Raw genomic sequence first — 118,084 nt, 5'->3', positions numbered from 1 at the left:
TGAAAAAGTACAACTTGATATGATATACGGGTTGCTTCATAATAGAATACGCACAAGATTGCGCCGTGAACAAATCACATCTTTCAATTCATTATTAAACCATGCTCGGAATATAGAAGATTCGATAGAGGAGACTCAATCGAGACCAGTGTCGTCCACTAGTGGTGTGCGTTCGATCCGTGCCCAGCCGGCCCAGGCTGCGAGTCGGCCTGAACCGTGCGCCGCTCGTGCGAGTGCCCCGGCGCCGCGCGCGCGCTTTCCAAACTCCGCCGCGGCCGTCGTGCCCGCCACCGCTGTGCCTGTCGCTGTCGCCCAGCCTGCCGCTGCCACGCCTGCCGCTGCTGTGCCAGGTTCTGCAGAGCAATTCGTGACCACGAAGAAACAGCGTCCAGTGTGCTCCTACTGCAAACGGTTTGGACATGCACGGGAACAGTGCCGTAAGTTAAACAACCGAGGTGAGCAAAGTCAATCTAACTTTTCCGAGGGTGTGCAAAATGACAATAATGCGTTTTATAGTGTTCAGTGTAATGTTAATAATACTAACACAATTAGTTCTAATTTACCTGTTCAGAATGCAATGTATGATGTTAAGCAGCATGACAAAAATAATTTTCTGAGTAATTTTGAATGTCAAAATTTTTGTAACCGGGATGCAAATATTAATTATGCTACCATTAACAGAGGCCCTACTTCCAGAAAATCTTATTTTCATGCCTGTAATGATTCTGTGTCAAAGAATATTAACTGTAATTGCACTAGTAATAATGAGATGCCAACCTTTTGTGATTCTCATGTTTTATATAATCAGGATGTTCGGACAAAGTGTAAAAATTTAAATATTTGTTATAACCAGGGAACTAGACCTAAATGTAAGAACTCAATTTTACCTTATAATCAAATAATTGAACCAAATTGTAATAATTTAAAATTTTCAACTAACCATGACTGTGACACAAAAGGCAGTAAGTGTAATTTTGGAAAAATTAACGAATGTGTGGAAATTGATAATTGTTTGAATTTTAATTATTGTACATGTGAGGGAAGTGTTGTAGCGTCCGTGTACGACCGTGAGAGTGATGATAGGTATTTGCATTTACGGCCTATTTTCAAAATTCAAGTTCTCGGTAAACAGGGTACTGCACTTATAGATACAGCAGCTAAGCATTGTATTGCTGGTCACACGCTGTATGCTCTCCTTCTGCAAAAGGGTCACCCTCTTACTCCCTCCACTAGGCGAGTCAAACTTGCTGATGGGCATGTTCGGAATATGAATGTATTGACAACCATATTACCAGTGAGGTTAGAACACATAGTGATTGATATTCCATTTATAATCTTCCCTGATTCTAATGATAATGAAACTTTACTGGGTATTGATTTTATTAATGCTGCCAAAGTTATTATTGATTTTCATCGTCATGAATGGTATTTTAGTACTGATGCTAAGGTGCATTATAAATTACTTTTTGAACCTATGTCTCGTGGTGTGTGCATAGCTTCTACTAACATGCTTCGGGATGATGAAGGTATGCACTTGCAATCAGCTGAGCGCCAAGCATTATCCGAGTTCCTTATTCGGCATGAAAGTATTTTTACAGCAGGGGGAGGTCCGACACCATTCATAGAACATTGCATAGACACCGGAGATCACCCCCCGATAGCTGTGCCGCCCTATCGCCTTAACCCTTCCAAGAAGGAGACGATGAAGAATAAAATAGAGAAGATGCTGGCAGATGACATCATTGAAGAGTGCGAATCCGCCTGGTGCTCTCCTGCATTGATGATACCGAAGTCCAATGGTAATGTAAGATTCTGCGTGGATTACAGGCGCTTAAATGAAGTAACCAAATCGGATACTTACCCACTCCCACGCATTGATGATCTTCTCCAGAGTACGAAGAAGAATTGTTACATGACCACAATAGACCTTCGTTCTTCATATTGGCAAGTTATGGTCCGAGAAGCAGACAGAGACAAAACAGCTTTTGTCTGCCCCCTAGGCACTTACCGTTTTAAAAGAATGCCGTTCGGCTTGAAGAATGCGCCGGCGACTTTCCAAAGGCTTATTGATCGTCTACGCTCCTGTGCTGCTTTGAAGGATGTTACAGTACTTGCTTATCTAGACGATTTGTAATTATTTCAGAAGGATTCCAGCAACACCTACAAGATCTGGAAGCTGTTTTTGGACGTTTGTCTGAATTTAAACTTCACGTAAACAGAGAGAAGTGCACTTTTGCCAAAGAAAGGGTCCGTTATCTGGGCCACGTCATCACTCCAGACGGTGTGTCTCCTGACCCTGAGAAGGTCAGTGCTGTCCTTAATATGCTGGAACCATCTAACCTAAAACATTTAAAAACTTTTCTCCAAACATGCTCTTGGTTCAGGAAGTTTATTCCAAACTTTTCAAAGATAGCAGAACCGCTTACTCGACTGACCAAGAAGAATTACACATGGAGCTGGGGACCTGAACAAACACAGGCATTCAAAGAATTGAAGCGTCTGCTGACCACGGCGCCCGTACTTGTTCAAGCGAATTTTAAACAACCCTTGGACGGTTCGGGTGACGTCGAGTGTGAACACAAGTGTCTTCGAAGTTTCCCGGTGTTTTAATTAATATTATTTGTTTAAATTGCTGTTGACTTGCGCTACTGATTCGTGTTGGTGTTGGTATATATCTGTTGTGCCGTGAGTGTAAATATATTGTGTTTGTTATATTATTAAAAGGTAAGAATCATGGATGACCCGCACGATCCCGGGGGAGGTTATAAAGGACCACGTGCGCCCCACTCACAAAACTTTTCTTCTCAGATGGATATAGATCCACCCAATTCCAGAAAACGACCACCACAGTCTGAGGAAAACATTCCCCCTAAAAAAACGATTACTAATCTTTCACAAACTTCGCCGTCGATTCAGTCCACGTACACACATCCCGATTTTGTTGAACGTAAGACCCGATACTGTGAAGATGACATTGCCCCTTTTTTAGTCCACGTTAATAAGACGGTAACAGATGTGTCTGCTGGTCCCACCTTGAAACCCATCAAATTCGGACACTTTCTATTCAGAAACAGCATAAAAAATGTAATACAGGATGGTGTGAAACGCATTGGCCGCAACAGGGTTTCAGTGGAATTTAAATCTGCTGCTGCGGCTAACGCTTTTCTAGAACACCCAGCACTTCAGCCGGCTAAATTTGAAGCGAACATCCCATCTTATAATGTTTTTTTTTTTTTTTTTTTTTTTATTGCCTTTGTAGGCAGACGGGCATGCGGCCCACCTGATGGTGAGTGGTTACCGTCGCCCATGGACTTCAGCAATGCCAGGGGCAGAGCCAAGCCGCTGCCTACCGCTTAATACTCTCCATAAGCCTCGTTTGAAGAAGGACATGTCATAGCGCTCGGGAAACACCGTGGAGGGGAGCTCATTCCATAGCCGGATGGTACGTGGCAAAAAAGATCTCTGGAAACGCACTGTGGATGACCGCAGTGGCTCCAGGTAGTATGGATGAACTCTACTCCGGTGGCGGGCGGTGCGATGGTAAAAACGAGATGCTGGTATCATCTCGAACAATTCCTCAGAGCACTCCCCATGGAACATACGGTACAAAATACAGAGGGAACCGAAGTCCCTCCGCAGACCCAGAGGCTCCAAACGAACCGAGAGAATGGGATTATCGACAATCCGAACGGCCCTCCTCTGTATGGAGTCAAATGGAAGAAGCTGGTATTTGGGAGCCCCGGCCCAGAGATGGGAGCAGTACTCCACGCGAGGCCGGACTTGTGCTTTATAAAGCAAAAGTCTTTGTCCAGGCGTGAGGTACCGCTTCGCTCTGTTGAGGACTCCCAGCATTTTGGACGCCAACTTGGCTTTGCCTTCCAAATGACTCCGAAACTGGACATCGCTCGAAATGTCGACCCCAAGTATCCCGATACTCTCGGAAGGTTGCAGGGATACTCCTTGGAATTGCGGCGCCATGACAAAGGGGTCCTTCTTCGCAGTGAACGCGCAAACCTGTGTCTTCAACGGGTTGAATTGAACTAAGTTCGATTCACCCCATTTGGAGACTCGCCCCAGAGAGTTCTCCACTTCAGACACAAGTTTTGATCGTCTCTCTTGCACCACGCTCCGAGAGAGACTCTGATGGCCGATATATCGCGCATCCCCCGTGCTATCATCTGCATAGCAATGCATGCCATCAATAGACAGCATGTCATTGATATACAGGATGAAAAGCGTGGGGGAGAGCACCGAACCTTGTGGAACGCCAGCGTTAATGGTCATGGTATCAGAACAGTCACCGTCTACAACGACCGTGATGCTCCGCCCATCCAAAAAGCTAGCGATCCACTTGCAGAGACCCTCGGGGATTCCGTAAGATGGTAACTTCGATAGAAGTGCCCTATGCCAGACCCTGTCGAAGGCCTTCGCGATATCAAGGCTCACAGCAAGAGCCTCGCCCTTGCTCTCCAAGGCTTCAGCCCACCTGTGAGTAAGGTATACAAGAAGATCGCCAGCTGAGCGACCGTGACGGAAACCGTACTGTCGGTCACTGATCAGCTGGCGATCTTCAAGATACTTCAGGAGTTGTGTATTTATAATTCGCTCCATCACCTTGGAAAGCAAGGAAGTTATCGCGATAGGCCTGTAGCTCGATGGGTCCGACCGGTCACCCTTCTTGGGGATAGGGTGGACGTGGGCGGTCTTCCATGAAGACGGAACCCTGTTAGTGCAATAAGAGAGGCGATACAAACGCGTTAGCGCAGGTGTCAGCTCAGGGGCGCACGTTTTCAAAACCACTGCGGGGATGCCGTCTGGCCCACTCGATTTATGGACGTCCAGGAGTCTGAGCTCCCGCCTGACTGCACACTGTGTGAAGCAGATTTCCGGCAGGGAGCTATCACACCGGGGGATGTTCGGTGGTGTGGCACCCCCGTCGTCCACAGTCGAGTTCGAGGCGAAGAGTTTGACCAGAAGGTCAGCCTTCTCTTTCGCGCTGTGGGCCAGATTGTCATCGGACTTGCGCAGTGGTGGGAAACTAGACCTGCAGAAGTTTCCTTCTGCAGCTTTGGCGAGCGACCAAAAAGCACGGCTCCCGGAGGGATAGCTCTTCAATCGCTCGCCAACTCTAGCGACGTGCTCCGACTTCGCCTTGGCAATTACCTTCTTGTAGGACCTGGAAGCGGCGTTATATTTCCGCCTTTCCCCTGAGATGTTAGGATCCCGACGTCTCCTGGCATTATCCCATGCCACGTATGCGGATCGCTTGAGGTGTGCAGCATCCCTGCTGGCATTGTTATACCAGGGTCTGCTGCGACCCCCAACGGGCACTTCAGAGGAGGGAATAAACAATTCCATCCCCTGGAGCACCACGTCTTTAAGACGGTCCGCACAGACGTCAGGATCAGCAGAGGAAAAGCAGAACCGCCCCCATGGGTAGGATGCGTAAAATTCACGCAATCCATCCCAGTCTGCTGACATATACCGCCAAACTCTTCGATACCTGGTCGTCGTTCGACGATCAGGACGAGAGAGTGGTACGGCAGCACGAATAAGGCAGTGATCAGACGATCCAAGCGGAGCGTCGACCACCACACTGTATCCGGCCGGATCTGTGGTCAGCAGAAGGTCCAACAAAGAAGGCTCGTGCCCCTCGATATCTGGGACACGGGTGGGCTGTGTCACCAGCTGGGAGAAGCCGTAGGCCAAGGCGAAATCGTAGGCAGTCCGACCCGGGAGGTCAGTGGTTCTGGATCCCAACCACTCTTGGTGGTGAGCATTAAAGTCTCCAAGAACCACTACCTCCGCAGATGGGTACTGCTCAAGCACGCGGTTAGTCCCCTCTTGCACATGCTCAAACAGAGCTGAACCTGCATCACTGCTGTGGGACCTGTACAGGCACGCGTAGATTCGGCTACGGCCCCCGTGATCTACGCGCAGCCACAAGAGGGACAGGTCCCGTTGTTCGAGGCCCCGAAGACGGCGACAACAGACATCAGCCCGGACGAATACGCACACCCCGGCTTTACGCAGGAAGTTGTGCTCCAATACGTAGCCGGGGTATTCAAGGTATGAGGTATCATCCGGAGCAGATATCTGCGTCTCCGTTAAAAAAAGCAGGGCAGGCTGCGCCGTCTCAAGGTGGTGGTGTACGGCGTCAAGGTTGCTATGTAGGCCCCTGACATTGCTGAAATCCACATTAAATGTGGAATGGGGGACCGCCTGTGAAACCCTTTTCTTTTTTTTTGTCGTCTTCATGATGTTTATGTTTTCGGAGAGTAGGATTAGGAGAGGTAGGATGTTGGAGGTGAGATCGAGGCAACACCTGAATGAAGCGCGGAACATAGTACGTGCTCGACCACGGATTGCGTGAGAGACTGACGCAGGGCATGGAAGGGCCCCCAGTCCACTCTGCGTGCGATCGCCGGGATCCACTCCGGTCTCCGACTCCGGCACGACGACCGCACGGCAGGATTTTACACCGGTTGGCGGGACAGCTTCCCGGGGCGGAGTTTAGTAGAGACACCCGGGTTCAGGTCCCCTACTGACCGGCGGGCGGCAGCGGGTACCGTTTCACTGGGTCTCCCTATACCCCCGTCAAACAATCACGCCCCGTGAGTTCGCACGCACGTCTGCTCCGCAAGTTCCAGGCGTCACCAAGACTCAACCCCAACAAGGAAGGGGAAAGGGAAGGGATAGAACTGGCTCTCCAACCCACACGCCGGAACACAGCTAGGCTATTTGGCGGCGGACTCTAGTTGGAGGGTGGTCGCCAGCCAGTCGGACTAGGTCCTACCACCGGTTATGTTTTCGGCTCCCGTTTAGCACCACCCAGGGGTCACTTGTAGGGAATCGCGGGTTAAACCTACGGAAGCGGGAAGCACCAACCCCCAACGAATGGGAATTGTGCGTGATGTTCCAGTAGAATGGACTTTAGAGGAGCTGGTCCAATCGGTAGAAGTTCCTGCTGGCTGCGGTGCAGTAATTAAAGCACGCCGCTTGAATAGGAAGAAAATAGAAAATAATGTCCCTACCTGGATACCTACCCAATCTGTAGTTTTAACTTTCTCTGGTCAAAAACTTCCAAATCGGATTTTCTGCTTTTTTACTTCTCTCCCAGTTGAAGTTTATGTCCTTCCCATTATCCAGTGCAACAAGTGCTGCCGATTCGGCCATATTTCAACGCAGTGCCGATCAGCCCCTCGTTGCTTTATTTGCTCCCAACCCCACGAAGGAATTACCTGCTCGAAGTCATCCCCTCTATGCCTGTTCTGTTCCGGTCCCCACTCTGCCACTGACACATCCTGCCCAGAGCACAGTCGACAAAAATCGATCAAATTAGTTATGTCACAGGAAAGCATCTCATATTTAGAAGCATCGGCTAGGTTCCCACAGGTGAGAAGATCATTTGCAGATACTGCCCGAATGACTCAATCATTTCCGTCCACGTATCCTCCGACAATCCACACTGATCTCTCTCAGCCACTCCATCCCAATTCTCAGTCCTCTTCTTATAAGAAGACTGTTAATATAGCCCGACGCCCATATTCTGCTGCTCTAAGCCCAGGCTACGATAGAGAAGCCCACTGTCGTATTGTAGATACTCCAGCCTCCACCACCCCCAATGGATGCGCTCTGTTATCTCCCAACCCCCCTCAACAAGAAAATCTACTAGAACTTCTCTTGTCCACCCTCATCAACATCATTTCGAAAATGAATGATGTAGCCCTACCGAACAACGTCTATCAAAAACTGACTCAGCTGATTTCGATTTTCAACAATGTTCCCAACAATCCTACAGTGGAATTGTCGCAGCATTAGATTAAAAAAAGCTGAACTGATTTTTCTCATAAATAAGCATAACCCCTTGATTTTTGCTGTCCAGGAGTCACGCCTACTCCCGGGCTCCCGCTTCAGGGTTCCCGGTTTTGCGTGCCTCCGGGATGATAAGAACAACGGAAAATGCGGTAGCTGCATTTTAGTTTCGAGATCCATCCCATATTCCCAGATCACCCTCCCTCCACATGACAGTAACTGCTTCAATGTAGTGGCTGTTAGAGCCTTAGATATATCTTTTTTATCCGTTTATATACCTGATCCTAACATGTCCATCCTAACAAATCTATTCTCAATCATTGGTGCCCTCCCCCCTCCTGTTGCTGTATTGGGTGACTTTAACATCCACCACAGTTCATGGGGTTGTTATCAGAATGATTCCCTATCCTCCGCCTTCCTTGACCTAGTTGATGACCACAACCTCTGCATCCTCAATGACGGCTCCCCCACACGTAGAGTTCTTCCTGGCCAGAACCCAAAATCCGCTGTAGACCTTTCTCTATGCACTCCAGCCACCTCTTCGCGCCTCACATGGCTTACGCTGTGCAATACGCATGGTAGTGATCATTTCCCCATCCTTATGTCCTTTCCTGACTCCTCTAATTATATACTCCCTCCTCGCAACCCTCGACTTAAATTTAATTTGTCTAAGGCGGACTGGACCCTGTTCTCTCAGTCTGTTGACGCTCTTTTGGTTCATCTTTCCCCAGTCCCCCATGAGAACACCCATGCTGCTTACTCCATCTTTAGGAATGCTTTACTTTCAGCAGCAGAGACAGCGATTCCTACTAAAAACGCTTCTAGGGGTAAAATCCCATCACTTCCCTGGTGGGACTCTGACTGCTCTGATCTATGTAAACAACGTAAAGAAGCCGAGATGGAGTACGCGTTACACATGTCTCCAGCTAATTACATAAGTTATAAAGAAGTAGCTGCAAGGACAGTCAGAACACTATCTGAACGAAAGAGACTGGGCTGGAACATGTTTTGTGAGTCTCTTTCTCCCAGTTCCCGCCCTTCTTTGGTCTGGAATAATGTCAGGAGATTTCGCGGATCCGTATCTGTAGACCACAATTCTTCTTCGAACGACCCATCGGTTTGGATCGACTCATTCTCATGTCGACTTGCTCCCCCTTACGTTCCCACCTTAGCTGAGTCCTCTTCCCTTCCCCCTCCGCTTTCACCTACTCCTGATACTCTTGTGGCCCCTTTTTCTCTGGACGAACTAACTGCAGTTTTGGAGTCTCTTAAGGACTCGTCCCCGGGAATCGATGGAATACCTTATTCATTCATTGTCAAATGTAGCTTTACGTCCAAATTAATATTTCTAAACATATTAAATAATATTTATTCTTTAGGAATCCCTCCAGATGAATGGAAAACCCAAATAATCGTCCCTATCCTCAAGCCAGCAAAACCTAATAACGAGTCAAGTAGCTACCGTCCCATCGCCCTATCATGTACCATGAGCAAAATTTTAGAACATCTTGTTAAAAATAGATTGGAGTGGTTTGTGGAGAGTAGAGGCATCCTCCCTGCAAGTCAATTTGGCTTTAGGAAGGGATTGAGCACTATGGATAGCGTAGGTTGCCTTGCAACGGATATACGCATTGCTCTCTCTAAAAGAGAGTCCTTGGTCGGGGTTTTTCTTGACATTGCATCCGCATACGATAATGTCCTTCTTCCTGTACTCAGGCAAAAAATGCTCCAGCTGAGTATCCCAGAGAAGATGGTTAACTTCATATCTAATCTATTTTCATCTAGAGCCATTTTAATTTCTTGCCAAAATTCTTTACTTCCTCCTAGACTTCTATGGAAGGGCCTCCCTCAGGGATCAGTTTTAAGCCCTCTATTATACAACTTGTATACCTACGACCTAGAACTTTCGGTAAATTCATTCTGCAACGTACTACAATATGCGGATGATTTGGCTCTATACGTCTCAGTCAGGGACTTAGGGGATGCCTCTGCTCGCCTCAACTCCGCTATTAACTATCTCCATGACTGGTTAGGTAATCATGGTCTATCCCTTTCAGTTGAGAAGAGCAGTGTAGTGACATTTTCTCGCATGCGATCTATTCCCGACGTCATTGTCTCGTTTGATGGCAAAATATTCCCAGTGCGAAACTCAGTAAAATTTCTCGGAGTCGTTCTTGACTCGCGTATGACTGGTGTCCAACACATTAACCACATCATCAAAAAGTGCGAAAAGAACATCCATATTCTTCGCTCCCTGTCAGGCGTATGGTGGGGATCACACCCCTACACTCAAAAACTGTTATATAACGCCTTGATTCGCAGCCATTTTGATTATGGCACTCACATTCTAGAACCTTGCAATAAGTCTGCCTTAACCTCCTTGGACAGGATCCAATCAAAGTGCCTACGTATCATAATCGGAGCAATGAAGTCTTCCCCCATTAACGCCCTTCAGGTTGAATGTGCAGAACCCCCCTTGCACTTGAGGAGACAATACTTATCGGACAGATTCATTTACAAAAATTTTCAGCTTTCTAACCACCCTCTTATTTCAAAGTTACATACTCTTTCGGAACACATCTATTTCAACAGTTACTGGAATCATAAGTCCCACCCATGCCTCTTCACCAGTTTTGTTAAGTTTATCAGCCTCCCCTGTCCCGTCTATCAATGTAGGTTAAATCCATTATTCCTCACACCTTATAATGCAATTCTATACCGTCCGGACATTGTTCTAAATATCGGAATAAATAAAGATGACCCCGGTGCAAACGCCAAATTTAACTCTGTCGTCAATAGTAAATGGAACGGTTGGCATACTATGTTCACTGACGCATCAAAAATAAAAGCTGACGGCTGTGTAGGCTTCGCTGTCTGGATACCGGAGTACAAAATCATTTTAAACTTTAAGTGTCCCCCTCAAGCCTCGGTTTTTACAGGAGAGGCGCTAGCTATCCTTGAAGCCCTGATGTATATAGAATCACATAAGCTACACAACACGGTGATATTCACCGACTCTAGAAGCTGTCTACAGGCAATCCTTGCAAACCAACTCAGATCCAAGTCAAAACTCCCTTTTGTTCTGAAAATTAAAGAAATTCTTTTTCGGTGTCACGTGTCTGGCATAAAAATCACCCTAGCTTGGATCCCGGGACATAGCGGTATAGTGGGTAATGAGGGTGCTGATCAGTGTGCTAAGGATGCCACGACAATAGGTAGTGATATTCATTACACAACCTATGCACAAGATCTAACGTCTCTAGCCAAGGCCGATCTCATATCGCGCTGGAATGAAGCGTGGAACCTTTCGAAGCGCATTAAAGGCAAACATTACGCGGATGTTCAAGACTCGTTGCTCGTTCGGCCTTGGTTTTTTAAATACAGGAAAGCCAACAAGAGAGTCACGTCCACAATATGTAGGTTAAGATTAGGTCATGCTTGTACCCCGGTTCACCTAGCTAAAATAAGGGTCAAGGATAGCTCCCTATGTGAGTGTGGGCTCGACGAGGGATCAGCAGAACACATTTTCTTTAACTGCCCTAGAAGACCTTCCCTTTACGAAGTTCTACCGGACATTATCCCCAGACCGACGAATCTCAAATCTTTGTTGAGCCTTGTACATACAACTTTTGTAAATATTTTATGTGAATATGTTCACCAGAATAACATTAGACTATAAGTTGTTTGTCCTTACTAATCTTCTGACAATCTTTTCTGTAACATATATATATATATGTATGTATATGTATATATACATATATTGTTTGTCCTGTTTTAGGTTAGTAATTCAACAGTTGATTACTTTGTAAAATAATAATAATTAAAATTGATGTGACCTTGTGCAATCACGAAGCCCACCCAACAAAAAAGAATCCAAACTTCACCAAAAGACATCAGCTGAGCATAATCAAAACCACAGACTATAAAACTTGACTTTGGCGAAATCAAAAAGGACCGCCATTACAAAAGAAAATGAAATAAACAACCCTTAGTACTGCGTACCGACGCGAGCAACTATGCACTTGGCGCAGTTTTAGCTCAAGGGGAAGGCAAGGACGAAAGGCCTATCGAGTATGCTAGCCGCCTACTCACCGCAGCGGAGCGCAACTACTCTACTACAGAACGGGAAGCGCTTGCTGTAGTCTGGGCCGTGGAGCGTTTCAGGCCATACCTCGACGGCCAACCAATTATTATAGGCAGTGACCACCAACCCTTGCGTTGGTTGCTTTCTTTAAAGTCTCCTGCTGGTAGGTTGGTCCGTTGGGCGCTTAAACTCCAAGAATTTGACATTAGATTCGAGTACACCCCAGGAAAAGCTAACGTTGTCGCTGACACGTTAAGTAGACCGATCTGTTCCAACGAAACACAAAATAACTGCGGCATCTGTTCTGTCATTTGCGACCTGCCCACCAAGTCACCTACCCAGTTACGTCAAGACCAGTTGACTGATCCGGAAATACAGAAGATCGTCACAGAACTGGAAGGAGTGGATGAACTTGCTGCTAAAAGATGGTCAGAAAGAGGATTTCTAATGGAACAGGGTGTTTTATATCGACTTAATCCGGATTCTGATGCCGAGGCCCCACAATTAGTCATTCCTGCCCATCAAGTGACCGACGTTCTCAAAGAGCTTCACGATGCCCCTACCGCTGGACATGCAGGAATTGACCGGACTTACCAACAAGTCTCACGTCTGTTCTACTTCACAGGAATGAGAAGAATCATAACCGACTATGTAAAGGCATGTATCCATTGTCAACGCTATAAGGCTGCTAATACCAAGCCTCCAGGTCTATTGCAGACGCCGGTGATGAACCAGCGCAACGAGGTCTTGGCAGTTGATCTTTTCGGCCCGTTACCACCTGGAAAACAGGGGGAGCGTTGGATCTTGCTAATAGAAGATACTGCTACGAGGTGGACAGAACTTTTCCCATTGAAGGAAGCTACTGCTGAGGCGTGTGCACATGTCCTCATTGAGGAGTATTTTATGAGATTTGGTCTTCCACGCCGACTAGTTTCTGATAATGGCGTACAATTTATTTCGGCAGTCATGCGTCAATGCATGTCCATCCTGGGGATAAAGCAAAACCTTATCCCTCTCTATCACCCAGAAGCAAACCCCGCCGAACGTAAAAACAGAGATCTTAAGACTTTATTAGCACAACTCGTGGAATATGACCACACTTCCTGGCCAAACATGTTACCAGTGATTCGGTTCGCTCTTAATAACGCTAAATGTCGCACCACAGGTATGTCACCTGCTTACTTATCATTTGGCAGAGAGATGAGGTCCCCCACAGAAGTCACCCATGACCTTCGTGCTGTTCTAGACAAAGATAACTTTGTTCCCCAAATAACTCCCTATCTCAGGAAATTTGTTAACTCCTTTTCAGCGGTGCGCGAACGTGTAGAGACGCTTCAAGATAAAGCTAAAGGGTATGCTGATCGTTCGAGACGGCCCATTGAAACATTCAACGAAGGTGACATGGTTCTCATCAAATCACACGTCCTCAGTAAGAGCGCTAAGAGCCTTACTTCTAAGTTTGTTCCAAAACGCGATGGTCCGTATCGCATCGTTAAAAAGGTCAGCCCTACTACTTACCACGTCGAGCATGTTGACAAACCTGATGAAGTTTTAGGGAAATATCATGTGAACGATCTCACTCTATACCGTGAGAATCAGAGTGATGCTCTTCCGCGGCCGGTGATGCCTAAAAAGAAACGTGGTCGTCCCCCAAATAATGTTAAAACAGATTCTCGAGTTCCAGGGCATATGACGACACGGCATGCTGAACCATGTGCTGAAGCTCCACGTCTTTCTCCCGCAGCTGGTGGTATGGTTGGTCTTGCGCCTGTCCCTCAGCCCAGTAGTAATGAGATGCTAGTCCAGGAGCGAGGGCGTCCTCCAGGACTAGAGGGGGAGTATGTAGCAAACCGACCGGTACGTCACTCTCGCGGCCGTATGCCCGCTCGCTATACATAGTTAGCATCTATGTCAATCTTTTCAACAGTGTATAATCTATGTTCCGGGCGCTTCCGTTTTGAGTGTGAATAGCGTGCGCCCGCGTCTAAATGTAATTATTGTGTAAAATTGAAATTGTTTGTGATAAAGGAAGATTAAAATTCGAAAGTCGATATTGGTGACTAACCCATAGTTTTAAATACCCCTGAGATCTACCCCTCACTATAAAAATTAATAAAAGATTTTTCAAATCGAGAATTAATTTTGAAGTTTTACTGCGACATGAAAGTAAATTGAATGGCAATAAATACAGAGGAATATAGTCAGAAACCCAATACTTATCGTTGGAAATAAAGCTGAGTCTTACTCATTGTTTCTATTCTATTATAAACATAAGTTACTCGGAGATGTCTCAGGTAGGTACCAAAAGAATCCGATCACCTGTTTGTTTCTAAGTCTTTGTGCCAGTTATGTGACAGAATTTGCCGTTTTTTGAATTAACGAAAAGATAAAAAGTGATATTTAATTTTTTCAGTTTCGAAAAAGCTTAAGAGGTAGCCAAGAAGAGCCAAGAGCAAATGGTAAATCCGAAAATGTCCGATTTTTAATAAACAGCCACATTTTACACTGCGGTCTTCGCTTTAACGAAACCAACTGTCACACCCACTACATAGCGAAAGTCGCTATATTCTGTTTCATTGTAACCTACATGTTACAAGTAATGGAGCTGTATTGGTCCAAAGGCGACCAGGAGAAGTTATTTGAATGTTTCAGCATCTTATCATTTTGTGGAATGGGTGTCATGAAGTTAGTCATTCTTCGTGTATACCACCAACGTTGGCGATTCCTTTTAAACCAAGTATCCATCTTGGAAAACCGTCATTTAGATCCTGGACCATTAAGCTACGATTCCGACAATGACAATGACGATAATGAAATAGTTACATTTATTACGAAATACACGGATAAGTTTAAGAGAACGTCTTCGATTTTAATAAAGATGTACGCTTCGACTTTGGTAATTTACGTTCTATCGCCATTCGTTGAATACATTTTTCGTCAATTTCGTGGAGACTTGAATATTGCGTACCCACACATCTTACCTGCCTGGACACCGTTGGATGAGTTTAGTGTCACTGGATACCTGATCATGGTTTCGTTTGAAACAGTTGCATGTATTTACTGTGTATTCGTACACGTGGCTTTTGATTTGACTTGCGTGGGATTAATGATATTCGCTTGTGGTCAATTTTATTTACTCCGCTATCGCAGCGAACGTATCGGTGGAAAAGGGAGAATATGCAGACTTCTTAAATCGACAGAGGTTCGAGCTCACTACAGAATTGTGTTTTGTCATGGCATCCACGTTTTACTAGTGCAGTGAGTATATAATAGGGAATCTTTTTTAATTTTGTATCGCATAAAATCGCATGATCGTCGTCTTTGTCTAAAATACGCCCGGAGCACTCGTAACAATCGTTCCTGCTATACCAGTATTCAAAGTGAGTGTGTGCTCAACGGCTTACGTACCTACTACAAAGAAAAACTAATATGGTGTACAAAATAAATAAAAAATCTTATAAATTTGCGAAAGTGCTGTTGCTAGAACACGTTGTATGTCCGTCGGTTGGGTATTATCTAACCATATTTGAAACGAAGCAGCGACACGATCCAGTTTGAAGCGTGAGGCAAACGTTAAGCAGTACAGTACAGATTTCGACCTCATATCTCAAGGCAGGTTGTACTGGTGGTAGGGCGTCTTGTGAGTCCAAGGTAGGTACCACCTCCCTGCCTATTACTGCCGTGAAACAGTAAAGCGTTTCGGATTGAAAAGTGGGGCAGCCGTTATACTGTAAAAACTGAGACTTAGAATTCATGTCTAAGATCGATGGCGGCATTAACGTGGTTGATATCTATGGGCTCCGGTGACCACTTAACATCATGTGGGCCATGAACTCGTCAACCCAACGTAGCAATACAAAAAGGCTCTCACGTTGTGATGAACATATATGGGCCCAGGTAACCACATAACACCAGATGAGCTATAAGCACTTTCAATAAAAACCTTTATCGATTAACTAATCTGAATTTATTTATAGGCTAATAGAAGAACTTGACAGGTTGATAAAACATATCCTGGGTGTATACTTTTTTTTGGCTACTCTGACTTTATGTTCGGTGGCGGTTCGATTGAAAACGGTGAGTGAATTGTCGTAATCTTTCCCATACAGTAGGTACGGATTGAATAAAATTTTCTTCGGTGTTTTCAGGAGGATATGAGTATTACACAGCTTGTAAACTTACTGCAATATATGTGCGGTACCCTGACGCAATTGTTTTTGTATTGCAAATACGGCGACTCAGTTTACAATGAGGTGAATAATTAGTAAAATTGTTGTTTAAGCTTCATTAATTTTTTCAATTTAATTTGTTCAAAGTCGATATTGTTTTTTCTCTTTATTGATGCACAAAGCAAATTGCAACCATAGAAATTATAAGTTTAAATATTTAATATAACAATCTGGATTGCAATTCAAAACAGAAAAATTATAACAACTGAACAGATGCCTAAATACCTTGTGTATAATATACCTACATGTATATACATACACACAAACGCTCACACAGACACGCACGCACACACACACACACACCCCCGCACACACACACACACACACACACACGCGCGCACGCACACACGCACACACACACACACACACACACACACACACACACACACACACTATGCTATGTTAATAATAGTACACCTCAATATCCCGTATGCTGTATGTTTTTCAGAATTTTTGTAGGTAGATAAAACGGTTCCTTCTTTGGCAGAGATAGCTTTTAGCGATAAGACCGCCTATTATACAACTCTACTTACCTGCCTATTGACTGTTTTTAAATGTTAATTGTGTTTTGGTGTGCAATAAAATATGTATATTCTCTTTAATTTTTGCTAGGCTAATACTTTTTAGATAAATCAAGTTTTTAGTCTAGGACCCTAGTAATAGATCTAGATGTAGATAATAGTATCCCTAAATAGGTATTTTTATTGCATAGAAAGATGAACGAGCTCACGGCCACCTGATGTTAAGTACCCATTGATATCACAAAGCGAATGCATATAAATTATGCAGTATTTATGTAAATTCAACGTCAAACATTTTTTACGGGTTTACTTTTCATTGCAAAATCTATATATACGTTATTCATAAATATAATGCGATAATATGTTACATATAGAGTTCAGTGAACATGGGCGAAGGTCCGTTTGCCGCTGCCATTTGGGTTCTCAGTCCCAAGATTCGTCGAGAGCTTGTGATATTAGGAGCGGGAATGATGCGACCCCACCGCTTACATGCTGGCCCCTTCAACTCTCTGGACTTGCCTTCTTTTATACAGGTATGTGTACTATGGTCATGGATCTCCTCCTCCTCGAGTCGTGTTCCTCATGTCTGAGGGTCGTGACCACCATCACCCATGAGCTTCAATCTTAAGATGTTTTTCCACTTTCCCCTTTAATTAACTTTAATTCATCATCATCATCATCTTAGCCTGTCTACTATCCACTGCTGCTCTGAGGAATTGTTTGAGATGATCTCCTCATCTCATTTTTATCATTGCACCTCTCGCCATCGGAGCAGAGTTCGTCCATATTATCTGGAACCGCTGCGTTCATCGACAGTGCGTTTCCAGAGGTTTTTCTTGCCACGCACCATCCGGCTATGGAATGAGCTCCCCTCCACGGTTTCCCGAGCGCTAGGACATGTCCTTCTTCAAACGAGGTTTGTGGAGAGTATTAAGCGGTAGGCCGCAGCTTGGCTCTGCCCCTGGCATTGCTGAAGTCCATGGGCGACGGTAACCACTCACCATCAGGCGGGCCGTATGCTCGTCTGCCTACAAGGGCAATAAAAAAATATATAAAAAGAACATAGGCTTCTCCAACTGATGTCCAGTGCGGCCGGTCTGTTGTCACCTGCATCCAACGTGACCCAGCGATTTTCAGGTCGTCGGTCCATCTGGTAGGTGGCCGTCCCATACTGCGCTTGCGAGTACGTGGTCTCCACTCAAAAATCTTTCTGCCCCAACTTTAATTACCTAACTTTAATTACCAAATATAAAAACATCGCTTTATCCACTGATGATGTACACGCTGTTGAAGAAAGATGAGTTAAAAACATTTAAAAAACAATTAAAATGGAGATATTGAAAATCTTTGAAATTTATCATTTATTGTTGCATACGATAAAACCACTGATAAAGCAGTGTAGCTACTTCTTTAGGGAGAGTACTCCGCAGCCTCTTCAAACTCTGCCACCTCTTTTTCAGTGACCTGAAATTGGAATCTAAACACTAAGCTAATCTTTGGTTTTCGGTAATAAATAAGACATCGCAAGACGCAAGGTCAGGGCTATATGGCAGATGAGTTCACAGTATTAATTCAGGAGATTTCAAAAAATCGATTGTACTTCTGGTCAAGTTTTCTCACGCGTTGTCTTGGTGAAGGAGGATCCTACTGCAAGACGCTGCTCGCGAACTCTTTCCAAAACAGTTGCCAACCAAATATTGTTATAGTATATTGCTTAGAAGCGACCCTTTATTCACGACAATCGTGACAAGGTAGCCAATCCGTCCACGTAATGACACAGTAATCTTTTTCCCCACGTTCTGTCCTATTTTCACTTTTGTTGACAATTATTCAGAAGGAAAGGCCCTCTTCTTCTTTTTCATCGTTCCCTCACTGCTGAGGATCGCGACCACATTTGATTTTCCTCCATAGCGTTCGATCATGGGTGGCATGGACCGCATGGTATAGACTACCACCAACCGCTTCCTTAACCAGATCTGACCGTCTGGCTGGCGGTCTGCCCACAGCGCGCTTGCACTCTATGCGACCCGAAATCATGAACTTCTCTAATTCATGTCAGGGAGACCGCATGATATATCCCAAGAAGCTCATAGCACGTTTCCGGCAGATGGCAGACAGCCTTTTTTAATACGCTTTTATTAGCTTCAGACTTATGTATGTTAGTATGTAACGGAATCTTTGAACATGATTTTGACCCCCTTCAAAACGTAGGATTAACTCGAAATTTGGTATACTTCTTAAGGACCGATGACAATTCAAATTTAAAAAAAATTGGAAAAAAAATTAAAAAAAATTAAATTCAACTAAAAAATGAAAAATAAATTATAGTTTAAAAAAACTAACAAAATACGCTTTTATAGCAAATCCAACTAAAAATAGAAAATAAATTTTAATAAATTTGTCATCCAGGTACTTTAAAAAACGAATAATAAGCAGACGCTATTATCTCTTTGAATTATGATGGTTCTATTTATTTGCTCTAAAAAAATAGTGTTACTCTCGTATTGAACATTTGTTCATTTTATTTTTAATTTAATCTTCTCAATAGCGTTGTTATGACAAATTAAATAGGTTGAAATTTTTCTCCCTATTTGGGCTATGAATAGACTCAGAAGTAAACAATTATTAAGAGAAAGTAATCAAGCCTATTTATGTTTTTCTCGAAATTCTAATTTATTGCATGCCGCTATGTCGTACTTCGTCATGAAATTGGCTTGTAAACAGGAGTTAAGTATTTTCTTAGAACCACTTCTTTTTTCCTACTTATTGCTAGTAATCTTGGGATGTTATGCTTCACCGGACGTGTAGGCGTGCTTACGGGGCTCAGCCTAGGACTTTGGTAACATCTACCCTAGCAAGAGCAGTGCTTTGCTGAATCTACTACCAAATCTGAATCGCGACCCACTGAGATAGTCCGGCGAGAAACTCAGTGGGCTGTTAGAACTCCGGAAATCGAAACTCGAAACCGAGTTATTTTTGCCGAGTTAGGTTTAGCTGTCTTACATAGTTTTAGATCGGACACTTAAATTGCTAATGCTATAATAGAATAATAGAAAATCAATGATGCTATTTTGTATAATTCTAAATGTTCATCTTTATTTTGCAGATAGTACGAGCTGCTTACAGCGTATATGCTGTTTTCGGACAGAAATAATTAGCGTCAAAAAAATTATACGTGAAATTTGAAGTAAAATGTAGTTCATCTTTAGTTGTTTAGAATATTTTTGTAGATTCTGGACTAATAAAACACTATTAAAAAATATATACACAATATATTTGTTTTTCGTACATAATAAATCTACGACTCAACTTTCTTGTTTCTTGTTGTTGTTGTTGTTGTTGTCAAGTTATGTGAAAAAAATCAAAATTGATTAAAGTTATGGTGAATAGTATAATTCAATTCATGCACGAGCGTTTCTATTTTTGTCGTAATTTATATAGAGTTTAAGATTATTTTTCAGACCAGGTATGTAAAGAAAGCGTTTTTTTATAATGAATAAAAGTGTACAAGAAAAAAACTTAATCAAAATTTTTTGTTTGTCTATTTTTCGGATAGCACGCAATGTGATGCAACTAAAACTAAGGTTATTGCCCCGGGGTAGCTTCTGCCTTCGCTATAGATTGCTGCTTCACAAAACATATCATCACGATACGCCGTAATGAAATAAATTTAAAATATATTATGTTATGTCAATACATTCGTTATTTGTTTTTCGACATTCAAAAATATTGTATAGGTATACTGTCATGAAATATAGCCATTTAGTGAAATGACTATGAGTTATGAGTTTTAGTGCATCAGATCACCGTTACGATCGACCGACCAAATAAAGGCAACTCTAAACGACTGAGAAGAAGAATGAGTTTTGAAGTAGATCGCTTACAATAGAGATGCATTAAGATGAAAACATTTCAAGAACGACGTTTCTCCAGCCAGGCTGCGACAGACGCTCGGTGCTTCTGAGACCACTTGATGTTGTTGTGAACTGTTTCTAGAGCACGTTTTCTTGAGGCCTCGCCAGCACCAGCTTCTGGATATTGAGCGAAGAATGCTTCCATCTGTCAAAAGTGACAAACGAGACTTTTGTTACCGGTGGTAGGACCACTTGTGAGTCCGAGCGGGTATGTACCCCGCCTATTTCCGCCGTGAAGCAGTAACGCGTTTCGGTTTGAAGGGTGGGGCAGCCGTTGTAGCTACACTTGAGACTTTAGAACTTATATCTCAAGGTGGGTGGCGCATTTACGTTGTAGATGGTCCAGTAACCACTTAACACCAGTTGGGCTGTGAGCTCATCCACCCATCTAAGCCATAAAAAAAAGTACGAACATTCTTATCGCACGTCTTGTTTACGACGACGTAGACCGAAAAAAAAATCGGTTGTCTGTAAAGTCGGTTTACTGACGATAGTTGAACGTGACAACGTCATAAGAAAATACTGATGGAATGGTTTCATTTTTCAAAAGAAAATTTTAATTTTACTTGTTTGATAGATATTTTGTATGGACAATTGACACCACATTCACTTTTAACTGAACTTCATACTTGACGAAAACATGTAAATGTATTATTGTATAGCAGCTGTCCACGCGGATGCATCGCTCACTCAAGTAGGAGAGAGACAGATGTCGAACGCTGCCGAACGCGGAGGCCGATTGTGCCTCTTTGTCGCTCGTTGCGCGTTCTCGCTTGCACTTCAAGCCTTAAATGGAACTCCTCAATGAGTCATGTTTTTTATTGCGTGCAGCCGGCTCTATCGAATTATAAGACGTTGTCACGTCAAAAAAAACTTTTTAAATCTAATCGTTAACTCACCTCGTTTAGTTTTTGCTGTGTGCTAAATGATTTCGTGATGCTGGTAATGAGGCCGCCCAAGTAACGGCTGTTCAACGTGAATCGGTCGACTAGCTGGGGCCATCGCGTCCTCACGTCGTCCCAAACCAGACCGGTGCCGGTAGGGTTGTCGCTGACGTCCGCTAAAACGTTTAAGTAATCCTGGCTCCGAATGTTCGCTTCGTCCCAAGACAGCTCCAAGTATCTGTAATTACGATAACATAATAATAAAACGTTAAAGGTTCACAGAACGACACTACACTACACATCTTTCGGACATTCATGCAAGGTCACCTCTAGCTGTTGCTACAATATTGACTCAATTAATGAATTCAAATCATCTAACTTGTGCCCTTATTCGTAGTAGTAGTATTCGGTCTGTCTGGTAACTTCTCCCTCCCAAGTACTTCCTATACCCTTTCGCGAATCGCGACCCACTGAGAAGATAGTGGGTCGCGATTCCGATCCGATGCTAGATTCGAAGCACTGCTAGGGTTAGTGTTAGCATTTCTCCCAGGTTGAGCCCGTGAGCTCACCTACTCGTCCGGGCGTGGCTGAAATAGCCTCTTAGGCTACCAGGGAACAAGTAAAAAAAATTACAAAAAAAACCTACTATTTTCAATTTGGTTTTATTCTAAATTGTAAATAACCTGAATTTTCTGGTAATACCATTAATGTTTTTGAAGTTAGTACACTATCTCTCGTCTACCTTATTTATTGGCATAAGATCATCGGTACACTAATATATTATTTCCAATTTTTTTTTCTTTTTTTTTATTGCCCTTGTAGACAGACGAGCATTCGGCCCACCTGATGGTGAGTGGTTACCGTCGCCAATGGACTTCAGCAATGCCAGGGACAGAGCCAAGCCGTTACCTACTGCTTTTAAAGACGCTTTTTGAGAATTTTGAGTTACTACTGACAATACAGATTATATCCTATATTTGCATACACGATTTGTGTTTACTAATTCGTAAATAAATACTACGGACCTTTTTAAGATGTTCGCGTCACGAGACGCCGATAGGGCGCTTCGAATTTTCGTGGCTTCGAGAACGTCCGTCTCTTTTAAATAGATCTCCCACAACTTATCCCATTCTTGCTGAGTGGCCGATCTCATTCCTGTAATATCATAAATTATTGATTTTTCTTGCATTCAACGAGACAATTGATAGCTTCGTTTTGAACAAAATTCTTCCGTTACTATTCTAATAGTACATAGATACTACAGAAAAAAAACTGTTGTGAATACATGTCTCTAAAGCTCAAGGATTTCGAGAATATAATAAACTACACACTAAGACTAAACTGTTTAAAGCAACATTTTCAAACAATAGATCTGACCTTACCGATGTCAAATATTATTTATGCACGAAATGTAACATAAATAAGAATCTGCTAATACGCCAGGTCGACGACCTCTTACAACGCGGAAGATGACCTCATTTTACATTGCGGGTTCACGAAATACGAACATTCTAAAACTTACGCTCCGTATAGTGCAATCTAGTATACAACGTAACAAAAATAAACTATTTCTCTTTATCGAAATTCATATCGTTGCATAATAAAAATGACACTATATTATAAGTGTGATTCAAGTGGAAGATCTCTTTAGTTTAAAGTACAATGCTTCGTTTAGTTAGAACTAGTACTATCATAATATGTTAATGGCAAATATTTACCATAATAATAAACAAAGTCCCGCAAATCTGGTTCGATCACAACGGCATCGGGAGTACCGTGACCGTTCAGCCAACTCAAGAACAAATTTCTTACTTTATCTTCGGCGTCTGGCAATTGGTAACGAGTTGCTAGAGTTAGTATCCTTGCTCGAAGTAGCCTATAAAACATGCTTCCATTAAAATACCGTTTTTTAGCGACAAAGGGAACATCTTCCACTAAGCGAGTGACATTACACGGTAGACTGACAGTCCGAATATAATTGTTCGTAATTAGTTTTTATGTAAGCTTATCTTGAATATGTGGAATGACGCAAAATCGAAAGAAGTTTTTAAAATAATATACGCGTTACAAATTCAAAATAAAAAAGTTGAAAAAAAAAGTTTTTTATGTAACAGTATTTACAGCCAGACGAGTTATATTATATATCACAAAATTATTTCCACTTGAAGCAGTCCTACTTCATATTTCAGGCTCATATTTCAAGGTGCGCATCTTGAAATATGAGCTTGTTTAACGATGGGTCCCACCTATCAAACAGGAAAGCAGGACTGCTTCGTGACAGATGTAGCAGTATGGCACCTAGCCGCGCGGATTCGCAATACGCCTTCAGTACTGGGTTGTACCCAACGAGGGTTTCATTAAAGAACATCTTACCTTTCAATAACTCCAATATTAACCTTTTCCCAACTTTGTTTCTCGTATACAGGTTTCACTAGACCATGGATATAGCTCTGCGAAAGAATCGTGTTTGGTTTCTTTAACATTTAATTTATCAACTTAGTGAGACCAAAGTCGTCTTTTGAAGTCGTCGTGGCCTAAAGGATAAGACGTCCGGTGCATTCGTGCTGAGCGATGCATCGGTGTTCGAATCCCAAGCGGGTACCAATTTTTGTAATAAATTACGTACTCAATAAACGTTCACGATTGACTTCCACGGTCAAGGAATAACATCGTGTACTAAAAATCAAACCCGCATAATTATAATTTGCGTAAGTACTGGTGGTAGGACCTCTTGTGAGTCCGCGCGGGTAGGTACCACCACCCTACCTATTTCTGCCGTGAAGCAGTGATGCGTTTCGGTTTGAAGGGTAGGACGGCCGTTGTAGCTGTGCTTGAGACTTTAGAACTTATATCGCAAGGTGGGTAGCGATGGTAGCCGCTTAACACCAGGTGGGCTATGAGTTCGTCCACCCATCGAAGCAATAAAAAGAAAGACCTGTGTGCTTAGTGCGTGTTTTTAACGTTCTCGATAGCGTAAAAGTTAACTCAAATTTGTATGGAGTTGGAACAGCGTGCAGCAAACGTAGGCAAACAAACACATGAGCTCGAAGTCTCTCAACGGTACAGCGATTACGCAAATTACAATCTGTTGCGGATTTAATTTTTATTTTACACGTCGTTGTTCCTGCATGGTGAAAGTCATTCATCCAAATACATGGATGGTATTTAGTGAGAACGATCGGTACTTGAAGGCGGGATTGGAACATCGGCCCGGTCGCATCGTTCGATACGAGTACACTGAGCCTCTTATCTTTTAGGCCACGACTTCAGGCCTAAAAGATAGGTCATAACTATTAAATCGGGTACCCACCATACAGATATAAAATTAAAACAAAAGTATTTTCGTGTACAACACATTTTTTTAAATATAACTTACCTTAAGGTCATCGTACGCTGGTGTGTTCAGCAATCTTCTGGCTAAGCCTCCGAATATTGATACGGCGGTCGTCCAAGGTATTTCATCATCCTCCACAGTGAGATACGTTGTGAGATCCAACGCTATATTGTAAGGCAACGAGCCGGCTTCGGCGAGAGCAAACGCGTCATCCAATAAATGCGCTCGATCTGATATTGTTAACTGTACATATGAGAATAAAAAATTGTATCGTATATGTATATGGGTACAAACCACCATTATTAACGGTAGGCATTATATAAACATAATTAACATAATTTGTAGTTTAGTTTATTCTATGTTATTATTTATTTGTTATTAGTAACATGAAATTTATTCTACCATATTTAATATTTAATAAACACTGTTTTGATAATGAAAATGTACAGAAGATTTTAATGTTTAATTTATAACAAATACAAAATACTCAAATATTAATAATAAATTGTGTTTATAATCAACATAAACACTTTGAATAAGTATTGTAATTTTTTATACAAATCATGTTGTTGGCGCCATCTATTATCAGACTGGGTAATGATAAATTTCGTATAGATTAATTCAAAGTAGGTAATTTAAGTAAAATAAATTCATGTCAGAGTCATGTAAAATTTACTAAAATAATTATTGTGAATATTAAACTACATTTGATGAATTCACGCCATTTATGCCGTCTCTATGGGCTGCGATAACCACTAAACACCAGTCGTGAACTAGTCGGCCTATCTAAGGACAAAATAATGTTTGTAAGTTACTTGTAAGTTGATAGACCACATCATTTTAGATGTTTCTTGGCAGCATTGTATGTATACCTTCATTTCAAATTAAGGTTAAAGAAATGGAAGTCAGTTAATGTAGCTTGCACGTGCAAAGCTTCCGGCTTCTGTAGTGTCTAAATAGTTGCATGACATAATGTCGAATAAAGTCTCTATATTAGATAATTACGGTTAAGAACACCAAATATGCAAAATCATTTGTACATTACTCTTAATTGTACAATTTTTTTAAAATACTCTACCGACACAACAAACGGACGCGTTATAAAAACATTGATTTTTTTATATAATGAACCACCATCATGACAACTCAGTGAAACATATATATTGTCTAGGGTACAAAGGCTACTTATAAATAGAAAATCTGTGTTAGCTCACCGCATTATAATAAATGTTTAAATATTAAAATGTTTTTTTAATTAAAATGTTAAAATATAAATTCTCATATTAAAATGTTTTTTCAACACGCTGTATAACAAAACTGCATTAGTGTCCGTATTGCGAAACATCTTGCATTATTTGAACAAACAGTAATGATAAGTGAAACGTCTTCACGTGCATGCATAGAAAAACGTTTTCAATTTACCTCTTTCGATTTAGCGTTTAACTCTAGTATAAGATTTTGCCACATCTCATCGGCATAATGAACTCTATAATAACCAATTTGATTGTTATTAATTTTCAGCCATCTGATATTGTCATCGAGATTCAGTGTTACTGAAAAATAGACACGATAATTATTTTTAATTATTTAGAGATTCTTTATCTTTTTTTTTTATGATTAAGGATTTATGAGCCCGGAGACCTTTCCAGTTTCACAAGGACAGGTGGACGAGCAAGGGCACAGCCAGGAGGGACGGGATTTTCTAACAGCTACCCGAGCGCCTCCAAGGAAGACCTATAAACACAAGAGTAGCTGCTTCGCGAATGAACCTACTACCGTGTCGGAATCGCGACCCGCTGAGAAGATTCAGCGAGAAACTAAGCTGGCAGATGTTTAGGTTAGGTTGCAACGCCACTGCACCGTGAATGTTTTTTTCTAATTACACGACTGGACGAGCTTACGGCCCACCTCATATTAAGTGTTTAACGGAACCCAAAGACATAAACAACGTAAATGACACTTACTTTTATAGTAATAAGGGCTACCCTTTCAAACTGAAACTCATCATTGTTTCGCGGTAAAAATTGGCGGGGCGGTAATAGCTACCCGGGCGGGCTCACAAGTCACAAGACGCAATACCACTCATAATGTTGCATACACCTCGAGACATGAGATGAAGATTTACAATACGTTTTATAACGAGGCTAGGCTAAGTAACTCGTCTATCATTGATACGAGGGCGGCACTGAAAATTTTGGGAATTAACGAAGTGACACAACATTACTATTTAAAAATGTATTTATTGCTTTTTGAAGTATTCTCCGCGAAATTTGACACATTTTTCCATACGATGGAACCAATCATTGAAGCAACCATTCCATTCGGAAGTTGGGGTCTCCAAAATGGCCGTTTTGTAGGCGTCTACAGCTTCTTCAGGTGATGAAAATCTCTGTCCACGCAATTTATTCTTTATTTTAGGGAAAGTATAGAAATCATTAGGGCTTAGGTCGAGGCTGTACGGCGGATGGTCTAATAATTCTATGTTTTCTTGCTCTAAAAACTCTTTTGTTCTGTGCGCGGTGTGAGAACTCGCATTGTCGTGATGGAGGATGATGCGGCGGTTGCAGTTCTCTTTACGGAGTTCAGAAACGACCTGTAGCAAACAAATGCTAGCATACCATTCTGCATTAACCGTTCTTTGTCCCTCAAGAGGAATAGTCGTAGCATGGCCGGTTTTGGAGACAAACGTGGCCACCATTTTTTTTGCAACACTCCGTGAACGAACAATTTTTGTTGGCTTTAACTCATTTTCGAACACCCAAACTCGTGACTGGTTTTTTGTTTCGGGTTCGTACGCGTATATCCAGGATTCGTCACCTGATACAGCATTTGAGGATCTTGCGTGGAATCTTTCGAGAGTTCTGACGCACCAAGTAACGCGAGCCGCTTTTTGCTCTTCACAGAGCGAATGCGGTATCCATCGGGAAAACAACTTTTTTACACCTAATTGTTCATGCAAGATTATTTGTATTTGACTCATGCCAATGTCTAAAGTTGCCTGAATTTCGCGGTATGTCACATGTCGATCTTCCTCAATCATCTTATGCACAGCATCAACGTTTTCTTGGGTGACTGCAGTTTTTGGACGACCTTGACGGGGATCATCACTGAGCTTGACACGTCCACGTTGAAACTCAGCAAACCAGCGATAAATTGTGGTCTTGGATGGGGCTTCATCACCCAATGCAGAAATCATCCGGTCAACACACTGTTTTTGTGTTAAACCACTTCGAAAGTCATAATAAATCATCGCTCTTGAATTTTCTCGAGTCAATTCCATTTTCTCAACGACTAAACAAGTTTGACAAAACCTCGTGACAAGACCGAGAATCTTTTTTTAAATAAATAAATGGTATTCGATTTTTAAAACCAAGGAGTTTTCAATTAAAAAGATTTTAATATGACAGGAACAGTGGAAATATTCCATTCCCGATATTTTTAGTGCAGCCTAGTAAAACTAATTTGATAATAAATAAATAATAACTCACCGCTCTCTACCGTATCGGGGAACCAAATAACTCTGCCGCAATTTCCTTTATTTGTCTTGTAAGTTATCGGCACGTACCAACGGTAACTATGATCACACAAACACAATTAACGATTTTATTCACGCCTTAAAGTTTATTAGTCGAGTAAATCGATCGATATCTCTGTTGTTTCGACACTGTCAACAGTCAAAACGAAAGAGGCTTTAATACTTAGTGTTTACCGGTTACGCCGATGCAGCCTCTCAAGGCTGACAGATTAAGTAGGAAAAAAAAAATTCACCACAACAATGGTACCAAGTGGTCCTCGAAGTAAATATCGTGAATATAGTAGACGTCCATCTTAAAACGTGACCTTTAACCCTCTGACTGCCGTATAGGTCACCGGTGCCCTACGTGGCGCACTGAAGTAAATATGTCCATTTCTGTGACTAAGGCACCTGGATTGCCTTCTTTTGTAGGTTAATGTATGTTTTAGTTTTTTAGGTCTCTAAGAAATAGATAATTCTCAGTATCTTCGGATTCATCTTTGCCAAAGTCTACTGGATATTCCGGCGTCTTAACAAGATCAAAGAGAGAAATCAACATAATTAGTTCAGTGCGCCACATAGTGCACCGGTGAACTGCACGGCAGTCGAAGGTTTAATTCTCAATTGTTTTTATAATCATGCCTGTCATGAATCCCAAGCCGGAACATTTGATCATGTGGCACCAGTAATTACGCACTTTTTTTTTATTACCCTTGTAGGCAGACAAGCATACGTCTCACCCGATGGTGAGTGGTTACCGTCGCCCATGGACTTCAGCAATGCCAGGGGCAGAGCCAGGCCGCTGCCTACCGACCTACTCCCTACCTACATTTACAACGTGTCAGATTTATTTAAGCAACTAAAACCTCATGAGCAATATAAGTTCAAATACACCCTGTATATGATTGCAACAGGTTAGATATATGTATTGACAATATATGTATTTTAAAAACTTTGAAGATTATTACGTATAGTTTGAGTTCATACACAAGAACAAAAAACACGCCTATTAACGTATTTTACTAAGCATTTTTCATTTCTATTCCAATAGCAATACGGTTTTACTTAATCGATTAACTTTTATGGAAATACTCAACTTAAATCGGTGATTTAGTTAAAAAAAGAAAAATTAAAACACCCAATTCTATTTCATAATGATTCTGTTAAGTAAAACTTACTTGAACTTCGAATCGTTCGTGTATTCTGCGTCAGGATCGAGCAAAAACCGTTTTTGAGTAACAACGTATGTGTTTGTTCCATTCCCCGGTTCAACGTAGAGTAGTGGATAACCCATTTGTTGTGTCCACGTATCCATGATGTGACTAAAATGTTATTTGGGTCGTTATTTATCAAGATCGATTATTCTTAAGTCTTTGAGTCCATTGACGGCACAATGTCAAGACCACCTTGGGAAATTAGATAGATGTCCCTTATACATTAGATTAATAGCCATAAATACGAGTATACATGCCATTTCTGATCCTGCCCATTCACTTTCGGTACTTTGAGGCATTCAAAGCACCGGACAGATTTCAACGTGCAACTTAATCCGCGGAGGAATCCACAATCCACTGAGTTTCTTGCCGGATCTTTTCAGCGGGTCGCAATTCCGACAGAGAAGCAATGCTCTTGCTAGGGCAGATGTTAGGAATTCTCTCAGATTGAACCCCATATGCTCGTCAAACCAAGGAGAACAAGAGCAATCATAGAAGTTAGGCAAGCATAAAACACTCTCAGCTCAATTATTTCTTATTTCTCTATTCCTTAATCTAACCATGACTGAAAACTGAAATCTTAAGGTATTCAGTTTAATTTTATGACATCAGAAATGATTGGTTTTAAATCACTTCTTGGCCGCTCACATTACCCTATACAGTGTCAATAATTATGATTCTACGAATGCCGATGTTCATGAGAGACACTATCCACCAAATGGACCATACATTCGTAGGCAATAGCAAAATGCTAAGCAGAAACCAAACAAACATTTATTATTTATTTATGATGGTTCATATTGTCATATCTAAACTTACGTCAGGCTTAAATCAGGATTTTCCTGTTTAAAGTAAACTTCAAGACAGGATAGTAAATCTTGAGTCACTGTATTACCGTACTGAAACTTCTTGAGGTAATCTGAAACGCCACGACGGAAGTTTTCTTCGCCAATGAAACCCTCGAGCATTCTTAATATGGATGCGCCCTGTGAATTAATGGTTTCATAGTTTTGGTTTAGAGAAAACAAAAACGGTAGTCTGCAGTTAAACAATCAGTGGTTATTGTAGAAATTACGATATTTTTTACTAATTTATTGATTAAATGGATGATTACCGGAACCTATAGACATCTCCAACGTAAATGCTGCCACCTACATTGAGATATGAGTCTACGTCCCCATATATACAGTACAACGGTTGCCCAGCCCTTCAAACCGAAACGCATTACTGCAGAAAGGGCGCTGATAATTACGCAAATTATACTTTTTGCAGGTTTTATTTTTAATATAAGATGTTATTCCTCGATAATGGAAGGCAATCGTGAACAGTTGTGAACTACGTATTTCATTACAAAATTTGGTACCCGCCTGCGGGATTCGAACATCGGTGCATCGTTAGATCCGAATGCACCGGACGTCTTATCCTTTAGGCCACGACGACTTCAATTACGACTTTAATTTAATTTACCCTGTAAACTTTACCCTAGATTTCTATCTTGCCAATAACTTGACCATGCCATCAGGCGGGCCGTGTGCTCATATGCAAAGGCTATAAAGTATCCAAAGAAGTAACCGAATCACGTGGGGGGTCATCCATATGGTGGACTGACCAGATCGAGTTAGCTGTGCGCCAATCCTTAGTGGCTTGCAGAGCAAATCCTCAAGATTGGTCTTTTATCGTGACAAATAGCGGTATTACATACGGTAATTAACGGCATCTGACTGCACTAGCAGTTGACCCTGACTTTGCATTGAGCTCAATGACCGAGAATAACAAATAATTCTTCTTCCAACAATCTGCAAAGGTACATGTTTAGTAGTGAAAATTGAGAGACCTACATATTTCCACTAGTAGACAAGTCCACACTGAAGTTGATGATATGTCTACATTACCATTGCACTAAATAAGAATTGAAATCAATGGCTAGTCTTTAAAATATCTCCAGTGACAGTATAAAAGTTATCCACACTTCTGGGCGCAATTAATATTTTTTAAACCAATCGTACTTCAATCCATGGTCCTAGTAACAATATACTTACTTTATTGTAAGAAATTGTGTCAAATATTGATGTTATCTGATCGGGTGTAGACACAGTTTGTACTATAGGATGACTTGAAAGTTTGGCATCAGTCACTAGTACAGGATGAACAGTTTTTGTTAAGAATTGATCCAACTGCAAATAAAACGGTATCAGTTTTTTCACTAATGTATACGAAAAAACGGAATATTGATATACTTGTGACAGTTAAAAATATGCGAAAATGGGTTGTGTAATTAGATAGACTTCCAATCCAAACGCGTGACTGCTTCGCACCAGAAATAGGCAGAGTATTAGTACCTGTGCTAGCTTACAATACGTCAAACTATTATTGGAGACATCAACATTCCCGATCCTGCGGAAAAAATGAAAAGCAGTCGACGTCGCCCAAAACTATCGATCCACTAAAGGTGCTTCTAGGTACTTCAAGCACCGGTCACCGTTCTCGTCGAATCCGTCGCTTGCGACAAAGGGCTCGACGAGTAAATTAACTCTCAGACACAGCCCACTGAGTTTCTCGCCGGATATTCTCAGTGGGTCGTGTTTCCGATCCGGTGGTAGATTCTGCGAAGCACGACTCTTGCTAGGGTTCGTGTTAGCAACGTCGTCAGGTTTGAGCCCCGTGAGCTCACCTACTAGTTAAGGTTACGCTGGAATAGCCTCTCAAGGCTACCAGCTTAGGTAGGAAAAGAAAAAAGAGACATCAATGAATTTAAAAAAAATTGGCTATCATTTACAAATCAGGCTATCACATAAAACCAATTTCTTGATATTATCAATTTGTGTTTGAAACTATATAATTGCATTATAATAAAATTATTAATTATTAAAATACTATTTACCATGGCCCACGATGGTTCAATTGCATTCAATGATTTAACTTGCATGTAGGAAGCAAAACCTTCATTTAGCCATACTTCATCCCACCATTTCATTGTCACTGCAAGATTAGTTGAAAAATATTTATTTTATTCAGAAAACTGGGGCAATTATCACAGGACAATGACCGATGAACATGATATTTGATATCATAATAATAACATTGTTCCTTTATTTTTATTGGTAAAATTATTATACCGTAGGCCCATATATTCTACATCAATAGCATCTTTTGTAAAATAATCTAATCCGTAGTTTTACCTAAATTTCCAAACCACATGTGAGCCAGTTCATGAGCTATAGTATTAGCAATACTGATCTTATTTTTAACAGAAGCAGTAGCCTCATCAACCAGAAATGATGTTTCTCTGTATGTTATAAGACCCCAGTGCTCAGTGGCTCCAGAAATGTAGTCAGGTATTGCAATCATATCTGAAAAAAATAGTAAACAGTGTGATAAATAAATTTCTAAGTGAACAATAATCCTCATGTGTAAATAAAAAAAATGTTTATCATGCATAACATCTCATACTTTGCAAAAGTCAGAAACTGACCTATTGATTATAATCAATGGCAATATTTTGAATAATAGTGCACCCTAAATATAATTTTTAATCATAAAACATATTTTACCTAATTTTGGCAAGGGAAATTCTACTTCATAATATCTTATGTAAAATTCAGTAGCTCTCTTCCCAATGTCTTGAGCAAAATCAATCTTATGAAGTTCATTTTTTTGAGCAAAAGATCTAAGTTTGAAAGTATTTCCGATACCAGAAGTATTAATTTCAACATCCTTATATCCAAAATCACATACAACAAAACAAGCCAGATATGTCGACATTGGGACACTGGTCGCAAATTTGACAGTTTCTAAATCAGATGATGGGTCCCGTGTCACTGATATTTCCTGAAAAATCACAAAGCTTGAATGGATAGAACACTTCTTTTAATAATAAAAATTAAAACACATAAAACGCCCACAGTTTTTATTTACTCTGCTCTATTTAGGTATAAATAACTAAAAATGGATTTACACACTTACATTCATGTTTGACAATGCCACATACCCTTCGGGTTTAACAAGTGCAATATCATATGTGGCTTTGAAATCTGGCTCATCAAAACAAGGGAATGCTTGGCGAGCATATGTTGGCTGAAATTTACTGGCTACCATTGTTCTGAAATTAGAAAAAAATTATTGTGAATTATTTGTTACTCTTAATACTCAAAATTAGTCAAATTGAAAAATTTATAGAATTGAATTTATAATTACATATAATGTAAAAGAATATACATTTAATATAAAAAATTCTAAGATGATATTGCAGAGAATGGCCCCATCTCTACAATTTACATTGAATATCTTTGTTATATTATAATTGATTTGTATAATGTATTCTTGAGAATAAGTAGTTTGTTAACATATACCTATTATCCTTTAAATGTGAAAGATAGAAACCAACAATTTTTCTAGTCAAATCACCACTGAACTCAATATTCATTTGATAGTTTCCTGAATTCAATACATTCTCAAAATGTACCACTAGTTGCTGTGATTGTTTTTCTCTAGAATACTTTAATATGGATATAGCTTCATCGCCTCTATTTAACGTTAAGCCCTTAATTTTTAAAAACTTAGAGTGTAAAGCAATTTTTTTCTGGTCCGCCTTTACAGTTATATTAATTTTTACTGTTCCCTCGAAAACGCCTGTCTTGAGATCGGGTTTTAATACGAGGTCGTAGTTCGTTGGATAAACCAAAGGTGTCAATCGATCACAATCTTTCATTTTAGTCTCAGAGTATTCTGTTACTAGTTTTGAAGGAAAATGACTATGCTTAGCGTTATTCTTCAATAAGTTAGCAAGTTTTCTTAAATTGTGTGTAAGGAGTCTAGTAAGCATCAGTGTGGTTCAACATGAGGAGTCAAAGTTTTTATTACAAAGTTGTGCGTAAGTTTTACATTTTACTTTGTGTTAACAAAAACTATTTTACGTTAGTATTTAGATTGATAAATTAGCTGACACACGAATTTTTGTAAGAAATAAGACAGTGTTTATGACACGGTTTTCGGTGACAATGACAATGTTAGTTGTCAGTTGTCACTGTGACATTGCTTGGGCATTTTTATAGGACAAGTGAACTTACCCCATACTACAAATCTTATGTTATAAAAGTCAAATGGTTTTGACTATAAAACTTAATGTTTTATGGTTTGTTGTAGGTATGAAAAATTAAATCACGTGCAATGAAATTATGAAAATGGCTTGAAATTAAATTATAAATGAAACAAAATAAAAATAATATAGTAATACCATTAAAATGATGGGAATTTACAAAAAATCAATAGACTTTTAGAAAAAAAACAAAGAAATCTCTTCTAGTCCATGAGGGCGGTGGCGACGGTGACGGTGACTTAAGTCCCTCGAAAATGATAATCATTGACATGGTTGTATATTCTATGATAACAATTTTCGTAAGCGATTATTTATTTCATTAAATTACGCATCATTATTTCCATGCATTATTGAGCAAACTACTAGTAATTTGTTTTCCTTAATAAGCTAATTTATTTTACAAGTCATTGTTACGAGTAGACGAGTGATCTACAAGAGAAGTAAATTGTCTAATCTTTTTAGTGAGTCGCGATTTTGATCCGGTGATAAATTAAGCGAAGTACTTACTGCTCTTACTAGGGCTAGTGTTAGCAAGTTCTAAGGCTAAGCCCGGCCCGCTTACCTACCAATCTTTACGTAGCCGATATATCCACTTAGGATAACAACGATTAAGTAGACATAAAGAAAGATATGTTTATCTTAAAAATGTTTGTAAATTGAAAACATAAGATTCTTTAAGCTTTACAAGATTAACTCTAATTCATTATTTTCTTCACTTTTCGCGAGTTTTAGATATAAAACTAATTTAGGTATGGTTTAATTTTAATTCAAGGCGTACTTTAATCAAGATTAAGTCGTAAAAGTATTTTCAATTACATAGTTAATTAGAGTTAAATTTTGCGACTGAAACAGCTGCAAGCTCAATGCATCCTAAATAAATAATTCCATACTTATTATAACAATCGGATTGATTGATAACATTTATTGCCTACGGTTTATCGAACTTTTTCACATTTGCACACACCAATGTTATCCGTAACGTTAATTTAAAAAAAAAGGACTCTATTTTTATTTTATTTTTTCTGTTTCATTTCCTAATGGTACTTCAAGTTACAGGCAGTCGACACTTGAGATTATGTTGATTATGTTGATAAAGGTAATGAGATAAAATTACTCACCCTCCGTTTTTCAAAGAACTTGAGTAAAACCCAATTATTTTCTTATCCATGTTTCCTTGGAATACAATTTCCACATTGTATTTTCCCCTCTGTATTTGATCATTTAAGTGTATTCTGAGCAATTCTCTTTTATCGGTACTTATGTTTATACTTGATATTGAGACTTCCACGTTCTTCGAATCTTTCAAAATCACGGATTCAATAGTTAACTTATAAGCATGCATGGTGATTTTATTCGTAGATGTCAGTACTTCTATTGCAATGTTGACTGTGCCTTTGAAAATATTATCTTTCATGTTCGGCTTCAATGTCAGATTATAGTTTTTAGGGAGGATGTTGTTAGGCAGTCTGTAGTAATTTGCATTCTAAAAATGAAGATTAAAATTTGAAAAATACAAAACTATTCATGAAACAAATAGACAAAATACGTAGCTATGGATTCATTTTGTTAAAATGGAAAATAAGTTGTAATCATCGAGATGTTGTAATCAAATATTTACGCCTGAATCTGACATTTTTTATCAACTATCTGTTTCGATGCATTATCACTTTCGCATGATCACCATATCACCTTGTCCGTCAGCAATAATCATAATTTATCGTAAGAGAACAACAACACTTAAACAAAACTTTGTTTTAGAAAATAAAGTCTTGTTAATTTCAATTAGAATAACTTAGAGTCGTGATAGGGGTCTCGATGCGTAGTTACGTGCTGGTTTTTTATGTTTGAGAGATTACTGGTGGCCCGGAGGCCTTTCCAGTTTTATCAGGGCAGGTGGGCGAGCAAGGGCTCAACTAGGATGGGTGGGATTCACTAACAGCTACCCGAGCGCCTCCAAAGGAAACTTAACAACGCAAGAGTAGCTGCATCGCGAATGAATCTACTACCGGATCAGAATCGCGACCCGTTGAGAAGATCCGGCGAGAAACTCAGCGGGCTGATCTTTAGGTTAGGTTGCACTCTTTGCCGAGTTCGACGAGTACGGTTACCGGGGTCCTTACTCCTGGTGTTAGATCTAAGGGCGTCTAATGCAAGGGTTATTGGATGGATCCATAAGGACGTGTCTAGGGCGTCAACGGTGACTGGCTCCTGCATGATCACGGTTCGGGGAGTAGTCAGCGGCGGCAACGATAAGGCGATTATTATGAGCCTTATAGAAGTACCGTTCCGATGCTGACTTAAGTGTTTCCGGATTGATTCGAGGCTCAGGTCGTTGTGTAGGTCAACGTTCCTCCCGGGCTTGTAGGGATTGAAGGGCGTCTACGTGTGTGCAGACCGCGTGAGCGAACACCACACTCGCGTAAGTCATGACGGGTCGTGCTGGTTTAATAAAGCGAAGTGTTTTACCTATTTACCTGTTTATATTGCCAATGGTTATTGCCACTTATTGTTAAGTAATATAGCAGAAAACGTAAAAGTAGGTAGATTAATGATTTGGCCATTATTTTAAGTATTTTTTGTATTATCTATAAGATATTTTGTCATTATAATTGTTGCTGAAAAATCCCAATAGAATGCATTTAGACCTTCAAGAAATAAGAAAACATTCCACGCTAAAAACTAAGGTAGGACTTCTTGTGTGCGGAAAACGCTCATACGAGACATAAGCGGGTATATCCAGGACATGCAATTTTGCATTTGTAATGACAAAATACACCTTTTTAACAAGCCTTTTATAATAATGGCCAAATCAATAAGTGCCAATAACTATTGCCAATATACTGCGGTAAAACAGCTCCAGCCACCATTAAGTCAGCACGCAACTACGCTTAAAGCCCTATATATACGCGTGCCATTCCTGCGAAAAACAATTATTTTACGAAAATGTTGAGATTAACCGAAAATCGAATCCAGTTAGCATGATAAAGTAGTTATTATCTAACTTAAGCATAAGATTAATGAGTGATTAAGTTCTAAAGTAAGAGTGTGTGTCATTGTACACCAAAATAAATTAAATCACCTTTTTTTTACACTAATGTGCCAGTACTGGCCGTTTTTTTAATAATAAACAGATAGATTTATTCTATGATCATAAAATGACCAGTTTTAAAACAAATCGTTAACATATTTAAATACGAGGAAAATTATTACATAATTTTAAATGTTTCCGTAAGTTGAAACTGCATAAATTGAAATTCAAGGTTCATTTAGTCCAGTCACTTTTCAATGACAAAATTATATGTAACATTTACGTTGTACATACCTCAGTTACGTTTGACAAATTCGTTTCTTCTCTGACAGCCATGGGCACGCAGTCATCGCTTTCACATGTTTTGGACCTTTTGTCAAAAGTCGTCAACGTAATTGCTGGGGCTATTAAGGAAAACGACAAAAGCCCTAGAAGAATGATGATGTTGTTTCTAAATAAGCATTGTGAGAGTTTCGGAGACATCTAAAAAATTAACGACTTGAAAATCAAATTGGTAAAGATTCTGCTTTAATGGTGTTGTTACGCCGGTAAGAGTAACGCCACCTATCGCCGAATAGTCGAATAAATATCGAAGGATCTAGTAGCACCTAGAACGCTCGAGAAGTACAACGCCATCTATTGTCAGATTGCGGAAACAATACTAGAGATGTGTGGAATATTCTCGATAATTCTAGGGATGAGATATCGATTATAAAAGCGTTCAGCAGTCAGTCGGAACTACTCGAAGCGAAACAGCGAACGGATCATCTGGAGCGAAGCGGAAGAAGCGAATTGAGAGTTTTAAAGTGTCTAATGTGTGTTTTAAGCGTTCTAAGTGTTGAACAGTTGACAGTTTTTTGTAGTTGTACTTTGGTGGAATTTTATTTATCCCGAACCCCAGCGCGTAACAGTATTATCTCTGAGTACATCTTTTAATTGTTTGCAGCAGTATTAGGGCTCTCTAATTTTGAGGCCTTTATTAGAATACCCTAATATATCCACAAGTATACAAACATGATATGTTATGTTCCTGTTCATATTAAGTTCCTATGTTATTAACAACGTTCCCTAGAAACAAGATTCCGACTACAAGTATTCGAGATTAAACGTCACTCACTATAGAGATAATAAAAACATGAATTCCTCATGTGTAATAATATTTAGGTATATTTTTGTGAAACATATCACCGATCTTCAGTATCTGATGTTAAAACTAATTCACTAGAACAAAATTTAAAATTGGCTGAGTAATATCAATATATAGAAATTAGTAGAAAAAAATCTAAGTCATTCTAAACTGAACCTATTGAAAATATAATAGTAAATATGTATTATGTGTTTTATGTGAGTGAAATAAAATGTAGGATGACGAATTCGATTATTTGCTTCTGTTTAGGTTTAATTACTTTCCTTCTCTTACAGTTCTTTTTTTTTGTTAAGTTTGGAATAAGTATGTTTGTCAATTAAAAGCATTTAAAAATTAATGTATATACAAATCATTAGGAATCTAATTACGTTATCAAAAAAGTAAAAAAAAAAAACACAAAACGATTTCACCGACCTTACACTCCCCCTCTCCTTTCACTTTTGGAAACTTTCAAATTGTATCACGAAAAAATTATAATAATGCGAATAGGCTGTAAGTAATCACTTCACGTTTTAATTTTAACTAGCTTAATGGTAAGCTAGTTTTAGTTTTTAGTGAGCTGTTATGTTCGTGTATGACCACCGCCTTGCGTATTGTATCAACAACTAAAGACTAAGCGTTTGTATTACGATAACATTATTACGACATTTTAGTTTCACTCCGAATCCAGATCGTGAACTGATGAAAATAGAATAATAGATTAAGAAACATCAACACACAGAGCAATATAACGAAAATATTGCTATTTGTCAACCGTTTTTTACGTTTTTCATATATCCAAAAATGGTTTGAATATGATTTGGTTTTTAAGGTCGTTCCAATAAACAACGTGTCTTGCATTTAGCATAAACTATCAACATCGTTGATCAGATGTTATTAGATGAGGTGGAATGAACAATTTTTTTTTATTAAAAGTTAGCTTATTTAAAAAAGTTGTAAGTTTGTACTACTTTTTACATTTAAGCGTTAGAGTACAATTGAAAAACTACATTTTTCAGTAGCCATAGCGTTCAATCCAAAAATGTCGTTGGATTTAATAATAATCGAATATCGGAATTTCACTTATTCACATAAAATTTGTTTCGACTGTCTAAAAGCTACTTACTAGAAGCCTGTCTTTTGTATATTGATTTTTAAAAAAATATTTTATATACTCTTTAATGTTCTTTACCAGGCTCTGTGTCTGTGACAGTAGCGACTTAGTCTTAGGCGGGTCGCGCACTCATATGTCATCGACGACTGTAATAATGAAGTTTGACTTTTACTAATTTATTTACGCTTCGAAATATTGTTTTTCGTTTGAACCTGTATTATCACGACTTGCATTATATTAATGGAAACAATGTATTCAGCCATCTGAAATCGAAGAGAATAAATAATCTTGGCCTAATGCCGGTGTTCAAATCGCGCAGACAGACAGCAATTTTTCTTTCAATTAAATATTTACTTAGCACATATATACGATTGGCTACCGCAATAAAGGAATAACACCGTGTAGTAAAGAAAGCTAAATTTGCTAGTATCGTGTATCCACTCGGAGTTGTACCATCCTGCCTATTTCTGCCGAGAAACAGTTACGTATTCCAGTTTGAAGGATGCAATAGTCTACATAAAACTTTACAATTAATGCTTCAAACTTATGTCGCAAGGCCGTTGGCGACATTCTGTGATGTCTATCGATTCCAATTATATTGGAGGCCGAGAACATCTAGAACAGTGTTTCCCAACCTTTTTTGTGCAATGCCCCACTGTAACATTTCTAAATTTTTTATGCCCTCCGTATATAATTTGAAATATTAAAACAAAATTTATTTGTTCACTTAAGAAACATAAATGATAGGTTTTGGAAGAGATCACTATGAAATTGTTATCAGAACACAGTAAGTAATATTTCAAAAAATATAATAAAAATCTGAAATTCAGAATAATTTTAATACAGATTGTCCATATTAATTTAGTGCAAATGCCCCCCTTAATTATTAAATTGCCCCCTTGTGGGGCGTGGGCCCCACGTTGAGAAACACCGATCTAGAGCGATCTCTGTACACAGAGTTCTATTTTGTTAGTTTTTGTTCTGTTAGTTTTGTTGTAGACTATTGTTGTGCTCGATCGTTGTATAAATAAATAAAAAATGAACTGGTTTATTGAGCTTTTTCATAGGCATTTAACTGTAGTGAATAGGCTTACAAGTACGCGTATAATTAAAATTATTTTTATGGTTTTATGTCGCGATTTTTATGTCATTATATTATCTTCGAAATTTCAAATAGTTTACCTTTTTCGTGATCAAGAACGACGGTCAGTCGTTAAATAAATTAAACCGTAAACTAATTAAATGTAGTAACTATGTCTACGAATGGCGAAAAACAAAGAAAACACTAATTTTTCATATGAACTGTGATTGGTGCGTAGCCTAAACTATTCATCAGAATGCTACCTGTCGACAAAATATTCTGATTTCCCGACAAGTTCTCTTATTAGTAATTCTACTGAAAATGACAGTGAAATTTAACTATACTTATCATATAGACCCATCCGGAGAAGTAGCATTTAGATGCATAATTTAATATATTATTAGATTAATCCGCATAATAAAAAAATTAACAAATTTCAATGATTTACACATCCTTTATTCAACTTTAAATAGCTTAATATAATTAATAAATAACTAAACCTAGAATAAATTAAACTTACTACTAAAAGATTATATCGCTTTCTAAGCTCAGTTTTTTGTTATTATTTAAATAACTACCGAAATAATTAATTTAGCAAACGGCAATTTCATATTTTATTATGTAAAATGCAAAATTTATATAAACCATAACTATATGAGTGGTTAACATATTACATCATGTTTATATTTTAACATTAGAAGAAATAAAATTTACAAATAGAAATTCGATTAATATAATATTTCAGGCTGTACTCCGATAATAAATTAGATATATAAGATTTAAAATAACATCATAGCCAAACAATCAATCAGGTTTTTTTTTATTCATAATGATATCTTGAATTCTCGATATGCAAAAGAATATCAAATTAGAATTCGCTTTCATCGGTACTATCTGTTATTTAAACAAAATCACAAATTCCAGAAATGAACGTTGAGAAATGATCTATTGAACAAAAAAATATTATGAATACATTAAATTAGAGATCAAATTGGTCTGCCTAAGTGTTGTATGTGTTTTCTTAAAATCTACGTCGTACGTAGATTTAATTAATGACTTAGAGAAGGATATTCATTTCATTATATAGCAATGCTAATCTAGTTAATATAAGCTCCATATTCCATACCGCTGTCGTGATAGCCGTAATGAACGTTCGCTATTTCTGAATCTCGACCTTTCACGGAATTATGATTTTTGAAAGCGTTTATTAAAATGAGGAAAAGCGCTAGTTTTCCGACCATTAAGGATTTGAAGAGCATGAATTTAAGCATACTCAGGAATAAAGGCACAATTGCGGACTGTAGAACGAACGGCATGATGAATAAAGGTAGAATCTTCTGCATAAGTTTCTGTTTTTTGCCCCGTCCTGGAATTGGAAACAAAGAAAAAAATTACTCAAGCAATATAATTTTAGTACATGAATATTCTCGTCTCGAATAAATAAAAATAAATAAAATAATTCAACAGAAACATGAAAAATATTACGTAATAAAAAAACAGTTAAGAAAGTCAGTTGTAAAGAAACGCTTTAGTCCTTCGTGACCTTTGTATCATAACAACAACAAAAACATTATATTAGACAATTCCATCAATTCAATTCATTCTATCAGACTGCAATTAAAAATGTTAAAAATTATTTAGATTATGTTATGCCATAATTAGAAGACAATTAATTCACAATCATCCTGATCCGAGGGATACCAAATTGAACAACATGAGAACTGTTAGTTGTTTTCCTTTTATCTCGGAAGATATTCGTGATGACCTGTTACATAATTCATTCGCGTTTCCGTTAGACTGAGGTAAATACCGCTAAACGTGGATACGTACTACTCCTAATAGTTACACAACTTTCTTGTGCCGATAACTGTTTGTCAATGCTCTGATTGTCGTCTCAATTACACAGTTTCTACTCTTTGAAATAGATCTTTTGAATAAGTTTATATAGTAAGTGTATAGTATATGTGGACTTATCATTCACTACAGATAAAACAATTGGTACCATTACTTTCAGTACATATTATTTATTTCAGTAATTTTTTTATTAGTCTGGTCCGCTAAACGTGAGCTAGCGTAAGACGTGACTACCGGAGATTATTTTGCAGCAACAACAGATTGAAATATAGTTTCTACAGTGACAATAGGCCCTACCACTACTGTAAGGATTAGTAGTAATCCCATAATTGAGGAGTAAGGAAAATTAAACGAAGATACCACTACTGAGGCATTGTGGAGAAGAAGAACCAGTTTTGAATGATGTCAAGATCGATATAGTATATTCAAATCGAATTTTGAACACGGGGTTGTCATTTTACAAGTATGATAGTTTCCGTAAGTAAAAGGCTAAGCCTTCAATAATAACACACATAGAACAAAATGAAAACTTATAATATACTAATATATGAAATACACAAAAAACTAAAATTGTAAGCAAATTGAAAGAAAATTGATCAACAAATTACTACCTATACTGCACGTTGGAGCCACAAAGTCCCCGATATATCCTCGATTACCAAAGTACAAGATACAAAACTACTCTTTTCATTAACTCAGACGATCCCAGACCCACTTCATAATAAAGCCACCACTGTATGAATCTCATTCCTTTCCCTGAACTGTTAGGTTTTGATCTCAGTGGCAATGGAACAATAGTACATTGTGCACCAAGGGAGAAAAGTTTGACATTTCCTCCCGGGTGTTTGCCAATTTTAATGAGATGTCCTACTTTTTTCCCGCGGTGCACACACTAACCAGACCGAAAGTTCGACATTGTAAAAAACTTAGCACCCGTGGAGTACCGAGCCGGACTCCTGGGGTGAAGCTCTGGCTGGGGTAGGGGGGGGCGGAGCCCCCCCACTCATAAATAGTACATTGTGCACCAAGGGAGAAAAGTTGGACATTTCCTCCCGCGTGTAAAATTGCCAACACGCTGGAGGAAATGTCCAAATGTTCTCCCGCGGTGCACATACTATTTTTTCTCCTACCAGGCCGAAAGTTCGTGGAGTACCGAGCCGGGGTCCAAGAGCGAAGCCCTGGCCAGGGGTAGGGGGGACGGAGCCCCCTCCCGTACTCATAAAAAAAACAATCTAAGCTTTTTTTTAATTTTTAAATAAACTACTACTAATTGAATAAGAACTCATATTTGTTTACTACTTCACTATTAAATTTTATTGCCTTTTGTTTATTTAACTTTTACACTAACCCTAATATTGCAAATTACCCGAGCACAACAATGGCGGAAAATGTTAGGTGCGTGAGAGCAGACGTAGACACTGACGCGCATGCGCACTTGTCAGTACCCAGGGACAAAAAGTTAAACTTTCTTCCCTGTACAGCGGGATGAAAACCGAACTTTCGACATAGGTAGACGAAAAAATATTATATTTGTATTATATCAGGTTAACTTTAATAACAGGTTCCGGCATTCCGGACATGGAACCGGACTCAGACCCAGGTGTCTGATGGCTGCGCGGCAGAGATAGGCACGGCACTCCTAATCCGTAGGGATTCAAAATATGTACAATGAATACTATTATCAATAATATTAAAATAACAAATCATTTTTGAGATCAATGTTTATTAAATCTCTAGAATGTGACTGTGATGAAAATATGCAACTTAAGAAACTATTTCAAATAAACGCCGAATTTTGTATTGGATTGTGTTTTCATCGGTTTGCTTCTATAAAAATACACATACTGTACCAGAAATTGCATAATAGAAAATCGTATTCGTCCGAAGTCGTAGAAATAAATTTCTTCAACGGAATTTAAAAATTTTATAAAATTTGATGGGGTCAATGTTTTTGAATTGTTTGAGTTACGTACGCGCAACGAAAGTAAAGTCGTAATTCGCAATTTGCGAATTTATACCGGACACAAACTAGAACACTTTCGAAATTGCAATTTCGACGCGCCTTTATAAAAAAACTAAAAGATAATTACTTTGCAGTGAAATTACCGGCGGTTTTCTACTATTCGTTAAGAAATTTGAAGTACATGGAAAGACACTTGTGGTGTCTTGAGCTTATCTTTCCCGTAATATCACGTATGTTAAGCGGTCACCAGATTAGAGATAAAAATATAAATTTCGTCATCTATCCTAATAAAATGTACTCGAATATTTGTATTACGTCCTATTATACACAAACCTGGACAAGAGAGAGTTCAAGGGAGCACAATCTCATTCTCGCTTATAGAGGTTTCTCACTAACCCGAGTTTCTCGCTAATGCTTCCTCTGAATTTTATTTCGCGATTTTCCGGATTCAAACGCATTCACTATTTAAGTTTATCACTTAATGACAGTACTTTAATTTTCCGTTTTGACATGATACAGAACAGAACTTTTCTTCGCAATTGATTAACGATAAGCTGAGTAAGTCCGACAAACAGGACGGTACATAGGCACACGTGTCCATTCGAAAAGAATGCGATAAAATAACAACGTTATTTAGTTCCACGAAATAGAATAGGTTCAATATTGACGAGAAAACAATTCAAAAACAATGGTAGAAAGTTCCACAAAAGTTAAGAATGAGTCATAAAATAGCAGATGCTAAATTTGTAATTTGTTTTTTCATTTGTTCCTCCTAAATAATATAAATAAATAAAGCTCGACTGTCGCTTATAGAGGTATAGATAAGTAGCAGTCTCACTTACGGAGGTCCATGAGGGAAAAACGACTCTCTCTTACAGAAGTTTCTGTTTCTCGCTAATAGAGGTTTTGGGAGCTTAAAATGACGGGTCCTGGCTATTACTCTCACTTATAGAGTTTTCTCACTCATCCAGTTTTCACTTACCCAGGTTTGACTTTTTTTATTTTAATTTCGTACAATAAAATCACTAGTAAAGCCAGGCACTATCGCTGGCACTATCATTGAAAACTTTTCGAACAACCGGCGCGCTATTTATAGTACGTACCATGACAGAAACTTTCCTCGAACAAAGTATAAACTCAGTTGCATAAAATAAGGTCCCGCGAACGCTGAGCGAATAAAAACAAAGAAACACTGACTTTGATTTAGAGCGAGAGAGAGTACGCTTTTTTACACACAAAGACGTAATTAACATATAAAATGGGTCAGAAGAAGGTGAGTAAAATAGTCGATAGGTCTTATTGCTAAAAGCGATCTCTTCTAGACAACCTTTTTCATCTAGAGAAATTGAGAAAATGATACGGCAGGTACGTTGCGGTGTAGTACTATTTTAACAAAACTCGGAGTGATCTATCAAAATAAACAAAAATTTAATTTATATTAATATGAATCATAATAGATAATCTCGTTCAATTTTAGTTGTCAACATTAATTAGTTATTTCATCTTCAGCTTAATGAAAGTTAAATTTGTTTACTCAGATTACTCGTTTAATCAAAAACATATTAATTTGGCTGGTAAATGTAAATTGATATGATTTTAGTAAGTCGCTAAAATCTTAGCATATAAATAAGATAAGAGTTATAATACCAACCTTCCTGATCACCCTTATCAGTTTCGATTTCGAGGGACATAATACTGCTCGTGTTCTTGCCTAGGGGAATCTTCACGGACACTCCTTCGAACAATTCAACTTTTTTCGTTTCGACTTCATGCTGGTGGACCGTTTGAGGTTCAGGTACTGTAGCCGAACACAACACTATAAAAAATCCGAGGATGCAGAGGATGCGCTGCGCGTGCGGTGTCGACATTCTGCGTGATGGCCTGCCAGTGAAACAGAAACCGTGTGCCCCACTCGTTACAAACTGGACCGGCCAATGCGACTAGCAACATGCAGAGCTGTGGCAGGGATAAAGACTTGTTTTCATTACAACCAATGCCACAAAATATTTTTATATAATCCATTTCGCAATACTTATAATATTATTAACGATGGTCAATTAAATTAATCATCGATTAGAGAGTTTACTTTTTCTCTAGTTTTGTTTTGTAAAAATATCTACTCGTGATACCCTAGTATTACGTATTACCTTGTTTAACATGTGGAGACTGACGATTAAATAATATTGTTATTTTTACCGAAAAAAAAAAAGAAACCTTGACGGTACCGAATTACGATTGGTATGATCTTAATAAATAGAATGTTACAGTTACGAACAGAGTTCAACTTTTTTAAATTTACTATTCACTTTATATTTTATTCTATTATATTTACATTTTCCATTTTTCACAAGAAATTTTAGAGTTGAATTTCACCTTTTTTTCTTTGTGTTAGGGCTTTACTGCATCCATACGGCAAGGGCAAGCCAAAAAGCTTTGAAAACCTCTAAATCTCTAAATCTCTAGAACCTCCAAATCATCTCATTGAAAAGAATAAGTACATAATATCCTCCTGTCACTTTCTAATTAGCCTTACAACATTGCAACAAAGAAACATACTGATAGAACCTACACCACCCGTAATGTCACTTAAACTTATGTACCTAATGATTCTGCATTTATCATTTTTTATTTTATTAAATGTAATACAAAAACAGTGATAGTGAAAGTTAATTTGAAATATTCGGTTTTGCGTTATTATGAATATTTCGTAACAACATAAGGTTATGTTATTACAATAATAATCGGTAATTTATTCAAATTTAGTCGTTATAAATATTCGATTGGAAGCTTACGATTTTCTAATACCTGTTAAACCCGTTAATAACTGGTTAGAAACTGCAACTGGCTAGTTAGTTTCGCTATCCTCGAATCACAACATCTTACCAACAATACAGTTGCAATGGGCACTAAGCATTGCTTGTGTTAGATTCGAACAACATGTACGTAGCCTTTGAGGGGTATGTCACTGGCTGTACAGTATAATCCTGACTATAACTCCATATTCCAAGATGAATGGTGGAATTCACGTGCGACATGAATCGATAGCCTCTGGGAACCGCTTAATCAGATGTTGTCTCTGAGCTTATAAACCGATCTACAGTCGAAAATAAACTACAAAAAGAGAAAATAAACTTTAAAAAGAGAAGGTCAGGCAGGTAGGTAGGCAGCGGCTTCGCTCTGCCCCTGGCATTGCTGAAATTCATGGACGACGGTAACCACTCACCATCAGGTGGGCCGTATGCTCATCTGCATACAAGGGCAATAAAAAAAGGTCGCCTTTGAACACCAGCGATTCTAAAGTAAACGGCTTAGTACCGACATAAAGGGAAATCATGACATGACGGGATGTACAACCACACTATGACCGGTGCACATAACCGACCTCTCTTCTAAGTACATACATAAGTACGAGCCAACTGGCAAAGGTAAAGGGCAATATTATTACTTATTTTGACTGATTGATCAAAACAAGCTACAAACATTAAATTTTTGGCAGTTGCTGCTTGCTATACCTACCGAAAACTATAATGTCAATTTAAGAAACGCGAAATTTCATATACCTATTTCGGGTTAGAAAAAAGTAGACGTATGTACCTATATTTATGAATTGTATTTTTTTTATTTGGAGACGGTCAATTATGGGCTTTAAGTTTATATGTAAATTATATACATTTGTATATATCTTCTCCGTGCGTCACAAAGCATTCTCTTCATTTTCATGAAATTTGGTACAGTTTTGGTTGGTATTTCAGGAAAGGTTTCTGTCATAGTACCATTCACGTAGTTTATGATAGCGATTAGTCTCACGAAGTCAGTATTTTTCGTACAATTAACATTAGTTTCAACGGAGCGTGATCGGTTTCCACCAGTTATTAATTAAAACGAGTGGAATAGTGAACGTATCACTTTTTATGTGTTGTATTTTACACATAAATCGTTAAAATGGTTATGGTCTCTAATTACATTAAATTTATAATACACACAACAAAGAAAGTTAACATTTGAATTGTGTTTTAAGCACAGTATCTTGTTCGCGTTAATCAACACTTTTTGCTCATTCCATACACCAACGTGTCGAACAATTTCAGCTAAATTAATTAAATTCTTCAGAGTTTGTAGCGCCGTAACAATTTTATTACTTTCAGTCCATTTGGAATTTGATGATTCATCGTTTCCTTAGAGTTTTGATTGTTCATGATCATTGTCAAATTTTTTAAACATTTAATATAAATATGAAGTACATTAAACCAAAAATTTTGAACGATGATCTCTTTTTTGTGTGTGTCGTCACGTATTATTTACGTAACTACGTATAATAACTCCCTCTAGTATATACATAAGTCACTTTTGGGAAACGTCTAACTTTGGTCTTTTTTCACGCAATATGGATGACGATGCGATGATGATGACGTATCCCGTTCCCTATTTTTTATAACAAAACCCACACAATATTGTAACAAACTTGGTTGATTTTTTTCTTAAATCTAAAGATATGAGTTTCAAAGGGCGGAACTCCTACCTACCTAATAAAAAAACGTATGTGGTGCCTGGGGAAAGCTTTCAAAGGATCACATCCCACACGCTTGTATGCATCTGATTATTTTTTCGCATCTCTAAACAATGCATGAAGTGCCATCCCTAATAACTTTGAGAAACTAGTGTATAGCGTTTCAAATAATACTTTCTAAACATCATTATATGTAGCGGCATTAGTCTCATAATAAAATTGATCTGATACACGAACCAACCGAGGATGAAATTATAAGAATTCCGTTTTAATCATATGACTACGGAACCCTTCAAAAGCCACTGAAATTAAATAATCTCGTATATGAGTCGTCTATTATCAAAGGTGGCAATCTGTGCATTTGGACCAAAAAAAATTATTGATATGTCAATACAGATTGATTTGAATATAATCGTCTCCTTCAAAGAATACGGTTCAAAACCTGCATTAAATAAAGGTTAATAGTTAACCTGTTATTTATCTAAGATGTCGTTCCGAAGAGTTTTGTGACTGCCAATGGAATACAAAGTCAATAATTCGTTTTTCTGATTTACCAATCATTGTTCAAAAGTCAGATTGCCGGCTTTGATAATAGTCGACTCATATATTAAACACGCAAAAACTGACCGGTATGCGAATGTGAAAGCGCGTTAATAATTGCGCGGCTTATCGTGTCCAATGTGGAATTTATAAGAATTTAATGTCCTGTGAACGTATTTTCTACGATTTTTTTCATGTACAATGTTACGTTTCGTTTATTGAAACCGGTTCTATATTTTTTTTATTTACCGCCAAAACTTACCCAAAACGAAAATGTATATTATACATTTGAAAATCTTAGTATCACTTTCATGGTTTCAAATTTGGTAGGTCCACAACACTGTTTAATGATAAGGTTAAGGTAATACGAAGCATTCCTAAGTACTAAGCCACAAAAAGTTTCTACTTTTACATAATTTTACATATTATATTATATGAAACTAAATCTGTTTGTGTACAACATATTACGGAGGTTGACGAAAATAAATATATCCATTGATTATTCTTTTAACCTGTCTTCATTTTCGATTCCCAATTGAAAATCGGGGTCATCGATATTTATGCTTAATTTAGCGAATGAAAACTGCCGTCGGCCTTAAGTAAGCTAGTGCATTGTTCCCTACCCTTAGTATTCCCTTCGATAGCCCAAAGGCTAAACAACACGATACAGCTTTCATAATTTTAATTTTCTTTCAGACAGAATAAATAAACATTACAGAAATACCTGTTGTATTTGGCTAGGGACATTTACTAATTTAATTATATGAGACTAGTTGGTTAGTGCTAGTATTATGAGAGAGAAAATAAAATTTGTTTCATAAATGCATTTTATTACATAACATTTAAATATACGTCGTCTAGCTTTCACGAATCGAACAGTTCGCGACAGGCAGACGAAGTCGCTTCCATAAATCCTAATAAAATTAAAAATAAATAACTTTTACCACAAACGATAATTTTCACTACACTACAATATTCAATCATTAGTGTTACAAAGTTTGGTGTCTGATCAATCTAATAATGAGGTAGAATTTTAACCAGCACTAAAATACAAAGGCATGTTAAAATCTATATAAATCTCAAAAATTTTCAATTAAAGACAACAAATGCTAATAGCTTATTAAACTACATACCCAACATTCGTGACCTAAATTCCTAGACAGAACTCATAAAACTTATAAAATAGGCATACACGCGCTATGAATCAAAACCATATCTAATGAATTACGTGATCTGAAACTTATTGCATTTTCGAAGTCAAATATTTTATTCGGGAATAGTAGCTTCGTTGTCGGATCTGGCCCAGGGCGATAGAAGAGGACCGCTGGCGGGCCATGGGGCAGGTACGGCTGGAGCAGGGAGGAACTCAGCACGAGGGTGCAGCACGAGAGGTGACGGTGCTGTTGTGGCCGCAAATAATCTGGTAACCGCCTGTAAAAAAGTAATGGAGTAGTGAAAACGTATTATAATACAGGTACCCGTTCACAAGTCGTTGAATCGTGTTTTGTTGAACCTTCAAACCCACTGAGACACTTACGAATGAAAAGCCACTGAAATTCGAACAAACGGAACCCTTCAAAAGCCACTGAAATTAAATAATCTCGTATATGAGTCGTCTATTATCAAAGGTGGCAATCTGTGCATTTGGACCAAAAAAAATTATTGATATGTCAATACAGATTGATTTGAATATAATCGTCTCCTTCAAAGAATACGGTTCAAAACCTGCATTAAATAAAGGTTAATAGTTAACCTGTTATTTATCTAAGATGTCGTTCCGAAGAGTTTTGTGACTGCCAATGGAATACAAAGTCAATAATTCGTTTTTCTGATTTACCAATCATTGTTCAAAAGTCAGATTGCCGGCTTTGATAATAGTCGACTCATATATTAAACACGCAAAAACTGACCGGTATGCGAATGTGAAAGCGCGTTAATAATTGCGCGGCTTATCGTGTCCAATGTGGAATTTATAAGAATTTAATGTCCTGTGAACGTATTTTCTACGATTTTTTTCATGTACAATGTTACGTTTCGTTTATTGAAACCGGTTCTATATTTTTTTTATTTACCGCCAAAACTTACCCAAAACGAAAATGTATATTATACATTTGAAAATCTTAGTATCACTTTCATGGTTTCAAATTTGGTAGGTCCACAACACTGTTTAATGATAAGGTTAAGGTAATACGAAGCATTCCTAAGTACTAAGCCACAAAAAGTTTCTACTTTTACATAATTTTACATATTATATTATATGAAACTAAATCTGTTTGTGTACAACATATTACGGAGGTTGACGAAAATAAATATATCCATTGATTATTCTTTTAACCTGTCTTCATTTTCGATTCCCAATTGAAAATCGGGGTCATCGATATTTATGCTTAATTTAGCGAATGAAAACTGCCGTCGGCCTTAAGTAAGCTAGTGCATTGTTCCCTACCCTTAGTATTCCCTTCGATAGCCCAAAGGCTAAACAACACGATACAGCTTTCATAATTTTAATTTTCTTTCAGACAGAATAAATAAACATTACAGAAATACCTGTTGTATTTGGCTAGGGACATTTACTAATTTAATTATATGAGACTAGTTGGTTAGTGCTAGTATTATGAGAGAGAAAATAAAATTTGTTTCATAAATGCATTTTATTACATAACATTTAAATATACGTCGTCTAGCTTTCACGAATCGAACAGTTCGCGACAGGCAGACGAAGTCGCTTCCATAAATCCTAATAAAATTAAAAATAAATAACTTTTACCACAAACGATAATTTTCACTACACTACAATATTCAATCATTAGTGTTACAAAGTTTGGTGTCTGATCAATCTAATAATGAGGTAGAATTTTAACCAGCACTAAAATACAAAGGCATGTTAAAATCTATATAAATCTCAAAAATTTTCAATTAAAGACAACAAATGCTAATAGCTTATTAAACTACATACCCAACATTCGTGACCTAAATTCCTAGACAGAACTCATAAAACTTATAAAATAGGCATACACGCGCTATGAATCAAAACCATATCTAATGAATTACGTGATCTGAAACTTATTGCATTTTCGAAGTCAAATATTTTATTCGGGAATAGTAGCTTCGTTGTCGGATCTGGCCCAGGGCGATAGAAGAGGACCGCTGGCGGGCCATGGGGCAGGTACGGCTGGAGCAGGGAGGAACTCAGCACGAGGGTGCAGCACGAGAGGTGACGGTGCTGTTGTGGCCGCAAATAATCTGGTAACCGCCTGTAAAAAAGTAATGGAGTAGTGAAAACGTATTATAATACAGGTACCCGTTCACAAGTCGTTGAATCGTGTTTTGTTGAACCTTCAAACCCACTGAGACACTTACGAATGAAAATATAAAAAAACACGAATCAATCATCCTCACTCAAGGTCTTGTCACCCGTAAAAGGATATTCTTCCTTTAACGCTGAAATTGGTTCTTACCATTAAGTGAATAATCACAATTTCTATCAGATGGCTATCACTTTCAAATAATGTTTAAAAAAAATTGTTTTATCATTACGTCATATCAAACATAGCGAAGCCAGAAAGGTTACTTCTTCATTCACTAACTAGTTTTGGGTTAAAATTATCCTTCCTATAATCAATAATCCTTTCACCTACAACATTTTTACTTACATATTTTTACCTACAATATTTTTTCAGACATTCTGTTTTTGATCTGTAATCTTTAGCGCGACTGTGAAAAATGTTCGGAGTTCAATTGAGGAAAGTCATGCTACTTTATATTCCATGAGGTCTAACAATAGTCAAAATAATTTTTACATAACAAACGACATTTCAATGGGCCGTCGCTTGACAATAACGTTTTGCAATAGAAAATGTTTGTATTGATAAATAAAAATAAAAGTTGAATTGCGCAACAATAGCTAACTTTGATAGTAAAATTCCCATTACACCGAGGTATCTACATTTTTTTTTTTTTATTGCCTTTGTAGGCAGACGGGCATACGGCCCACCTGATGGTGAGTGGTTACCGTCGCCCATGGACTTCAGCAATGCCAGGGGCAGAGCCAAGCCGCTGCCTACCGCTTAATACTCTCCACAAGCCTCGTTTGAAGAAGGACATGTCATAGCGCTCGGGAAACACCGAGGAGGGGAGCTCATTCCATAGCCGGATGGTACGTGGCAAAAAAGATCTCTGGAAACGCACTGTGGATGACCGCAGTGGCTCCAGGTAGTATGGATGAACTCTACTCCGGTGGCGGGCGGTGCGATGGTAAAAACGAGATGTTGGTATCATCTCGAACAATTCCTCAGAGCACTCCCCATGGAACATACGGTATAAAATACAGAGGGAACCGAAGTCCCTCCGCAGACCCAGAGGCTCCAAACGATCCGAGAGAATGGGATTATCGACAATCCGAACGGCCCTCCTCTGTATGGAGTCAAATGGAAGAAGCTGGTATTTGGGAGCCCCGGCCCAGAGATGGGAGCAGTACTCCATGCGAGGCCGGACTTGTGCTTTATAAAGCAAAAGTCTTTGTCCAGGCGTGAAGTACCGCTTCGCTCTGTTAAGGACTCCCAGCATTTTGGACGCCAACTTGGCTTTGCCTTCCAAATGACTCCGAAACTGGACATCGCTCGAAACGTCGACCCCAAGTATCCCGATACTCTCGGAAGGTTGCAGGGATACTCCTTGGAATTGCGGCGCCATGACATGTAATAAACTATCGATAATAACTGTTTTTATGAGCGGTTATTAATTTGATTTCATTTTCTACACACAGCTAGCTACACATGGGAGAATATCGTGAGAAAGTTTTCTAAAAAAAAAGCTCAAGACCATACATACGTATAAATGGTATTATTACAGTCAACATTCTAACTGTACAATTGAGTAAACTGTAATAACATTTTCCACGAGTGATATGTATATTAAATTGCTTGTCAGGCTTATTTCTCGTAAGTATTTTCTATCATATTAAATGGAAGATTTTGCGAACTGTTTAGTTAGTCGCCATTAAATTTCATTCACTAAAATCATATTTAAATATTTATGCGATAAAGAAATCTATTTGTTTTTACCATCGATGCTCACATCTGGCAATAAATCGGTTATCGAAGCACATTGACGGTAGAACATAAATAGCTTAACCAATAACTAGCACTTTCATTGTAATTATGGCTATATTGCCCTTTACCGAACCTAAAGAGTAATGCTTCGTTGTTACAATAGGCAGAAAGTTGTCCGGGAGGTGTACGGACTCGCGATATAAGAAAGATTGATAGTAATATCAGGAGGGGAAACCAAGGGGAAATATTATCATGTGATGGATCGGCTGCTAGACTATTGGCGGAGTCTATAGACATCACAACGTGAATAACACCACCCACATTAAGATAAGAGGATGAATGAAGTTTCATTTGTATATGGCTGTCCCACCGCTCAGACTTGAATGAATAATTAACGCAGGATAGAGGTAGCCCGTACAAGTTTACAATACATCCCACCACGAGCATATTCCGGTATATATATTGGTGATCACAATATGCCGGTATTATATTTAGAAAACGCTGCTATCCATTCTACCTTAATCGCCCGTTATGATCTCCACGAGAATACTTGGGGTTGTGTTATTCTAGACTGACACCATACAGCCGGAACACTTACCTGGCTTACAGACACAATGAGCAGTACAACTCCAATGGCGAGGTTCTTAACAGATATTACGGCTAGCGCCATCAAGAGTGTTGAGATCACTCCCAGTGTGAACATGACTGGGAGGAATATGAAGGACAACCGCTTGAGGGCATTGTGACCGAAAGTACGACCGACGTCTACATCTGTAATAAAAAAAAAACATATAATTATTTTCTTTTTTTCTTTAATTTTCACGAATCATGTACGCATGTTAAAAGGCAGTTCCACCAATCGTTGACATGATTGAGAGAGAGATTAGTTTATAGACACCAGAAACACTAAAGTATTGGATATATCGGATTAAGAACTTTAAGAAATTAATATACTATACACATTAAACTTCTTATGAAACTGAAATCAATATTTGTGTGTTTGTTTGTTCGTGGTAATCGTTCGCACATGGTTTATTCAATTAAAAACGAAACACAATATTTAATAAGAAAATAACGATTTATACGTTCCTTTTTATTCTGATCCGGAAATTAGGCCAAAGTAATAAAATTTATTCTGTTGTTATCAGTCCTTGATCCGTGTGCGAATTTTAAATTTTGGTGAAGATTGTGATACACAGTGATGTAACGCTGATTTTAACAATTAAACAATTCAACAATTATTAGGTAATTAAAAACCACGCTGTTATCAAGAAGCGAGTTAAAGCATGGCGATCTATTGATTTGTGTATTTTTGATGCCTTTTGCTCTAAACGTAATTAAAATCAGCTGAGACACATAACTATATAGGGTGTGATAAACACAAGCTCTCTCCCAGCTATTTGTGCCTTAAATTGTGGAGTCTTTAAGTTTGAAATTGCTAAAATAATAGGAATTTTCTTAGTTAAATTCATATTGTTTTCACTTTACTGTTCTAGTTAGCTATTTGGAATTTGAAAACAGTTTTCTTACAGTCGAAACTGTTAATTCTATCGTTATTTACAATAAACACCGTGAGTGTTACCATCAATATGAGATTTATTTGATACGCCATTTTCGAAATCCCATAGCCTTATGGTAAAAGTATCGAGCGATCATACCGATGTTCAAATCCCGCAAACAGGTACGTACCATTTTCTCTAATGGAATACGTATTCGACATATCTTCACGAATCACTTCAACAGTAAACTTTTTTACTGGTGGTAGGACCTCTTGTGAGTCCGCACGGGTAGGTACCACCACCACCCTGCCTATTTCTGTCGTGAAGCAGTAATGCGTTTCGGTTTGAAGGGCGGGGCAGCCGTTGTAACTATACTTGAGACCTTAGAACTTATATCTCAAGGTGGGTGGCGCATTTACGTTGTAGATGTCACCCCCGATTACTCTCTTTAGTCAATCCATACCCTGGGCCAGGAAGGTCAAGTACCTGGGCGTTACCCTGGATGCATCGATGACATTCCGCCCGCATATAAAATCAGTCCGTGACCGTGCCGCGTTTATTCTCGGTAGACTCTACCCCATGATCTGTAAGCGGAGTAAAATGTCCCTTCGGAACAAGGTGACACTTTACAAAACTTGCATAAGGCCCGTCATGACTTACGCGAGTGTGGTGTTCGCTCACGCGGCCCGCACACACATAGACACCCTTCAATCTCTACAATCCCGCTTTTGCAGGTTAGCCGTCGGAGCTCCGTGGTTCGTGAGGAACGTTGACCTACACGACGACCGGGGCCTCGAATCTATACAGAAATACATGAAGTCAGCGTCGGAACGGTACTTCGATAAGGCTATGCGTCATGATAATCGCCTTATCGTAGCCGCCGCTGACTACTCCCCGAATCCTGATCATGCAGGAGCCAGTCACCGTCGACGCCCTAGACACGTCCTTACGGATCCATCAGATCCAATAACCTTTACACTAGACGCCTTCAGCTCTAGGAGCAGGCTTAGGGACCTCGGTAACCGTACTCGTCGAACTCGACAAAGAGTTCGCCGTGCAACCTAACCCATGAATCAGCTCGCTGAGTTTCTCGCCGGATCTTCTCAGCGGGTCGCGATTCCGATCCGGTAGTAGATTCATTCGCGAAGCAGCTACTCTTGAGTTGTTAGGTCTCCTTCGGAGGCGCTCGGGCAGTGGTTAGCAAATCCCACCCCTCCTGGCTGAGCCTTTGCTCACCCACCTGTCCTGGTGAAACTGGAAAGGCCTCCGGGCCACCAGTAATCCTTCAATAATAAAAAAAAAATAAAAAATAAAAAAACGTTGTAGATGTCTATGAGCTCCAGTAACCACTTAACATCAGGTGGGCTGTGAGCTCGTCCACTCAAGCAATAAAAAAAAAAGTAAAGGAATACTATTCTTGCCCTCTTGTGTCAGTAACTCGACTTAGTTTTTTCTCGCATTTAAGATGATTGGAATGAGGAAGATTGGAGTAAATTTTTATTCATAGATTAGTGTTGATTTCACTGAAGCCAGACGGCTGAAAGTTAAAAGTGTGCAAATGCCCAAGCAATACACGGAAATACTTAAAAAGGGGCACAGGTGCTCAGCTATAGTGTGGGGAGGTATTTGTTTTGAGGCATTTTCAGAAAGCTGCGTGATATATAGAATTGGTGGGGAAGCAACAAACAGCAGAGCGATCTGTAGGCTGTAACTGAAATTTTTTTGGAGTGCTATATGCCACTGCAAGAAAATGCAAGCCACGCACACTGCCGCCGTAGTTATTAGTTTATGTGTATTATCTATCTATGGTTATCAAAGTTTGCGGTCGTCACTGACAACTTGAAACAAATGCTATGGGGTGGCCAGCGCACTTGTTTATAAACTCTATAAATGTCTGGAATAAGCTTGACAGAGCTAACAAGAAAAGAAATCCTGTCCAAGCTAATTTGAAAGATCTTAATAAACATTACAGGGTGAGTGGGGAAATGTTGCGATGAATTCTTAAGACAGTTTTATTAGGTTTATGTCAAAGAGGCTAGAATAAATTATCAAAGTTAGTTAACGATTCTTTTAATAATTGGTCTTTTCGACAGTTGCATTTTTCAATTAACGAATACTAAGCTAAATCGAAATTGAAATAGATTATAGTCATAAACAAAGCTTCATATTTTTGTTAAGCGCACTATTTTTGTGTTCTCCTAAATTTAGTAATTAGTTTATTTCAGTAGTAAAACATTAACATTTTCTTACAAGGAAAACCTTGTAAATAATTAAACTAGTTTGCAATTAAAAAGATCGATATACCTACGTGAGATTGTTTCGTAGAGAATTTTATGACAACTTTGTTACCTTTGCTTAGAATATCTACTAGTCCCACAGGTGAAGCACCATCATCACAATTAACAACTGCCACGAAAACGGCCAAATATGCCAAAGATAATACCGTGAATTTATTGCACATTTTGTTTAAAAAAACAAATCGATTTTTTCGATCGATGAATTGTTGTCGGTCGCTTCTTAATGACTGATGGACTCCTGGCCCGACGCCCAGGATATAAACTGTCATCCGGAAGACAATGGTCGGCGAGACCAAAAAGTCATGACGAAAAGAAAGCGCAGGACAACGTGACCGTGCGGTAAAAATGGCCGACCTCGTTATTCGACGCCGGGTAAGGACCGACATAGAATCATTAACGTGGTACATCGCTTCCCCTGTGGACAGTGTCCCAAGATCCTTATCGCGACAAATTAGCTGGAGAAAGTGATTATTAAACAGGCCATTTTTGTGTTTATAATCCAGTCGAATGCTCGTGATTATTTTCTACGGCTGATAACATGTTAAGTTGATTTTCACAAATGTTAATTACGAAAGTTAAAATTATACTTTATTCCCAAAAAGACTTAAATATACAATAATTATTAATATAAAACAGTACCTATATCAAAAACGCGAAGGCACTAACAACGCATAGTTAGTCTAATTGATTCACCTAAAGTATACTTTTAAAGTATATAGAATACTACTTTCCTTTTATTTTGTAGCATACATAATGGTAAAACCGTGCAATTCGGATCGATTTAATTCGCAGTTTTCATTTTTCATTCTACTAAACTGTTGTTTGTCATGTTATAGTAATTAGCGAAACTGCAATATGCGCGTGTGTATCGTTTAATTAAATGCTTCGGTAGTCAGTTCACGTCTCGGAGAAATTCGATCGGATTGTGTAGTCGCTGAGGCGTCAATCAATCGGACGCGTGACCGCCGCGGCATGTTCGTATGCTAATTGCATTTGACAATATAGGTCATTTCCTGTCAATGAGGAATGCCGAAAAACAATCGAAACGACATCAGTTTCTGTGCACCTAGAATATGAAGCAGCCGAGAGAAATTCTCGCGTTTTTTTTTAATACGCTTTTATTAGCTTCTTCAGACGTATGTATGTTTGTAACGGAATCTTTGAACATAATTTTGACCCCCTTGAAAACATCGGATTAACTCGAAATTTGGTATACTTATTAAGGACCGATGACAACAATATTTAAAAAAAAAATTGAAAAAATTTAAGTTCAACTAAAAAATGAAAAATAAATAATAGTTTAAAAAAACTAACAAAATACAAAATGTATAACTACTGATACCACCCTACGCTTTTTTTACAATAAAATCATTTTTTCCTGCACTATTTTTAGTTAAAATTTATTGATTTTCAAATTGATTTTCTATTTTTTAGTTGGATTTCTATAAAAGCGTATTTTGTTATTTTTTTTAAACTACATATTATTTATTAAAACTTTTAATTCGAATGTTCAACCAGTACGCGCTTTTCACCTAAATTACTATGCTTGAAAACCTTAAGTAACATTTATCTCCTCGGGCAGAAGTGATTCGAATCCTTGTGGAGTTTAGATTTGCTGTATGTTTAGATTGACTTAGCTGCGCTGGACGATCAAAGTTACTTCATGAATTCTCAATGAACTGCTCCACTATTTTATTAGACGTATTTGTAAACTTGTATAACGCGAAACCTTGTACGCAACGTGAAGTGTTTATATTTGCTGTGTGTCGATAGAAATGCACCTTATTTGTAATATGCACAACGTTTACATTTAGGACCGCTTGGATTTAGGATTTAGGCAGGTCGGCGGTGGAGTCAGGACCATCAGTATGTTTAAAAGTTGGAGTTTCCGATAATCTTTATCACCTCAAAAACTGTAGCTATATGTAACGCCGGTGATAAGAAATATTAAATACAATAACGCTGCGAAATTCAATGGTCCCGAACTTGGTTTTTGTTTTATGTTAAATGGACACATACGAGAAAAATACGTACATCCAGATACCGATTTCCAAGCCTCTTTAATAAAGAAATCGACTCCGACAGGAAAACGAACTAGAGCCCGAGGTTACATTAAGCAGTCAGATTAACTAGGTACCAGACTCTTGAAGTAATCAAATAAAAAAGAAAATAATTTAAGAAATATTACTTTTACGGCTCAATCTCATGTTTATTATTGTCATCAAATTATATCCGACGTATCGAATACCTCACAGTTTTCGTGTACATTTTATAGACCACCGAAGAGACTAAGCCAATATAGCCCGAGAGCCCGTGGGATCTACCTGTATGTATTTGACCAGACCTGAATTTTCGTACATTGAGACCCCTATACCTACCATGCATGAGGTGGGGACTCACTAAGCTCAAAGTGGTCGACGCGCCGAGCGCTCAGGTAGGACAGGTACCGATTTTGACGGATTTTAAATCCATTTGACCACGTCTGCCGTTTTGAAATTTTGAAAATATATGATTATTATTATCGGAAAATAAGAATGGCAGACCATTATCGCGCATTTTACTTTGTGGCAGACCACTTTGAAAATGCTAAATTGCATTGAAAATGCAAAATTTTGAAAGTAATTGACTAGATCTGCCATTGATTTAATAATATGTTGTTTATTATAGTCTTAAAAACTTATATTGATCACGGCAGACCTCTACATTGCGTACATACATCAACATATAATAAAATCTTAGCTACTACCCGGCCAGATGTATATTATGTTTTCCGTTCACTGTTTTAGAGGAATATAATTTACTTGCGATTTACTTTAACAATGTATTTACCGAAATTAATATTTTTTATATTATATATACTAAACTTCATTAGTTAGACAATTAAGAAGTGAATTTTTTATGGAATAATTATAAATAATACGGTATAATGCTGATCAAAAAATAATTCAATTCCTCATTTTTATCATTCAACATTTAACTTGCCAGCTATACAATGCCAAAAAATCTAGTGATGTAGATGATGGAAGGTTCCAGCTATTCGTTAGCAACTATAAATATTCAGACATCAATGAAAATTATAGAAAAAAAAATCAAAAATTTGAGGCAAGCTCAATACCACCGCGTAAGAGTGAGCTTTATCAACAACTTTTGAGGTACCTGTCCTACCTGAGCGCTCGGCGCGTCGACCACTTTGAGCTTAGTGAGTCCCCATCTCATGCATGGTAGGTATAGGGGTCTCAATGTACGAAAATTCAGGTCTGGTCAAATACATACAGGTAGATCCCACGGGCTCTCGGGCTAATACTTAAGATGCCTAAGATCTGTATAGTAAGGCATACCTTTGCAGGACCCTCATGTCATTCCGATAGAGGCATCATTCCGATAGAGGCACCCGTCACGTGCGGACGTGCTCATCGTCCACTCGATCGCCCGGTCTTTGTTCGCCCGGCTTTTGTTAGCCCGGCCATTGTTCGCGCGGCCTGTGTTTGTGGTACATCTGCCGACTAAGTGCTCTTTCTGGAAGTTTTTATTTGTTTTGTTTCCTTTTGTTGTTTCTGTGTTCGTGGTACATCTGCCGACAAAGTGGTTTCCTGCAAGTATTTATTTGTTTTGTTTCTTTTCGTAATTTCTGTTTTGTTGTGCTTTTTCTTTGTTCTGTAGTAATCGCGCCGCATTGCCACCTGTGTTCAATAGAACCGCTCAGGTCCGAGAAGTTGGGGCCTCGCCGCAAGGCGAGTGTTTTCAAGACCCGGGGCCGCCCCACCTGGGTACTCAGCGATCATGGACGCTGTATTCGCGGAATTCCTCCGACTTCGCCACCCACAGCTCGCCTCGGAGTTTTTGGCCTTCAAGGCCAATCACACTGCGAGCCCTCTCGAGGACTCCGCCGCGCTCGCTGCTCCTGCGTCGCCTGTACCTGCGTGCAGAGCTTCTGCATTGAGCACCGCAGCCTCTGTCGTGCCTGCCGCTCCCGTGTCGCCTATACTGGCGAGAAAAGCTGCTGCGTCGTCCGCCGTGACCATCGTTTCAGCTGAGCGATCATCCGCGGCCTCCGTCGCGCCCTCTAAAACACCTACACTTGCTCGTAGGTCGCCTGCACCCGCCTCCTCGTGCTCCGACTCTGACTCGGACATGGAGGTCGACCTCGCCCCCGCCTCATCGACGGATGGATTCACCCTGGTACAGAAGGGTAAGAAGCGTGCCGCGGAGTCTCGAGCTCCCGCGGCCGCTAAAATTAGCAAAGCCGTGAACGCGTCGCGCCCCCGCCCTCAGACTCCCGTTGCGCCCCCAGCCCGTGCCACTCCGTCGCCGCGTCCGGTGGCACAAAATAAAACCCAGACCCCTCCCCCGGTTATCCTTCAGGAGAAGGCAGCTTGGGATCGAGTTTGCCTGGCCCTTAAGGCCAAAAATATAAATTTCACGAATGCCCGTAACCTCGCGAACGGCATTCAAATTAAGGTTCAAACACCCGACGACCATAGGGCCCTCTCTTCTTACCTCCGTAAGGAGCGTATAAGTTTCCATACGTATACGCTCCAGGAGGAGCGCGAACTCCGCGTTGTAATACGCGGAATCCCTAAAGAGTTAGATGTAGAGCTCGTAAAAGCCGACCTGTTAGAACAAGGCCTACCAGTGAATTCTGTGCACCGTATGCACACCGGTCGCGGTAGGGAGCCATATAATATGGTTCTAGTCGCTCTCCAGCCTACCCCCGAGGCTAAGAAAATCTTTAACACACAGACCGTCTGTAGGCTCTCTGGTATCGCTGTCGAAGCCCCCCATAAAAAAGGCACTCCTAGCCAGTGCCATAACTGTCAATTGTACGGACACTCTTCCCGTAACTGTCACGCGCGCCCCCGATGTGTTAAGTGTTTGGGCGATCACGCCACGGCCCTCTGCGCTCGCGACCAAAAAACCGCGACGGAACCGCCTAGCTGCGTCCTGTGTCGAACACAGGGTCACCCCGCGAATTACCGTGGTTGCCCCCGAGCCCCTAAAATAAATCGCCGCGTCGCCCGCCAAAACCGCCTCCGAGCTTCCGGCCCAGACATCAAAGCCTCGGCACCCTCTGCGTCGCAGGCTAAGCCAGCGTTCGTTCCGGCGGCGGTGCCCAGTGTCTCGGCCTGGGCAAAACCGCTGCCGTACACGAACACGGCTACAACTCCCTCCTCCGCGATTCGTCCCGCCCCCGCGACTCGTCCCTCTCCCGCGACTTGCCCTCCGACCGCGTCCGACAATCTCGCTTTAGCGATCGACTTCTTTCAGTCGATCAACTTTGAGCGCGTTAACGCTTTGGGCGACGCCATTCGCGCTGCCTCCACTGCACAACACTTTATCGCCGTTGTGCAGGAATACGCCGACGTATACGCGTCATTAAATACGTACGTCCTCCCCTCACTCCGCCGGTAATCAATGGCGTATATAAGTAGAATAAAGCCCCTATCCGTAACGATAGGATTTTTTAACGCTTACGGTCTCGCAAATCAACGTGATCAGGTTTCTGACTTTTTGCGTGACCACCAAATTGATATCTTTTTAGTGCAGGAGACCCTACTTAAGCCCGCGCGCCGTGACCCTAAAATCGCGAACTATAACATGGTCAGGAACGACAGGCTCTCTGCCCGTGGTGGTGGTACCGTCATTTACTATAGAAGAGCCCTGCATTGCGTCCCGCTCGATCCTCCCGCGCTCGCTAATATCGAAGCATCAGTGTGCCGAATCTCACTGACGGGACACGCGCCGATCGTTATCGCGTCCGTTTATCTTCCACCGGATAAGATCGTTCTAAGCAGTGATATCGAGGCGCTGCTCGGTATGGGGAGCTCTGTCATTCTGGCGGGCGACCTAAATTGTAAACACATCAGGTGGAACTCACACACCACAACCCCGAATGGCAGGCGGCTTGACGCGTTAGTCGATGATCTCGCCTTCGATATCGTCGCTCCGCTAACACCGACTCACTACCCGCTAAATATCGCGCATCGCCCGGATATACTCGACATAGCGTTATTAAAAAACGTAACTCTGCGCTTACACTCGATCGAAGTAGTTTCAGAGTTAGATTCAGACCACCGTCCCGTCGTTATGAAGCTCGGTCGCGCTCCCGATTCCGTTCCCGTCACGAGGACTGTGGTGGATTGGCACACGCTGGGCATCAGCCTGGCTGAATCTGATCCACCATCGCTCCCGTTTAACCCGGACTCTATCCCGTCTCCTCAGGATACCGCTGAAGCCATAGACATCTTAACGTCACACATCACCTCGACATTAGATAGGTCATCGAAACAAGTTGTAGCGGAGGACTTCCTTCACCGCTTCAAATTGTCCGACGATATTAGGGAACTCCTTAGAGCTAAGAACGCCTCGATACGCGCCTACGACAGGTATCCTACCGCGGAAAATCGTATTCGAATGCGTGCCCTACAACGCGACGTAAAGTCTCGCATCGCCGAAGTCCGAGATGCCAGATGGTCTGATTTCTTAGAAGGACTCGCGCCCTCCCAAAGGTCTTACTACCGCTTAGCTCGTACTCTCAAATCGGATACGGTAGTAACTATGCCCCCCCTCGTAGGCCCCTCAGGCCGACTCGCGGCGTTCGATGATGACGAAAAAGCAGAGCTGCTGGCCGATACATTGCAAACCCAGTGCACGCCCAGCACTCAATCCGTGGACCCTGTTCATGTAGAATTAGTAGACAGTGAGGTAGAACGCAGAGCCTCCTTGCCACCCTCTGATGCGTTACCACCCGTCACCCCGATGGAAGTTAAAGACTTGATCAAAGACCTACGTCCTCGCAAGGCTCCCGGTTCCGACGGTATATCCAACCGCGTTATTAAACTTCTACCCGTCCAACTCATCGTGATGTTGGCATCTATTTTCAATGCCGCTATGGCGAACTGTATCTTTCCCGCGGTGTGGAAAGAAGCGGACGTTATCGGCATACATAAACCCGGTAAACCAAAAAATCATCCGACGAGCTACCGCCCGATTAGCCTCCTCATGTCTCTAGGCAAACTGTATGAGCGTCTGCTCTACAAACGCCTCAGAGACTTCGTCTCATCCAAGGGCATTCTTATCGATGAACAATTCGGATTCCGTACAAATCACTCATGCGTTCAACAGGTGCACCGCCTCACGGAGCACATTCTTGTGGGGCTTAATCGACCAAAACCGTTATACACGGGAGCTCTCTTCTTCGACGTCGCAAAAGCGTTCGACAAAGTCTGGCACAATGGTTTGATTTTCAAACTATTCAACATGGGCGTGCCGGATAGTCTCGTGCTCATCATACGGGACTTCTTGTCGAACCGCTCTTTTCGATATCGAGTCGAGGGAACCCGCTCCTCCCCACGACCTCTCACAGCTGGAGTCCCGCAAGGCTCTGTCCTCTCACCCCTCCTATTTAGCTTATTCGTCAACGATATTCCCCGGTCGCCGCCGACCCATTTAGCTTTATTCGCCGACGACACGACTGTTTACTATTCTAGTAGAAACAAGTCCCTAATCGCGAAGAAGCTTCAGAGCGCAGCCCTAGCCCTAGGACAGTGGTTCCGAAAATGGCGCATAGACATCAACCCAGCGAAAAGTACTGCGGTGCTATTTCAGAGGGGAAGCTCCACACGGATTTCCTCCCGGATTAGGAGGAGGAATCTCACACCCCCGATTACTCTCTTTAGACAACCCATACCCTGGGCCAGGAAGGTCAAGTACCTGGGCGTTACCCTGGATGCATCGATGACATTCCGCCCGCATATAAAATCAGTCCGTGACCGTGCCGCGTTTATTCTCGGTAGACTCTACCCCATGATCTGTAAGCGGAGTAAAATGTCCCTTCGGAACAAGGTGACACTTTACAAAACTTGCATAAGGCCCGTCATGACTTACGCGAGTGTGGTGTTCGCTCACGCGGCCCGCACACACATAGACACCCTCCAATCCCTACAATCCCGCTTTTGCAGGTTAGCTGTCGGGGCTCCGTGGTTCGTGAGGAACGTTGACCTACACGACGACCTGGGCCTCGAATCAATTCGGAAATACATGAAGTCAGCGTCGGAACGATACTTCGATAAGGCTATGCGTCATGATAATCGCCTTATCGTTGCCGCCGCTGACTACTCCCCGAATCCTGATCATGCAGGAGCCAGTCACCGTCGACGCCCTAGACACGTCCTTACGGATCCATCAGATCCAATAACCTTTGCATTAGATGCCTTCAGCTCTAATACTAGGGGCAGGCTTAGGGACCCCGGTAACCGTACTCGTCGAACTCGACAAAGAGGTCGACGTGCAATCTAACCCATGCATCAGCCCGCTGAGTTTCTCGCCGGATCTTCTCAGCGGGTCGCGATTCCGATCCGGTAGTAGATTCATTCGCGAAACAATTGCTCTTGAGTTGTTAGGTCTCCTTCGGAGGCGCTCGGGCAGTTGTTAGCAAATCCCACCCCTCTTGGCTGAGCCTTTGCTCGCCCACCTGTCCTGGTGAAACTGGAAAGGCCTTCGGGCCACCAGTAAACTTTCAATCATAAAAAAAAAAAAAAAAAAAAAAAAAAGGACCCTCATGTCTATCTTTGAGTCTATGTCTGGGCGAACTGGATGACTGGGGGGTTTGTCCTGTGTATGAGAAATACCCAGAACAGACTAAAAGACACATATCGGTCAGAGTTAAGTAGCTCTGGACAGTGGTGCCAACCGTTTTGTTACAGATTTTACAAAATACAAACACTCACTTCTTACGATTCTTTTTTGTTTATTTTAATATTACTTCGTTTCAGAGATTAGGAACAAAACCATATCTGTACATATTATATTGATGCGTATATATTATTTTGTATTAATAATTATTGTGATAAAACTTCCTACTACTTAATACATGAAAATCTTATTACATAATAATATATAGTTAAATGATAAATTATACTAAAATGTTCTTATTATTTATTACACATATTTTGGTAGGCAGCGGCTTGGCTCTGACCCCGCCCGGCATTGCTGACGTCCATGAGCGACGGTGACCACTTACCATCAGGTGGGCCGTATCCTCGTCTGCCTACAAAGGCAATAAAAAAAACATAACTATAATTTAATATATAATTATTTACAAAAAATATTGCGAATTTCTTTGTATTGACTGTGCATTAATAATATTATTAATATTATTATATACCTAATTATAAGCTTTTCATGTAAATAAAAATACTTTTATGCATTGATGGTTACGTCAATAATTTAATACAAACTTTTTTTACCAGAAAGGTTTATCAAGAAACAGCAGAATAGATCAAAATAGCAAACGCTTTCGCTGGTAGTCATGTCAATGTCCCTACCATAAATGTTGCGAGTCGCGAAGTGAGGGGCAGCGAAACGGGCCAGTTCACCACCAGCGATGCGTGTGCTTGCCGCTATCCTCATACTCGCGTGGTCGTGCCGTGTGCGCGCATTCCAACAGACAATCACGTCACGCGTACTACATTCAATCGTAGGCGATGCAACAAACACACCTGTGCGACGCGTTTTAGATTGTACTCGCGAACTAGGCGTAGCGAAATGCTTAAACGCATTCAGTCTGTGGCGGGCAGAAAAGGCTCTCACGACTTTTGCAGGAGATAATAACGCATTGTTCAATTTGACCGAGGATATACAAGGGTTTTCTTGGAAGACATATAAGAATTGGTCCGATGATGAATTGTATTCGCAACTTTGTGACGATACTAAGCAATTGCTGCAGTATCGTACTATGTTATTTAATGTTCCCGGCTACAAGTTTGAGTTGGGATCAAAAGGCAACGGAACGCTGAATATCGATGTGATTTCAAGTAAGTTATATTGTATCGTACCTAATCTGCCGTTTGTATAGAATATCAGATGTTTAAAAACCAGAAAATTTGACAAAACAATTATTTTGATGTGTCCGCTGTTTTTTAAATTAGGTATTTAGTATCCGTTATTTAATAGCTGACCAAATTATGTTTCTGATAATTATGTAAAATGAAATAGGAAACATCGTACACTGAGACAACACTTATAAAATACATATCAATGATATTATTTCTGTATTTGACTGTCAATATTTGCCATAAATTGTAATTTTACGGCTTAATTTAAGTGCTGATTATTTTATTTCCAACTTTTCGAAAACTTAAACAGTTATCGTAGTTTTGAGCAGCTTAAGTGTTGATGTGATATAATTAACCGTATTAATTCGCATCGATGAGTACCTGATTAGAGTAATTTTGAAGACACATTGCTTGTAAAAGATTTTATAGTGTAAGTGCTCAGTGTCACAACTTTTAAACAAATCGAATGAAAGTGGAGCGAAATTAAGCATGAATTCGGTTTCACTTTTGACAAATTTTTGTTGTTTTATTTTACAGATAACGACGGAGAATCAGGCCGCGGTATGAAAAAAATGCAAAAAACATTCTACAAAATAGTACCTTTTCTATTGTTGCCGGGTCTCCTCATGTCGGCGGTACTGCCATTTGTCTTGCCAGCATTAAAAATGATGACCGTTGCTGTCGGCATTTTGAATAATATGGCGCTAACTGGCGCTGTTTTCACACTTCTCAGGAACAATGCATTTAATGACAGATATGAGCACAAAGTTTTATATGTTAACGAAGGCTACAAGAACGAGAAGCGTGCCAAAGTAAATCTAAAACCAGAACATCACGTGCACGACGATGTTGAATACGATATACCAGAAAAGTCAGAATATCAGGAAGAATATGTTATTGAAAATGATAATCATCACTTCGCTCATGAACTAAATTCAGATTGGATTAAAGATTATTATGGCGATAGATTCGTAAAAATTTAATCTTAATACAGAGGAAGAGAACAAACATGCCAATAAATCGCCAAATAACTTACCTTTTATTAACTATATAAGTAATTTATTAAAGCTAGTCTTATTTAACGGCAATACAAAAGGCGTTGCTTCTTTAGGATGTTTTAAACTTTGAAATAAGTTTTGATGTAATTTTAAAGAAAGCCTAATTTTATTTGTTACTTTTTGTCAAAAATTTTGCCAATTCTCCTTTCCTATGCATGCGATGATAGAAATTCGGTTATTATTAAGTTTGCAAGTCTGTTTCCGTTTTTAATTACAAAGTCAAAAAGTGAAAGTGTTTTATCTATCGTCATCCTTCTGATCACTAATTTATAATAATCTCATTTATTATTTAGCACTTTACGATATGTACATTTATATTCAACTAGAGGTCCCGCAGTAGTCGAAATTCGACTATAATCAATTGGAATTGTAAGTTTTTACACAATTATGATTGTATTTTCAACGCGAAGACTATACTATAGAAAAATATTAATAAAGACAAACAATAATTAATCTATACTCAATTTGACCACAGACGTCAAGAACAAAAGTTTGACAATAAATAGTATGCATGCCTGTGTGCGTCAAATACATGGTATGTAGTGTGTGTAATGTTTTCTTTATTGATTTAATGTATCTTTTATGCATTATGTTAAAAAAATATTAGCATTGTGCACTTCTTCTCTATATTCTCTATAAGTGTGGAAAATTTCATACTCCTAGGTCCGCGCAATTTTCGTAAAAAGGCATACAAAGTTTTTGCTTCACGTATATCAATATATAGATTTCATTGTTGTATTTGGTATCATAACATTTGAATGACTGTAATTCAATAAACATATTTAATAGGTACCAACAATTCTATAACTTTTCTACACACATTGATCACATTTTATAATTCACGAATTAATGTTTCAAACAAAAACAATGATATTTTTTTTTTATAATGTTTCAAACAAAAACAACGATAATTTGTGCGTGTCAATCAATGTCTGCTTAATTATGACCAAACGACAGATTTATTCTTTCCTGGAACTGTACTAAACAAGATACTATTAAGAAATTTTTAATAGAAATAAGTACTGGTTTTATTATCTCAAAGATACGATATAAAAGAAAATTAAGGTTTGGATGAAAAATTTCATTGTTGAATGTTCAGTTTTTTTGAAGCCCCTTCTGTGTGCTTAGTGCGAGTTTTTTAACTTTTCGTTTGTATGTCCCTAAAGCCGTTCCAACTCCATAGAAATTTAAAAAAATGTTTAGTAAACTTTTAGGCGATTTTTAACTTTTTAGAACAGCGCGCTGCATGACGCCGTGGACAGGGGAAAGTGGAAAAAGATCCTAAGATTGAAGCTCATGGGTGATGGTGGTCACGACCCTCAGACATGAGGAACACGACTCGAAGAGGGAGGAGGCGATCGAGTAGTTAAAAAACTCGCACTAAGCTAACTAGATTGAAAATAGTAAGAAGAAAAAAATGGGTAGCCGATAATATTCAACCTAAATCGCTAGTTAAGTAAGAGTTAATAAAAAGTTAATTTGATTCTCCAAAAACGATTTGAAGAGTAATTTAAATAATTATAGTTACATAAGTCGTTATTTAACATTTCCCTAAAAACACCAATTTGGTAATATAATTAAAAGAAAGTTCAATTTGGAAAGGTAAAAACTGGTTGTTACGAAATTATGACGAATTAATATGAATTGAAAATACAATGAATTTTTAAACGTGTATGTAAATTGGAACCAACTGAAATTATTTTATCTTTTAGCTAACCGAGAAACAATTTGACTTCATTTTTTTTTTTAAGCTGTTAGATTCATTTAAATTTGGAATCAAATGAAATCGATCTATATTTTAGTTAACAGGAAAATCTGGAACATCCATCTGACTCTGAGACGAGACACGCCATTCACAGCAAACAGTCACGATCTCCATTAACTATGTCAGCTATGTTGATACATTGCCAAAGGAACCAGGAGATTCGTGAAAAAATTGCAGATTTTTTTTAAAAACAATGCCTCGTTTTTCTTTTATACCTTGACCTCGAACAACAGGCTCGAGTGATTATCCTGGGCATATTAATACGTTAACTGTGATCTTTGGATACCACTATTCAAAGTCTGAAAGTCTAGTAGCTATAATTTGCATGACAAGTAAAGATAGGTTTTATTGGCATAGATGAGCTAGGGCGCAATCGACTTTAGTCGACTACCGGGATCCATAGATGTCATGACCTGGATGCGACCACCCAGCACAACTTTAGGACAAAGTCTTAATGGTATTGTGACTATTTTTATTCACCTGGAACGTAATTAACTGTACTGCGACAGAAAATTCAAAATACAAATAATGTCATGTACAAATTACTGCTTGATAGAGCAAATAACTAAGAAGCGTGTGTGTGAAGAAAGAGAAATTTAAGTTTATGTATTCTTATAGTATTTATTTATATAAATTAAGAAATTATGACAATTACCTTACAATTAAAGAACACCTTAAGAGCCTTATATCAATGTAAGCAAAAAATAAATAAATTTATAAAATTGAGTATTTTACTAACAACAAGAGCCTATTTCTTAAATTGAGCAATTTACATATTAATATTAGAAGCGCACTGACAATTTAAATAAATTCTTCCAAGGCTCTTAGTAAATAATAACCTAAAGAAAGTTAAGCACTTATTTTTCAATATTTGAATCAGCTTATAACTTCAATAGCTGAAAAATATTAAAGTCCATTCATCACAGCAGTGAGCCAAACATCAACACCTGTGCCAAGCGGATAAAACGTAAATTGTGTAAGTCTCCAGGTGCAGGCTCATTTTTATTTTATTTTTCATATTAATGAATGCACATAAAATTTTAAATAAATAAATAGATTCAGACATACGGCATATTACAATTAATCACAATGTTGTTTCCGTGTTATCTCTATAATATATAAAAATGAATTGCTGTTCGTTAGTCTCGCTAAAACTCGAGAACGGCTAATTGGCTAATTTTGGTCTTGAATTATTTGTGGAAGTCCAGAAAAGGTTTAAAAGGTAGATAAATATGAAAATGCTCGGTATTAAATAAAAATAACAATTTTGTTTTCCTTTGATGTATCCCCCCCCTCCGAACCGATTCCTTTTGTTTGTTTTGAGTTTATTTTATACAAAAGTTTAGGTATTTTATTTATCGACTGAGGCACTACGAAGTTTTTTTTTATGATTGAAGGATTACTGGTGGCCCGGAGGCCTTTCCAGTTTCACCAGGACACTTCGGCAGTACATATACTAAAATTGGAACGATAGAGAAGATTAGCATGGCCCCTGCGCACTACGAAGTCTGCCGGGTTAGCTAGTACAGCATAAAAAAACATTCCTATCATAGTTACATGATCATATCGTATCGTATTAATAGCGCGTCGTTTGTTTCATGAGTACTCCACAAAAATAAATACATTTTATTGTTTGCTACTACACTAAAAATGTTGTACTTCACAACGCAGGTCCTCATAGTTCCTTTTTTCTTTTTTCTTTTTATTGCTTAGGTGGTAGCTGCCTACCACCAGTAACTAAATCTCACTGTTTAAAAAGAAACAGAAGACTAAATCTCACTGTTTAAAAAGAATCTGAAATAAATTCATTCAACATCAACCTTCACAAAATGTGTACTTCAGAAACGCTTGAGTTGCTTATATCTAGTCATTCTTTTTGTGAACAATTTCCGCCAATTTCTTATCATCGTCTGACATGTCTTTATCGCCCCAGCCCCATATAGGGTTTTCTAGATGATGATGATCTTCCTCCAACTCTGCCTTCTGTTTCGCCCAAGGATGGGTACCGTCGCCTGTTCGATTAATGCGATTCCTTATCATCTTTTCAGATACCGTCTTCAAATCGTAAGCTAAGCCTGAAAACAACAAAAAATAATTATATAAATTAAATGAATTTAAAACACGATTTTAGGTAGGATTTCATTTATGACTGTGGTTGCCAGTGTCTTTGAATACCACGATTCATCAAAAAAAGCTATCGTTTTTATTTTTTACTCTTTATTGCCTGGATGGGTGGTGGACGAGCCCCCGGCCAACAAGCTCACAGCCCACTTGGTGTTAAGTGGTTACCGGAGCCCATAGACATCTACCACGTAAATGCCACCACCCACCTTGAGATATACATAAGTTCTAAGATCTCAGTATAGTTACAACGGCCGCCCCATCCTTCAAACCGAAACGAAACGAGCATTACTGCTTCACGGCAGAAATAGGCAGGGTGGTGGTACTTACATGTGCGGCTCACAAGAGTTACCACCAGTAAATACTTGCGAAGCAATTGCCATGGAATTGTAGGGTCTCCTTCGAAGGCGCTCAAATAGTGTATGGTGGCCTGGACAGTTCATCCCAAAAAAAAACACTATCGGGCCTACTTTCTCCATAACGCTTTCGATGATGGGTTGGTGGTTGTACCAACACGATCAATATTCTAACTATAGGTACACAGGCAACGGCGACCACGTTGTTGTAAACTCTTCTTGTCATCAAATGAGCCGTTTTTTTACCCATCTTGGTAAAGTCAAATGTAATCAAAGTCTTTACGAATTACGAAAGTATGCAGTGACGATGTTATTATAAACAGCATGAAAATAGATAATTGAAATAATTGAATTGAAATAGGTAATTGTGTACAAAATAGTTGGCCAAACCATAAGCAAGATTAGCTAGATCTAATTAGGAAATATCTGGTTTTAGTATACCGGCACATGCTCCTAACAGTGAACACTCTGAACTGAGAGAGCATTGCTATATACTACTTTAAGGCAAGTTTTGCAAGAAAATTCACACTTTGAGCTGAATTTTGTTAATGAAAATAGAAACACATCAGCGTAATTAAGAAAAGCGTTATCAGGCTCACCGTATTTTGCAGCGATGTCAATTAAGGCGGTTGATAAATTGGTGCTGTAGTCTCCGAGCTCGGCCGCTTTGTAGTCCCAGGGAAATACGTGATGATAGTTGTGCCAACCCTCGCCTAAAGCACAGATCGCCACAGTTTTGTTATCAGTTGCTCCTATGTATCTGAAATAGCAAGTAATTTATACTTTATCAAAAATTGCCCTAATAATATAAGAAGGCGCATTAGAAAATTATCAACTCGAAATTCATTTTGGTACATACTTATTATATTTTAGTAAATACAATACAATTAAGACTATTACCTTATCTCTTAAATTTAGTGCCCGTATTTTCGTTGTGATATCTATAGGCTAAAACTAGTTTTAATTTTAATTATTATTAGTATTGTTATGTTTTTGCGAGTTGAAAATGGCTAAGCCGAAAAAAAAAACAGATTTGTTAGACAATCCAAATGTTCTGTCAGGTAGAATACAATGTATTCTTCGGTCTTACGAAATAGGCCTAACAGAATATAATTTTTTTGTAAATTTTTATTACGTTTTAATAATGGCAAGTATTTTCATAACTGGCCACAATTATTAGAACTTGTCTAGAAATATAAACAAAGTCATAGATAACGGGAATTATATATTTTTATAGTTGTATGTAGTTTATAATATACTTTTTAACTAATGTATCATTACAAATTCAAATCATTAATCCTCTAATTCAGGTGTGAGCAACGTTTTCAATCTATGGGCCTATTTAATTATTATTTTTGCCGGAAGCTCATTGATTAACTCTTATTAATAATTTAAAAAACTTTATTTATATTAGATAATATGTTAGATAAATCTTAGAATAAAAACATATAAAACTAAAACAAAAAGTTAACATTTCATATAGAAATTTTAATGCAAGATAAAAACAAACAAGAAAAGAACAGAAAAACGAATTTACTCGAAATTTTTAATGAAAAATTTAGCACTGTTCTTTCGATACAAGCTGATCAATATCAGCCAGAATGGATGAGGTAGATACCTACACGTAGGCAGCTTTCTAATCGTCCATCACTCAGTCTTGATCGGTGGTAATTTTTGATTAATTTCATGGTTGAAAATAATTGTTCGCAAACATACGCACTTCCGGACAGAGACATCATTTGCTTTACTTTACTAACATTTTAGTATAATTAATTTTCGTCGATGTCGATAAAATAAATCCCATTTTAGAAATGCTTGGCGGGCCGCATGTCGCTCATCCTTGCACTAATTCATTATCGTAACTAATAAGTAAATAGTTCAATTAAGTAGTAGGTAATTAAAAAGACTTACTGATCATATGGCTTGTTCCCCCAGAGGTGTGCGGCGGAGTTAACCAGCCACGTGAAGTGAAGACTGATCGTGTATCTAAACATTGATGCGACATACCACGAGGACCATGGATTTTCGTTCCAAAAATAAACGGGAATGTACAATGGCAATAAGAAGCATAGGATTGGCATCACGAATAGATATGTTCTGAAAATTAATATAACTTTATTTCTTTAAATCGTAACTCAATGTACTAAGCAATTGAGACTCAGATATGATGTCCCAAGGATTCAAGCTGGGTGGCTATATTCACGGTCTTCTCCTTGCCTTTATGTATGTGTGGTCAACTTTTTCGAACCAGACCTGTGATACGTCATTTCCGCACTCACACACTACTCTCAATGAACCCTTTTTTTAGCTTAGATGGGTGGACGAGCTCACAGCCCATCTGGTATTAAGTGGTTACTGGAACCCATAGACATCTACAACGTAAACGCGCCACCCACCTTGAGATATAAGTTCTAAAGTCTCAGTATAGTTACAACCTCTTTCACACAGTTCATCCTAATATTTTTAGGACGCGCCCTCCGGTGGCGACATTTATATTGTGCTGCCTATAGGCTCGGGTAGCCAATTAATACCAGTCATCATCATCAGTCTAAGTAATAAGCAAAAGTACATAACATAATTACGCCTTTTTTTACTTTTACGCCTTTATCTAACGTTTTTTAATATTCTGTATTCAAATCACGTCAGGCTCATCAGTTTGTAGGGTTTAACGACAAAGGGAAAATCTTCCACCGAGCTGATGAAGTGGCTCGGTAGACCGACGGTCCGAATGTTGTTGTTCGGAATTTTTATATTAGCAAGCTTATCATAAAAATGTCGTAAGCAAGATTCAGGCATATGTCATCTTGTGTTCTGTCATGGCTACCCGCCACATCACTAAAATATATCCGATGTATCGAATCATTTACAGTTTTCGTGGTCACAAAAGACCACGCCAGTCGCACCGTAATAGTTTTTTATCTATGTACACGACTCACGAAAACCGAAATGAATACTACATATGAGTCGACTATTATCAAAGGCGGCAATCTGACTTTTGGACAATGATTGGTAAATCAGAAAAACGAATTATTGACTTTGTATTCCATCGGCAGTCACAAAACTCTTCGGAACGACATCTTAGATAAATAACAGGTTAACTATTAACCTTTATTTAATGCAGGTTTTGAACCGTATTCTTTGAAGGAGACGATTATATTCAAATCAATCTGTATTGACATATCAATAAAATTTTGTTGTCCAAATGCACAGATTGCCGCCTTTGATAATAGACGACTCATATATAACATAATTTATTTACTTTTACGTTCTTACCACAATTAAAAGTAGGTATTTATGATTTGTCTACATTATACAATATCACGAAAGCTTAGAATAAATTTTACCATTTGAAAGTTCGTAATTATCTTATTTATTAGCGTGGATCCAAAGTAGAGCGCAGTTCACTTGTTACTATGCCACATTGAAAAACTAGGTCGAAGACCAGGGGGGCAGACCAGCACACGATCAAAATGAAAGTGAAGTTTTAGCTACGGCTTACGGCTTAACACTCTTATCATTTAAAGATAATAGTACTCAGCACTCAGGAAGCACCTGAAGATGAGCTCATTTCAGAGATGGGTGGTAAAAATTCTCTAGGGAGTTGTGGATTGATACAGTGATTCCAAGAGGCAGGGATGACCTCTACTCCGGTGGCGGGTGTAACGTACTTGACGGACCTCAAAAATTTCCTCATTGACAATCATCGTTATCTCACTGTCCAATTCAGAACACAATTTACGAGATAAATATGCTAAACCATAAATGCCAAGTCAAACATGCTTATAATACTAGCATTTTACAAGAATTGAATTCGAAATTTGTTGTAACTTTGTAATGCATACTTGCTGCGTTTAAAATACTTTAGTATTTAAACGAAACTCTTACTACCGGTTCGAGGGCAAAAAATGCCACACTTCTGAGAGAAACAAGCGAAAGTCTCAGCGGGTTTGCTTCCTTAAAGATCGTTTAGTAATTCTACAGTACAATAATGGAACATAACATTACGCTAAATAAAAAAGGAAAGTTACAAAGGGCAACATTTCTATCCAAATTGACGCAACACGAATTAATTTTCTTTAAACTTAAATCTTACGTTTTCATAGTCTACAACTAGGCAGAAAAAAAGAAAGGCGTCGTCTTTGAAATCATAGATAACAATTTAGTTTACGCTGTATGTGTAGGGTCTTCGTTTTTTTTTAAAAGCTTAGGAAAAAAATTTTTTTGATTTGATTTGATTTGATTTGAGCTCACGGCCCAATTAATGTTTAGTGATTACCGGTGCCCATAGACATCTACAACGTAAATTCCGCCACCCACCTTGAGATATGAGTTCTAAGGTCTCAGTATAGTACAACGGCTGACCCACCCTTCAAGCCGAAACACATTACTGCTTGACGGCAGAAATACACAGGGCAGTGCGGACCCTTGCGGACTCAGAAGACACAAGACACCTACTACCAGTAAATTATTTTCTTTAGCGTTTCGACATCTATGAGCAGAGACTACATATCATGTTGAGATATCTTTTTTTTTTCTCCACGTTATCCCACTAGGTGGGTTCGGTACAGCTAATTTTTCTCTTCCATTCTCTTCTATCAGCCGTCATCTCAACACTCACTCCTCTCTCTCTCTCATATCGTCATTCACACACTCCATCCATGTCTTCTTCGGTCGACCTCTTCCCCCTCTACCTTGCACTACCATTTCCATACAACTCCAAATCACGTGCATCTTCTCTCTACGCATCACTTGTCCATACCACGCTAACCGTAGTTCACAAGACATTAAATATAGTTTTGACGATTACAGCATTGTCACGGATAAATTTATTTGGAGATAAAACCTTGAAGCTCACTTTTTTTGGAACATTACGATCGGGTCCTTTTCCAAATCCGACATATCAACAGCGGCACCCTTTTCGAAGACGTCTTTGTGCTTCCTCACCATCAACCAGCCCATGTGAGAAAAGAAAAATCCTCGTTTAGCGTTGTGAGGGTCAGCGTCAGTCTCCGTGAACTTATGATGAACTCTGAAATTTAGAAGCAGCCGATTGAATTAGTAAGACAGCTAAAGACGTATGCAAATTAGATTTTTACTTTGATTTTATTGTGTACTATGAGTTCACACATGCACGGGTAGATTAAAATCTAAAATATCATAATCATAATATTATATATGACTTGACTATATATACCGCGCAGAAGTCATAAGTTCCACTTCGAAGGGTGGGGTGGCCATCACACGGTTCAATTGGGACTTTGAATTGACTCCTTATGTCCTAAGGTTGATGGCATCATTTACATCAGAATCATGATATCTAAAGGCTTAGCTAATCACTCAACATCAGGTAGGCCGCGAGGCCATTCACCCATCATGTTGTTAATAACTTTTTTTTGTGGCACTTTAATAAATCATTAATTATGTTGTTTTGTCTGATATTTGTGATTAAAATAATTAACATTTCAATCATAAATATAAATTTTAATTTATAAATTCTGTTTTTACGATAACATACATACGTAACTACACTGAGACCTTAGAACTTATATCTCAAGGTGGATGGCGCATTTACGTTGTAAATGTCTATGGGCTCCGGTAACCACTTAGGACCAGGTGGGTTGTGAGCTGATCCACCCATCTAAACAATAAAAATAAAATAAAAAAAAACATATAAATTATCAGATATAAAACAAAATGAATTAAATATTCTGCTATTGCTTACCTATGATCGCGTACCCATTCATATATATGATTTTGGAAGGCCATCGTCTGCAGTAACGCCAAGAACAAACGTAGCGGCCATTTCGCTTTATATGCTCTGTGTGCCCAAAGTCGATGCGCGCCTACAGTTATTCCCACCGCCGACAGCAAAGTGAAACTGACAGCTACATTCAACAATATATTGTGAGACAAAAACCTTAGGTTTCATACTTCAGTGGACAAAACGTAATGTAAACAAGAGATCAAAAAGTCTTGTTCTACTTTTAGAAAGCATCCGAGGCCTAATGAATAAGTCATCTAATTATAGGAGTCAATTTTGGTATAGCTATTTACCACGATCCTACCCATTATTGCCACGAGCTAGTCATTACCGCACATCAGACGTTACGGTTCTAAGAGTGGGTCAACCGCTGTATACCAGACTGGTGGTAGGTGGTAGGACCTCTTCTGAGTCCGCGCGGATAGGTACCACCGCCCTGCTTATTTCTGCCGTGAAGCAGTAATGCGTTTCGGTTTGAAGGGTGGGGTAGCCGTTGTAACTATACTGAGACTTTAGAACTTGTATCTCAAGGTGGGTGGCGCGTCTACGTTGTAGATGTCTATGGGCTCCAGTAACCACTTAACATCAGGTGGGCTGTGAGCTCGTCCACACATCTAAGCAATAAAAAAAAAAAAAACCAGACTAACATTAAATAATGTTACAAAAAAAAAACAGAGTTTAATGTGTTCGCGCCAATCTTTCTTAAACATGTTTATAGTGTTAATATTAGGGGTAATAAAGAGAATTAAATTGCTGTAATTACAATTACACAAAGTGTGTACAGCGCCAAGTGAAATATTTTTATTAATCGAATGTATGTGTACCGGCATCTTGCAGACATAATAAAGTAGACTATGTGTATTTTTGACATAAAACGATTTGACTTTTAATTATTAAATTTGAATTATTTTTATTTAAAAAGAACTTGAAAAAATTATTAACCTTAAGATGTATTATACAGTTAATGATTTTTTAAATGTAATTTTTTTAAATCATTATGTTAATTTTAAATTCGCTTCTTTCCGTTCTTTGTTTTCGTTTTATAACATAAATAACTAAATCTTATTCAATTAATTTATTTTGTTGTTTGATATTTTAATTAATTAATATATTTACTGACTGCATTTAATGTAAATAATTTTGAATAATATTTGCACGCCGACCTGGTAGAAACACGCTGTTCTATAAAATAACTATCAACAACTTTGTAAACCGTGTATTAGCTAATAAAGTTTGATTTGATTCGATTTGATTTGACTGTTCTCGGAGTATTCATGCTGAAAATATGATTATATAGCACTGAAAGAAAGAATTTAAAGGAAGCCTGATTGAAAGTAAAAACTTTTTTCTAACGAAATGAAACTAGCCCCCCGAACCATATTACGGTTTTTTAAAAGATGACTTATTATAGATACACTGGTCGTTAATCAACCAATACTTCAAAATTACTAGAGTCGAGATTTCCTACCACCTGTAATTACGAAAATTATAATTTTGCGGATTGCATTTTTATTACACGACTAGCTGACCCGGCAGACTTCGTAGTGTCTCAATCGATAAATAAAAGACCTAAACTTTTGTATAAAATGAACTTAAAACAAACAAAAGGAATCCGCCCGATGGGGGACACATCAAAGGATAAATAAAATTGTTATTTTTATTTAATTCCGAGCATTTTCATATTTATCTACCTTTTAAACCTTCTTTGGACTTCCGCAAATAATTCAAGACCAAAATTAGCCAAATCGGTCGAGCCGTTCTCAAGTTTTAGCGAGACTAATGAACAGCAATTCATTTTTATATATATATATATATAGATGTTATTCATTCACAATGGAGGTAAATCGTGAGCATTTGTCAAATAGGTACGTATTTTATTAGAAAAATATTCGAGGGTTTTGAATTAGTCAGTAAGGAACAAATGGGTATAGTCGGCTTCAGTGATGGTTTGATGTGGTGTTAGCTATCAAACGATTGAGCCATATTGCGGTGAAAAGATCAAACAAGCTGAAGGTAATTAATTCTCTTAATAACACCATACTCTACAACTAAGAATGTTCCTTTGAGCACAACACAAAGAACCAAGGAATAACATCGTGTAATAATAATTAAACCCGCAAAATATAATTTGCGTAATTACTGGTGGTAAGACATCCTATGAGTTACACACGGATAGGTACCATCACCCTAATTTATTGTATAAAATAATACTAATCAATAAAAGAAAAAAAAACAATGTTTTCCGTTGTGAAAATATTTACTTAGGGTGGATGGCGGTGTTGACGATTGGAAGGAAGGAAGTTGTCCAATAACCAAACACACACACAGTTTTTTGTTGTTCTTGAAATTTAATTTTTTTTTATGCTTTCTAAATTAATTTTTTGTTTTACATTCAAACGAATTTTGGAAAGTTTTACAGTAATGAGATTTAAAAACTTAAGAAGCAACTCTAATTTGTTTTTTATTCTGCACAATTTTTCAAATTTTAAATTCCGCAATTTTTAAAACTTCCGAAATAAAACATGGCAGCATAAGGCCGCTTAATCATGCTTTCATCATTAAAATCGCTTAAAACTTCAGTCACGCTGACAGCTAGCTGTAGGCTTGAGACATCTAGGCAATTTGTGATGTAAATCATAGAATCTTTAATAAATTTTCTTATTCCGGTCTGTTAAAGATCAGAACCGTTACAATTTAAATTAATGCTTATACTGGTAGTATGCGTGAACGAATTTCAAGTTTTGAATTTTAATTTCAGGTACAATTAGTCGTTTTTGTTTCAAATAAACTCTTGAATTACTTTAGAAACTGTAAAAGTTAGAGATAGTAGGGTGGGTACAGTAGAGAGTAATAGTTAAGAGTGGTTTTATATAATATTATTTTTACTTAAACTTGAAACTGACTTACCAAATAGCACTGTCCATAGTTTAACTTTCCCTGTGAACATCAGATAAATACCGTACAAGGTGGCAGCGTGTAGATATATGAAAGCGAATACGTTTCTCCAGACAATCTGCCATCTGTGAGTAGAAAATGAGTTTGATTACTATTCATTTTTTATTGCTTAGTGAATGCCGCCACCCACAACCCTGAGGTTTAAACCTATGTAAATACAGTACAACGGCTGCCCTACCCCTCACATCGAAACGCTCTGCTACAGGGCAGATATAGGCGGATTGGTGGTACCTACTCCCACAGACTACCACGAGCAAAAATCTGGAAGTCGATTTTAACTTTAAAAAACATTAAGTTTACATATTCCTTATATATATTCTGTTACTTTGTGTGACCATTGGAATTGTTGTGAGATCTACAATTTATGATGTACCAGTTGACCTGGCAGACTTCGTAGTACCTCATCCGATAAATAAAATACCTAAACTTTTGTATAAAATAAACTTAAGACAAATAAAAGGAATCCGTCCGACGGGGGACACATCAAAAGAAAAACAAAATTGTTATTTTTATTTAATTCCGAGCATTTTCATACTTATCTACCTTTTAAACCTTCTCTGAACTTTCACAAATAATTCAAGACCAAAATTAGCCAAATCGGTCCGGCTGTTCTCGAGTTTTAGCGAGACTAATGAACAGCAATTCATTTTTATACATATAGATAGATTATTAAAAACTGATTGCCGTTGCCCAAATAAAACAAAATAAATTAAATATGTAAAATTGCTCATAAAATTACTTGTTTTACATACTCATAATTTCTGTTTTTTCTTTCCGTGCTGTTCAAAGATGCTACATAATCTTCTTCCTCGAGAGATTTAGTTTTGATGAACTCGGTCCCAAAAATCGAAGAGTTCGTCATTGTTCTGTAACAAAAAAAAACCAGAGTGAAAACTATAAAGTAACAGAGCTCCGTTGCTTTCAGTATCGTAAAGAAATGAATTGAAATGGTACGAGTGAGTTTCAAATTTTCTTTCTACGACAGCAACGTAAACTTTGAAGTCAATGAATATTTAAGAACTAGATTTTGAAAGAATAGTTGAATGTTTGTCGCAATTTTCTTGAATTCCTGTATACAGGAATTGAGGTATTACTTTTTGGCGTTAAATTACTTTTGATATCCATAGATATCGTAAAGTAAACATCGCCACCCACCTTGAGACATGAAGTCGAAGTCTCAATTGTCCAACGACTGTTCCAATAATAATTAATAATTATATTCCCGACATGCGAATTACCTCCACGAAGTTTTAGTTCTAATACTGGTTTTAATTTTTCGGCAATGATTCCAATACATCCTGCATACTAGGTAATACTGAGTTTTACGACATGAAAAATTGAATTAGTATAAGTACGTTCTTGTTAACTTTACGACGAGATTCGTTGGTAATGGACCAAAATTTTTTTTTTCTATTCCTTTTTGGGTGGACGATCTCACAGCCCACCTGGTGTTAAGTGGTAACTGGAGCCCATAGACATCTACGACGTAAATGCGCCAGCCACCTTGAGATATAAGTTCTAAAGTCTCAAGTATAGTTACAACGGCTACCTCACCCTTCAAACAGAAACGCATTACTGCTTCACGGCAGAAATAGGCAGCGTGGTGATACCTATCCGCGCGGACTCACAAGAGGTCCTAACACCAGATTCGATGGTAATGGACCAAACTTCTTGACAAGCCCCGAAGAGAAACATTTTAATTTATGTATTCCTACAAAATCATGAAATCTAGTTTATAGAATTTTCTTCTGTGTTCGCGATGTTTAATGTCGCGTCTTTTTATTGTCATTCTATTATTTACATTCGTGTCAGTTATCCGTGACCACGAAAACTGTAAAGCATTATACAGTTAGAGAACTGTAAAAGTAATGTTAATTAAATCTGTGATAGTAAGTATAGGTAACATTCTATCAATTTTCTTATTTTTTGTATTAGTAGCTTTAGTTTATTTAGTTTATTGTAATTACAAAATGTATTACAAGAAAAGAAAAAATGTAAACAATAAAAATAAAATAATATTGAGCCGTCAATTATTTTGGCGGAAATTTAATCATTGGGCGAACACTATAATAATATTGGATTAAAAAATTTTCGGAAGTTGTCCCAAATGGTTTTAAAACCCCGATGAGGCTAGAACCTTTGTATTGTTTAGTCACAGTGAATAACTGTGGTTGAATCTGTGTGTCAATCTACAGAAAACCATCTTTGGTATCGACATGTAAGTGTGAAATAACGGCACCACCGACAATAATGAGTTCATAATGAAATGGAGAATTAACTTTAAGATCGTGCGTTAGACTTTTTTTACAATGACTTACAGAAAGTGTTACCCACTTGTTTTGTTGTTTAAATTACTTTTTATTTGTATGTGTTGAATTTGACATACTTTTTGTTAACATTGGACTACTTTTATTTAAGTGTAACGAACTCATACGAAATGAAATAAACTAGTAAAAACACATCTAATACGTTCTGACAATTCGAAAAGTCAGAAACTAATTCAAATTCAAATTCAAATTCAAAATCATTTATTTCAACTTGGATGTCATCAAAAAAACACTTGTTGAATGTCAAAATGTAAAAGAAAATGTTAACTCTACCACCGGTTCCAAAAAAAGCCACGTATAATATTCCAAATAACGTTTAATATAATTTACATAAAAATATTTTTTTCATATTGATTTTACATTTTTATTTACTGAGACATGACCATCTTACTATTTGCACCTTAAAAATATATAATATGTCATCATCATGTCAGTCAAGATTTTCATAAGATTTATTTATATTTTTCATATTTTCCGGTTTTAGATTGTGTACTAGGACAGTAAACTTTAACCTCTTGAATAAAAGACACGCATGAGAACGCTTGATCATGAGCACTAATGTAAAATTATAGGAGCACAATAAGTTAAGAAAATATCATATTATAACTCTATTCCAATTACGAAGTCCCATGAGACAGATGTTTATTATTATGTTATTGTGGTGTGAATTATTTGTATAATGATTTAGATTGAATGTGTATTTTTTAAATAAGGTTTACAACCATGAACAAAAAATGATTATTATTTCAAACTAGCTGACCCGGCAGACTTCGTAGTGCCTCAATCGATTTTTCGATTTTGTATAAAATAAATTTTAAAAAAACAAAAGGAATCCGCCCGACAGGGCACACATCAAAGAAAAAACAAAATTGTTTATTTTTATATCATTCCGAGCATTTTCATATTTATTCACCTTTTAAACGTTCTCTGGACTTCCACGAATAATTCAAGACCAAAATTAGCCAAATCGGTCCAGCCGTTCTTGAGTTTTAGCGAGACTGACGAACAGCAATTCATTTTTATATATAGAGATTATGCGAAACGTCAAGAACGTCAACGTTCTAAAAAGTGTCAAAAGGGACTTCGTAATTGGAATAGAGTATATTTAATTACCAAAACCCAATTATTGTATCAAAACATCACTTTAAAATAACGTAGAAGAATTGGACTAGTTAATATATAAGTATTTTTGAGTATCAGTCTGCATTATTACTTCGACATTCAGAAATGTTCCCTGAGTACGATTCGACATAATAAATCATATTTATAGTAATATCATATTAGAACATATTAGATCACCGGTACACAAAAATATCACTTTTAGGGTAAAACATCGTATAGTAAAATACACTTTATATGATACAGAATACTGGTGATTATAGTTGTGATGTAAGCCCATCTGTATGGATATATAGGGTACCACTGTTATGTATATTTATATCCCAAATCAGTCACGTTATTGTATAAGTCCAATAGAATTGACTTTGATCTTCTCATTCTTCAAAGTGGATCGTGAAAAACGCCATCTTAACACCCTGGCTACAGCAGCAGCTGAACCAAGTGGTATGCCAAAAATGCAGACCCAAGAATGTATAATTTTAGTTATTAATATGTCAACGAAATGAAATTAATTACAGTTCACTTTCGTTGACCCGAATAACTGTAACGCAACGTTAGATTAATACGAATTCTCTCTCGTAATTACACTCTTTTTATATTTTAATATTAAGCAGCAATTTAAATTTTGTTTAGGTTATTATAATTGAGAAGACGAAGCCAGATTTAATCGCCTCTAAGTACACTTTGATTAGATAGTATAGACATGTATACGTTTTACCTCTTCTCTTAAGTTTAGTTTCGTATTTCGCTTAATGAAGCGACGATCACCAAAATCATGATCACTGCCCGTAAAAACTGAAGGGGTATTAAGGTACCTATTTGTTGCGTGAATTATCGTAAAATTTTTATTAACAAAAAGTCTACTAATTTTATAAAAATCGAAGAGTAAAAGGCTATTTAGTTTAAGTGACATAATATGCGACATTTATTTTTGTTATTAAAGGTTCGTTTTATTTTCTACTAGCTTCTGCCCGCGACTTCGTCCGCGTGGAATAGTTACTTTGGGATAACGCTATTTTTTACCAGCGACTTCATTTACGTATAAGGTGAAAATATTATTGAACAATAGAATGTTAACGAACTATTTAGGGTACTTTCATTTTTTTAACTATTTTCACCTTCGACTATTATTGATCGAAGATCTTCATCGATTTCTCGAGAATGCTTGAACCGATTCTGATAATTCATTTTTCTTTCTTTTATTCGAAAGGATAAACTTCCCGAATGATCCTGTAATCATCAGGATCAGGATCTGATGACGGGATCCGGGAGAAATCGAAAAAACTCTACAATTTTCAAAGCTTATCTTGAAGTGAAGCTTATCATTAGATATTACGGGTGTGACCATTATTTTGCTGCGATGTTATTTTAAAACTGCGATATCATCTAAGATACTCATTGAAATCAAATGATGTAAAGGGATTTTGTTTAAATTAAATGCTTGTAATGAATAACCTATTTATTTGGATAAGGATTTTGATTTTCAAATCGGACCAGTAGTTACCGCGATTCCGCGTTCAACTAAACAAACTCTTCAGCTTTATAACAATAATTATAGATTAGTATCAACAATTCGATGTTTTAAATTGAACTTCAATTAACTTTATCCCATTTAAAATGGCTGAAGAAGTTTTATGTTATAATATTTTTTTCTAAATTATTAACTGAATGGCTCTCCTGTAAAGTTGCAAAAATTTCGCTTAAACCAAATGGCCTTTCACCCCTCCATATAATGAAAAATTTTATTCGTAAGCTAGCTAACAGTCATAGAGTATAACGAACACAAGAGCAATCCGGTCACCGTCCTCGCCGAACTCGTCGCTTGCGACGAAGGGCTCGACGAGTAAATTAACCCATAGACACAGCCCACTGAGTTTCTCGCCGGATCTTCTCAGTGGGTCACGTTTCCGATCCGGTGGTAGATTCTGCGAAGCGCTGCTCTTGCTAGGGCCAGTGTTAGCAACATTCCCGGTTTGAGCCCCGTGAGCTCAACTATTAGCTGGTGAATCTAAAATAACCCCTCGAGGTTACCATAATAGGTTGGGAAAAAAAATTTAGAAGGAAGTATTAAGCAGACATCTCATTACAATCCTACTATTTATGCCGTCTAGGAAGTAGGCATGCATTCTAAGCGATAAAAAAGTTAATCTAAATTTAAAATCTATTACTAAAATACAATTGGGATTTCGAATGGATGGCACTAGTACCTACATAACAGACGGGCTGTGAACTTGGACCACTTACGTTTTTTACTTTGAGCGAGACGAGCAACGTTAAAATCGGACTAGTTTTTTTAAACTGGAACCATTGAAATGTCTAAGAAGTAGTGTTAAGTCCGACTGTAGATCAAGTTATTTTAATGCGCTGAAAATTAAAGAATGTAAAAAAAGAAGCGTGTATAAGGAAGAATATAAAGAACTTAAATGAATAAGCAGTTTTCTCTGTCCTGATTCAACCATCGACTACTCTTTAAAACATTTAAATTAATAGCAACTTTTAAGTTATTACAGAAAAACCGGCGATGCATATTTTCAATGCATTTTCACGTTTGGGAAATATAAAATAAAAAGAAATCATTAGTGCCGAAGATCTACAGCAGAAAAATATCAAAATAACTTTTAAAAAAGATAAGAGACGTCCTCATATACGTTAATTATGTATAAATAACTAAGTAAAAATTAATTTGAATAATTTACGCACAACTTTATCATATTACATCTACCTAATTAGCGTTATTAAGGTTCTTAATAACGGCACTAGCATACTATTAATTATGTACGTATTCTTAAAATGACTTTAATTTGTTTCGGCAGATAATCTTGACAGAATTTAATCAATACACGACAAATCAAACAGTCCATATTTCATATTTTCATATTTAAGACTTTTCCTGCATCGTGACACTTCCGTTGCTTATAACAGTGACTTGGTGAAGTATATAATCGGTATTTATAAGTTGAATTATGCAAACGAACGTACGACCCATATAGATTAAGTGGTTAGGGTAGGTTTATTTACATAATATATATAAAAAAAAGTGTAAATAAAAAAATTACATAAAAAAATCGGACCAATTTTATATTAAATTTGATGTACAAGTTTAATTCAAATTTTCATCTGAAAGTGTGTACTTTTAAAATTGAAGCAAGATCTTGAAAAACAGAGTGAATTACTAATTGATCCCTCGTAATTTTTCATGTTTCATGTCATTAAATAATTGATAAAATGTTGTTCCGTTGTGCGACGTTATGTTTCTGTTATCTTGTGAAATTTAAATCGAAATATATCAGCTCATAAAGTTTTGAAAAATCAGCGTAGTCCACAGCGGATGGCTCTAATTCGGCGGATGGTGAAGGGATTCATCTGTAACGGAGAATTCTCATAACCTAATTTTTTATGCGTCTTCCGATGTGTAATGTGTTACATGTGAACGCCATTCTACTGACTAATGTCAATGTGAAAGTGTATGTTGAAGTTTAAATCCACACGTGCTTACTGTATCTCATACAATTAAGCAAACACAGCACTCGGACTATCAAAATTAGCGTATAGACGCGAAATTTTTGTTAAGAAACAAGTACTTGGGAAGATTGTTCAGCGTAGTTTCCTGCTTTCATAAACTTTATAGAAGTACTCGCTTTTGCCCGCGACTTCGTTCGCGTGGAATACCTAGTTACTTTGGCATAACGTAAGAGTGAAAATATTTTTGAACAATAAGGTTGAGGAGCTATTTAAGGAACCACAATCATGATTTTTAACCGACTTCAAATGAGGAGGCTATCAATTCGGAGAGAAAAAACCCCGGTTTTGAAACATTATTTATTGGTGATCCTCTAACTAACACTGAAAGAATTTTTCTCATCGGACCTGTAGTTCCTGAGATTAGCGCATTCAAACAAACAAACTCTTCAGCTTTATAATATTAGTATAGATACCGAATCCGAGATGCAGCTCTACGCTAGTATTTGTTTGCACTAAGCTTTTGTTTTCCAGGCTTTACTCTGGAAGAAACAAGATCAAGTTTTCCTTCAATATTAAAAAATAACAAAGAAATAGGCTGTAAAGTATTGACAAAAGAGTTACGCTTCTCGGCTGTCAACTATTGTAAATATTTTTACTTATTTAAAAAAAAAAAAAAAAAATCAGAAAAAAACAAAAAAAAGCCCGCTGAGTTTGTTTCGCCGGTTCTTCTCAGGACTGTAGCTTTTTTTTGAACCGGTGGTAGAGTTAACATTGTTATTTATATTTTGACATTCAACAAGTGTGTTATACTGACATCTAAGTTGAAATAAATGATTTTGAATTTGAAACTATTGAATCTCTCATTAAGACGTTTATGTGTCTTTAATTGTTACTAACGGTCCCCCAGTAGTCGAAATTCGACTGTAATTACTAATTTAAACTACCTAGTCAGGTCATAAATTCTGTCACATGTTTAATGTAAAATAATTGAAACAAGTTTATTCATTATGTAACCATTCATATACCAAAATGAACTTAACAAAACATAGATTCTTATGACACTAAAGTTTATTCAAAATGACCTCCGTGATTTTGAATACAGGCCTTCAATCTGCGCGGCCAGTCGTCTATCGCAGCACGAACGAGGTCCATGTCAATATCGGCGTCTGCCTTAATCAAGGATGTCTTGAATGACTCCAAATTGGGATGAGGCTTTGAGCACGCCTTTTCCTCCAAGTGTTGCCATATCTTGTAATCTAACGGATTCAAATCTGGACTGGAGGAGGGCCAGTCTTCGTGCCGGATGAAGTCGATTTCACGCGCCGCCAGCCAGTCTTGTGTGCTCTTCGCTCTATAAGCTGGCGCCGAATCTTGTTGGAATACCCAGTGCCTGTTATTGAACATGGTATGAGAAACAGGTTCCACAAGGTTCGTTAGGACTGTATTTTGATACACAACTGCATTCGTTTTTACACCTTTCTCACAAAAATGTACCTCTGTTAAGCCCCAATAAGAAACTCCCAACCATACCATGAGCGAGGATGGAAAATGACCTCGTTGGACACTCGGAATACGGTTGCTCGCTTCTTCACTACTGTGTGCGTACACCTTATCATTTTGTTTGTTGTAGCTCTCTTCTACGGTAAAATTTTTTTCACCCGAAAAAAGAATTTCCCGAATTTTTTTTCCCGCGTACCGCTTCAACAAAGCGCGGCATCTCTTCAATCTCAGGTCCATTAGACGAGCATTCAAACGATGTCCTGTTTTTCTTCGATATGCCCGAAGCTCTAAGTCTTCATTTAACACCCTTTTCACCGTGGTTCTGCTTAGCCCCATCTGAAGGGCCAACAGTTTCTGCTTACGTTTGGGATTTCTTTGAATTCGCGCCTTCACAGCTTTTATCACTGCTGGAGTCCTAACAGACCGAGGGCGACCACTTCTTGACCTGTCATCTACAGTCTAGAGTCTTCATTGTATCGTTTGATGGTACGATAAACGAATCTTTTGGTTATATTCAAAATTTTCAGTATGTTAAAAATTTGAATTGGCGCGTAACCGCAACGATGCAACGCAATAACTGCAACACGGTCTTCTTTAAGCGTCCACTCCATATTTAAAAATGAGTAAAATTCTAAAAGTATACATTTTTATTTTCATGAACAATTCGAAATTCGAATTCAATAAACTTTTTTGTGGCCAGCATTCTAAAAGAAAAGTTTTTGAAGTGAAACTTCCTTATCGGCGTTGGAAAAAAATTTACCGTCACATTTTTCGGTTACGCGTCACATTTTTCCGTTACGCGCCATCTTTTAATTAACGGCTGTATGTTCTGAAGTATGGATGCGCATTTGAGAAACCGACCTCATGTCTCAAGGTGGGTCACGGAATACATTTTGTAATTGCAATAATCCCAGGTAACCCACTTAATATCACGTGGACCGTGCTATTATTGTTATTACGTAAAATAATAGGAAGAAAAGTACCAGGGTATTATGATATCAAAGAGATGTATTATTATAACTTTACTCTGACGTACAGCCTTCTTTATTAATTAACGGCTGTATGTTCTGAAGTATGGATTCCGATTTGAGAAATTGACCTCATGTCTCCAGGTGGATTACGGAAATCATTTTGTAATTCCAATAATCTCAGGGAGCCCACTTAATAATATCACGTGGACCGTGCTATTTATTACTGTTATTACGTAAAATAATAGGAAGAAAAGTACCAGGGTATTATGATAGCAAAGAGATTTATTAATAATTAACGGCGGTATGTTCTGAAGCATGGTTTCGGATTTGAGAAATCGACCTCATGTCTCAAGGTGGGTCAAACTTCACGAACCTCAGGAACCCCATTTAACACCACGTGGACCGTGCTATTATTATTAATTTATAGGAAGAAAAGTACCAGGGTATTATGATATCAAAGAGATGTATTATTAAAATGCTGTAATAATCTTAGTAGCAAAAAGGTAAAGTGAAATAATTGTATTATTTGTATTCATGTCTATGATAATAAAATCCTTTTGTTTAAACTTTATCTAATTTAACTTTATTTAACCAATTTCTTTTTTTTTTTTTTTTTTTTTTATGATTGAAAGTTTACTGGTGGCCCGAAGGCCTTTCCAGTTTCACCAGGACAGGTGGGCGAGCAAAGGCTCAGCCAAGAGGGGAGGGATTTGCTAACAACTACCCGAGCGCCTCCGAAGGAGACCTAACAACTCAAGAGCAATTGTTTCGCGAATGAATCTACTACCGGATCGGAATCGCGACCCGCTGAGAAGATCCGGCGAGAAACTCAGCGGGCTGATGCATGGGTTAGGTTGCACGTCGACCTCTTTGTCGAGTTCGACGAGTACGGTTACCGGGGTCCCTAAGCCTGCCCCTAGTATTAGAGCTGAAGGCATCTAATGCAAAGGTTATTGGATCTGATGGATCCGTAAGGACGTGTCTAGGGCGTCGACGGTGACTGGCTCCTGCATGATCAGGATTCGGGGAGTAGTCAGCGGCGGCAACGATAAGGCGATTATCATGACGCATAGCCTTATCGAAGTATCGTTCCGACGCTGACTTCATGTATTTCCGAATTGATTCGAGGCCCAGGTCGTCGTGTAGGTCAACGTTCCTCACGAACCACGGAGCCCCGACAGCTAACCTGCAAAAGCGGGATTGTAGGGATTGGAGGGTGTCTATGTGTGTGCGGGCCGCGTGAGCGAACACCACACTCGCGTAAGTCATGACGGGCCTTATGCAAGTTTTGTAAAGTGTCACCTTGTTCCGAAGGGACATTTTACTCCGCTTACAGATCATGGGGTAGAGTCTACCGAGAATAAACGCGGCACGGTCACGGACTGATTTTATATGCGGGCGGAATGTCATCGATGCATCCAGGGTAACGCCCAGGTACTTGACCTTCCTGGCCCAGGGTATGGGTTGTCTAAAGAGAGTAATCGGGGGTGTGAGATTCCTCCTCCTAATCCGGGAGGAAATCCGTGTGGAGCTTCCCCTCTGAAATAGCACCGCAGTACTTTTCGCTGGGTTGATGTCTATGCGCCATTTTCGGAACCACTGTCCTAGGGCTAGGGCTGCGCTCTGAAGCTTCTTCGCGATTAGGGACTTATTTCTACTAGAATAGTAAACAGTCGTGTCGTCGGCGAATAAAGCTAAATGGGTCGGCGGCGACCGGGGAATATCGTTGACGAATAAGCTAAATAGGAGGGGTGAGAGGACAGAGCCTTGCGGGACTCCAGCTGTGAGAGGTCGTGGGGAGGAGCGGGTTCCCTCGACTCGATATCGAAAAGAGCGGTTCGACAAGAAGTCCCGTATGATGAGCACGAGACTATCCGGCACGCCCATGTTGAATAGTTTGAAAATCAAACCATTGTGCCAGACTTTGTCGAACGCTTTTGCAACGTCGAAGAAGAGAGCTCCCGTGTATAACGGTTTTGGTCGATTAAGCCCCACAAGAATGTGCTCCGTGAGGCGGTGCACCTGTTGAACGCATGAGTGATTTGTACGGAATCCGAATTGTTCATCGATAAGAATGCCCTTGGATGAGACGAAGTCTCTGAGGCGTTTGTAGAGCAGACGCTCATACAGTTTGCCTAGAGACATGAGGAGGCTAATCGGGCGGTAGCTCGTCGGATGATTTTTTGGTTTACCGGGTTTATGTATGCCGATAACGTCCGCTTCTTTCCACACCGCGGGAAAGATACAGTTCGCCATAGCGGCATTGAAAATAGATGCCAACATCACGATGAGTTGGACGGGTAGAAGTTTAATAACGCGGTTGGATATACCGTCGGAACCGGGAGCCTTGCGAGGACGTAGGTCTTTGATCAAGTCTTTAACTTCCATCGGGGTGACGGGTGGTAACGCATCAGAGGGTGGCAAGGAGGCTCTGCGTTCTACCTCACTGTCTACTAATTCTACATGAACAGGGTCCACGGATTGAGTGCTGGGCGTGCACTGGGTTTGCAATGTATCGGCCAGCAGCTCTGCTTTTTCGTCATCATCGAACGCCGCGAGTCGGCCTGAGGGGCCTACGAGGGGGGGCATAGTTACTACCGTATCCGATTTGAGAGTACGAGCTAAGCGGTAGTAAGACCTTTGGGAGGGCGCGAGTCCTTCTAAGAAATCAGACCATCTGGCATCTCGGACTTCGGCGATGCGAGACTTTACGTCGCGTTGTAGGGCACGCATTCGAATACGATTTTCCGCGGTAGGATACCTGTCGTAGGCGCGTATCGAGGCGTTCTTAGCTCTAAGGAGTTCCCTAATATCGTCGGACAATTTGAAGCGGTGAAGGAAGTCCTCCGCTACAACTTGTTTCGATGACCTATCTAATGTCGAGGTGATGTGTGACGTTAAGATGTCTATGGCTTCAGCGGTATCCTGAGGAGACGGGATAGAGTCCGGGTTAAACGGGAGCGATGGTGGATCAGATTCAGCCAGGCTGATGCCCAGCGTGTGCCAATCCACCACAGTCCTCGTGACGGGAACGGAATCGGGAGCGCGACCGAGCTTCATAACGACGGGACGGTGGTCTGAATCTAACTCTGAAACTACTTCGATCGAGTGTAAGCGCAGAGTTACGTTTTTTAATAACGCTATGTCGAGTATATCCGGGCGATGCGCGATATTTAGCGGGTAGTGAGTCGGGGTTAGCGGAGCGACGATATCGAAGGCGAGATCATCGACTAACGCGTCAAGCCGCCTGCCATTCGGGGTTGTGGTGTGTGAGTTCCACCTGATGTGTTTACAATTTAGGTCGCCCGCCAGAATGACAGAGCTCCCCATACCGAGCAGCGCCTCGATATCACTGCTTAGAACGATCTTATCCGGTGGAAGATAAACGGACGCGATAACGATCGGCGCGTGTCCCGTCAGTGAGATTCGGCACACTGATGCTTCGATATTAGCGAGCGCGGGAGGATCGAGCGGGACGCAATGCAGGGCTCTTCTATAGTAAATGACGGTACCACCACCACGGGCAGAGAGCCTGTCGTTCCTGACCATGTTATAGTTCGCGATTTTAGGGTCACGGCGCGCGGGCTTAAGTAGGGTCTCCTGCACTAAAAAGATATCAATTTGGTGGTCACGCAAAAAGTCAGAAACCTGATCACGTTGATTTGCGAGACCGTAAGCGTTAAAAAATCCTATCGTTACGGATAGGGGCTTTATTCTACTTATATACGCCATTGATTACCGGCGGAGTGAGGGGAGGACGTACGTATTTAATGACGCGTATACGTCGGCGTATTCCTGCACAACGGCGATAAAGTGTTGTGCAGTGGAGGCAGCGCGAATGGCGTCGCCCAAAGCGTTAACGCGCTCAAAGTTGATCGACTGAAAGAAGTCGATCGCTAAAGCGAGATTGTCGGACGCGGTCGGAGGGCAAGTCGCGGGAGAGGGACGAGTCGCGGGGGCGGGACGAATCGCGGAGGAGGGAGTTGTAGCCGTGTTCGTGTACGGCAGCGGTTTTGCCCAGGCCGAGACACTGGGCACCGCCGCCGGAACGAACGCTGGCTTAGCCTGCGACGCAGAGGGTGCCGAGGCTTTGATGTCTGGGCCGGAAGCTCGGAGGCGGTTTTGGCGGGCGACGCGGCGATTTATTTTAGGGGCTCGGGGGCAACCACGGTAATTCGCGGGGTGACCCTGTGTTCGACATAGGACGCAGCTAGGCGGTTCCGTCGCGGTTTTTTGGTCGCGAGCGCAGAGGGCCGTGGCGTGATCGCCCAAACACTTAACACATCGGGGGCGCGCGTGACAGTTACGGGAAGAGTGCCCGTACAATTGACAGTTATGGCACTGGCTAGGAGTGCCTTTTTTATGGGGGGCTTCGACAGCGATACCAGAGAGCCTACAGACGGTCTGTGTGTTAAAGATTTTCTTACCCTCGGGGGTAGGCTGGAGAGCGACTAGAACCATATTATATGGCTCCCTACCGCGACCGGTGTGCATACGGTGCACAGAATTCACTGGTAGGCCTTGTTCTAACAGGTCGGCTTTTACGAGCTCTACATCTAACTCTTTAGGGATTCCGCGTATTACAACGCGGAGTTCGCGCTCCTCCTGGAGCGTATACGTATGGAAACTTATACGCTCCTTACGGAGGTAAGAAGAGAGGGCCCTATGGTCGTCGGGTGTTTGAACCTTAATTTGAATGCCGTTCGCGAGATTACGGGCATTCGTGAAATTTATATTTTTGGCCTTAAGGGCCAGGCAAACTCGATCCCAAGCTGCCTTCTCCTGAAGGATAACCGGGGGAGGGGTCTGGGTTTTATTTTGTGCCACCGGACGCGGCGACGGAGTGGCACGGGCTGGGGGCGCAACGGGAGTCTGAGGGCGGGGGCGCGACGCGTTCACGGCTTTGCTAATTTTAGCGGCCGCGGGAGCTTGAGACTCCGCGGCACGCTTCTTACCCTTCTGTACCAGGGTGAATCCATCCGTCGATGAGGTGGGGGCGAGGTCGACCTCCATGTCCGAGTCAGAGTCGGAGCACGAGGAGGCGGGTGCAGGCGACCTACGAGCAAGTGTAGGTGTTTTAGAGGGCGCGACGGAGGCCGCGGATGATCGCTCAGCTGAAACGATGGTCACGGCGGACGACGCAGCAGCTTTTCTCGCCAGTATAGGCGACACGGGAGCGGCAGGCACGACAGAGGCTGCGGTGCTCAATGCAGAAGCTCTGCACGCAGGTACAGGCGACGCAGGAGCAGCGAGCGCGGCGGAGTCCTCAAGAGGGCTCGCAGTGTGATTGGCCTTGAAGGCCAAAAACTCCGAGGCGAGCTGTGGGTGGCGAAGTCGGAGGAATTCCGCGAATACAGCGTCCATGATCGCTGAGTACCCAGGTGGGGCGGCCCCGGGTCTTGAAAACACTCGCCTTGCGGCGAGGCCCCAACTTCTCGGACCTGAGCGGTTCTATTGAACACAGGTGGCAATGCGGCGCGATTACTACAGGACAAAGAAAAAGCACAACAAAACAGAAATTACGAAAAGAAACAAAACAAATAAATACTTGCAGGAAACCACTTTGTCGGCAGATGTACCACGAACACAGAAACAACAAAAGGAAACAAAACAAATAAAAACTTCCAGAAAGAGCACTTAGTCGGCAGATGTACCACAAACACAGGCCGCGCGAACAATGGCCGGGCTAACAAAAGCCGGGCGAACAAAGACCGGGCGATCGAGTGGACGATGAGCACGTCCGCACGTGACGGGTGCCTCTATCGGAAAGGAACCAATTTCTAGAAAGTAGCATGTAGATCATTTTTCGAAAAATAAGGCCATAAACAAGTTTCACTTCTTACGTGTGTACACTAGTACACGCACACATTTTTTTACTGTGCGACAATACTTATGACCTGACTAGGTATAAGTTTGAACATTATTATGGTTCTATTGACGAAAACTATTATAATTCTATAATCGCAGGTATCGTCAAGACTACACTATAAACAAATAATATTAAAGACAAACAATACTAATCTGCTCTCAATTTGACCACAGAAATTAAACAATAAACAAAACTGTACATATGCGTGTGTGTGTCAAATACATGATAGTGTGCATAATGTTTTTTTATTGATTTCATGTATTTTTTATGCATAATTGTGGGAAATATTAGCATTGTGCACTCCTCTATATTCTCTATAAGTGAGGGAAATTTCATACTCCTCCGTCCGCACAATTTTCGTAAAAAGGGGTACAAAGTTTTTGCTTCACTTTTGCGTATTAATATATAGATTTTAATATCTGATTGAACAGACAATACAGTTGACCTTGACTGTCGCGAACTTTGGGATCCCCTTGTATCGTTAGAAAGTGATAATAAAGCTATTAAAGGTATTACGTAGCGTAAATGCGACTAGTATTTTACTTTCACAATGTCGCGTGTCACAATTACACTAGCGGTTGGAGTGTGACCAGTGTTAATAAATCTTCATGTACTAAAGCTATATTCTGGGAGGCTTGAGAGAGGAGACAGAAATGTATTTTTAGAACCATATTTCTGAAATTTCTGCGCCCAGTATAAGCTTCACGGTTTCAGATTAACTGGTGTATAATATAACGCAATTACGAAATTTATTACGTAACTCAAATTGAACCATCCGAATTTGAATGAAGAAAATATAATAAAAAGTAATTCGCTTTCAGTTTGAAACTCAGAATAAAATCTTAAAGAGCTAAACAAAGCTACGTATGTTGTTTTTTTTGCATATTTCAGTTATCCCTAGAATTGTTTATTAAAGGTACAAAATATTTTGAAACAAGATTTTTTATGCTTATGAACTTTTCGCTTACGATGAAACATCAATAACGAATAATAAAGATTTTTATTTATTTATGATATTTGGAAATATTTAATTTGTTTGTTTGTTCGTCTACTATGCGATCGTGCGTCGATTATGTGTTTGAGTTGAAACTTTCTGTTATATGTACTCTAATCTATGTACGATAGTCGGCCGGTGATCTATCAAACAAATGAGTGTACATAGGAATTCATTCGTATCCAATAAAACGGGTATAACAAACACTTTCTACCCTATTTTCCAACTTGGATTCTATTATTTATATATAGACTAATTACTATCAATTATATTATATTAATATCAAAACCATAGTGACTTTGGTAGTGTAGCTTCGTATTAAATTTATTCTCCACTATACAAAACTTCACTGAAGTCCGAGAAGGGCAATAATATTCCTAATAAAATATGCTCTGAATATAATTTTACAGCCTTATCAAGAATGTAGGACACGTCAGGTTAACATCTGACCTTAGATTACGATATTTGATCGATCTACATTTTTATTGAGTATCAAGAGTAAAGACAAAAACAGTATACATTTTTTTTTAACTGTTTTTAAATAATTTGTAGATTAAATTTTGGTGGTTAGAAGGTAATTTTTAAATTTTCTCGAGGAACTACTCTGATTTCATCCTAACTAGTGAGCTCAGGGGTTCAGTCTGAGAGACATTGCTTATCACGGATGCGATAGTAGGGCACTGATGATTCAACGAAGCACTGCTAAATCTAAATTTACCAACGAATCAGAATTGCAGCCCACTGAGAAGATCCGGCTAAAAATTCAGTGGGCTATGCCTTCGAAGAAATAGCAATATCATGCAAGCCCAAAACGTGACTTTTCAGGAGCCGAAATAGGTATAATAATGGTACATTGCTACACAGCTAACCTTCCAGCTATAATGCAGAACTTAATACAATATTCCATAAATTTTATTTGTATTAAAAATTTGTCTGGTTTTTTTTATTTTATCCTTACAATTTTCGACTTGAATTTTTCAAACACTCATTTTTAATATTTTTTTTTCTTTCATTGGGCCACGCTTTCTTTCCATAGCAAGGCTCTAATAATGTATATTAAGTCAGTTTATATCATTATTAACTCTTGTTTGCTGCGTCAGAAATAGAAATTCGTGCTCTCGATTGAGACCTTTCAAACAACATTTATAACACATGACTGATTCCCATAACGAAGCGTATCATTAAATTTATTCAAAGTTGAAAAGTTTCCATGTACAAAAAAATGTGTGCTATAAATCCATCTATAGAAGATACTGGAGACATGACAGGTAGGTAATTGGTTACATTGCGAACTTTTACTTCCTCACGGACAAAAGTAAATAATGGCAACGTCACGTGTTAAGCGTTTGACCCTGGTGAAACTTAGTTCACATTCGGCTTATGGTACTGTTCATCTATACAACAGCCTTACAAAGATTAAGTGGGAGGGATCGTCAAGTGACGCCAAAGTATGCTCTAAAGGTAGCCCGCAGATCGACATAACTTTCACCACGAACGGTACTTGATGTTGAGAGTGACCGTATTGGATGCAATTGTGGAACCCGGCCTCTGTAACAAGAATGTCATTACCAGGCACACCGATGCCCTGTCCAACCGGTAATAATTACGTGAATAGTAACGTAACGATAATTTGATTATTATTAATCACAATAACTGATTTAAAGTCAATAGTTAAATAACAAAAACAGTTTTTGTTCACACTTAATTATTATTGTTCATTGTAATTTGCATTGAAAGACATAAAAAAATCGGTCAGCGTTTTAAAAAAAATGTTTATTAAGATTGACTTCCACAGTGAAGAAAAAAAATCGTGTAATAAAAATCAAACCCGCAAAATTATAATTTGCGTAATTACTGGTGGAAGGACATCTTGTGAGTCCGTAGGTAGGTACAACCGCCCTGCCTATTTCTGCCGTGAAGCAGTAATGCGTTTCGGTTTGAAGGGCGGGGCAACTGTTGTACTGTTAAAAGTGAGACCTTAGAACTCATGTCTCAAGGTGGGTGGGGGCATTAACGTTGTAGATGTCTATGGGCTCCGGTAACCATTTAACACCAGGTGGGCCGCGAGCTCGTCCACCCACTTAAGCAATAAAAAAATAAATAAAAATAGTAATAGTTAGTTAAAATTGTGCGATTATCCTAAGCATCATCATCATCATCAGGTAATCAGGTAATACGCTGAACTCATTTGTACTATTTTTTATTCCTTTTCTTAATTGCACTTTTATTTTTACCTTGTCTAATTATCATTAAATTATTCTAGTTTCTACTTTTTAGCCACAGCTGACTACTATAACATGTTTTTCGTTTTTTAAACTCTTATTTACATAATATAATAGATGAAATTTGAAAAAAAAAATACATTTCGGTACTTCAAATTATTCAAAGCAGGCTGTGATTCATCACGTTTATTGCTAACTCTCTGAAATTAAATAACAGATAACAAATACAGAGAAACTTCAAAGTAGGAAGTTAACTTGTTTTTTCCAAACCAATATTGAGTACGAAAACAAAGGATGTTTGACTTGTCCGAGAATAACGAGAAGTGCTTTTAAAATGTCCAGTGTGCTTAGTGCGACTTTAACAGTTAACTTCTCGAACGCGTATAAGTTAACTCAAATTTGTATGAAGTTGGAACAGCGCCCCTACGGCATACGTAGGGGCACTGTTAAAGTTCTGAAATGAAATTCAGAGTCAAACAAAATTCAGACTCGCAACAGAGCGTTACCTATTTATTTTAAGATAAATATAAAAAATTATGAATTTGTGTTTAAATCTTAGAAAACGCTACATTGGTTCAAGTAAGTATCAGGAGTAATAATTCGTAGTCACTAGATAATCGAGAATGTTACATGTACTTTGACTGAGTAAATTACATTCTATACGAAATAAATTTGTAAAGTATATCCATTTTAACGTCCGTCTGGTGTAGTGGTAAGTGACATGGTCACTACACAAGGGGGTCGCGGGTTCGAATCCCGCCAAGGGAAGATATTTGTATGATAATTATAAATGTCTTTTCCAGGGTTATGGATGTATATTAAATATATGTATGTGTATAATAAAAATCTTACATTTATTTCCGTTATCTGGTACCTGTAACACAAGTTCTTTACGAACTTATAACGGGACCAGTTAACGTGGCGTGATTGTTAGTAAATATTTATATATGTATTTATTTATTACATTATTAAACTTATTTTAACAATACTACAATATAGAAAACAATAGGTAGCGAAACCGACACGAAGTAGACACTATTTAAATACAACAAATAACAGGTTTGATTTAATTCATAAAAAAATATTGCACATCATAACAAGTGAAACATCGACAAGACTTAAACTTGACCTGAAAATTCCACGTTGCTGCATCTTATTAGGTACTCACAATAGCATTCATTGGTAGGTATAATAACAACCTATGAAATTGCAATTTTACAATACTGGCCATTTGATACGTAATTTATGTATGGCTGGCAATAAATTCTAAAATCAAATGAATTTCATTTTGAAAATATGGAATTCTCTTATTCAAATTCAGTCATTTGTTTATTGATTAGTGTTTTGTTTTCTCTACATTTGTATAAACTAGAGGTCCCGCAGTAGTCGAAATTCGACTATAATTAATTGGAATTGTAAGTTTGTACATTATTATGATTGTATTCTATTCTTCTATAATCACAAATTTCGCCAAGACTACACTATAAAAAATATTAACAAAGACAAACAATATCTAATCTATTCTCAATTTGACGACAGACGTCAAGAACAAAAGTTTGACAATAAATAGTATGTACATAAACCTAAGAGATAGATAGATAAATAGTATGTATGCGTGTGTGCGTCAAATCCATGGTATGTGCTATGTAGTGTGTGTAATGTTTTCTTTATTGATTTAATGTATCTTTTATGCATTATTTTAAAAAAATATTAGCATTGTGCACTTCTTCTCTATATTCTCTATAAATGCGGAAAATTTCATACTCCTCCGTCCGCGCAATTTTCGTAAAAAGTGATACAAAGTTGTTGCTCCACGTATTAATATATAGATATGGACATGATAAAAAAATAACGAGTAATTATGGAATATGGGTTCCGCTGCGGTAGCAATGCCGCATAAGCGGCTCAACATTAAATACATCAACGAAATGAACACTACAAAACACAACTAGATAGTGGTTTGAATGCTTTTGACATGAATTTTTTTTTCTAAACAATAAACCCCGTGGATGTCCGAAAACTAAAGTCACCGACGACGAAATAAAAGCCATAGTGGAAGCTAGGAAATGGTAGGAAGTAGGTGTCGCACGAACTAAATGATCGCCAGCGCGACGAACGCGTTAAGGTGTGTATGCCTTGCATTGCCTAACAAATACAGAAACAAAGGGATTTCGAACCACATTGTGACTCACTATGAAAAATAGATAGATAGACACCGAGTGGGTGGGACAAGGTCTTGAAGATTTTGCTACACGAATTTAACAAAAATGCGATTTGTCTGTTTCCTTTTTATAAAAACGTGATACACATAAACGTATGTATCAAGCTAATCTCTAAATATATTAGTAAAATCGATTAAAAAAATTTAACTTTAAATGGATTTTATAACGATAGCGAATTTTTCACCAAAATTTTTACAAAATGAAATACAAATTACTTTAATTTTTAAGGGCTCTTTGGGATTTCTGTATTTCTCTGAGTAGGTATTTTGATTTAACAACGCGAATATTTTACGGTCTGGCCGTCCCAGTAACGCTTAGTCGTAAACCATCAAGCCAACACAAAGAGGTCGGTGCGAAAGCGTTATGTAGGTTTGGCAATGTGTGAATAACACATACGAATCGCAAATACTAAGAATTCACCCGAGTTTACGTCAACTGCGTACTGTCATCCACATTACCAATTGCGAGCTGTCTCAAATCAGTTTATACAAGAACATAAATTACCCCTATATTTTTTTACAAGAAATCACTAAAAATTACCTACTGTCTACCTATTTCGGTTTAACACATTGTAAAACGAATTAAATATCTCTAAACATTCGCTTGAAAAAAAGTATTTGTGATGTTTTTATTCATCGTGTTTACCTATTTAAGCAACATCGAAGAATAAGTAAAATTCGTCGTATTCGTAAAATTTACGTTCTGCACAACGAATACAAATTCTTTTTGTGCTTCCAGAAAAAATTTAGAAAAGTAAATATATACTTAGTCTGGCCATAAATAGTGTTACAATTAAAAATAAACAAAATATTACATTTGAATTTGGAATCTGTCATTTTTATATGATTGTTCATTGAGTTTTCTCATTTTGGCGCCAATACATTGTACAATATTTTGCGATATTAAAATGGAGCGGGGTGATAAAGAGAACCGAATCGCTGTGATTGCATTACACAAAGCAGGTATGGTGCCAAATGCAATTTTTAAAACTCTCCATACGCTTGGTATTAGTAAAATGTTTGTGTACCGGGCTATTAATAGGTGCAATGAGACCTCTGTTTGTGACAGAAAAAAATCTGGCTGTCCACGTAGTGTTCGTATGAAAAAGGTGGTCAAAGCAGTAAGGGAAAGAATTCGAAGAAATCCTGTCCGAAAGCAAAAGGGAGATGAAGATAGCACCTAGAACCATGTCGCGTATTTTAAAAGATGACTTAGGACTTGCAATCTATAAGAGACGTACTGGTCATTTCTTAACTGATAATTTAAAAGAGAATAGGGTGGTAAAATCGAAACAACTACAGAAGCGGTACGCAAAGGGAGGTCATAGAAAATTTTTGTTTACGGATGAGAAAATTTTTACAATTGAGCAACATTTTAACAAACAAAATGACCGTATTTATTATGCTCAAAGCTCTAAAAAGCTTCCCAATTAGTCGACAGAGTGCAACGTGGGCACTATCCGACTTCAGTGATGGTTTAGTGGGGTATTAGCTATGAAGGAGTAACTGAGCCATACTTGGTAGGCAGCGGCTTGGCTCTGCCCCTGGCATTGCTGAAGTCCATGGGCGACGGTAACCACTCACCATCAGGTGGGCCGTAGGCTCGTCTGCCTACAAAGGCAATAAAAAATAAATAAAAAAAAACTTTTGTGAAAAAGGTATCAAAACATCGGCACAAGTGTATCAAGATATCATTCTTGAGAAGGTAGTGAAGCCCCTTAACAATACCATGTGCGATAATCAAGAATGGTCCTTCCAGCAAGACTCGGCATCAGGTCATAAAGCTCGGTCTACGCAGTCTTGGTTGGAAACGAACGTTTCGGACTTCATCAGAGCTGAAGACTGGCCGTCGTCTAGTCCCGATCTTAATCCGCTGGATTATGATTTATTGTCAGTTTTAGAGAATACGGCTTGCTCCAAACGCCATGATAATTTGTAGTCCCTAAAACAATCCGTACAATTGGCAGTGGAAATTTTTCCCATGGAAAGATTGCGTGCTTCTATTGATAACTGGCCTCAACGTTTAAAGGACTGTATTGCAGCCAATGGAGATCACTTCGAATAAGCTTTTTATACTTTAAATTGTTTTATATTTATGTATTAAACTAACACACTGTAAAAGTAATAAATGTTATTTGCAATAGATTATTTTTGATTTTTTATTGTAACAGTATTTATGGCCAGACTAAGTATTTACTTTTACATATTTATGTTGCAAGCGCTAACCGTATTTTCATTTTTGAATGAATATTACTTTGTCATAATCTACAAATGTTCATTGTTCATCGCATTTCATATTACATTTTTAATTGTTTGTTATATGGTGCGTGTCTGTTGTTATCGTTTATCGCATCAGAAACCTGCAAGCACATTGAACTGATTTTCATTCCGATTATTACTTAAAAAATTTAACGTTACCACGGAAAATAATTCTTAAATTTTTAAATTAAAATCTGATTAAATAAAACATTTCCATTTTTTTTTAATTTGATGCCTTCGTATAACTCTTCATTTAGTATAATTTAGATTTCTTCTTTGCTATTATTTTGAATTAGTTGATAATTTTCGTCTGTTACTCCTTTGTCCACTTTATAGGTCGCGATAATAAATATGTGTTCGTAACTACTTCTAATATTTTAGATAATTTTAATTAAATTTTAAATAAGTAAATTTTTTATTTAATAAATCAATTTTAAATAAATTTTACTGGTGGTAGGACCTCTTGAGAGTCCGCGCGGGTAGGTCCACCACCCTGCCTATTTCTGGCGTGAAGCAGTAATGCGGCGTTTCGGTTTGAAGGGTGGGACAGCCGTTGTAACTATACTGAGATCTTATAACTTATATCTCAAGGTGGGTGGCGCGTTTACGTTGTAGATATCTATGGGCTCCAGTTGCCACTTAACACCAGGTGGGCTGTGAGCTCGTCCACACACCTATGCAATAAATAAAAAATAAAAAAATTAAAACGTTTGTAATTTGAGCGTAATCATTAGAATTAACATTTTTCATTACGTAGAAACGAAATAGTGGCATCGCGTACAACAAAAACTGATGTCACGGATGATGGAGGAATTTGTGTAAAAAAATTCAAACATACCTACTAATCTGTTAAGAGTGTTTCGACTAACATGATCTTAAATGAACGTTCTGCGTTCTCTCAGTTCAGGATTTTTGGTCATCATTCTAAGGATACAGACGAGCTCAAGTGACAATCTAAGCTCATACATAGATCAATCATCACGAAATGAATGGCGCTGTCAGATTGAGACATTAACATTTCTATTGCGTAGATTGGTCAAGGGGCTCACGGGGAAACTTACATTATGTGGTTACTAAAACACGTAAACGCCACCAGCTGCCTTGAGACATGAGGCTGATATTATAATCGTATCGGTATACGATTATAGACCGGTGTTGTCCCATTCTTCAAATTGCAACCTATCTCGGCCGTGATTCAGTAATTCATAAGAAGGATAACGACACCTATCCCTGCCTATTTGCTATAAGCCCATCGCTTCATAATGTGAACATGAAAACCCAAGACACAAAAACCTGTCAGACCTCTAGATGACATCACTTTGGTCTGTGAATTGAAATGTTAAAGTCTAGAAATAGTTTTTATAGTAACATTGAGGGTAGTTAGCACAATATTTAAATTTTGTCGATAAACGCCTTAATCGTCCGTCATCCATCCACGAAAAATTTAAGTTATACGAAACGTCGGAAGCGATATAATGACAATAAAATAAGAGTTATGCGAGATTAAGCCGTAAAATACCTTTAATAATGAAATTAAGCAAATTTAAAATTTTGAGGATTTGCTTTTTACTACGCGATGTTATTTCATTTTCGTGGAAGTGCATTGTGCACACGTAGTATTTCCGTAGTTTTCCAAGAAAAACAGATATTCAAATCGTAGACTCAATTGTGTGTGAAGTTTGTACACGCCCACATTATGAGAGAGACGGAGAGAAAGTAAGCTTTATTGCACACTAAAACATTATTAACATTGAAAATAATTAATCAGTTTATTCACTAAAAGCATTCTCTTCCAGGCCACCGTTGTCATCTAGGAACAATTCTAAAAAGATACGGCAAATACGTTACGGTGTACTACGTATTGATAACAATATTCAAAAATATATTTTGGGTACTAATAGCAACATATTTATTTGACGTTATCAATCTATCTCTTAGGTTTATGGCGTTTCCTTTTAGATTTCGCCAATGTCAAGTGTATATAATACTCTGCTTTCTATAGCGGGCTTCGTGAACGAGCAAGGACAACAGATAGTCACTAAGAATTAAGTGAGTAGTTAAAGACGTTATCAACGTTGTTATGAAGATACAGATTTATTAGTTTTAATTTCATAGAACATTTTAAGGAGGTACTGAAATATCTCGCTAACGTTGAACCGAAACCTCAAAATGACCCTAATACTGTACGCTGTGGCATCTGTATAATGAGTTTTTTTCTTTTTCTTTTCTGAATCATGTTGCTCTGAATTGAAATTGCTTTCTCTCGTTAAGAAGCCATAGCACTATTTAGTTGCTTCGTAAGCTTAAGTGAATTGAGAGAGAATAGATGAGATATATAAATAATAGATAATAATAATAAGAGATTTTACTGGTGGTAGGTAGGACCTCTTGTGAGTCCGCACGGGTAGGTACAACCACCCTGCCTATTTATGCCGTGAAGCAGTAATGCGTTTCGGTTTGAAGGGTGCAGCCGTTTTAACTATACTGAGACCTTAAAACTTATATCTCAAGATGGGTGGCGCATTTACGTTCTAGATGTCTATGGGCTCAAATAACCACTTAACACCAGGTGGGCTGTGAGCTCATCCACCCATCTAAGCAAATAAAGAAAAGATACATATAAGATCCTCTCAACCCTACTGTCAACCTCAACTGCGAGTGTTGTACCTGTACGGCGACGACATTTATCACCCTTTTGAACACCTGACGAGGTTCTGACGATCGAGTAAATGGCGGTATAATCATTCACCTAGTTCGGGTAACCAACTGCAAGGGTTTTGAGCGACCTTGAGACTTAATTCATCCCTATAAAGTATGGCGAAGAAGCAAGAGAAAACCATTGCACTAAACGATGCCATGCGATTCACTTAGCAACCGGCGCGGCATCCGGAGCAAACGATAATATGAAATGGACTACCGCACATTTGGAAGACAATGTATCACGTGGATACAACGCTACTGGAAACTTCATAAAAATACGACGAACGTAAGAGATTGGAATCTGGGATGTCAATCTAGCAAACATAACGTTCTAGATTTCGCCTCCAGATTATTCGCTGTGAACTGAATATCTGTAGCGAGTAAGAGAGTGTAAGAGAGTACTATCTCTCTTCAATGAGTTTCACCAAGGCCATGATAAAAAGGCCACTAGGCCACGTAATAAGTGAGAAGCGTACTACTGTATTCTTCTTGAGCTCTGATGTCAGTGGCCGGAATAGTGCAACTATAGCCATTTCGAAGTTTTCGAGAGGCAGTGTCTGTTACACAGAGGAAAGTCGTACCTCAAAAGCAACAGTAGCACAAAGATTTAATTATATTATCCTCTTGGATTTTAAGCGGAGTGCAGGTGAGACTTGAACAGCTGCTTTCTAGGAGTCTGTGCAAAAGTGGAAGTCCATGCAAATAAGAATAAATTAAAAGATCTTTTAAAAAAAAATCGAATACTAACTAAAATTTAACTGAATAAAATTGTGACTTATTATTATTAGTTACTTACTTTTGTTCTGATAAAATTACTAACTCAAAAATTGTAAGATTGTAAGACTTTATAGTCTAAAATCTAAATGTTTGGGATATTTAATAAATAAAAATATACGTTGGCCATATATTCAGAAATTCTTTGCCTGCTATACTAAACTACTACTACTGCTTGAATCATGTACTTCAGTGCTGAGGGTCGTGAGCTGTAGGGAGCATTTTAGCTCGGACTATGTTCCTCCATTCTTTCCTGTCCTCTGCGCAGTGGATAGAGGGATTGATGCTACAGTCCAATTTAGTCTTCATTTGATCGGACCAGCACAGGGACTATAGCCCCATGGGCTATTTCTTTAAACTAGTGGTCCCCCGGTAGTTGAAATTCGACTATAATTAATTGAAATTATTAGTTTGTAGATTATTATGGTTCTATTGTCAAATACTATTATAATTCTTTAATCACAGATTTCGCCAAGACTACACTTGAGACAATTAATGTTAAAGATAAACAATATCTATTCTATTCTCAATTTGACAACAAACTGTAAGCAATAAGAAAAGTTTGATAACAAACAAATAGAATGCATGCGTGTGTGTGTCAAATATATGGTAGTGTGTTTAATGTTTTTTATTGATTTAATGTATTGCATAATTAAAAAAAAAATCATATTCTGCACTCCTTCCCTATATTAGGTAGGCAGCGGCTTGGCTCTGCCCCTGGCATTGCTGAAGTCCATGGGCGACGGTAACCACTCACCATCAGGTGGGCCGTATGTTCGTCTGCCTACAAGGGCAATAAAAAAAAAAAATCTCTATATGTGTGGGAAATTTCATACTCCTCTGTCCGCGCCATTTTCGTAAAAAGGGGTACAAAGTTTTTGCTTCCCGTATTAATATATAGATAATCAATTTCACTATTTAGGTCTTAAAAATAGCATTAAGAAGGACTGGTAAATAAACGCTTCGTCTTGTGAGAATAATTTTGCATCAGTGACCCAGTCGTGCCGTTGCGCCAGTGCGGTTACCTCGTCATTGATTGTTTTTGGTTGCACTCCACAGTGACCTTCGCAACAAGTTCTTCAGAGCCGTTGATTTTAGTTTTAATTTTCTGACATTTTGCGTGTTTTATTGTCATTCATGTCGTTATTACATGAATGACAATGACCCACGCAAATTCTTATTTACATTAATTAAAAATACACAATATGTTCTAATTAATTTTCTTCTTCTTTTATATATATATCTTCATTTATTTAATAGAAAATTAAATGAAAAAGTAGGAAGAAAAGATATAAAAAGCACCAACTACGGTAAAAACCTTCACAAAACATCTAACGACAAAGGCACTTACTTACCTAATTAATATGGCAACTTCCTCACAAATTGTTGTCGGCATCACACGCTTTCTAAATAAAAACCATCCACAAGATAGCATGAATCTCCACGGATAACGTCACTTAAATCCAAATAGATCATATTCTGATGGACGCGAAGTACTGTTCGGGCGCTCAAGGTTGTAGATAGAACAGGTCGTCGAATCCAGGAACATGGACACATACTGCAGAGAACTTAGGAAAATGGACAAAGAAAATAGCGCTGGCTTTTCTAATAACACCTCACAGAATGTCAAGGAATTTTTATCTACGACTCCTAAGAAAATTCTAGAATTAAGAAATAACAAAATATAATGATTGATTTGATGATGAATGTCAAAAAACCACTAATGCAAAAAAGCTACACTCGCAGACGCAGAGAAAAAACATAAGGAGCCAAGAAGTCGAAAAAAAGACCTCCTTACTACGTAAAAACTAACTATACTTGTAACTATACTTGAGATCTTCGAACTTATATCTCAAGGTGGGTGGCGCATTTACGTTGTAGATGTCTATAGGCTCCAGTAACCACTTAACACCAGGTGGGCTGTGAGCTTGTCCACTCATCTAAGCAATAAATAAATAAAAGATAAGAAAAAGAAAAAATTATGTGACAAACAGTAGTTGTCTGAGACTGCATCCCATTTACAATCAAAAGGAAACTTGAAATGTTTATGGTCAAATTAACAGAGAAAATAACTCAAACCCAGAACCACAGTTTTAAATAATCAACAGACCGATGACATTTGAATCCTACTCTAGAAGATTCTTAGCGAGCCGTTAGACTAATTAAAATAAAAATCCCCGAGAATGAAGGGTTTCCAAGAAGAGTTTATAAAATATACTGACTGATTTCGAGAAAAAAAAATCCTGATTCTTCAGATTTGGAACAATCAAAAAATACCTGACGATTGGAAACATATGTTATTTGTCCCCTAGATAAAAAAATTCGACATACTGGAGTGGCTTTAAGGTTTTTGCTTGTGAAATTTTCAATAAATTATAAACGTACGTAAAATGCAGTTTGGGAGATTATCTAACCTTTTGGGAGTACCTAACCTAATCGCAGAAGTAGCGCCAGGCTGAAATGATTGAATGTACTTACTATTCTTACGAATCGATGGATAAACGGAACGAACACTAAGAGCTCAGGGGTGAAAAGTCAGAGAAGGAAAGTCACGAATAGATCGGACCGCAGAGATTAACTAGAAGGACTTACAGCAACTTTAACTGTCACAATCAATCTAATTCAAATTTCATTTAAAAGATCAAACAAAATTTATTCAAATGTTAATAATTGACTTAAATGGAAATAACTAATCAGATTCAGTTAATCGCATCCGTTGACGAAGTAATGTTTATTTTAAAAGTGTAGAAAATGATTCACACTTTCAACCGACCAAATACGCACTTTATCAATCAATGTTACTTTTTGACCTACAATCCCAGATAAAAAACATTCAACATTGTATAGTTTTTTTTTTTCAATACTTCCATTGATATTATTAAAAGTACAGTTAGGCTCGATACGATGAATTTACAATTGGAATACTCATCTCATACGCAATTAGAGTTTATTATTCACATCACATTATTGAAGAAAGTTTATTAATGAAAAAAAAAAAACATACGGGATAATTGAAATATGAGTTAAAATATTAAATTTTGTTGTTATTCCGTTGTGAGTAATCTAACGCCATCGGAAAAAATATACTATAGCTATAAACATATATATTATATATATATATATATGTAATGTGTTTTGTAATTAAACAAAGTACCAAGTTGTTGCTCTGCAAAGAGTTTTTGATTATTATTATTTTATTAAATAATTTCTACACTTAAAATTATTATAATTATTTTCGAACCTGCAAAGAGAAACAACATTGAAAGCTATTGCTTCAATATTTAGAATTATTTTTAAATCTGCAAGTTTTTTTTGTCTATTAAGAAAGCACGTTATATTTTTGAATGTCCAAAGCCAGAGAGCAAATCCAATTATAGAATGAACATAGCTTCCACCATATATAACACTATTATGAAAGGCGAAGCTAATACGCGGAAAATTTAAATGTAATTTAAATGAAGGGCCAAGAGAGCTTCATTTACACATATACTTAGTCTGGCCATAAATAGTGTACAATTAAAAATAAACAAAATATTACATTTGAATTTGGAATCTGTAATTTTTATATGATTGCTCATTGAGTTTTCTCATTTTGGCGCCAATACGTCGTACAATATTTTGCGATATTAAAATGGAGTGGGGTGATAAAGAGAACCGAATCGCTGTGATTGCATTACACAAAGTAGGTATGGTGCCAAATGCAATTTTTAAAACTCTCCATACGCTTGGTATTAGTAAAATGTTTGTGTGCCGGGCTATTAATAGGTGCAATGAGACCTCCTCTGTTTGGGACAAAAAAAGGATCTGGCCATCCACGTAGGTGGTCCACGAAAAAAGTGGTCAAAGCAGTAACGGAAAGGATTCGAAGAAATCCTGTCCGAAAGCAAAAGATTTTATCTCGGGAGATGAAGATAGCACCTAGAGCCATGTCGCGTATTTTAAAAGATGACTTAGGACTTGCAGCCTATAAGAGACGTACTGGTCATTTCTTAACTGATAATTTAAAAGAGAATAGGGTGGTAAAATCGAAACAACTACCGAAGTGGTACGCAAAGGGAGGTCATAGAACAATTTTGTTTACGGATGATAAAATCTTTACAATTGAGCAATATTTTAACAAACAAAATTACCGTATTTATGCTCAAAGCTCTAAGGAAGCTTCCCAATTAGTCGACAGAGTGTAATGTGGGCACTATCCGACTTCAGTGATGGTTTGGTGGGGTATTAGCTATGAAGAAGTGAGTGAGCCATACTTTTGTGAAAAAGGTATCAAAACATCGGCACAAGTGTATCAAGATACCATTCTTGAGAAGGTAGTGAAGCCCCTTAACAACACCATGTTCAATAATCAAGAATGGTCTTTCCAGCAAGACTCGGCACCAGGTCATAAAGCTCGGTCTACGCAGCCTTGGTTGGAAACGAAAGTTTCGGACTTCATCAGAGCTGAAGACTGGCCGTCGGTTTTAGAAAATACGGCTTGCTCCAAACGCCATGATAATTTGGAGTCCCTAAAACAATCCTTACGATTGGCAGTGAACATTTTTCCCAGGGAAAGAGTGCGTGCTTCTATTGATAACCGGCCTCAACGTTTAAAGGACTGTATTGCAGCCAATGGAGACCACTTCAAATAAGCTTTTTATACTTTAAATTGTTTTATATTTATGCATTAAACTAACACACTGTAAAAATAATAAATGTTATAAAAAATACAAAAATAATAAATGCCATAGTTTTTTTTTTGTTTTTCTTTGTAACAGTATTTATGGCCAGACTAAGTATATATATACCGCCCAACTACTTACTAAGCAGTTTAAATAGATTCAAAACAAAACTCTCATTAAAAATGTCTCATCACTAGCAATACAAAACAATTGACAGAATGTCAAACTCTCATGAAAACAAGAACGCATGTTGGCCTGTTTCTGATGTTTCCACTTAGGAAATGTGCTCTCTCTTTTGCTCTAAATCGTGTTTTAATTTCTGAAAGTTCACTCCTACATCAATTGACTGCTTTGCCACACTAATCTCACACAAATAAATCAATTTTAGTTTAACGAAAAGCAATGTATCATGAGTATTTTATTCGAAACTGATGCTTGTTGTCACCGGTACAAAATAAATAACTGAATCCATCCCCAAAGCTTAGATGGAAGATATCGTAAATCGTTACGTAATTGCTCCACAAATACAGAGGTTAAAAAAATCTTCTAATGTTAAATTTGTAATTCGTGTCGTATTTCTAATAAAATAAATAATTACACATTGCATTAATTTTTCCTATTTAATTTTTATTTTAAATTAATAAACTTTGAATCACATCGGAAATATAATATGGAAAAATCTACGAGCGTAATTCAATTGAATACATCAAAAGAAATTATTTTTAATCATTAATTTTAAAATATATAAAATAATAATAATAATAATGACGGTAATCTTTTTTAAAGTATTTTCAAAACTTGTACTTTAATCATTTTTTAATAATATTGTATAGTTAATAAGACTTTAATAAATATAAAATAGTATAATAATAAAAATATGATATTGTTTACTTTTAAATTACAGACACGCAGTTTTCAGCCGTATTTCTTGTAATTACACAGTAAGCTAAAGATTACAGCACGGTCACGATAATTTTCATTAAATTGCTACTAGAAAATTGCTTTAACTAAATCGAAAAATCAAACTCCAAAAGTCCTGAACATTTTGTTTTTAGATCAACTATAAAGATTTTAGAGATGTTACTTTTACTTTACAACTACGAACGAAGCCGCTGCAATAAGCAAAAAACATTGTAATAATCTAAGAAAACTGAAAATAAATGAATTGTATCATAAATGTGTCATTTCTTAAAAAACTACAGTTTCAAATTATTATGTCTTCAAAATACAATACCTTAATCCAGTTTATGGATCCCAGTGTTAGAACAACGTGCACATAAAAAAAAGGTTTTTTTAATAATTTATAATTATGAATTTTTGTAATTTTAACACAGTACGTCCGCAACATTAAGTATAAATGCAAGTTGTGAATTGCGCGAGCCAACCGCCTCTTACTTATAGTTTCAGTACCATGTAACACTTTCCCCACCAAGCCGCATCTCTTGACAATCTTTAAATTTCTCTTTCATTTTAAAAAAATTGCGTTAATCGGACCTTATTAATATCGCACGTATTAATTAATATGTCTAATGTTTTTAGTTCTAAAAGTACATAGCATACAGTTAGTTAAGAAGTCTCTCAATCGAAAAAAACTGAAAAATAATAAATGAATATTGAAATGCTTTATGATACAAGCGTCTGTAAGCTAATGAGCGGGACGCGTTCTTATTAAGTGATGCGCCTACGCCGATATTTAAATCCAATAGGTACCAATTATTTAATATGTATATGCGTACCTAATGCAACAATTCACAACAACAACGGAAGGAATGAGACCGTGTAGCTAAAATTAGTGTCGACAAAAAAAACTAATTAAAGGTGGTAGGATGTTTTCTGGTAAATGTGTGGGGCACGAACCATCATTTTGTCTATTTCTACCGCACCACGAAACAATGATGCGTTCCGACCTGAGGCGTGGAACAACTGATAAACAGTGGAATTGAGAATTCGCGACCACATGTGTCAGAGTGGGCATTCTCATGAAGAAGGTTACAGGCTCCAGTAAGGCCCAAACACAAATTGTGCCCTGAGCCACTTATAGACTGTTACAATAAAGCAAAAACAATAAAACAATATTTTTTATTGCTTATATGGGTGGGCGAGCTCATAGCCCACCTGGTGTTAACTGGTTACTAGAACCCATAGACATCCACAACGTAAATGCGCCACCCACCTCGAGATATAAGTTCTAAGGTCTCAAGTATAGTTACAACGGCTGCCCCGCCCTTCAAACCGAAACGCATTACTGCTTCACGGCAGAAATAGGCAGTCTCATATGAACTTTTTGTACTTACATTTGTTCAGCTATTATTATTCAATTGGTGAACAATAAACCATACTTTACTGCATATTATAATTTTTTTTTCAAAAAGTCTATTATATATTATGATTTTAAAATGGATTTATCTCGATCATCAGAACCAAATTGCTGTGATGGTATTATCTGTACAAAGAAGGCATAAAGACAAATACAACTTTTCAAACCATCCAACCACTTCATATTAGTCAAACGGTGTGTCGGACAAATCGGACTATTGATAGGCAGTGTATTCGTACGTAGCATTCGTAGTAAAAAGCAATAAAATCAGTGAATAAAAGAATTCCGAAGATATCCTGTGTCCCCGAAGATATCCCGAAGAAATTAAACATTTTTACAAGTAGAATGACCGAATTTGTGCTCTAAGTTCTACAGAGGCTTCACAATTACACAGTAGGGTACAACGTCAGCATTTACCGGTTATTGTTATGGTTTGTTGAGATGTCAGCTATCTAGGTGTAAATGAGTTTTATATGGTAATGGTGTCAAAATCGGCCCGGATGCATTTAGATGCAATTCTTGTGCAAGAAGTTAAGCCGCTTAACAACACAACACTTGTTGTTGTTAATTAATAACAGCGTTGCTGAAAATTAACCTTTCTCACTTTATCAAAGCCAAAACTAATTATGAGCTTGATTATGCTCTCTGGCTTCTTTTAGATACGCTAGTTCACGTTCGTCTCCGTGAAAACTATAAAAAACTAGCTGACCCGACAGACTTCGTAGTGCCTCAATCGATAAATAAAAGACCTATTGTATAAAATAAACTTAAAACAAACAAAAGGAATCCGTCCGACGGGGGACACATCAAAGGAAAAACTAAATTATTATCTTTATTTCATTCCGAGCATTTTCATATTTATCTTACCTTTTAAGCCTTCTCTGGACTTCCACAAATAATTTAAGACCAAAATTAGCCAAATTGGTCCTGCCGTTCTCAGGTTTTAGCGAGACTAACGAACAGCAATTCATTTTTATTAAGTATATAGATAGATAGATTAGAAACGTCGGATTTTATATTAATGACAATAAAAACGCCGTAAAATTGGTTTTAATTTTGTCTATAACTGGCGAAACCGAAGTAAATACCATGAACATTCTAAACGTTATGATAATAGTTTACCACGTCCCTGGAACACTCCATAATTAGCAGTAGCGAATTTTCCCATAGAGAAAGTGCGTGTAATTCGATAGCTGGCCACAAGGCATAAACGATTGAATTAAGGCCAATACAGATCGTTTATATTACAAAGATCCTATAGCTAATGTAGAAAACAAAGCACATTCTAGTAATAAATGTTATAAGAGAAAACAAAACGATGTTTTTTTGTACAAATTTATGGAAGTTTAACAATATACAGTCTTATTAAGTGTGAATAGTTACTAACTTGACATTGCAAATAAGCCCTTTGATCCGTAAAATGATTAAATTAATGTTTTTATTATACACATTACTCTTCTTTATTATGGTGGTATTAAAAACTCCGTTTTAATAAAAAAAAATTATATTCTATTTTACTGTATCCATACAACAATACATGATCGATTGATTTTTTTACATTTTAATCAATCAACCGTTATGAATTTATGATTAAGCTAAGATAATCGGTTTGTTATATGGAGCAGCCATTGTATGTACTATAATCGCTTCAGCATCACATACTACAGTAAAAGACAATGAATCTTTTTTTATTAATTTTTTTATTGCTTAGATGGGTGGACGAGCTCACAGCCCACCTGGTGTTAAGTTACAATGTAAATGCGCCACCCACCTTGAGATATAAGTTCTAAAGTCTCAATATAGTTACAACGGCTGCCCCACCCTTCAAAAATCTAAAAGGAACTGAGCTAGAACATTAATTTATTTCTCCTGCCGAGAGCTAGCGAGCAGTAAGTCTTTGGCGAGCGCTTATAGGCACTCAAGGACATCAGCAATACCAAGAGCACAGCTAGGTCGCTTGCTTACGATCCTACCTACCTACATAACGAATAGTTTAAAGCGTTTAAAGCTTTAGCACTGCACATTATTCTCTGCAATTGTTACAAAAACACATTGTTTCCTCTATGGTGAATAAGAACAATAGGATGGCACAATAGTGAACATAAAGGTCCGTTAAATTAGAATCAAACTTTACATCAAATACATATGTTTTGGTAACTCGAATCTAGCCTCTAA

General features: G+C 38.3%; 6 protein-coding genes and 1 pseudogene across 11 annotated transcripts; 3 read left to right on the top strand and 4 right to left on the bottom strand.

Annotated features, from left to right (window-relative positions):
* Positions 1-14,107: 14,107 nt before the first annotated feature.
* LOC101736708 (odorant receptor 94b) lies at positions 14,108-20,710 on the top strand. Its single transcript, XM_062671557.1, has 5 exons — positions 14,108-15,157; positions 15,877-15,976; positions 16,048-16,152; positions 17,024-17,182; positions 19,756-20,710. The coding sequence occupies exons 1-5, from the start codon at positions 14,487-14,489 to the stop codon at positions 19,801-19,803; spliced, it is 1,083 nt and encodes a 360-aa protein (XP_062527541.1). The 5' UTR covers positions 14,108-14,486; the 3' UTR covers positions 19,804-20,710.
* On the bottom strand, positions 17,987-39,392 carry LOC101744117 (glutamyl aminopeptidase-like). 4 transcript variants are annotated; one of them, XM_021347552.3, is made up of 19 exons: positions 39,194-39,392; positions 37,927-38,115; positions 35,723-36,087; positions 33,473-33,608; positions 33,061-33,337; positions 32,689-32,859; positions 32,391-32,488; positions 31,549-31,683; positions 30,329-30,495; positions 29,474-29,617; positions 28,270-28,355; positions 26,204-26,334; positions 24,824-25,024; positions 23,821-23,897; positions 23,166-23,323; positions 22,473-22,602; positions 21,463-21,685; positions 20,534-20,708; positions 17,987-18,113 (listed from the first exon to the last, which is right to left on the bottom strand). In XM_021347552.3, the coding sequence occupies exons 2-18, from the start codon at positions 38,113-38,115 to the stop codon at positions 20,562-20,564; spliced, it is 2,835 nt and encodes a 944-aa protein (XP_021203227.1). In that variant the 5' UTR covers positions 39,194-39,392; the 3' UTR covers positions 17,987-18,113; positions 20,534-20,561. The 4 variants fall into 4 exon arrangements, with proteins under 4 accessions (XP_021203227.1, XP_021203228.1, XP_004925570.1 ...); XM_004925513.5 differs by lacking the exon at positions 17,987-18,113 and having other exon boundaries at positions 19,902-20,708; XM_021347553.3 differs by lacking the exons at positions 35,723-36,087; positions 37,927-38,115; positions 39,194-39,392 and adding an exon at positions 33,859-34,521.
* Positions 39,393-41,387: 1,995 nt separating this feature from the next.
* LOC101743972 (uncharacterized) lies at positions 41,388-46,707 on the bottom strand. The gene is made up of 2 exons (XM_004925512.5): positions 46,422-46,707; positions 41,388-42,319 (listed from the first exon to the last, which is right to left on the bottom strand). The coding sequence occupies exons 1-2, from the start codon at positions 46,636-46,638 to the stop codon at positions 42,051-42,053; spliced, it is 486 nt and encodes a 161-aa protein (XP_004925569.1). The 5' UTR covers positions 46,639-46,707; the 3' UTR covers positions 41,388-42,050.
* Positions 46,708-52,449: 5,742 nt separating this feature from the next.
* On the bottom strand, positions 52,450-69,170 carry LOC101743593 (protein apnoia). Of its 3 annotated transcripts, none has more exons than XM_062671561.1 (3): positions 69,098-69,170; positions 55,467-55,639; positions 52,450-53,071 (listed from the first exon to the last, which is right to left on the bottom strand). In XM_062671561.1, the coding sequence occupies exons 1-3, from the start codon at positions 69,123-69,125 to the stop codon at positions 52,907-52,909; spliced, it is 366 nt and encodes a 121-aa protein (XP_062527545.1). In that variant the 5' UTR covers positions 69,126-69,170; the 3' UTR covers positions 52,450-52,906. The 3 variants fall into 3 exon arrangements, with proteins under 3 accessions (XP_062527545.1, XP_004925566.1, XP_062527544.1); XM_004925509.5 differs by lacking the exon at positions 69,098-69,170 and adding an exon at positions 58,717-58,887; XM_062671560.1 differs by lacking the exon at positions 69,098-69,170 and adding an exon at positions 56,527-56,615.
* On the top strand, positions 67,918-69,787 carry LOC110385080 (uncharacterized). Its single transcript, XM_021347590.3, has 2 exons — positions 67,918-68,476; positions 69,035-69,787. Exons 1-2 carry the CDS (start codon positions 68,047-68,049, stop codon positions 69,478-69,480), a joined length of 876 nt encoding a protein of 291 aa, XP_021203265.1. The 5' UTR covers positions 67,918-68,046; the 3' UTR covers positions 69,481-69,787.
* Positions 69,788-71,921: 2,134 nt separating this feature from the next.
* On the bottom strand, positions 71,922-114,964 carry LOC101743452 (acyl-CoA Delta-9 desaturase). Its single transcript, XM_004925508.5, has 8 exons — positions 114,827-114,964; positions 83,266-83,379; positions 82,466-82,578; positions 79,520-79,682; positions 78,653-78,826; positions 75,709-75,894; positions 74,397-74,557; positions 71,922-73,395 (listed from the first exon to the last, which is right to left on the bottom strand). The coding sequence occupies exons 2-8, from the start codon at positions 83,373-83,375 to the stop codon at positions 73,184-73,186; spliced, it is 1,119 nt and encodes a 372-aa protein (XP_004925565.1). The 5' UTR covers positions 83,376-83,379; positions 114,827-114,964; the 3' UTR covers positions 71,922-73,183.
* LOC119629336 (U6 spliceosomal RNA) lies at positions 72,755-72,819 on the top strand (annotated as a pseudogene).
* Positions 114,965-118,084: the final 3,120 nt, after the last annotated feature.

Source organism: Bombyx mori, chromosome 12, assembly GCF_030269925.1.
Source record: "Bombyx mori chromosome 12, ASM3026992v2".
In the NCBI taxonomy this organism is placed as follows: domain Eukaryota; kingdom Metazoa; phylum Arthropoda; class Insecta; order Lepidoptera; family Bombycidae; genus Bombyx; species Bombyx mori.
The sequence above is the reverse complement of the archived record's forward strand: the minus strand, read 5'-3'. Positions and strand labels throughout refer to the sequence as shown.

Coding starts and splice junctions, on each gene's coding strand:
- LOC101743972 (XM_004925512.5), bottom strand. CDS start 46,638: ATGTCGACACCGCACGCGCAGCGCATCCTCTGCATCCTCGGATTTTTT. Junction 42,320..46,421: donor TGATAAGGGTGATCAGGAAG/GTTGGTATTATA, acceptor TTCCAATTCCAG/GACGGGGCAAAAAACAGAAA.
- LOC101743452 (XM_004925508.5), bottom strand. CDS start 83,375: ATGACGAACTCTTCGATTTTTGGGACCGAGTTCATCAAAACTAAATCT. Junction 79,683..82,465: donor ACTATGGACAGTGCTATTTG/GTAAGTCAGTTT, acceptor TGTTGAATGTAG/CTGTCAGTTTCACTTTGCTG. Junction 75,895..78,652: donor ATCGTAATGTTCCAAAAAAA/GTGAGCTTCAAG, acceptor ATTAATTTTCAG/AACATATCTATTCGTGATGC.
- LOC101743593 (XM_004925509.5), bottom strand. CDS start 58,828: ATGTGCAATAAATTCACGGTATTATCTTTGGCATATTTGGCCGTTTTC. Junction 55,640..58,716: donor AGTAGATATTCTAAGCAAAG/GTAACAAAGTTG, acceptor TTTTTATTACAG/ATGTAGACGTCGGTCGTACT. Junction 53,072..55,466: donor TCATTGTGTCTGTAAGCCAG/GTAAGTGTTCCG, acceptor ACTTTTTTACAG/GCGGTTACCAGATTATTTGC.
- LOC110385080 (XM_021347590.3), top strand. CDS start 68,047: ATGCGTGTGCTTGCCGCTATCCTCATACTCGCGTGGTCGTGCCGTGTG. Junction 68,477..69,034: donor GAATATCGATGTGATTTCAA/GTAAGTTATATT, acceptor TTTATTTTACAG/ATAACGACGGAGAATCAGGC.
- LOC101744117 (XM_021347552.3), bottom strand. CDS start 38,115: ATGTCTCCGAAACTCTCACAATGCTTATTTAGAAACAACATCATCATT. Junction 29,618..30,328: donor AATCCTGATTTAAGCCTGAC/GTAAGTTTAGAT, acceptor ATAACATTTTAG/TCACATCATGGATACGTGGA. Junction 23,898..24,823: donor CAGCGTACGATGACCTTAAG/GTAAGTTATATT, acceptor ATTCTTTCGCAG/AGCTATATCCATGGTCTAGT.
- LOC101736708 (XM_062671557.1), top strand. CDS start 14,487: ATGTTACAAGTAATGGAGCTGTATTGGTCCAAAGGCGACCAGGAGAAG. Junction 15,158..15,876: donor ATCCACGTTTTACTAGTGCA/GTGAGTATATAA, acceptor ATTTATTTATAG/GCTAATAGAAGAACTTGACA. Junction 15,977..16,047: donor TGGCGGTTCGATTGAAAACG/GTGAGTGAATTG, acceptor CGGTGTTTTCAG/GAGGATATGAGTATTACACA.